At 46.4% G+C, this 139582-nt stretch overlaps 1 protein-coding gene and 1 pseudogene across 1 annotated transcript; both read right to left on the bottom strand.

Annotated features, from left to right (window-relative positions):
• Nucleotides 1-32856: 32856 nt before the first annotated feature.
• On the bottom strand, nucleotides 32857-122226 carry PTPN9 (protein tyrosine phosphatase non-receptor type 9). The gene is made up of 13 exons (XM_049777863.1): nucleotides 122138-122226; nucleotides 87674-87817; nucleotides 84983-85072; nucleotides 82025-82149; nucleotides 73900-74005; nucleotides 68375-68485; nucleotides 63897-64225; nucleotides 55126-55219; nucleotides 44067-44133; nucleotides 39641-39719; nucleotides 36549-36699; nucleotides 35761-35968; nucleotides 32857-33685 (listed from the first exon to the last, which is right to left on the bottom strand). Exons 1-13 carry the CDS (start codon nucleotides 122198-122200, stop codon nucleotides 33471-33473), a joined length of 1782 nt encoding a protein of 593 aa, XP_049633820.1. The 5' UTR covers nucleotides 122201-122226; the 3' UTR covers nucleotides 32857-33470.
• On the bottom strand, nucleotides 97425-97533 carry LOC126030442 (uncharacterized; annotated as a pseudogene).
• Nucleotides 122227-139582: the final 17356 nt, after the last annotated feature.

Raw genomic sequence — 139582 nt, 5'->3', positions numbered from 1 at the left:
ATAACTTGGGGGGCGGGGTTTACTTTGGAAACTGAACCCAAAACCTCACATAAGCATGTATGGCAAGTACTGTACCACTGTTTCACATCTTCCTGTCTGTGATCTAATAGTAAATATCAATTATTTCAACAATTAAAAGGTATCAAGGAAAGAACACTGAGGCAGAAAGACTTGCCAATTTGTGAAGCTTTTGTATATTTACTAAGTTCCTCATTCCAGTTGAGTTTTAGTCTCTCCACTTTTTAAATAAGAAATTTGGAATATATTGGAATTTTTTTTCTGAATCTTGCATTCCAAAATTTGTTAGCTTATTTTAACACAGAAAGTCTATTAATAAATACTCAGCTAGGGCCGGAGCAATAGCATAGCAGTAGGGCGTTTGCCTTGTACGCGGCATACCTAGGTAGGACCTGGGTTCAATTCCCGGCATCCCATATGGTCCCCTGAGCCTGTCAGAAAAGATTTCTGAGCAAAGAGCCAGAAGTAAGCTCTGAATGCTGCTGAGTGTGACCCTCAAACCCAAAAAAAATAAATACATACACACAAACTCGGCTAGAAATCCAAAGCAGAGAGAACTTTTTGCAGTACTAGTATCACTATCACACACTTATCATTTAAAAAACACGCCACAGGGTCAAAGAGATGACAAGGAAATTAAGACACTTGTCTTGCAGCCAGCAGCTGACCCCAATTTGATTCTAGGCACCACATATCACCCACATGCTGCCAGAAGTCATCCACGAGCACAGAGATAGGCATAGCCCTGGAGCACTGCAAGGTATGGCCTAAACAATCCTCCTCTTCAAAATGGAGTTGAGTCTTGCTACTTTTCCAGTCACAAAAAATGTTAAAAGATTTTAACTGGGCCCGAAGAGATAGCACAGCGGCGTTTGCCTTGCAAGCAGCCGATCCAGGACCAAAGGTGGTTGGTTCGAATCCCGGTGTCCCATATGGTCCCCCGTGCCTGCCAGGAGCTATTTCTGAGCAGACAGCCAGGAGTAACCCCTGAGCACCGCCGGGTGTGGCCCAAAAAAAAAATTTTTTTTAACTGGGGGGCCAGGGCGATAGCATGGCAGTAGGGCGCTTGCCTTGCATGTGGATGACCAGGGACAAGCGTGAGTTCAATAACCATAATCCCATATGGTCTCCTGAGCCTGCCAGGAGTGATTTCTGAGCACTCAGCCTGGAGTAACCCCAAAGCAGCACCAGATAAGGCCCAAAAACAAAAAGATTTTAAAAGGGGCTAGAGAGATAGTACATCAAATAGGGTGTTTGCCTTGCATGCAGCTGACCTGGGTTCGATCCCGAGCATCCCACAGGAATAATTTCTGAGCAAGCACAGAGTCAGGAATAGCCCCTGAGCATTGCCAGGTGTGGCCCCCAAACAAACAAAAAGGAGAGAGAGAGATAATTTTTTAACTTTAACTTGGGGGCTGTAGAGATGCTGTGCATGGTTTGCACACAGGAACCCTGGACTTAATCTTGGATACCATAGTCCTTTGAGCACCATCAAATGTAGTCATCTTCCTCAGAGACATCATTCCTATGATAAGGATAAAACCCAAAACACATACACTAGGTATACAAGCTCAGCATTTCTATGCTTCCTATATGAGGTCCTGCGTTCTAGCTCTCTCCAGTAGCAAAAACCATATAAATATATAGTATAAAACACTAAAAGGACCAGAGAGACAGTACAGCAGGAAGGATACTTACCTTGCAGGTGACCTGATTTGGCCCCTGCACCCCATACGGTCCTCCAACCCCCACCAGTAATGATCCTTGAGCACAGTCAGATATAAACCCTAAGAACCACTGGGTACCGGTCAAATCACATGCTCCAATCTCATTGGAAAGACCGTATACAACTTCATTATAAACAAAGAAATATAAAACTGGGACTGGAGAGACAATATAGTAGGTAAGACACTTGTCTTGCCTGAGGCTGACAAGGGTTCAATCCCAAGCACCCCACATGGTACCCTGAGCATTATTGCCAGGAACAACTTGAGTGTAGATCTAAAAGTAACCACTAAGCATCACCCCCCCAACAACAACAACAACAACAACAAAAAAAAAAAAACACCAAAATATAAAATATCCCAAAGCAACTGACAAATATTAAGACATGATAATTCAATGTAAATGACAGATAGGAGAAACACTATTGGTATGAATCTTTTTTTTTTTTTTTTTTTGGTTTTTGGGTCACACCCAGCAGTGCTCAGGGGTTACTCCTGGCAGGCACGGGGGACCCTATGGGACACCGGGATTCGAACCAACCACCTTTGGTCCTGGATCGGCTGCTTGCAAGGCAAACACCGCTGTACTATCTCTCTGGGCCCCTGTTAATTAAATTTTAAATAGGCAGTCTTTTTTTTTTTTTCTTCTTCCAGTTTTACCCATTGTACTCTCTCTCTCAGGGCCCTGAATATACATGCCCTTTAACCTAACAACTCCACTTTGAAGTATTATATGTAGTTTGCCAACTATATTTATTATAGAAAATAAGAAAAATATAAGAGCTTACCCAGAACTAAATTAACTTGATATATTCCTATTATTAACAATCAGAAACATTAGGGTTCATTAGAAAAACTTCAAGACATACTATTATATTAAGTGAAAGAACAAGTCACAAAATATATACGGGGCCTAGAGAAATAATACAGTGTGTAGGCCATTTGCCTACATAGCTGACCCAGGTTCAATCCCTGGTACCCCATATGCTTCCCAGAGCCAGGTGTCTCTCTAAAATTTGAAAACTAGATAAATAGCAAAATATATATATGGTATGATCCCCATCTAAAGTACTCTTAAAACTTTGTTATTTCATTATATGTAAATTTTACATCACAAGAAAAAACTACAATCATACTGAACTAACATATATACTCTGTTACTTCAGTGGAAATATACTAAGTTCTGCAATTTTCTATAAAATACATCAAGGAACTAGTTTGGATTAATAGGTGGAGAGTACTTAGAAAGAAACAAGACTGTAAAATAAGGTAAAATTTAGGCAGTAAGTACATGTCCAATCAACTTTATTGTGTATTTTAAATTCTTAAAATCTTGGAAGGAGAAGTTAACAATACAAACAAGTAGTACAAGGAAGTAATATACCGTATTTTTCGGTATATAAGACGACTGGGCGTATAAGATGACCCCCTAATTTTGCAGTTAAAACATAGGTTTAGGCCTCTATTCGCTGTATCAGACAGAAAGTTCCTGTGCTGCAACTGTATGTACCACAGTGAGCCAATCACAAGCAAAGGTTCCAAGGTTCTACTGTCATAGACGTCCTCTCTGACTGGCCAACCTGAGCAGGCTTTTGACAGTGTAGATTCGGGTCCAGAACATTGCCTAATTTGCATGCATCAAAAGCCTGCTTGGATTGGCTGAGTCAGAGAGGCGGTCTGAGCAGCCTTGCAGTGATTGGTGCAGAACATTGTCTAATTTGCACACATCAAAAGCCTGCTTGGACTCGCTAAGTTAGAGGTGGTCCAAGCAGCCTTGCAATGATTGGTGCAGAACAGTGTCTAATTTGCTTGCATCAAGAGCCTGCTTGGATTGGCTGAGTCAGAGAGGCTGTCTGAGCAGCCTGGCAGTGATTGGTGCAGAACATTGTCTAATTTGCATGCATCAAAAGCCTGCTTGGATTGGCTGAGTTAGAGAGGTGGTTCAAGCAGCCTGGCTGTGATTGGTGCAGAAGTGTCTAATTTGCATGCATAAAGAGCCTGCTTGGATTGGCTGAGTCAGAGAGGCGGTCCGAGCAGCCTGGCAGTGATTGGTGCAGAACATTGTCTCATTTGCATGCATCAAAAGCCTGCTTGGATTGGCCGAGTTAGAGAGGTGGTCCGAGCAGCCTGGCAGTGATTGGTGCAGGATTGAGTTGGAAAATTCGTTTTGTGGCAATATTCAGACAATTTTCGTTTAACGGCATATTGAAACATTTTTCATTTTTCGGGATATACTCGGCGTATAAGACGACCCCCGATTTTCAGGTGACTTTTTTTTGTTTCAAAAGTCGTCTTATATACCGGAAAATATGGTAAATTTGAAAAGAAATAAAGGGATTTGTACATTCAGAAAGACTACTTACAGAAGGTAAATGTTCTAAGTTGAAAATTAGGGATAAATTTGGACAGAGAATATTCAGCATGAAATTAAGAGTACAGTAATTAGACATGAAAGTATTAAACAGCTGATTTACAAAGCTTGTCCCTTCACCTATCTATAAATAATTCTGAAGTGTTGTATCTCCACTACAAGGATTTCCAGGCTCACAATATAAGTGTTCTACAGACAGCTACTATCAATCATCTAGTGCTCCTGTAAGTCCTGTCTTGATTAGATGCATAAACCTAAAGCCTAAAGATTACGTAAGTGGTGGGGGCTAAAGCAATAGCACTGCGGTAGGGCATTTGCCTTGCACATGGACCACACAGGATGGACCCCAGTCCGATTCCCGGCATCCCATGTGGTCCCCCCCTGTGCCTGCCAGGAGCAATTTCTGAGTGCAGAGCCAGCAGTATCCCCTGAGCACTGCCGGGTATGACCCCCACAGAACAAACAAAAGGATATTAAATGGTCTGTTCAGGGTCACACAGATGACTAACTAAAGGTTTTAGGCTAGATTCTCTTCTACACAATCTAGAATAGAAATTCTGGACAAATTATTCTGCCAATCGAGAATTAGTACAATTCCAGAATAAAAAGTACTGCAACCCAAGTGATGAAGCCCAAAAGTCCGGGACAAAGCTACTTTCAAGTCCTGCTTTGGGTGACATCATATTCATTTGCCACCAAGGTCTTTAACTGGATCAGATGTGGAACTCACACCACAATTTTTATAGTCTACAATGATAGCCAAACGGAGGAGAAAGAGAGAAAGCAGTGGCTGAAGAGATAGTACAGCAGTTAAGGTGCTGTCCTTACAAACAGTTGGCCTGGATTTGATCTCCTTCATCTTGAGAATAAGGGTCACCAGTGCCTGCCAGGAATGATTCCTGACTACAAAGCCAGGAGTAATATCTGAGCATTGCTGGGTATGATCACCCCATCAAAAAAAGAAGAGAAAGCAGCAGCATCACTTTAAAAGACGGGAAGTCATTTGGAGGGCCAGGGATATGGCTCAAGGGTAAAAATCATATGCCTTACATATGAGACTTGATGAGTTTGATCATCAGCAGATCATTTATGTGTAGTACTTTTGGCCATGTGAGTTTTTTGGTTTGTTTGGGGTTGTTTTTTTTTTTGGGGGGGGGACCCACATCCGGTGGCACTCAGGTTTTTCCTGGCTCTGCACCCAGAAATCACTCCTGGTAAACTCAGGGGGGACCATATGGGATGCCCAGAATCGAACCTGGGACCGTCTGGTCGGCTGCATGCAAGGAAAATGCCCTACCACTGTGCTCTAGCTCAGCCCCTACTCCAGTAGTGCTCAGGGGACTGGGGCTGGCCACCTGTTAAGACACCTATCTGCTCTACCATCTCTCTAGCACCTAGGCCATATGTTAAATTTTTAATAAAACGAAAAATGTTCAAATGTTCATGCAAATGATAAATTCCCAAATAAAACAATTGTTATTGCAGGAGCCTTCAAGAGTAGGACAGACAGGAGAGCAAATTTGATACTAAGAAAATCAACATAGAGGCCAGGCCTTGGTCCTCTCAAAACAAAGACATTTTATGGAGAAAAATAAATTTCCATTTTTTAGTTCCCTAGTAATATGTCTTTGTTTGTTTTGAGGGGACCAGGCCTGGCAGTGCTTAGGACTTAGTCCTAAAGGCTTCAGAGGAACATAGGGTAGTGCCTGGGATTAAACCCACGTCAGCTGAGTATTGACCTGGGGAACTATTTCTCAGGTCCCCTAAAATGTTTTATTCACAGTAGATTTGGTTGCTGCTAAAATCCAGAGATTTTTTTTTCATAAATAGTAAAATTCAAATAGAAAGCCCAATTAAAAAAAAAAACACCTTAATTTTCACTTAACACTAGTTCACAAACTATATTAAATAAAAACAGCATAATTTCATTCAATATAAGTTCAAAGTATTTGGAACAAACTGCCAAACTCTGAAGGCCTTTAAGATAAATAAGCATTCTGTACTTATAGTAGTTAATGTACTTAATGCAGTTAATATCTTGTGCCTAATTTTCTATTAATAAAGCTTCAACCATTCTCCAGCCCTTGATATAATCATGAATTAATGATATTTTCTAATTTTTTAATCTAAATTTTATTTTTAAATCCTGGGGTTGAACAGATAGTATAGTGGGTAAGGTGCATGCCTTGCATGTGGCCATTTGGGTTCGATCCCAGGCTGGGTTCAGTCCCTGGTACCCCAGATAGTCTCCAGAGTGCAAAGTCCCCTGAGCACTGCTAGATATAGCCCTAAAACGAAACAAAAAGACTGAAGATCTTCCTGCTGAATGACTACCTAGATGAGGACATTATTTGTCACTTCTTTCTTCAAAAATGGATCGGGCAGGGGCCGGAACAATAGCGCAGTGGTAGTGTGTTTGCCTTGCACACGGTTGACCCAGGACAGACCTAGGTTCAATTCCCAGCTTCCCATATGGTCCCCCAAGCCAGGAGCAATTTCTTTTTTTTTGTTTTGTTTTAGTTTTTTTGTTTTGGTCACTCCCAGTAGTGCTCAGGGGTTACTCCTGGCTCTACGCTCAGAAATTGCTCCTAGTAGGCTCAGGGAACCAAATGGGATGCTGGGACCACTGTCCATCTGTCCTGAATCTGCTGTGTGCAAGGCAAACGCCCTACCTCTGTGCTATCTCTCCGGCCCCTCCAGGAGTGATTTCTGAGTGCATAGCCAGGAGTAACCCCTGAGCATCACCGGATGTAGCCCAAAAACAAACATACAACAAGGATCAAGCATCCAGAAATCCTTCAGTTTAAGATTCATCCAATATATTGTCATGTGAAGACCTACAGTCTGAGACTGAGATTACACTTCATTACACGCTAAAGTGCTGTGATTATACTGCACTCATCTACCACTTTCTGTAATAGTGTGAACTGTCTTCCTCTGGTAGTTTTCTTCTCTTTGCTCTTATAAAAAGAAAAGAAAAATTATGAATTACAAAATATTTCAATGAAAGCTTTGGTGGGAAAGCAGTAAAACAAGAAACAAAATTAGATTACATTTTGTAATATAAACAGAAAATATAGGGACAAGTATTAAGAAAAAGTAGAGAGGGTTTTTGCCTTTTTTTTGGTTTTTGGGTCACACCCGGCAGCGCTCAAGGGCTACTCCTGGCTCCACGCTCAGAAATCACTCCTGGCAGGCTCCGGAGACCATATGGGATGCCAGGATTCAAACCACCGACCCTCTGCATGCAAGGCAAACATACTACCCTCCATGCTATCTCTCCAGTCCCGGTTTTGCTTTTTTTTAAGTTCTTTTCTTGTTTGTTTCTGGGTCATACCTGGAAGTGCACAGGGATTACTCCTGGCTCTACATTCAGAAATTACTCCTAGCAGGGGCCAGAGAGAGAGAAGAGCAGGAGGGCGTTTGCCTTGCACGCAGTTGATCCATGAAGGATGGTGGGTTGAATCCAGCATTCCATATGGTCCCCCGTGCCTGACAGGAGTGATTTCTGAGCGCAGAGCCAGGAGTAAACCCTGAATGTTGCTGGTGTGATCCCCCTCCCAAAAAAAAAAGAAAGGAAAACAAAAGAAAGAAAAGAAATTACTCCTAGCAGACTTGGGGGACCATATGGGATGCTGGGGATCAAACCGGGGTCATTTGTATGCAAGGCAAATACCCTTACCACTGTGCTATAGCTCCTGCCCCCAGAGAAAGGTTTTTGATGCTAAATGTGACCAAGAGTATCTCACTGAGAAGGTAACTTTTGAGAGAAAGGAGGCAGAGAGCCTATAATATGGAATCAATACAAAAGCATTACAAGCAAATGGATCCGGGCATACAAAGACCCTGCCAAAGGTGGTGTGCTAGATCAGAAGGGAGAAAGTCATGGGGGCTGGAGTGATAGCACAGCGGAAGGGCATTTGCTCTGCACACAGGAGATCCAGGAGGGACAGTGATTCAAATCCCAGCATCCCGTATGGTACCCCATACTTGCCAGAAACTATTTCTGAGGGCCAGGAGCACCCGAGTGACACCCTATATAGCCTAATCCCCTCCCCGCAAATAGAATTCAAAGACCAGTAGAATGGGACGAAGCGATGGTGCAAGCGGTGAGGCGGTCTGCCTTGCTGGTGCAAGCGTAGGACAGGCCACGGTTCAATCTCCCCCAGGTCCCATATGGTCCCCCCAAGCCAGGAGTAATTTCTGAGAACAGAGGAGTAAGCCAAGCGCCACTGGGTGTGGCACAAAAACAAACAAAACACCAAAGACCAGTAGAAGATCCACCAATTAAAACATTGCATATGGGGTTGAATAGTACAGCAGGTAAAGCATTTGCCTTGCACGCAACCAATCCAGGTTGCAGTCAACCTGAGTTTGATCCCTAGCACCCCAAACGGTCCCTCAAACCCGCTAGGAGTAATTCTTGAGCTTAGGAAGTAACCCTGAGCACTGCCAGATGTGAACCAAAAGCAAACAAAAAAGACCAAAAGAACGTTAAAACATTTGCTTGACCATAATAAATGAGTTCATTTAAGTAACAAAAACAAAAATGAAAGAGTAACAATAGCAAAGTAGGAAATAGGTGCTTATGAAATGAGCCAAACTAGAGATGCTATTAGAGAACTGAAAGAAAAGATAAAGTGCATCCTTGACAAAGTGGGATGGGAAGAAGTTCCTAGTGAGAGACAAACTACTTATGAGTATTATTTGTATTTCAGAAAGGTAATAAAAGGTGACTTTTCATAGTCAAACACATTCATGTTCCTATACTAAGTCCAAAAACCCAGATCAGTTGGTGTCCCCAAATTCGTTGTGGATTTAGAAAACAAATGTCTTGCATTTCACAGCGGCAGAAAAAGATCTGGCACACTTGAAGATGCTTCAAGAGACACTAAGTCAGCAAACCTAGCCCTGAAGAAACGGATGGATGGTCAGGACGTTGGTAAATAAAAGAAATGTGCAGGGGGTGGGGGGAAGGGCACAGATAGGAAAGTAAAAAGGGAGGGAAAAGGGTGATCAATCAGTTAAAAACGGTCACCACCATGCTAACAGAAAACAGCTGAACCGTCTACTGAATTATAGTAGCAGAAGACATGAAGGAAAGTATTAAAAATAGCTGATTTTGTTAACAGCATCTTGAATGTGACAGGATAATAACATATACAACAAGACCATAATTTTTCCACTGTGGCCCTTTTTTTAAGGTTCTATGCTTAGGGGTCACACCCAGAGGTGCTGGGGTCACCAAACTATGGCCCGCAGGCCACAATGCAGCTCACTGAGAACATTTATCTGGCCCACCGGGTGTTTTTGCGGACACTGCCTGTCCCGCTTAGCAGCTGACTCAACCTAGAGCCATAGTATGCATGTGTGTGATATGTGGGATGTGCACTGCACTCTTTGACTCCCCTCCTCTTTCTCAACTCCTCTTTTCAGTCACCAGCAGGGGTCCACCCACCAAAGGAAGTGCCCTAGTTCCCATTGACATACTGGTAAATTTATTAATTTAACTTTACTTGCTCTTCATTTTAAATATTGTATTTGTTCCTGTTTTGGTATTTTTACTTCAAAGTAAGATGTGTGCAGTGTGCATAGCAATCTGCTCATAGATATTTTTTGATTGTTTTTGTGTTGGGGCAGATCTGATGGTGCCCAGGGATGATACTCCTGCCTCTGCACTCAGTAATCACTCCTGGCAGGCTCAGGAAACTATATGGGAAGCCAGGGATTGAATCCAGATCAGCCGCATGCAAAGCAAGCGCCCTACCTGCTCCTGCTGCGCTATCACTGTGGCCCAAATTCATCTTTTTTTTTTAAACTATTTGGCCCTCCAATGGTCTGAGGGACAGTGATCTGGCCCCTACCTCACCCCACTTCCCCAGTTTTTGAGGACCCCTGATGTAAAGCTAAAGATTAAGCCAGGAACCTCATGCAAGCAAAACAAGCACTCAGACCATTGAGGAATCTTTCCTGTCTCTCAGGAGCTTTACTATTATCCTTAAATAGATTCTAAGACATAAGAAATAATCAGGGGTGTGACCAGAGATTGAGCACTTGCCTTAAACATAGCTAACTTGTAACCCCATGTGGTTCCTCCAGCACCAGAGTGATTCCCGAGTACAAAACAAGGATTAAGCCTTGAGCACAGCTGGGTGTGCTCCCACATCAACAAAACAGAAAGAATTAGGGGCCAAAAAAAAAAAAAAAACAGGGCACATTCTTACTGTGGTGATCACTGGGGACTACACTTATAGCTGCAGAGCTCATGTTTCTTTTTAGCTGAGGTGCTCAGTAGTGATGGGGTTGAACCCCATAGTTTCGGTTCTTGAGGCAAGGATTAAAGAGAGCTCTTAGATACAAACAGCAGAGATGAAATGATTGATAAGGATGCACAGCACCAGGAATCAAACTTTTTTTTTTTTTTTGGTTTTTTGGGTCACACCTGGCAGTGCTCAGGGGTTACTCCTGGCTCTGCACTCAGATTTGGTCCTGGCAGGCTCATGGGACCATATGGGATGCCAGGATCGAACCACCGTTCTTCTGTATGCAAGGCAAACACCCTACCTCCATGCTATCTCTCCAGCCCCCACGGAATAAAACTTTTGTTCTCACTCAGTAAGGTGCTGGCACTAGCCATGTGTTCATCTCCTAATCCACTCTGAATTTCTTACACTCAACACAGACACACAGTAAAATGATCATATTTATTCTGTTCACTAAGAATGAAAAACTTAGAGACAAAGACATTTTCTGTGTGAGTCCAGAGCTATTTAAGAAGGTACTAATAGGGGCCGGGCGGTGGCGCTGGAGGTAAGGTGCCTGCCTTGCCTGCGCTAGCCTAGGACGGACCACGGTTCGATCCCCCGGCGTCCCATATGGTCCCCCAAGAAGCCAGGAGCAACTTCTGAGCACATAGCCAGGAGTAACCCCTGAGCGTCACAGGGTGTGGCCCAAAAACCAAAAAAAAAATTAAAAAAAAAAAAAAAAAAGGTACTAATAAATTCATATTAGGGGCCAGAGAGATAGAACAGCAGTAGGGTGTTTGCCTTGTATGCGGCCAACCCAGGACAGATGGTGGTTCGATTCCTGACATTTCATAGGGTCGGTCACCTGAGCCTGCCAGGGGTGATTTCTGAATGGCGAGCCAGGAGTAACCCCTGAGAGCTGCTGGTGTGACCCAAAAACAAAAACAAAATATTAATAAATGTGTATTGACTCAATGGACCTTTAGAATCTTCATCCCAAACTCTTGGTCAAGTCTACTTTCAAAAACACACTGCTGAGGCCGGGCGGTGGCACTGGAGGTAAGGTGCCTGACTTGCCTGCGCTAGCCTAGGACGGACCGCGGTTCGATCCCCCGGTGTCCCATATGGTCCCCCAAGAAGCCAGGAGCAACTTCTGAGCGCATAGCCAGGAGTAACCCCTGAGCGTCACAGGGTGTGGCCCAAAAACCAAAAAAAAAAAAAAAAAAAAAAAAAAAAAAAAAAAAAACACTGCTAGTTCCTAAAACCATTAAACAGAATTTTCCTAAGATCCAGCATTTCATTCTGAGTATACCCTCTAAAGATTAGTAAGCAGGTAACTGAGGAGACATTTGTACACTCCTTTGTAACAGCTCTATTCAGAACAGGGAAGAGAGGTAAGGAATCCCATGTGGTCCCCCTATCACAACCAGAAATGATCCCTGAGCATCAAGTGGTGTGGCCCCAAAACAAAACCCACCAAAATTAGGAATTAAGCCAGACATAAATGGTATATGCTGAGACAGTAAGATTCCACATACTAATAGTAACTCAATGCATCTCAAGTTCTCGTTACTATTACTATTCAGTCAAGGAGGAGGCAGAAGTGCAGTTTGAAAAGTCTACCATTTTTATAAGACACTACAGAGGGGGCTGAAGCAGGAAGGGCATTAGCCTTGCATGTGACTGAGCAGAATTTGATCCCTGGCATACCATGTGTCCCCAGAACCTGCCAAAAGTAATCCCTGAGTGCAGAGTCAGGAGAAACCCCTGAGCATTGCCAGGTAAGGCAGAAGGAAGGAAGGAGGGAAGGAAGGAAGGAAGGAGGGAGGGAGGGAGGGAGCACAGAGGACCAGAGAGCTCAAAGGGCTTAGGAGGACATCCTTTGCAAGTAGGTGGCACAACTTACATTTACACCATGAGCAATCGCTTAGCACCACTGGGAAAGACACCCAAAAAAAGTACTTACAGAATGAATGTTAAGCTTAGGAGTACTCTTAGGAGTACCTATGAGTAATAAAAAAGTCTTCTAAATACTGTGCTGGATTCCTAGATACTATGAACATAAATCGATTTCAGTTAAAATTCATAAGCATTAACATCGCTTGCACAGCTCTAAAGTACCTTGTCTATTTTCACAAAAGATGTATAAAAGGCCTGGCTTTGCTAAAAATAACAGATTATTATACATCTCCTATCAAAAAGGAAAAAGGGGCTGGAGAGATAGTACAATGGGTTACGGCTCTTGCCTTCCAAGCAGTCAACCCAGGTTTGATCTCCAGCATCCCATGTGATACCCTAAACACTGCCAGATATTACCGCTAAATACAGAGCCAGTCCTGAGCACACAAAGTTGGCCTCAGTGCCAAAATAAAACAAAACAAAAAATAAAGCTTTACTTTTTCTTCGGGAAAACCTTTAAACTCTAGTATATAAAGCTGGTAATAGAGCAAGAAACAAACAAATGTGGAAACATTTTCATGTGGTAATAACCAGATTCTTACTAGAATCCCTAAAGCCTATCAGCTGCTGGCTTATCTACCTACAGGCAACACATTCCTCAAGTGTATGAATTAGATCTTCAATGTTCCCACATCACACAACATTGAACTGTGGCAACAGGTACGTGTCGACCAAACTTTCCCCAAAGTCAACTTCTCAACCGTACCAGTTTGGGGCTGCAGGAACAGCAAATCTTCACACCAATTCTGTATCAGCTATCTTTAAACCCATTAAAAAGCTACCGCTGGAACTTTCTTCACATTAGCTAAGCCCAGAGCAACAAACGAAACTCTCAACCCCAGCTGAGCAAAGCACAAACCTAGAAAAAACCTCAGGTCAGGGAGTCAGGAGGTGTGGTTTGCTCGGGTGCTACAGCGTACATAATTAAGTGTATTCTCTCCATGTTTATTTTTTCATGAAAAAGACCAAGTACACATAGGGAATTGTTCGTAAGAAACGATCAAGCTCGTACAGAAACCTCAATGAAAATGATTCATTAAACATGAAATTCCCTAAGGTAACTGCCGATACTGACTGGAAGGTGAGGGTACAGAAAGTGGTCCTAAGTTTTGTTTTTACTATAGTCAGACCCTCCAATGGTCTGAGGGACAGTGACCTGGCCCCCTGTTGAAAAAGTTTGAGGATTCCTGCGAGACCTTAACTTAATGAAACAGGGCAAAAAGTTTTATGTTATATAACTGGAAACCGTGGTTTAGGTGTTTCAAAAGGGTTACAGGAGACTCTTCAAGAGCGCTGCAGCTCTTTTGCAACCTATTTCTTAGTGACATGAAGCTTCAGAGCCTTCTGAATAAGTATCAGAGAAGGGAACTGCAGCACTCTATCCTGAAACCTTCATTTGTACTTTCCGAGGTCCTCTTGAAATGGGCCATTTTTTCCAGAGAATGACCTGTGTGAGTATTTCTTAGTGACTTGAAGCTCAGGTGTACAGCAGAGCCTTGTGAATTAAGCATCAGCGAAGGGAACTGCAGCACTGTATCCCCAAACCTTCCATTTGACTTTTCGAGGTCCTCTTGAAATGGGTCGTTTTGTCCAGAGAGTGACCTGTGTCCAGCCCTTCTGGCTCATGAACCCCAACCTCTTACGGAGAGGCAAGAAGCTGAGGAGCGCTTTCGGACAGCTCTCCCAGCATCTCTTCAGACCCCATCCATTCATCCATCAGTAAGTAGGTTGGGACGTCCGAAGGAGCGCTGCCCAGGAGGTAAGCAAGCAAGCAAGCGGTGGCGGCCGGGGATCCGAGTGCCCAGCACCCCGTCGGTTCCGAGGACGCCCCGGCCCGGGGAGCCTCCCCGAAGTCCGGGGAAAGGGGGACCTCTCCGACTAGCTCAGCCTCGAGAAGGAGAGGGGCGGAGCGGGGAGGACGGTGCGGCCACCGGGCAGTGGGCAGACAGGCGGGCAGCGAAGCGAGCGGGCTTTCCCGGGCCCCGCCTCGCTGCCCAGGAGGCGGACACCGGGCTGGGGAGGGCCACGCCGGGCGGGAGGCGGCTCGGGCCGAGCGGATCCCATCCCACCCCGCACGGGCGCCCCGGACGGAGGGAGGGACGGAGGGACGGACGGAGAGAGGGACAGAGAGAGGGCGCCCACGGCCCGGCGGCCCCGACCCGCGCCCAGGCCCCGCCTCTCCCGCCGCCGCCGCCGCCGCCGCACGCGCGCGCCCCGCTCCGCCCCTCGGCGCGCCCCGGGACGCAAGCCGCGCTCCGCCCCCGCCCCGCCCGCCCGCCGCCTGCCCGCCCGCGCCGAGCCCCGCGCCGCGCCGCCCCCGCCCGCCCGCGCGCCCCAGGCCACACGCCGCCCGAGCGCCCGCCCGCCCGCCGCCCGCCGGGAAGCGCCGAGGTCAGCGTCCCCGCCCCGCAGCGGCCACGCGCGCGCGCGAGTCGCCGCCTCCCGCCTCCCGCTCGGCCCGGCCCCGGCGTGCGCTCACCGCAAAGCCGCTCCGAGCCGCGTGTCCGGCCGCCGGGCGCTGCCAGCGGCGGCCGCGGGACACGGGCCCGCCGAGGCCAGGCGCGCCGCTCGCAGCCTCCCGCCCCGCCGAGCCCAGCCGCCAACGCCGGCCCCGGCGCCCGGGCGACAGACCCAGGCCCAGGGACGCAGCGACGGCGCGACGGAAGGACGGAGCTCCGCGGGCCAACCGACGCGCCGATGGGGAAACCGTCTCCGTCTCCGTCGCCGCCGCCGCCGCCACCGCCGCTTCTCTGTTACCCGGGAAATCCCGCCCACTCCCGCGGCCCGCCCCGCCCCGCCCCCGCCGCGCCACTGGCCGCGCGGCACGCCCGTCTCCGGCTCGGCCAATCGCGGCGCCGGGACGCCCACTACGGCCCGCCCCTTCCCCCCGCCCCGATTGGCGGCGAGCGGCTCGGGCTCCGCCCCGCCCATTGGAGGCCGAGGCCCGCCCCCCGGATGCGTCCCGATTGGCGGCGCTGCGGGTGCTCCTCGCGTCCCATTGGCCGGCGCTTCTAGCCCCGCCCCTCCCAGGCGCAGCCACAGGCCCAACAAGTCCAGTCGCTCCTTGGAAGGAAGGAGGGAGGGAGGGAGGGAACAGGGAGGAGGAAGCCCGCCCGCTCGAGCTCGCCGAGCCCCAGGAAGGGAAGCCGCGGAGTGGGAGGCCACGTCCGGGATGGAGCCTGGCCCCGCCCACCCCCGGCTACGGGATTGGCCGCGCGCGACGCCGGCAGCCCGCCCATTGGCTGCGGCGCCCGTCTGTCAGGCGCCGACTCCGCCCCGCGCTCCTCGCGGAGGCTGAACCCGGCCGTCCTTTTGTGGAATGTTTACACTGGAGACGGAGCTCCGGGGCCGGGGCAAGGTGCCCTCCCTGCCCGCCCGCATGGAGCTGGGGGCGCGGGCCTTTCGACGAGCCCCGCGCAGCTATCAAAGAAAAAGGGTTCACGAGCCCGGCTTCCTTTCCTCACGCACTTCACACTTTCGCGCCCCGCGCGATCGAGCTCCTTGCAGAAACGGAACCCCCGGGGCGGCCGACAGCCGGCTGCCTCGGCGAGTGTTCGCGCGCGCTCGCGGCCCTAAGGCGGGCCGGCTCCTCGAGCTAGCCTCGACCATGCCTGCAGCCCTGGGAAGGCGGGGATTAGGACACGAAGCCCGGGCCTCCACGAACCGTCGCCCGGGCCCCGGCCCCGGGAGGCGGGTGCTCGCGATCGCCGGGCCGGCGCAGCTGCAGAAAGCCGCCCGACTGCTGCAGCGGGGCGGAGAAGCGGCTCTGGGAGAGGAGGGGGCGGGACCAGCCTTTTCCCGCCCTCGGCCGGGAGGGCGAAGAGATCCCCTTAGGCACTGCCAGGCGGCGGCCCCGGGAGAAGCGCGCGCCGCGCGGCAACAGGTGGGCCTGGCGCCGGCAGCACTTTGACAAGGCAGAGCTCGCTGTCTCCGCTTGCACGCAGCCGCAGGCGACCCCTAGGTTCCCCCCAAGCTCGACCCTCGGAAGCAGCATCCCCTGTGCGCGCGCCCAGCCTCCCCGGCGAAGCACTTCCGGGCGGGAGCGCGCTGGCTTTGGCAAGGAGCGAGCGAGGCGGGCCTCACACATGTGCGGAGCCCGCGGGCGCCACTGCCGCCGCCGCCGCCAAGGCAGGCACGGAAGGGGCGGGGCTGGGACCAACTTCCCCTCCAAGGCTCGCTCGCCGGGGGCGTGGCTCCGGGCGCACCAATCAGGGTGAGGGGGCGTGGCCCGCGCCGCGCGCGTCAGCCGCAGGAACCCTCCCTCCGCCCTTCACGGGGGGTGGGGGGGATAAAAAAAAAAACCAGCAACTTAAAACTCCAGCCGGGCTCGGGATAGGCGGAGCTCGGGGAGTGTGAGCCAATGAGGAGGCGAAGAGCGGAGAGGGAGCGGCGCCCGGCCAATGCGAGACAAGAGGAGGCGGGCCCTGCGGAAGGCCCGCCCTTTCCCCCTCCCCTCACGGCGGTTGCACAAGCCAACGCCGGGCGAGATAGTAAACAGGGGAGGCCCGGGAGGGGAGGGAGGGAGGGACGGAGGGAGGCGAGGGCCGCCATCCCGACTGACAGTCGCGCCCCTCCCCGCCCCGCGCTGATGCGTTTCCTCTTCCCCAGGCCGGGCGAGCGGAGTCTCCAGCGCCAGTGGGCCGGCGCCCGCCCGACCTTCACTGCGCCTCGCCGGCCGGGGTGGGCGGGGAGGCAAGCCGCTCCAGGTCGGCTCCATGAGCGGGGCCGCGCGCGGAGTCCCCGCGGGCTCGCACGCCCCTGCGCCCGGCTGCACCGACGCCGCGACCCGGGGCTGGGGCCGAGGCTCCGGGGGCTCTGTGCGGGTCTCCACGACCACCGCTCCCGCTCCCTCCCTCCGACAAGTTTGCCCAGAGCCGCGCGCCCGGGCTGCCTCGCCGGCGCCGCCCCCCGCCGAGCCCGCGCGCCCCGCCGCAGTCCGGGCCTGGCTGCGGGCGGCTCCCGGGATCGGCCCCGTGCGGGAGTCCCGCCGCCTGCGCCGCGCCGCGCCGCGCCTCGCCTTCCTCGCCAGCCGCTTCCCTGCCCGGGCTGCCGGGAGCGGGACCTACCGAGGCCAAACTAGGCAGCCGAGCCCGAGCCCGGGACGATCCGGCGGGCTGGGCTGGGCTGGGCTGGGCAGGACGCGCACCCCGGCCGCGCTCGCCCTCCCGGCCTGCCTCCCGCCCCGCGCCCGCGGACTCGGAGCCGTCCCGGGGCCCGCGGCGGGCTGAAGGAGCCCCCCGAGCGGCCCGCGATCGCGGAGCGCAAATTGAAAGCAGCTGTCTAACATACCTTCCGAGCCGGGCGAGGAGTCCTGAATGGGGGGACGCCCCCCGCGGCCCATTGGCTCCCCCGACGCCGCGTCACGCCCGGCCCGCCCCGGCCTCGCCTCGCCACGCCCCCGCCCGCCCCGAGCCCCGAGACGCGGAGCCGCGGAGCCGCCGATCGGGGCGAAGACGGAGACGGAGAGTGAGCGCCTTTCTCCGGCGGGGCTGCCCGGCCCCGCTCCCTTCCTTCCCCCTCCGCTGGGGCCGCTGGGCGGAGGACACCGGCGGGGGCGATCGGGTCCCCGTCCCGGCTCCTAGAAACCCGGCCGGGTCCGTCCCGCGTCTGCTCTAGCCGGCCCTGCGCGCGACCCACGCGGAGGCCACTTGCACCCGTAGCGCACCGACTGGGCAGGACCCTCCGGAGACGCCAAGCACAACGGGCCGAGTATTCCGAAGGAACGAAGGCTCGGCAGAGGCATTCGGAGCAGTTTTTAGGTCAAAGGCAAGGCGCTCCGTGGAGAAGGTGACGCTTCGGGGCACGGAGCACATGCAGAACGTTCAAGTGTGGCTGAAGGAAAACCCGGGTTGGAGAGGCGGGACCGAAATGTCAGGCTCTTGTCTGTGTTGGTTCGCTTTTGGGGTCAGCAGTGACTCCAGATTCCGGGCTCTGTGCTCAGAAGTCGCCCCTTGGCATGCCCGGGGACTCGAACCGTCCTGTGTTGGCCGCTGTCACTCCGGCCCCCAAATATCAGGCTTTCGATAGCTAGTGGAAATATCTGATTAGCACAGCAGACGGTGCAAGAAACGATCACAAGATGAGTCTCATACAACGTTGACTTGATTCTCGATATCCTCGGCCTGGTAGACTGTGTTGTATGAGGTGCCTACATACATGTAAAGTGAGTGCAGTAGGCTGTCATCACCCTAAAGACTAGAGGTACACACCTTCAGGGCAGGAGTGTCAGAAGTTTACTTCCTGCGCTTTCACAGAAAAGTTGAGGCTGCGACTTAGATTCTCTTCTGAATCATTTGTATACATCTTAACTTTCTATCTAAGAGGAATTTTCGGGGCACTGAGTGAGAGACCTCGAATTTCAGAACTATACGGAGCTGAGTCTGGGGACGGAGCGCACAATGAGTAAGAGAGAAAACTACCGACTGAGGCACCCAGAAAAAGGGAGTTACCATGAATGTGGTGGGTATGCAGAATGTGAAGGGGCTTAGGGTCTGTAGAAAGAATGAGCCTTGCTGCCAATCAGACTGCCTGGGCAATTCCAGGCAGATGTAATGAGGATCTCAGTAAAGCAATGACAACGGGTAATTAAAAAATGGCCAGGGATGTGACTCAGAATTATAGCAATCGTCTTGCATATGTGACATGGGTTTGATTTTCAACAGAATTTTTTTTTTAATTGCGGCTTAATAAAAGAAAAAGATAGGGGCCAGCGAGGTGGCGCTAGAGTTAAGGTGTCTGCCTTGCAAGCGCTAGGCAAGGAAGGAGCGCAGTTCGATCCCCCGGCGTCCCATAGGGTCCCCCTAAGCCAGGGGCAATTTCTGAGCGCTTAGCCAGGAGTAACCCATGAGCATCAAATGGGTGTGGCCCGAAAACAAAAAGAGAGAGACAGAGAGAGAGAGAGAGAGAGAGAGAGAGAGAGAGAGAGAGAGAGAGAGAGAGAGAGAGAGAGAGAGAGAGAGAGAGAGATAGTAGAGGGGTAAGGTGCTTGCCCTGCACACAGCTAACCCCACTTCTATCCCCAGCCCAACCAGAAGTGATCTCTTCTGATAACAGAACCAGGAATAAGGCCTAAGTACTGTCAGGTGTACTCAAATGGTGGAGAAATGTTTGAGACTCATCTGAATTAGATGACTGATTTTTTTTTAGATGACTGATTTAGTGTAAGAGTTGAGAAGAAATGAAAGAGCTTGATGCTAGTTGTTGAGTCACCTGGATGCTAAGCCAGTGACTTGGTGGAATATCCTTAGGAAGTCCCTTTTTAGGGAAGGCCTATTCCTCCCCACACCACCCCTTTAAAAGTGAAAACTGGAGTAGAAAGACTAATTTTAATTACTTCACCAGAGGTATGTGAAGAGGGGAAGGTATAATGAAGGGCAGATGGGAAAGATTTTGGGTCTGTGGGCTCGCCTTGGTGGAGCAGGGACTAGAATTCGAGTTGTGGCTAGGTTGTTTTGCTTGCTGGGGATTGGACCAGGGCCTAACCTGAAAGGCAAGTGCCCTAACATTGAGTCACATAACCACTCCTAGTGGAAGCTGTGTTGATGGGGGTCGCTGAGAGATGAAAGGGCAAGTGAGGAAAGATCAAGAATATATGACTGGAGAGAGACTACAGTAAGGACTTGCCTTGCATGGAACCAACCCAGTTTCTATCCCAGCATCCCATAGGCCCCCCTGTATCACTAAGAGTCTTTTTTTTTTTTTTTTTTTTTTTTTTGGTTTATCGGCCACAGCCAGTGATGCGCAGGGGTTACTCTTGGCTATGCGCTCAGAAATCGCTCCTGGCTTGGGGGACCATGTGGTACGCCTGGGGACCAAACCGTGTTCATCTGTCCTAGGCTAGTAATTCTTGAGATCAGAGACAAAATAACTCCAAGCATGGCCAGATGTGACCTACAAAACAAAAAGAACCGAGTACTATATTGCAGTGGACACCCAGAAATTGACATGGGCTATAAGGTTTCCTCAGGATAGGCAGTGGTGGGCAACCTTTTTTTTTTCAACTGAGTCAAATCTCGCCAAAACCACGATTCAAATTTATTTTGAGAGCCACACAAGGCGTGCACTGACAGAGGCTAGGAGCAGAGTCCTGACTCCTGGAGCGGCGCCCCGAACACAGAAGAGCCGCATTAAAAAGTATAAAGAGGGCCCGGAGAGATAGCGGTGTTTGCCTTGCAAGCAGCCGATCCAGGACCAAAGGTGGTTGGTTCGAATCCCGGTGTCCCATAGGGTCCCCCGTACCTGCCAGGAGCTGTTTCTGAGCAGACAGCCAGGAGTCACCCCTGAGCACCGCCGGGTGTGGCCCAAAAACCAAAAGAAAAAAAAAGTGTAAAGAGCCCCTTTCACATGTGGCTCGCCAGCCGCAGGTTGCCGACCACTGGACTGGGGGATCACTAGAGTAAACCTAAGTAGTTCAATCTAACTAAAGGGCCCTAGTATCTTGATTCTTCGCTCAAATACCTGCTCTATTCCCCAAATTACGCATTACCGGGCCCGGAGAGATAGCACGGCGGCATTTGCCTTGCAAGCAGCTGATCCAGGACCAAAGGTGGTTGGTTCAAATCCCGGTGTCCCATATGGTCCCCCGTGCCTGCCAGGAGCTATTTCTGAGCAGACAGCCAGGAGTAACCCCTGAGCACCGCCAGGTGTGGCCCCAAAACAAAAACAAAACAAATTACGCATTACCTTAAATCAAAACCAGATACTGTGAATGTGAGATGACGTGGTAGGGCAAAAGTAGCCTAGAAGTTGAGTTCCAAGATTTCCACTTAGTATCTTCTGATTTGTGTTCAGCCTCCTGCCCCTTTATGAACAGATGTGTTCGAATATACTTATTGAGACCCTCAAGAGCTGAAGAAGTCATAGGCTCACACATTAAAATGTCAACCTGTATTGGTAAAATGTAGATAAAGTCACTTATAAAGCATTTGCAGCCAGAAACGTAACTCCTGCTTCAGTGATATTTCCAATCCTCACCTTGGTGGAAACCAAACAGCCCCTAGATTGAGTTCTCAAAAACACTCAAATCTGATTCACCTTTGAAACACCAGTGTCCACAACAGTCAGGCTCCAAAATCCCTCAGGAGTCCAGTGACTGCTTTTGATTCCATGGATGTTGGCCTATACAGTGAGTCGCAGACTCCAGGAAAGTGAGGTTTGTTGTTTTTGTTGTTTCTGGTTTTAGGGCCACACCTGGCACATTTGGATTACTCCTTGGTGAGCTCAGGAAACCATATGGGATCAAACCAGGGTCGGCCACATGCAAGGCAAGCGCCTGACCCACAGTGCTATCACACTGGTCTGGGAAGTGAGTTTTTAATTTGACAGTTGCCAACCAGCTCTCTCCTGAGTCTGCATTCACCCCTTCAATGAGACAAAACTGTAAGGAATATGCAAAAAAGGTCTGTCTAGGGGCCGGAGAGATAGGATGGAAGTAAGGCGTTTGCTTGCATGCAGAAGGTCCGTGGTTCGAATCCCAGCATCCCATTAGGTCCCCTGAGCGTAGGCCTGTCTAGAGGTCATAATGGGAGACCATGTTCAGGTTCCTGAGATCTCACGTGTAAAAGATTATTCCCATTTATTGATGAGCAAACTGAGGCTCAGAGCTGTGGAGTAACTTGTCCAAGTGACTTGGGTCAAGTCTGTCTGGGCCCGTAACTTGAACATTAGTGTCTCTATACCTGATCCAGCCCCATGATCCAGCTGGGCTTCTGGATAAAAACACCCCCTGCCCCCACCTTTATCTGGCTTAGCTCCATAACTCTAAGAAAATTTTGTTCTCAGCTGGTTCCAAATGCTTTCCAGTCCTTTCCAAAAAAAAAAATGCTAGAAGATGTATCTCCCCAACATATGTCCTCATTCAAAGTCTTAGCTTTTGCTGCTGTCCTTCAGGAATCATTCGCAAGACTCACCACAGTTGTAGAGGGGCACTGTGACTAAGAAAATTGGAGCCTGCACTTCACCATTCTGCCAGAGCTAAGTGTTGATCTCAGGCAAAACTATCCGTGAGAGGCTTCTTTTTGTTTTTGTGGCACTCAGAAGTTACTCCTATGTGCTCAGAAATTATGCCTGGTTGAGGCTGGAGCGATGGCACAAGTAGTAGGGCATTTGCCTTGCACACGACTAACCTAGGATGGACTGCGGTTTGAACCCCCGGTAAGCCAGGAGCGATATCTGAGCTCATAGCCAGGAGTAATCCCTGAGCGTCACTGGGTGTGGAGAAATAGCACAGCGAGCGGTAGGGCGTTTGCCTTGCATGTGGCCGACCTGGGATGGACCCAGGTTCGATTCCTGGCATCCCATATCCTGCCAGGAGCAATTTCTGAGCACAGAGCCAGAAGTAACCCCTGAGCACTGTTGGGCATGACCCAAAAACCTAAATATAAAAGGAAATTACGCCTGGCAAGTTCTGGATGCCAGGGACTGAAGGCAAGGCAAACACCCTACCTCCTTTACTTCACTCTGGCCGCTCATGAGGCTTCTGAGGCTCATTCCTCACCCCAACTAGCAAGCATCCCACAGGCTCTAGGGGGGAACTATGTTTTTGGTAAATCCCTTATCTTTTCAACTTCCTTTCTCATAAACTAAGTATACTTCCATCAAAGATCTGTTACAAGACAAAAATAAAGTGTATCCCTAGCACTTAATCAAGGGTTCTCAGAACTTCATGATATTTAGCACTCCCTCTCTGGCCATTCAAGAACAAAATTCATAGAGGTAAAGTCTCAGAAGGGGCCAGAATGGACCTAAATGAACTAATAGCCTACTCCTTGTGCAAACGTTTTCTTTGGGTTTTTGGTCACACCTAGCAGCACTGGCAGGTTAGGGGGACGATATTGGATGCTGGGGATCAAACCATGGTCAGCCACATGCAAGACAAATGCCCTACCTGCTGTGCTATTGCTCCAGTCCCAAGAAACCATTTGGCAACAACCAGCTAGCTTAGGTTCTATATATTCCCTCTTTCTAATTTGTGGGTGGTTTCTGAGAGATCAGTGTCTGTATTTATTTATGATTGGTATCACTTTTTAATTTGGTGCTACACCCAGCCGTGCTCATGCCTTACTTCTAACTCAACTTAAGGGACCATCTGTGATGTCAAGGATTGGTTCTGAATCAGCAACATGCAAGGCAAGTGCCCTACCCACGACCATCTTTCAGGCTTTGGGCTTAAAGATAACTACTCACTGTCTTGAAACTCCTTGCCCACCTTAAACATTCATTAATCCCTCTACCTCATTCCCAGTGCTTATCTACAAATTGAATATAATATGTTCCCTGCTTACAAACTTTGGCTTCAAAGAACTTTTTGTATACCAGTTGTTTGGTTTTTTTTCCTTTTATATCTGGCAGAGGATGGGGAGACACAGTTATGCACCACTCTTGGTGGGTCTCAGGAGACCTTATGTTGTGCCAGGAATCAAACCTGGGTCATACATATGCAAGGTAAGTGCCTTACCCACTGTACTGTCTCCAGTCCTTTGCTTTTTTCCCTTAAAGTATAGCTGCTCTTGTTCAGATGAAATCTTATTCACCGGCCAAGACAGATGCACTTTGCTTTTGTTAAAGTGGGGACCGCCTCAAGAGCACTATGTTCTCTTTCTTCCCCTCCCAGGCACTTATTTTCTCCTGTTAGTCCCTGCCCTGATAAAGGCACTATTGAGCCACCAATTCCAAACCCTCTTCATTCATGCTAACCATTTCCTCTCTTTCACTTGTCTTTGAGAAGTCAGTCTCACCTTACCCCCAAAGGTAGCAGCAACTTTCAGATATCCCTTCCTCCATTCTTTCACAGATATCCCCCCCCCCCCCCAGCCCTCTGCTCGTTTTTCAGTGCCAGGAGCTGAAGCCAACACCCACATAAGCAAGGCAAGTGCTCTACTGGGGAGCTCCATCCTTGGTCTACCCTCTCAAATATTGTTATCTCCAAGTGTATCATCACTCCTCTCTTCTTGCTCTCCTATTTTCTTTGCCCTCATACTCTTACAAAGACTATTTGCTTCCATTTACGTTCCTTATGAACATCTCCAGCCCAGTGAACATTACAAAACGTGACTTCCATTGGCTGCTGGTTGCAGGATAGGTACTCATTAAATAAAAGTAAACAGAACTAGGGGCTGAGAGAGAGCACAGAAGGTAGGGTGTTTGCCTTGCACGCCGCGGACCCGGGACTGACTGGTTCAACTCCCGGCATCCCATATGGTTCCCCGAGCCAGCCAGGAGCAATTTTTGAGTGCAAAGCCAGGAATAACCCTGAGCACTTGCTAGGTGTGACCCAAAAAACAAAACATAAAAGAACTACCACCATGGCTACCACACTCATCCCTCCCACACAGGTTGAAAAGGCTGACCTTGGGGCTTTAGCAATAGTACAGTGGGTAGAGTGCTTGCTTACACTCAGCTGATCTGGGTACAATTCTTGGTACCCCAGATGGTCTCCCAAGTCCCACCATGAGTGAACCCTGAGCACAGAGCCAGAAACTAAGCCTTGAGCACTGCCAGGTATAGCAAAAAAAATTTTTTTCTTTACTTTTTGGGGCCACACCCTGTGACTCTCAGGGGTTGCTCCTTGCTGTGTGCTCAGAAATAACTCTTGGCTCTGGGGACCACATGGGACGCTGGGGATCGAACCAAGGTCTCTCCTGGATCAGCCACATGCCGGCCTCATGCAAGGCAAACACCCTACTGCAGTGCTATAGCGCTGTCCCCCCTCCCATTTGGGGGGGGGTCACACCCAGCAGCACTCAGGTGTTACTCCGGCTCTATACTCAGAAATCATTCCTGGCAGGCTCGGGGGACCAAATGAAATGCCGAGATTCGAGCCACTGCCCTTCTGCATGCAAGGCAAATGCCCTACCTTCATTCTATCTCTCCACCACCCCCCAATTTTTATTTTTAATTAAATAAAAAAAAATTAAATAAAAGTCAAAAAATAGAAAGTGGGGGTACTGTGACATTTTTCCTTTTGGGGGGGTTTGAGGCCACACCCAGTGACACTCAGGGGTTACTCAGAAATCGTTCCTGGCTTGGGGGACCATACGGGACACTGGGGATGCAACCCAGGTCCATCCTGGATCAGCCACATGTAAGGCAAATGCCCTACTGCTGCGCTATCACTTTGGCCCCATTTTTCACGACCTTTCCTAGTTCACTGTCTTGTTCTCTTGCCCTGCCGTTACCTGTTTATAGTCTTAGCAACTATCAAGCACATAATACAGGTCTAGGCAGGTGTCTCAAACTCACGGCCCACGGGGCCGCAAAAGGCCCTACAGGAATCTTTTTTTATTTTAGTTGTTTGGGTTACACCCCCCAATGTTCAAGGCTTACTACTGACTTTGCACTCAAGGATCACCCCGAATTTGCCTCCTGTGGCACCCAGGTCAATTGAGTTTGAGACCCCTGGTAGACAGTTTAAAGGGTTGAGCACATGCATTGCATGTGCAGTTCTTGGCACGGCATGGTACCCAGACCACTATCAGAAGCAATCCCCAAACAGCGAGCCAGGAGTACCCCTTGAATATCACTGCCCCCCCCAAAAAAGAAAGCAAAAATAAAACAATAACCTTACGGGCCGGAGAGAGAGCATGGAGGCAAGGCATTTGCCTTGCATGCAGGACAGTGGTTTGAATCCCGGCATCCCATATGGTCCCCTGAGCCTGCCAGGAGCGATTTCTGAGCATGGAGCCAGGAGTAACCCCTGAGCATTGCCGTGTCAACCCCCCCCCCAAATACAATAACTTTACCTAAACCTAAGGCATCTAGACTTCCAACGTTTATCTTATAGTTCTAGAAGTTTGGTAGAGCTAGCAATGCTTTACTTGGCCATAGGCAGAAATTTACAAGTATCAGACTATGGAATACCAACTCAATGCCAGATGACATTGAACAGAAGTAAAGATTTTATAAAAAGCAATGCTGGGGGCCGGTAAGGTGGCGCTAGAGGTAAGGTGTCTGCCTTGCAAGTGCTAACCAAGGAAGGACCGTGGTTCAATCCTCTGGTGTCCCATATGGTCCCCCCAAGCCAGGGGCGATTTCTGAGCACTTAGCCAGGAGTAACCCTTGAGCATCAAACAGGTGTGGCCCAAAAAAATTTTTTAAAAAAAAGCAATGCTGAAGGGTGAAAGGAAAATAAGCAATGCAGCAGATTATTATTATTATTATTATTATTATTATTATTATTTTATTATTTTGGATTTGGGTCACACCCAGCGCACTCAGGGATTACTCCTAGCTGTGCTCAGAAATCTCTCCTGGCAGGCTCAACGGACCATATGGGATGCTGAGAATTGAACTGAGGTCTGTCCTATGTTGGCTGTGTGCAAGGCAAACACCCTATCACTATGCTATCTCTTCAGCACTGATGCAGCAAATTTCTAAGAGTGCTGGATGTCTACTTGTGGAAAAGACCTCCAGTCTTTTGTGTCAATTAAAATTTAATACTTGATAATCATATTTACTGTATCATGTTAATCAAGAAAAATTGTGGCTCCCAAGCCAGCTTCAGTTCCTGATCCCTCAACAGTGGTCTCTGGGTAGTAACTACAACTTTCAGATGAATCTAATGCCTCATCTGAGACTCCAAGGTTTGGGGCCAGTTCATTCATTGGCTTTAAAATCACCTTGCTGCCCACACAGATCAGCATTTTAGTGGAAAAGGTCTTGAGCACTGAAGGGTCAACAGCATGCTTTACAAGTTGGAGTCAAAAGGAAAGGGAACTGAGGGAATATAGGAACTAGCTGCCTCCTGAAGAAAGCAAGACACTTTGGGTTTTTGGTTTGGTTTTGGTTTTGGGGTCACACCCAGTGGCACTCAGGGATTATTCCTGGCTCTGCACTCATAAATCACTCCTGGCAGGTTCAGGGCACCATATGGGAAACCGGGAATTGAACCAGGGACCATCCTGTGTTGGCTGTGTGCAAGGCAAATGCCCTACTGCTCTGCTATCGCTCCAGCCCAATTTTGAAAATAAGCTGAAACTAGGTAGGGAGAGCAAATAGGAACTAACCTGCAAGGGTCTAAAGTGTTCGTGCAGTGCAACAAAGAATTGGACCTTGGAGTCAGAGTATGTTCCAGGATCGCCTAATAAAAGTCTTCTTTCACCAAAGGAAGGGAATCTACTAGGTTGAGTGGAGAGACCACAATACTACTAAAAGCTTGGTCACGCCAGGCCTTTCTATCTGACCCCACCTCTTTCCAGGTCTCCAATATGTTCCCCTAAATAGACGCCAGGTTGTCCTTTGGAACAGAAGTTCTAAAAGGCAGAAATCGAATTCCTTTATGCAATTACTTCATGTTCTCCAGTTTTCCAAGAACCAGTCCCATTCTGTCATGTTCCTGAACTTGGCTTCACTGAGGTTGATGGTGGGGTGCGTCCTAGGCCCAGGATGCCAGAGCACTCCTCATCTCAAGAATCTCAAGAATAGTTGTCAAAGAATAGAAATGAAGGAGGCAAGAGAAAAATAAAGGGGTCTGGGGCTATTTCCTGTGTTTGAACAACTATATAAACAATGGAAATGGCAGAGGGAATAAAATTAGCCGTAAGTTCAGAAGTCATCTGATGCCTTAGCCCACAGTGTTCTCTCTCCACTGAACTTTGTTTTGTTCTGGTTTTAGGAACACACCTGGCAGTGCTTATGCTTACTCCTGGCTCTGCACTGTTTATTTCTGGAGAACTTGGGGGAAGGGGGCCAGCCATAGGGATGCTAAGGATCGGATCAAACATGGGTCAGCTGTGTGCAAGGCAAATGCCCTAAGCACTGTTCCAGGATCTTCTGATACAATTCTTTCACGAAAGAAAGCCAGGAATCCATTTGGTTGAGTGGAGAGACCACAATACTACCAAAAGCTTGGTCACGCCAGGCCTTTTTGTTTGTTTATGGGCCACACCCAGTGACACTTAGGGGTTACTGCTGGTTATGTCCTGCCTTGGGGGGACCATATGGGATGCCAGGGGATCAAAACCGCGGTCTAACCTAGGCTAGCGCAGGCAAGGCAGACGCCTTACTGTTTGCGCCACTGCTCCGGCCCCACTCCAGATCTTTCTACCTGACTCTGACCCCCTCTCCCCTGAACATTTTTGCATTATTTTATATTCTCAACTGCACAACCCAGCATCTGAGGGTAAGTTTCCTATTATTTTGTTTGAGACCACACACAGAAATGTTCAGAGATCACTCCTTGCGATGCTTAGTGGACTACATGTGGTGCCGAGGACTGAATTAGGGTCTGTTTCATGTAAAACAAGCTACCTTAATTCCTGTACATACATTTCTTGTACTACTCTCTTACCCCTGGTGATGGGTTTTCTTGATTTCCTCACTAAATCTCCAGTATGAGAGCCTTGACTTTTGTTTTTGTTTTTGGGACACACCTGGTGACACTCCTGGCTATGCACTCAGGAATCACTCCTGGTTTGGGGGACCATATGGGACACTGGGGATCGAACCCAAGTCCATCCTGTATCAGCTGCATGCAAAGCAAATGCTCTACTGCTGTGCTACCACTCCAGCCCCTTGCTTTGGCTTTCTAAGTAGATTCTTAGTGTCTTCTATCTTTTCATTTCTTTATCTTACTTTTAAAAAAAAGATAGTACAGGGTTGATAAAATCATTTGCCTTGGATGCAGCCCACTCATGTTTTAATCCCACACTACATGTAATCCCCCAAGCACATAAAAGAGTTACTCCTGAACAAATAGTTAGAAATAACCTGGTCAACACTAGGTGTGACCCCAATACAAAAATAAAACACGGGCCCAGAGAGATAGCACAGCGGTGTTTGCCTTACAAGCAGCCGATCCAGGACCAAAGGTGGTTGGTTCGAATCCCAGTGTCCCATATGGTCCCCTGTGCCTGCCAGGAGCTATTTCTGAGTGGACAGCAGGAGTAACCCCTGAGCACCGCCGGGTGTGGCCCAAAAACAAAAATAAAATAAAATAAAACACCTAGCAGAAGTAGGCTTACGCAGAGTATCAATGATGACCCCAATAGTAAAGTTTTATAAGCATTCTACAGCAATAACTACAGAAATTACTGATTCCTTTGCTCTGATTTACTCAAGATTTAGATAACTCTCAAGGAAGAAGCTAGATAACTGCATTTTTATTGAGCTCTGTAAATGAAAACCAACCTTACCATCTTTACTTTTGCCATCTGGAATTCACATATAATTTCTGAACTGACACAGCAGCTGAATTACAGGCTCTACCAATCAGTTATAGTTTAAGGCTACCTTCGTAGTTTCAAGGAACTAAAGCTATAGAATAGAGGTAAGGTGTCTGCCTTGCACATGGCTGACCCAATTTGAAGCGGTTCGAAGCCCAACATCCACGCCTGCCAGAAGTGACTTCTGAGAGCAAAACCAGGAGTAATCAATACCTAAGTGGGGCCAAAAACTTAAAAAAAAAAAAAAAAAAAAAAAGGAGGGGCCGGTTTGGTGGTGCTAGAGGTAAGGTGTCTGCCTTGCCAGCGCTAGCCTAGGACGGACCGCGATTCAATCCCCCAGCGTCCCATATGGTCCCCCAAGCTGGGAGCGACTTCTGAGCGCATAGCCAGGAGTAACCCTTGAGCATTACTGGGTGTGGCCCAAAAATCAAAACAAAACAAAAGTAGCACTGAATCTTGTCTCCCAAATCTCTAATCTTTCCAATTTCCCAAATTTCAATACTATGCACTTTTGGGACTGTATACCTCCAAGAGAATGGGGGCTAACCCAGGAAAAGATTGACTTGATCTTTTACTCTATTCTTCAGTTCTTTTTTTTTTTTTTTTTTTTTTTTTTTTTTTTGTGGTTTTTGGGTCACACCCGGCAGTGCTCAGGGGTTATTCCTGGCTCCAGGCTCAGAAGTTGCTCCTGGCAGGCACGGGAGGACCATATATGGGACGCCGGGATTCGAACCGATGACCTCCTGCATGAGAGGCAAACGCCTTACCTCCATGCTATCTCTCCGGCCCCTATTCTTCAGTTCTTGATTAAGGAAAGATGCTTAAGAAAAATGGGGGAGGGGAGATAGCATGGAGGCAGGCGTTTGCCTTGCATGCAGGAGGTCGGTGGTTCGAATTCTGGCATCCCATATGGTCCCCTGAGCCTGCCAGGAGCGATTTCTGAGCATAGAGCCAGGAGTAACCCCTGAGCGCTGCTGGGTGTGACCAAAAAAGAGAAAAAGAAAAGAAAAAGAAAAATGGGGCCAGAGCAGTAGGTCATTTGCCTTGCACACAGCTGACCTAGAAGGGACTATTACAGTTTGATCCCCGGTGTCCCATATGGTCCCCCAAGCCAGAAGCGATTTCTGAGACCATAGCCACGATCAAGGGATCTACCGGGTGTGGCTCCAAAACAAACAAACAAAAACAGCAAATTTTATTGAAGTCAGAGTGACAGTACAGTGAGTAGGGCACTAGCCTTGCATGTACCTAACCCAGGTTCAATCCCCAGCATTCTGTATGGTTCCTTGAGCACTGCCAAAAGTAACTCCTTAATGCAGAGCCAGGAGTAACGCCTCAGCATCACTGTGCATGACTCAAAAACAATAGAAAAAATTTTAGAGATAAATCAGGAAATGGTTTATTAGAACAAGACTAATGTAAAAATTGAAAGCAGAATGAGGCAAATTAATTTCCCTATACCCCAATTTCTCCTGTCAATACCAACCTCAAAAGGTTATTTTCAGGACAAATACTAGAAATCACTATGAATAGTACAGTGTTCTATATTCACTAGAACATAATTAAATCCCCAGTGTTAGCTGTAACCATGTTTATTGAAATATTCCCAAACCTGACCATTGTGTAGGGCAGTTGCCCCAAGTGGACAGACCGCGATTGGGAACAGGGAGCCGTGATATAAAAGGGGAAATTGTCCTACAGACAAAGCTTTAGGTCCATTCTAAAGGAGATATGCAAAAAAAGAGATTTGGATCTCTTCCCTCAAAGACCAATGTAATCTCTTGTATTAAGTTTCCCAGAGAGGACCCCTAGAGTACTCTGCCAACTGTAGGACCTATCAGTCTATCTGCCATCAATCTGCAACATGCAGCATGAACTAAGATCCAACTACCTGGACATGAAGAATCATATTTTCAAAGAGCTAACACACACATGTGCATACGTGCGCACACTCGCGCACACACCAACAACAACTTTGGTCTCCTAAAACAGAAAGCCTTCTCTAACAGGTCAGAAGTTAGTGATAGGACCACTAAACAGAGCTCTAGTTCTAAAGTAAATCATAACCCTTTGAACTTTGCCTTCCTCCTCTACATAGAAAGAGAAGGGAGGGAGGCAAGCATCTCACTGGATAGTTGTGAGAAAGAAGTAAAGAGGGAACCCCCCCAGACAGGGACTGGCACCCAGCAATCACTCAACTGGTTTGCTCTACCCAGGGCTAGGGCCATGGCCCAAGGATAAGGTGAGTGGCTTGCAGATCCAAAAGTCTCTGCTAGAGAAGCCTTCAGTCCTTCTCTGACGAATCATGACCCTCCCCAACCCTCCCAGACCAGTTCTTGGAGCTTTTCCTTTCCCAGACTGCCACTAAATTGATGAAGCTAAAAGGATTTGTTCATGTCGGTATATTTATATGTAAATACAAAACTGTATCGTTGTGAGATACTGAATATGAACATTACAATTATTTTCTGAATCTGACTCAGTTCATTGATGTTAAATACAGAATGAAAAAATTGTAAAAATAAGATATATACATTCAAAGAGCTTATTACAGTATAAAATTATCGAGGTCTGATCAGCTGCCAACCTCATCTGTGATGGGGGAAGATTTAAGGTGCCTGGGATTTCCTGGGGAACATAAATTCTGGGGATTCTCGAGTCCCTCCTTGGCGTAGCAGGATGGAAGTCAGGAGCGGACAGGACAGGTTGGGTGAGATGGAAGCAAACCATGATTGCAGGATACTACTTCAACCAATTCAGAGGTAGGCTCTTTCTGGACAATAGAACCCACCCAACTTGAGACTGGGAAGAAATGTGTTCCTGAATGGACAGAGCCATACTGCATAGGAAAGGAATCCTTCAGCTTAAAGAAGAGAGTCCCAGCTTTTTCTCCCAGGGAGAGGGTCTCATTCTAGTTCCACTCTCATACCAGAGCTCCCTTCTCTTTCCTTCTAAGAATTTTGTACCAGTTGCTTTGGCTCTGACTTCTCAGTGAGTTCATACCTAACTTCATTACCCAATCCCTGAGAGAGAGGGAAGGGAAAGAGTCTGGAATCACAGTGAAGGTCTGTTCCCCATATTGGCAAAGTAAACAGAAAAAGATCATCAGATAAAGGCGATTCATGCTGAACTAAACCAGTGTCATCACAAACCAGTATTTCTGTCTCCAACTGTAGCATCCTGGAAGGAGAGAAGTCATTACTCAAGGAGGGCCTGTGGCAGGAGGAGCAAAAAAGGTCTTTGTGATGTTTTCCACCACTGTGCAGTCTGACAACAGTAGACATGGTCTCCATTCCCGGCTAGTCCAGGATCCATAGAAGGGTCCAAGAACAAGGAGCCCTGAACTGCGACATGGAGCCCCAGGAACTTCTACAAAGGAGTTATCTGTGTATATGTTTTTATAGAATACGACCATATTATCACATACAATATATATTATATACACACGTACATATGGACCCATACACAGAAGTGCACATACATACACACACAGAATGACAGAAAAGACAGGAATACACGTCCTACATATAAACGTGCTTGGCACTCAGGACGTTCTCTAGAATATGTAACTTGGTCAAGCTCTCTGGGAAGGAGGGTGGATGCTCAACAAACCTCCCCGTTGTATCCTCGAAAAGGGGAAGATTAGGAAAGGGACCTTGAGAAGGTGAATGGCATCGGGAAAGGGAGAAGGAATATTCCTTCCCCGCTAATCTCGGGGCCCCTGGTAAGACTTGATAGCCACAACTTGGTTTTAATAAGGCACAGTTCAATAGCAGGTGCTAGGAATTCAGAACACATTGCTGCTGGCCCTTTCTCGTGGCAATTTCTCCACTTCTATCTAGCCAAAGGGAAAGGCTGCCTTGCGCGCACACGTGCGCCAGAAACACAATAAGAGGTTGGTCCATGGCTTCAACGTAATGACAACCTATAGGCTCAGCGGTGTCCAGGGAAATTTAAGGAAGGCTGACCAGCAGGTAGGAGGCTCATGGGACAGTTACTGGTCCTCCATGGCCAGAAAGCTGTGGGTGGAGGGTACCATGCCCTCCCGCTCTGCAAACTCCAAGATTGCCTTGTAGCAAAAATAGTACTGCTCAGGGGTCTGGATGCTGAAGGCCCTCTGGGTCCTCATGCGGGACACCGTCTGGAACACGTTAAGGGTGCCAAGTTCCTCCAGCTGTGCCAGGCAGATGTCCAGTGAGCAGAAGGTACCTAGAGGAAGAAGAAGTGGTCACTCCTGGTCTTCCTTTCCTTCCTCCCTCCCTCTACACCACATAACCCAGGTACAATTGGATGAATGAGTCTGAAGGTCAGAGACCCCCACTGTAGGAAACCAAATGACCTAAGACCTAAAATCTCAAGGAAGAGGTCACAGAGAATGTTGAAGGCCAGAGATAAGACTATGATACATATGGACATTATAGGAAGAGTAGGTGAGCTCAGGAAGCAATTTAAGGAGCTGGAGCATATACTTTGCATGCTAGATTCCCAAGTTCAATCATTGGCACTATCTGATCCTCCCAAACACTGCCAGGACTGGCCCAAGCCAGAAATAGCCAATGAGCACCAAGTCTGGCCCCTTCATCATCTCCCACCCTCCCACCCGCCACACACAATAAAAAACGAAACAGGAACAGGAGGTGGGAATGTGACCATAACAAGCTACTGACCTTTCCTCCAGACAGAGCAAGAGTTCTCCCACATGCAGGTCCTAACTTTTAGACTACACAACATCCTTTAACAGAATCCCAGATGACAATTATTTTTTTTTGGGGGGGGTCACACCTGGCGACACTCGGGTTACTTCTGCCTCTGCACCTCAGAAATCACTCTGGCAGTTCGAGGGGACCACATGGGATGCTGGGATTCGAACCAGGGTCCATCATCCTGTGTTGGTCGCATGCAAGGCAAACGTTCTTACCACTGTGCTATCACTCAGGCCCAAGATAAACCCTTTTTTTTGGTGGGGTAGGTGTTTGGACCACAATCTGGCAGCACTCAGGGTTACTCCAGGGCTCTGTGCTCAGAAAATACTTCTGGCAGGCTCAGGGGACCATATGGAATGCCGGGATCATGGCTACATGAAAGGCAATTGCCTACCCTCTGTGCTACTGCTCTGACCCTGATAAAACCCATTTTTTGTCTTTCTCCCAAAGGAGATACCCTAAATACAAAGGTCAGCAGCACCGTGTATTGCATATCTACTCAAGGCTTACTTGTTCCAGGAACCAGAACAATAGTTACAGTGGAAGGGCATTTGCCTTGCTCACAAGCTGACCCAAGTACAAAACCTGGCATCTCAGCTGGTCCCCCAACCCTGCTAGGAGTAATCGTGAGCAGAGCCAAGAGTAACCCCTGAGTGCCACCAGGTGTGGCCCACTACCATCCATCCCCCAAAAAAGGTCATTAGTTCCAGAGAGGAGAGATAGCTCAGGGTAGGAAATGGGTAATGGCCTCTTCCCTGCTGAGTTGCTAGGAGTTTGATGGGGGACATACAGCACTACTCCTGAGCAGTGTTCCCCAAATTAGGAGACACGTCCCTGAGTGGCCTTGGAGCGTGGCAGAGGGGTGGAAATGGGGGGAGGGAACAGCAGCATCCAGAACAAGTAGAGAGAGGTAAGGGAGGAAAGGTTCCTTTTGTTTCTTTGCCTAAAGAAGGAATATTTCCAAGGGGTACAGAGTGTTTTTCCCCTCACTAAAATATGTGTGTATTTATGTATGTGTGTGTTTCTATAAAAATAGATTATATATATATATGAAGGAGTCGGAGCAGTGGGTAAGGCACTTGCTTTACATGCAGCTGACCCAGGTTCAATCCCTGGCATCAGATGGTATCCTGAGTATGCCAGGAATGATTCCTGAGCAGAGAGCCAGGATGTAATCCCTGAGTACTGTACTGCTGGGTATAGCCCAAAGAGACAAAATAAATAAAATAAATATATATGATATACAAACATTTGGGGGGGGGGTGTTTGTTTTCTGAAATACACTCAGAAATGCTCAGGAGAGTTTCCATCTCTGTCTTAGGGAGCTCTCAAGAAACCACAGGTGGTAGGAAACAAACATAAACCTTCTGTATGCAAAGCATACTTAGCCATCTCTCCAGCCCTGAAATGTATATTTTAGCCAGCAAACCTAGTACTAGAGACATCAAAAGGATAGTAAGGACAAATGTTTTATGGCACTTCACCCACAGTGGATGACATTCTCACCAAATGCCAAAGTATGTTAATCCTCCCCCACCCTCACTAGCTCTGGCCCTTTTCATGATGCCTCAGGTACATTACCTGTCCTGCCAATTCCTGCACTGCAGTGGACCACAATGGGTGGCTCAGGGCCCTGCCCTTTGGAGCGTGTCCCCATGCAGCTGACAGCCAGCCTCTGCTGGTACCTGACCACTCTCAAGAAGTCAATGAGGGAGGCTGCTGAGGAAGGAACGCCATAATCTGGCCAGCTCAGAAACTGAAAGTGGGTCACGTGGCGTTTCTGCCGCTCCTTGGATGAAAAAAGAAGCAAGTTAAATAAGGTCATTTCTGCTTGCCCCCTACTATCTTCTGCTTTTTCAGATTTTCCATGCCTCCCCCAACCCTCCACAACGATTACTGCCTGTCAACCCTCAACTTCTCCCACAATTGCTTCTTTTTGTTTGTCTGTTTTTGTTTTTGATTTTGGGTCATGCCTGGTAGCGCTCAGGGGTTACTTCTGGCTCGACACTCAGAAATGCCCTTGGTTGGCAGGCTTGGAGAACCATATAGGATGGATTCGAACCACCGTCCTTCTGCATGCAAGGCAAACACACCCTATTTCCATGCTATCTCTCCGGCCTACAAGTGCTTCTTTATAAATCCAAAGAAAAGGTTCAATGCCTGAAGGAAACAGAATTCCTAGATTCTATGACACAGATTTCTTAATTTAATGACACAGATTTTCTTAATATCTTGAGCCTATTCCCAGAAAAAGTGGAAGCAATTTATAAGTTTCTTGAAATTTTGTCTACACCCTTCAAAGATTTCTTCATAATAAACTTTCTCCTCTAGTTTCAAAATAACAACAACAACAACAAACCCAGATTTACCTCTGTGTTGTGAATTTCTAGCGTAGTTTTCTTGTAATGGTTCATGTTCTCCACACCTAAATTGGTCACTGTGAGGAAGCCAAACCGGATCTGAGTGTCTTTCTCTAAAGGCCAGTACTGGCCACATTTTCTCCTGCCACCCTCTTCGAAGCTGCAGACAGAGAGAGTAAGGTAAGCTGTCCATTCTTCTTATAGGACTCTTCTGTTCTAAGCAGCAATATTGTAGCATCTTGACTTGTTTCTATATAGCACACTTGCTTTTGTTATAAACACGTGTAACAACAGCTAGATTTTCTTCCATGCATTTATTTAGTCAACATTCATTAAGCACCAACTAGATCATTTGATGTCTTTTTTTCCTTTGGGTTTTGGTTTTAGATTTTTGGCCCACACCACTCCTGGCTATGTGCTCAGAAATTGCTCCTGGCTTGGGGGACCACATGGGACGCAGGGATCCATCCTGGATCAGCTGTGTGCAAGGCAAACACCCTACTGCTGTGCTATCGCTCTGGCCCCTAGTACTCATCACTTATCTGTGCCAATTCCTGGTGGACAAAACAAGACTAATCAAAAAGGTGGTGAGTCAAATCTCGTCCCTGTATCTAAGCCACTGTTCATCCCCCCAATCAAGAAGAGTTCCTGGTTAACAAGAGTGGAGGGACCGGAGAGATAGCATGGAGGTGAGGCATTTGCCTTTCATGCAGAAGTTCATTGGTTCGAATCCCGGCATCCCATATGGTCCCCCGTGCCTGCCAGGAGCAATTTCTGAGCATGGAGCCAGGAGTAACCCCTGAGCACTGCTGGATGTGACCCTAAAACCAAAAAAAAAAAAAAGAAAGAGTGGAAAAGACACCTCCTGGGGTGTCAGCAGGAGATCTGTATAGAGGCTGAAGTCAATTCACTTCACTATTCTTCAATGGTTCCAAAACACTCCAGGAGTGCGATTTCTGAGCTCAGAGCCAGGAATAACCCCTGAGCACTGCCAGGTATAGCCAAAAACAAAAAACAAACTTGAGTCAGACATGGCCCTTGCAGACGAGCACTGCCAGATATCCCCTACCCCACAAAAAAGTGAATTGCTAACATTTCTCAATACTTCGTTCAGTAGCTAAGACCAGGCTTCGGAACAGATTATTACTAGAAATGTTAAAAGACACCTGGATAAAAGCCCTGTCATATTAGATCTGTCATGAGGCTGGAGAGATAGTTCATCCAGTAGAGCACTTGCTTTGCACACACTGACCCAGATTCAACCCCCAGCATCCCATATGACCCCCTGATCACAAATCCAAGGGTAACCCCTCATCACAGGATATGGCCCAAAATCAAACAAAAAAACTTGAAGTTAGATCTATTAATTGGGACCAGAGCATGCCATGCATGCATCCAACATAGGACGGACGGCAATTCGAATTCCGGCATCCTATATGATCCAGGAGCCTGCCAGGAGCGATTTTTGAGCAAAGAGCCAGGAGGAATCGCTGAGAGCCGATGGGTGTGACCCAAAAACCAAAAACAAACAAAAAAGATCTAGTAATTTCATTACACTCTCCACTGTATTGACTCTGGACAAGATAAGAAAATAAAGGGCCTGGCTGGAGAGATAGCATGGAGGTAAAAACGTTTGCTTTGCATGCAGAAGGTCATTGGTTCGAATCCCGGCATCCCATATGGTTCCCCGAGCCTGCAAGGAGCGATTTCTGAGTGTAGAGCCAGGAGGAACCCCTGAGCGCCGGGTGTGACCCAAAAACCAAAAAAAATAAAAAAAGAAAAGAAAAGACAGGAAAGGGCCTGAGCTAATAAGATAACACAGTGGGTAGGACATTTGCCTTGCACATGGCAAATCAGGGTTCAATCCCCAGCACATAGCCGAGGTAACCCCTGAGCTCTGAGTGTAGCCCAAAAGCCAAAAAGAAAAGAAAAGAAAAAGTTAAGAACATAAACAAAGGTTAAAAGATCTCAAACTCACTATTTGGGGGGGGGAGGGGTAGCACATCCAGATCACTCTAGTTGGGGTCAGAGGACTATATAGGGTGCTGGTGATAGAAACCAGGTCAGTTTCTTACAAGGCCAAGTGCCTTATTCACTGTACTATCTCTGGCCTCAACATCTCAAAGTCTTTGCTAATTGCTATTTTAATCTATTCTTTATTGGGGGCAGGGGTGCACATCTGGCTCACACCTGGTGTGCTCAGAGATAACCCTGGCTTCAAAAAATCAGGGATCACTTCTAGCAGAGTTTGGGTAACCATATACCAGGGGTGGTGAACAAGTTCGACACAACGAACCAAAATTTTAAACTGTGAGAGTCAGAGAGCCACACCACGCAGTGACCTGCCAAAACAGACAAACACACAAAAGCATCTAATTTTAACAATAATCTATGAAACACATATTGCATTTTGCCATTTTGAGTGAGGGTCAAAACCTGCAGTGATGGTGCGGGTGTGCTGCGTCCCCCACACTAAGAACTAACGGCAAGATGTGACCCAACATGTGACACACGGGTCCCCCGCTCGCTGGCCCGTGCAGTTGTTTCCGAGGGACGGGAGACGGGAGGACGCAGCCTGGGGTATGGCGGGACTCTCCGCTCGGAGATCTCTCCTCAGAAGCAGCAGAACAAAATCCAAACTTGGCAAGGAGCCACAGGATACAAAATGATGATAAGAGGCAAAGAGCCGCATTCATTTTGGCCAGGAGCCGCATGTGGCTCGAGAGCCATGTGTTCGCCACCCCTGCCATATACCATGTTGGAAATCAAACTCCAGTAGACCACTTGCAAGGCAGATCATCTATTCTTTCTATAAACGCCTTTTTGTTGTTGTTGTTGTTGTTGGTTTGGTTTTGGTTTTTGGGTCACGCCCGACAGCGCTCAGGTGTTACTCCTGGCTCTGTGCTCAGAAATCGCTACTGGCAGGCATGGGGGACCATAATGGATGCCGGGATTTGAACCACTGCTGTCTGTCCTGGGTCAACTGCATGCAAGGCAAACACCCTACCGCTGTGCTATCAGTCCAGCCACTCTAAAAACTCTCTTAAATCATCCATGCTTAGGGACAGTGTGAAGGCCAAACATACGGGAATTGAACTCACCGAGTAGTCATGACAATCACCAACACCTTTTGCTCCCAGACCATGAGCCAGAAATCATGATAGGTATTCTCTAAAGGGCCTGAAATGAAAAGAGAAGACAAAGAAAATAATCTTGGGAAGCACTTAAGCCTTCTTAAGCAACTACATTTTCCTCCAACTATTAACTCCCATTGACAGGTGCTGGTTCCCTGCAATATTCAAGTTGATCCTTGGACCACCAAAATCAGCATCCTAGGGGAGTCTGAAATGCATCATCTCTAGTTCACAAGTTCCCAGAAGGAAGTGACAGCTGGAGAAGCTATCCCTCAGGAGGTTCTCATCAGAACTTACTTGGCAATGCTTATGAACCCCCAAGACTACACCTGGTGGTGCTCAGGCAGCAATACTTAGGTTCCTAGTGCATGACAAGCATACACCTTTGATTACTGAGCTATTCCATATTCCACATTCCTAGCACTATGATTCTTAACTCACTCTCCTCTAAGAAGATGGTGTTAAGGGCCTGGGAAACAGCTTAAAGAGCTGGACCACAGGCTTTGTATACAGGAGTGTCAGGCTCAATCACCAGAACCCGAGGTTCCCCTGAGAATCACAAGGCGTAACCCCTAAGCCAGAGGTCTCAAACTCGTGGCCCTCCGTACAACATTTTGTGGCCCGCGGCCGGCCTTCAAATATCGCAGTATTCGCGATCAGTCGCTTACCAAATAATCGCAATAAAAATCGTACTAGTAAGAAAAAAATCGCATTAAACATTCGCATACCCCGAGCAGTTCTGTTTGGGGTATGCAAATATTCAATGCGATTTTTTTTCTTACTAATGCGATTTTTTATTGCGAATGTTCGGTAAGCGAAATCCTTTATGCGGCCCTGCCTCACCCCGACTTTGCTTCCTGCAGCCCCCAGGTCAATTGAGTTTGAGACCCCTGCCCTAAGCACTATAGAGAGAGTAATCCTGAAACACATCAGGGTTTGGCTCACTCCAACCCCGGCAGGGGGTAAGAAACAATTTATAAAAGGTCTACTTTTGAAGAGGGTTCTATAATGACCAAGTTCGATCTTCCTGAATGAGTCATAGTTTCCAATCTTGCGAAGGAAACCAAGGAGATCAAAGAAAAATAGATGCTGGGCCCGGAGAGATAGCTCAGTGGCGTTTGCCTTGCAAGCAGCCAATCCAGGACCAAAGGTGGTTGGTTCGAATCCCGGTGTCCCATATGGTCCCCCGTGCCTGCCAGGAGCTATTTCTGAGCAGACAGCCCGGAGTAACTCCTGAGCACCGCTGGGTGTGGCCCAAAAACCAAAAAAAAAAAAAAAAAAAAAAAAAAGAAAGAAAAAGAAAGAAAAATAGATGCTAACTCTGACTCCTGTTGCCTTCATCTCCCAGGGCAGAGAGCCTAGGAGATATTTGCCTTACAATGTTTCTTTGATCTCGTTTCTCTCTTTTCTTTCTCTCCCTCTCTCTCCAGTTCTCAGGGGACTATGTAGTCCCCCACATACAAAGCACACACACTCAGCTATCTCTCCAGCTGAAAAATGGTTTTCAGTTGGTTGGCTGATTTAGTGGGGGGCGGAGAACTGATGCTCTGTGCTCAAGGGCCCCTCCAAGCAGCACTCAGGGAAACATGCTGGGATTCAAACCAGATCAGTGGGATACAGGCCCAGATTTGTTTATGGTCACGGGGGACCTGTGCTCAGGACACACTCCTGGCTGTGCTCAAGGATCTCTCCAGGTGGGTTCAGGGGTTATATGGTGTTGTGTATGTAAATATTTTGGGGGATTACTATGTTACTCACCCTAAACTGACTGGTGATTGTGCCCTACCCTAGGGTGTGACCTGGCATTCTGCCCCCACCCTAGGGTAGGACCTGATTCTGCTTCCACCATTGGTTGGTATCTGATCCCACCATTGGGTGGGACCTGACTCTGGAGTATAAGAGCAAGGGTCTGTGGAAAGCGGGGGCTTTTTGGCTGGAACTGAAGCTGAGTCTTTGGACTTCAGTCTTGTCCACCGAATAAAATTGCTCGAGTCCACGAGCCTGACTGTCTGCGAGCTGTTTACCCGCCGTTTCACCTCAGAACCGTAGGCTAGACAGGGTGGCAGACACGTGCTCGGAGCTGGAAGAGAAAGGCCTCATCCTCCATCCCACCATCAGTCAACCTCCTCAGGGGCTGACTTGCAACAATATGGGTGCTGGAAAGAGAATCCAGTTTGGCAACATGCAAGGCAAGTGCCCTATCCCTCGAACTTTCTCTCCAGCCTTCCAAAGGATCGTTTATAGAATCCACCTGAAATCTTCCCAAAGCCTACTACTTCAATGTCAGACTCAAAACACACTATCTATATCAGAGTATCATTGGTGTGCTCTGTAAGGATATAGAAACCAGAAAAAACCTGTTTGGAAGGGCCGGAGCGGTGGTGCAAGCAGTACAGAATTTGCTTTGCACACGCTGACCTAGGATGGCACGTGATTTGATCCCCTGGCATCCTATATGGTCCCTCAAGCTAGGAGCGATTTTTTTTCTGTTGTTTTGTTGTTGTTGTTTTGGTTTTTGGGTCACAACCCGGCAGTGGTCGGGGGTTATTCCTGGCTTTGCATCAGAAATTAGTCTTGGCAGACTTGGGTGAGGGGACCCTATGAGATGCCAGGATTTGGCTGCCTGCAAGGCAAATGATGTGCTATCTCTCTGCCCTCACCCCCCCCACGAGCAATTTCTGAGTGCATAGCCAAGATAAACCCTGAGTGTTACCAGATGGGCCCCAAAACCAAAAACAAACAAACAAATAAATAAAAACCTGCTAGGAAAGGGAAACTATATTCACTCACAGATCGGACTCAAGAATATTTGAGAAGTTGCGCTGCCATTCCTAATCTTCTGCTACATATAAAAGGCATTTCACTGGACAATGAGTTCTGATGTCCAATTCTCTTAGGGGTAAATACTAAGACAGCTCAAAATGTGCAGAAGTCTTCTATGTTCAAATCTCCAGTTTATCTTATGTAGTGAGTTTCCAGGCATGCCCAGTAGATAAATATTACATCTCAAATCTGCCTTCCATAAAACTTTCTAATATCTGGGGCTGGGGGAAGCACAGCGGGTAAGGAATTTTTCTTGCAACTGATCTGGATTCAATCCCCAGTATCCCGAATAGTCCCTTGAGCCTGCTAGAAGTGATTTCTGAGCACAGAGTCAGAAGTAACCTCTGAGCACCTCCAGGTATGGCACAAAAACAAAATAAACAAAAATCTTCTAATATTTATGAAATGTTATCAATCAGTAATTAAATCCTTTCAAGTCACTATGAACTTTAAAATTGATGTTTGCAGGGGCCGGAGCAATAGCACAGTGGATACGGCATTTGTCTTGAACATGACCGACCCAGGTTCAATTCCCAGCATCCCATATGGTCCCCCCAGCCTGCCAGGAATTATCCTTGAATGCTGCTGAGTGAAGCCCAAAAATCAAAATAATAATAATAATAATAATAATAATAAGGATGTGTACAGATGGCTAAAGAAATTATAGAACATATACACAGTGAAATACTACCAGGCCTTAAGAAAAGATGAAGGCTGAGGGCAATAGTATATAGGACATTTGCTTTATATGTGGCCAACCTGGGTTCTATCCCTGGCATGCCATAAGGTCCTTTGATCCCTTCCAGGATCTCCTGAGCAGAGAGCTAGAAGTAGCCACTTAGTACAAAGTCCAGAATAACCCAACAGTACTGCCAGTGTAATCCCCAAAACCTCTGTAAAATTAATTTAAAAAACTATAGTATCACTCAGGAGCCAGAGTGATAGCACAATGTTAGGCCATTTGCCTTGCACTCAGCTAAGCCCACATGGACCCAAGTTCGATCCCCGGCATCCCATTGGTACCCCCAGCCTGCCAGGAACAATTTCTGAGTGCAGAACCAGGAGTAACCCTAGTGCTGCTAGGTGTGTCCCTGCTCCCCCAAAAAATCTTTTTGGGGCTGGAGTGATAGCACAGCATTATGCATTTGCCTTGCACGTGGCCAACCCAGGACAGACTCAGGTTCGATTCCCTGCATCCCATATGGTCCAAGAGCCTGCCAGGAGCGATTTCTGAGCGCAGAGCCAGAAGTAACCCCTGAGCTTCACCATGTGTGGTCCAAAAACAAAACAAAACAGCAACAAAAAACCCAAAAACTATAGTATCGGGCCAGAGCGATAGTACAGTGGTAGGGCATTTGCCTTGCATGCAGCCAACCTGGGATGAACCCAGATTCGAATCCCAGCATCCCATATGGTCCCCATGCCTGCCAGGAGTGACTTCTGAGTGCAAAGCCAGGAGTAGCCTGAGTGTCACCAGGTGTGGCCCAAAAATAAAACAAAACTATAGTATCACATGATGCAAATAGGCAGATCACATAAAACCAATTCATGAAGAACAAAACTCACTTACCTTGTGTACCAATGTAAGCATTCTTTTGCTTATAGCCATCCATAAAGCTGGCATTTATGTAATCTGTCTAATAAAAAAAAGAAAAACATCATTGCAGCTACATAGAAGATAATACTGGGTGGGAAAATTATATACTACATAACTAAAGCCTAGGTGTGTCTTCTCTCCTTGTCACTCAGAAAATAAGAAGCAAAAGAAAAAGCACATACCTTGCATATATAAGCCCCTGACATTCCCTGGCATTCCACCAAAAAATTTTTTCCCTTACAATATATTCCCATAATACTTCTGGGACAATTGTATATAAAGATGCAGAAAAATCAATCTGAATCCTCCCTCATACTATACAAAAAAACTATCTCAAAGGGCTGGAACAATAGTACAGCAGGTAAGGCGCTTGCCTTGCATGCAACTGACCCAGGTTTGATCCCTGGCATCCTATGTAGTCCCATGAGCACACCAGGAGTTAATTCCTGAGTATGAAGCCAGGAGTAACCCTTGAACACTGCTGGTATAGATCCAAAAGCAAAACAAACAATAACAACAACAACAACAAAACCTAACTCAAAATCTATCACGCATCTAATACAGAAGTCAACACAGTAAACCTTAGAAGAAAACACAGAATTAAATTTTTGTGACTGAGGCTGGAGAGATAGTCTAGTAGGTAGAGTAGAGTGTCTGACTTGAAGCAGACTAAGGTTCAATCACTGACATCCCATATAGTTTCCCAAGTACTATTAGGAGTAATTCCTGAGTGCAGAGCCAGAAGTAACCCCTGAAAATCATTGGGTATAACCCAAAAAACAATAACCAAACAAAAAATTTAATTTTGTGACCATGTATTAATCAAAACCTTCCTAGATCTGATGACCAAAAGAAAAACAAAACAGGGGCCCAGAGAGATAGCACAGCAATGTTTGCCTTGCAAGCAGCCAATCCAGAACCCAAGGTGGTTGGTTTGAATCCCGGCGTTCCATATGGTACCCCATGCCTGCCAGGAGCTATTTCTGAGCAGACAGCCAGGAGTAACCCCTGAGCAACGCTGGGTGTGACTCAAAAACCAAAAAACAAACAAACAAACAGATAAACAACTATTTTAAAACTTTAAAATATTGTGCTTCAAATTACACTATCAAGAAAATGAAAGAAAAAATATCACTGAATGTACAGTTAATAAAGGACTTGTATCGAAAATATATAACTCTCATATCAAATAGCTCAAAGACAAATAACCCAAGTTTAAAATGGACCCCAAATTAAGACAGGAACAATAGTACAACCTGGCCCAGATTCAGTTTCTGGCATTCCATATGGGCCCCCTAGAGTACAGCCAGAAGTCATTTTTGAGTGCAGAGCCAGGAGTAGTTCCTGTGCATTGCTGGGTGTGACCAAACCAAACCAAGCAAAAAATTTTAATAATGTATCAAAGTAGGGAGGTGGAGTGATAACACAGTTGTAGGCCTTTCACTCGGCTGATCCAGGATGGACCTCAGTTTGATCTCTGGTGTTCCATATGATCCCCCAAGCCAGGAGCAATTTCTAAGTGCATAGCCAGGAGTAATACCTGAGCGTCACCGGGTGTGGCCAGAAAACAAAAACAGGCAAAGAGGGGCCGGAGTGGTGGCACAAGCAGTAGGGCATTTGCCTTGCATGCGGCTAACCTAAGATGGACTATGGTTCATTCCCCGGGTCCCATATAGTACCCAAAGCCAGGAGTGATTTCTGAGCATGTAACCAGGAGTAACCCCTGAGTGTCGCCGGGTGTGACCCAAAAAAAAAGGCAAAGAGGTGCCAGAGTGATAGTACAGCAGGTAGGATATTTGCTTTGCTTTGCACACAGTCAATCTGGATTCAATCCCCAGTACTCCTTGAGCCTACCAGAAGTCATGATGCACCTCTGGGTTTGACCCCAAAACAAGGACAAACAAAACAAAACCCACCCAAAAAAGTAAAGATGAAATAAAAATAAAAATGTCAAAGTTGGTCCGGTCCCCGGCACTGTATATGGTCCCCAATCCCCACCAGGGATGATTTTTTTTTTTTTTTGATTTTTGCTTTTTGCTTTTTGGGCCATACCCGATGATGCTCAGGGTTTACTTCTGGCTATGCTATCAGAAATTGCTCCTGGCTTGGGGGATCATATGGGAAGCTGGGGAATTGGACCGCGGTCCATCTTAAGTTAGCACATGCAAGGCATACGCCGTACCGCTTGTGCCACCACTCCAGCCCCAACCAGGGGTGATCTTTAAGCACAGAGTCAGGGAAGTAAACCTAAGCAGAGCCATAAACAAAACAAAACAAACAATAAAAATAGAGCAAGAGGGCCTGGAGATATAGCACAGCGGCGTTTGCCTTGCAAGCAGCCGATCCAGGACCAAAGGTGGTTGGTTCGAATCCCGGCAGGAGCTATTTCTGAGCAGACAGCCAGGAGTAACCCCTGAGCACCGCCGGGTGTGGCCCAAAAACCAAAAAAAAAATAAAATAGAGCAAGAATATAAAAGATATTTCTCTAAAAAGACATATTAATGATCAACAAGCACATGAAAGATTCTCAACATTGGGGCCAGAGATAGCATGGAGGTAGGGAGTTTGCCTCACATGCAGAAGGACGGTGGTTTGAATCCCGGCATCCCATATGGTTCCTGAGCCTGCCAGCAGCAATTTCTGAGCATAGAGCCAGAAGTAACTAACCCCTGAGCGCTGCCAGGTGTGACCCAAAAAAACAAAAAAACAAAAAAACAAAACAAAACAAAAAAGATTCTCAACATCATTAGCTATCAAGAAAATGCCAATTTCCGGGGCCGGGAAGGTGGCACTAGAGGTAAGGTGTCTGCCTAGCAAGCGCTAGCCTAGGACAGACCGCGGGTTCGATCCCTCAGTGTCCCATAGGGTCCCCCCAAGCCAGGGGCAATTTCTGAGCTCATAGCCAGGATTAACCCCTGAGCGTCAAACAGGTGTGGCCCAAAAACCAAAAAAAAAAAAAAAAAAATGCAAATTTTCAAAAAAAAAAAAAAAAAAAGATACTGGGGCCGGAGAGATAGCATGGAGGTAAGGTGCTTGCCTTGCATGCAGAAGGTCAGTGGTTTGAATTCCAGCATCCCATATAGTCCCGTGAGCCTGCCAGGAGCGATTTCTGAGTGTAGAGCCAGGAGTAACCTCTGAGCGCTGCCGGGTGTGACCCAAATCCCACCACCACCACCACCCAAAAAAAAGAAAATGCAAATTTGGTGCTGGAGCAATAGCAGAGTAGTAGGGCATTTGCCTTGCATGCAGTTGACCTGAAATGGACCCAGGTTCAATCCCCAGTATCCCATTTAGTTCCTCAAACCTTCCAGGAGTGTTTTCTGAGCAAGAGCCAGGGGTAATCCCTGAGCACTACTGAGTGTGGCCAAAAAGCCAAAAAAAAAAAAAAAGGGGGGGGGCAAATTAAAGCTATTGCACATTCATTAGGATGGCTATAGGTAGACAAAAGTAACAAATGATGGCAAGTATGTGGAGAAATTAAACCCTCAAAAAATGGGGTCGGAGCGGTGGCACAAGCGGTAGAGTGTTTGCCTTGCATGTGGATGACCTCGGACGAACCATGGTTTGATCCCCTGGCATCCCATATGGTTTCCCAAGCCAGGAGTGATTTCTGAGCACATAGCCAGGAGTGACCACTGAGCATCACCGGGTGTGGCAAAAAACAAAAAACAAAAACACTCAAAACACACGAGCACCAATGCTAATTGGTACACTGATGTTGAAAGCTTTTGATAGTTTCTCAAAAAGTAAAAGTTTCCATATTACCTAGCAATATATCCAAAGGATAATTTATACATAAATATTTATAAGCAGTATTATGCACAAAATGAAGCAATACAAATGTTTCTGAACTGCTGAAAGTAGATCAACTGTAAGGAACCCAAACAATGAACTGGGGAAAACAGGGCACAGCATCCCAAGAAGTACTCAAAAATTCCAGGAAGCAAGGGGCCCTCTAATGATTCTCACGGAGCCAACTGGCCTGAAATCAGTCCAATACAGGGTGTGAGGATCCAGTAGTGCTCCGGGCTTCAAAAGCTGCACTGAGGATACTCAGGAAACCACCAGTGCTAGAAACTGAACCCTAGCAGGGCACATGTGTGCTTTAATCCTAATCTCTGCTTTATCTCCCAGACCCTAAAGAGTTGATTATTCCTTAGCAATGAAAAGGGGTAAACACGGTTAAATCCTAAAAAACATATTAAGTGAAAGAAACCAGACAGGGGCCAGAGCGGTAACACAGTGAGGAGGGCACTTGCCTTGCACACGACCTGCCTGGGTTCAACTCCCGACATCCCATATGGTCCCCACGCCTGAAAGGAGTGACTTCTGAGCCCAGAGCCAGGAGTACTCCCTGGGCACCTCTGGGTGCAGCCCAAGAGCCAAAACATAAAAGAAAGAAGCCAAACACAAAAGATACAGAGAATGTAGCTCCTTTTTTTGAATAGATTCAAAGCCCTATGTAAACTGTACACCACTGCCTTTGAACTACCCTGTTCCCTCTAGCGCTATAACTTCATTTCCATGAAATGTCTTCAGTAAGTAAATCTATACATAAAATTAAATCAGAATGTGGTGAGAGGTTATGAGGAGACTGTCAATGGTCTTCAAGTGACAAAAATGATCAAGTATTGATTATGGTGATGACTACACAATTCTATAAACATATTAAAAACCACCGAATTATTTATTTTCACTGGTTGAATTCTAAGGTATCGCAATAAATTATCTCAATAAAGCTGTCTTTTACTAAAAAAGAAATTCATTACATATTGCAGCACTGGAGCTCAGGACTAAAAGCTAAGAAAGTGGGGCATGATCAGCATATCTATGAAGGCAAGTGTGGCTAGAGCAAAAGAAAAGCCAAACCTGCTACCTTAAGTCCCAATACCTACATTCAGCAACTACCTCAATAAACAGAAAGCAACGGCAGGACAAATTCAGGGGGCATGCAATGAGTTCCTAAGTCACTCTCTTCTAGGGTTCTCCAATGTCCTCAGTTTTATTCACTTAAACATCATTTTGGGGTGTGTTTTTATTTGATTTTACTTTATTTAGTTTGGTTTTTGGGCGACACCCAGTGATGCTCAGGGATTACTCCTGGCTCTATGCTCAGTAATCACACCTGGCAGGCTCAAGGAACCATATGGGATGCCAGGGATCGAACCTGGGTCCGTCCTGGGTCGGCCACATGCAAGGCGAACACCCTACAGCTGTGTTATTGATCCAGCCCTATTTGTTGTTGTTGTAGTGTTTTGTTTTTTGGACCACACCTGGCAGCACTTAGTGTCACTCCTGGCAGGCTCAAGGGACCATATGGGATGCCAAGAACTGAACCAGGGTCAGCATGTGCAAGGCTAACACCTTACCACTGTGCTATTTCTCTGATCCCCTCAACATCCATTTTTATTATTTGTTTTTTTTTGGGGGGGGTCACACCTGGCAGCATTCAGAGGCCCTTCCTGACTCTGCGCTCAGAAATTACTCCTGGCAGGTTCAGGGGACCAAATCTTGGTCGGCTACATGCAAGGCCAATGCCCTACCCACTGTTTTATCACTCCAGCTCAACATCAGGTGGGTTTTTTTTTTCTTCCTTTTATCGCAAAAAAACTTCAATTCCTCTAACCAACAGCTCCAAGTGATCAGTCAGGGTTGTCTCTCACAGGAGACAAATCCCGCTCAAGGTCATGAATTGGATTATATAAGGAGATTCTAGCTTTTTTATTTTTAAAATGATTGGCTGTTGTCTAGGGGTAGCTTCTTACTGCTCCCTGTGTCCTTCTCTGATAGGCTACCTAGTATGGACAGGTAGCTTGGAGTGGTGTTAATGGAAATAGGCTTGAGGAAAGCCTAACTTGTGGTCCTTACAAAAAGTTGTCCCTCCTTGTTCAGAACCTATGAGAAGCCTGATATGTGGCCTTTACAAAATGTTAATGTCATATTCTCTCCTTTTCTTATGGACCTAAGTCAAATCTTTGACTCTCCTTGAGGCTCCTTTTCCTCATCTCTACTTATGGGCACATACTAGGTAGGATCTTAGTACAAGCATCTTAACTGAATCTATGTGTGCTTGAATAAAGAGGGTGAAGAGACTAATTATGCAAGGACCTACTAAGAAGAAAAAAAAAATAATAAGATGGGGCTGGGCGGTGGCGCTAAAGGTAAGGTGCCTGCCTTGCCTGCGCTAGCCTTGGACGGACCGAGGTTCGATCCCTCAGTGTCCCATATGGTCCCCCAAGCCAGGAGCAACTTCTGAGCACATAGCCAGGAGTAACCCCTGAGCGTTACTGGGTGTGGCCCAAAAACAAAAACAAAAACAAAACAAAAAAATAAGAACAATAGCCCAGCCAGGGCAATTCTCAGGGAGATTTCCCAGGGTGATTGAGTAAACCACTGTTCTTACCAGGAGGTAGAATCTTTCTGTCACCTTTCCTGCTCTTGCAAACTAGCCTTCGATTGCTGCAGTGTCTCATGGATGACTCCTGACTTGTTGGCATAGAAACAACATTGCTCCCCCACTGGCATGCATAGCCCTCCTTCCTTCAGGAAGAGTAGGTCCAGTCCCCACCTGTTCTGGAAAGCAACTTCACCTAGGTTGTCAACTAGTTCTTCTAACATCCCAATAGAAAACTGATATCGTGGGCCCGGAGAGATAGCACAGTGGTGTTTGCCTTGCAAGCAGCCGATCCAGGACCAAAGGTGGTTGGTTCGAATCCCGGTGTCCCATATGGTCCCCCGTGCCTGCCAGGAGCTATTTCTGAGCAGACAGCCAGGAGTAACCCCTGAGCACCGCCGGGTGTGGCCCAAAAACCAAAAAAAAAAAAAAAAAGTGATATTGTCTCAGGTCAGCATCCACTTGTTGAAAGAATTGTCTAAGTTGCATGTCTCCCTTGACTAGGGAGGCCACTCCCTCACCAGTGGAGCGGATAATACCAGCTGCTACAAGAGCTGGAATAAGGGGAACAGCCCTCTTTCGGTGGGTGATAACTCTGCTCAACTTGTTCCCACCCACCTTCTCTTGCCAGGTATGACACCAGGGGTAGGAGAATGACCATGATGCAAAACTCATCTGGGTTTGCAAAGGCAATGGCAAACATACAGGGGGTCAGTCACTTTATACACGCAAGCCATATCCCATTCAGTCATTGATGGGGACCACTTCTCCATGAAACTATATTGGCCTTTATGGTCTCATTGCTGTGCTATCTCTCTGGCCCCTATTTATACATGTTTTGTCTTTGCTTTTTTGTATGTCACACCCACCAGTTTTCAGGGATTACTCCTGGCTCTGCATTTAAGAATCACTCCTTGGGGGCCCGGAGAGATAGCACAGCGGCATTTGCCTCGCAAGCAGCCTATCCAGGACCAAAGGTGGTTGGTTCGAACCCCGGTGTCCCATATGGTCCCCCGTGCCTGCCAGGAGCTATTTCTGAGCAGACAGTCAGGAGTAATCCCTGAGCACTGCCGGGTGTGGCCCAAAAACCAAAAACCAAAAAAAAAAAAAAAAAAAAAAAAAGAATCACTCCTTGGGGTCAGAGAGATAGCACAGCGATAAGGCATTTGCTTTGCACATGACCGACCCGGGATGGACCGGGTTCAATGCCCAGAATCCCATATGGTCTCCCCAGGCTGCCAGGAGTGATTACTGAGCACAGAGCCAGGAGAAATCCCTGAGAGCTGCCACCAAGTGTGGCCCCCCAAAAAACAAAAACAAACAAACAAAAATAACCACTCCTGGGACCAGTATGATGGTGCAAAGGGTAAGGTGTCTGCCTTGCACACGCACTAACCTAGGATGGACCTCGGTTTGATCCCTCGGCGTCCCATATGGTCCCCTAAGCCATAAGCGATTTCTGAGCACATAGTCAGGAGTAACCCCTGAGCGTCACCGGGTGTGGCCCCGAAACAAAAACAAACAAAAAATAATAATCACTCCTGTTAGTACATGGGAACCATATGGGATGCCGGAAATCAAATCCTAATTAGTTGTTGCAAGGCAACATCCTATCCACTGTAACATGTCTCCAAACCCTCTATATGGCCTATAAAATAATAAAATAAACTATGGGCTTAGTCACCCAACTACTATATGCAAGATAATGTTTTTCCTAAAATGTATTCTCCAGCAAAAGAAAGAGTCAAGTCTCAGCACAGAGAAAAAAGAGAAAACGAATAAAAAAAGGGGGCCCGGAGAGATAGCACAGCAGCGTTTGCCTTGCAAGCAGCCGATCCAGGACCAAAGGTGGTTGGTTCGAACCCCGGTGTCCCATATGGTCCCCCGTGCCTGCCAGGAGCTATTTCTGAGCAGACAGCCAGGAGTAACCCCTGAGCAATGCCAGGTGTGGCCCAAAAACCAAAAATAAATAAATAAATAAATAAATAAATAAATAAATAAATAAATAAATAAATAAAATAATAAAAAAGGGTGGATGTAACAAGTCTCATTGATGCATATCAGCAAAATAGGAATATTATATAAATCATGTTGAAAATAATCAATCAATGCTGCTTTCTGTTTGATGCAAAAAAAAATGTAGAAAAAAGGTCATCAGATAGCATTGGTACATCAGAAGGGAAAAAGAAGAGAAATTCATCATATATATTGAGCCAAAGTACAGCACAGTAGGTAAGGTGCTTACCTTGCATCCCTGGAACCCCATATAGTCTCCCAAGATCTACTGGGAGTGATCCAAGAGCAAGCCCTGAGCACAGCTGGCTGTGGCCCAAACCACCATCAGCACCACCACTAAAGTAACACATATTTTTGAATTGCTTTTTGGGCCAGTGTTTGGCAGTGTTCAGGGTCTACTTTTGGCCTGTCCTTAGGGATCACCTAAGGGATCATCAAGCTCAGGAAACCATATGGGATGCTAGGGATTGAACCTAGGTTGGTCACATGCAAAGCAAATGCCTTACTCCACTCTACTATCACCTTGGTCCAAATAACACAGTTTTAGTTTGGTTTTTGTTTATGGGTCATACATGTGGTTCTGCTCCTAGCTCAGGGTCCATGTAGCTTGTGGTATCCAGCAGGCAAAGCATGCCTTTTGAGCTATTTCCCCAGCCCACATATTCAGTTTCTGAGCTCAAAATTCTAAGTGGGGAGAGTTGCTATAAATAAATTATATCACAAAGAACTCTAAAAAGTAAACGATGATGTTCGAATACATGAGATAGTAAATTAGTGAAAATAAAAAAAACTTTGCATATTACTATGCTGATTTATTTTAAGATTTAGGATAAGTTTTCCACTGATCTTATCAATCACTTTACAGGAAATAAAAACGATGTACCCTGGGAATCTGTGTTATATTGACACAAAAACTAGTTCAAGCCTGGAATAACACAATTAGCTTAGAGTTCCAGCCTTGCAAGTAGATAGTCACGAGATCAAATCCCCATATACCATATGCGCCAAGAGCCATTCTGGTAGCTCTGTTATATGCAATGGCTTCTGCAGGTGGCTTCTACTCACACTGCAGACAGGGGTGTGTAGGACCATAAAAGGGGCGTGATAATAATCTACTTTCCAGCTGACCAAGACTATAACTGAAAGACACAGACGCTGTCGGAAGAATGGCCTCTAGCAAACCTGTGCGTGAGCACTGCAATTGTCTCTTGCAAGCACAGCCATTACTAGTATGCCTCAATACTCAGAGTGCAACCCCCAGGACAAACATGCAGAAGCACGACAATAAAAGGAATGCAAATGTCTGAGCATTTTGGCCAAGTATGCGAGCAGCAAAACCTGACATAGACCCCCCCCCCAGCAAACACTACTAAACTGTGCAAACATGACAGCGAGGTATATGTGTACCTCACTGTAACAGCACTGCAACCAGTCACTGAAACAGCAGGAATAATGAAAAAGGGGGAAGAAGAGAAGAGAGTAAAACAACGAAACAGTCCAAATGAGGGAAAAAAGACATCAAAGTTACATGTAAAAAGTATGATTAATATTTTCAATAAATATCTATATAAATATGCTACACATAATTTTTAGTATGTAGAGATACGGACAAATTAGTAAATTATGTAAGATACTCATTTGAGGGGCCAAAGCAACAGTATAATGGGCAGGGCGCTTGCCTTGCACACAGCTGACCCAGGTTCACTCCCTGGCATTCCATCCTGGTAGAATTCCTGAGCACAGAGCCAGGAGTAACCCATGAGCAATGCCAGGTGTGGCCCAAAGACAAAAACAAAAGAAGTCTGACCATTTTTGTCTTTACACACACACACACACACACACACACACACACACACACACACACACACACACACACAATTTCTAAAACTTTTCTATATCTTCTATATGGAGGTTATTTATTATCAGAGTTGCCTTATAGTGAATAAACACTAACTAATAAGACAAATGATGTGACCACAAATGTTTTTCTTTTGGATTTTGGTTTTTGGATCACACCTGGTGGCATTCAGGGGTTACTCCCGGCTCTGCGCTCAGAAACCACTCCTGGCAGGCACGGGGAACCATATGGGATTCTGGGATTCGAATCACCATCTGGCTGTGTGCAAGGCAAATGCCCTTCCTACTGCCGTGCTACTTCTCCAGTCCGGTGGCCACAATTTTACATCTAAGAAATAAGTAAAGCTTTCTCAAGCATCTTTAATACACCAGCATTTTCCTGAAATATTTCATTTTATTTCTTTTTGTTTGTTTTGGAGCCATACTTGTCAGCACTAAGGGGTTACTCCTGGCTCTGTGCTCAGGAATTACTCCTGGCAGACTCAGGGGACCATGTGGGATGCCAAGGATTGAACCTGGCTTGGCCATATGCACGGCAAACCCTGTAGCCACTATGATATCACTCCAGCCCCTGAAGTATTTAATTTTCACTTGATACTATGAGTACTAAGAAACAAGATTATTGTGTAGCAAAAATTAAAACGCAATTCTTATCTCTATGATTTCAAATCCATGTTCTTTCTGTTAGAAGCCTAATAAGTTCCACTTTAGCAGTCTCCTCTTGCATTCCCCTCAGCACTCCAGCAGGTGGCTATATGTCTCTACCTGTGTTTGGCTACTTCGTTTCGTCAGCTTCACTCTAGTTTGGTCCAGACATGGTACATCCCCATAGCGGTTCTTCTCCAGGTTTCCTGGAGACCTAAAGGACAGAAAACAGAAACACTAAAATATAGAAAAAGTAGCAACGATGCATACGTACATATGTACAAAGTCTGGTTGCGCTGAAGTGAGGGCAAATTAACTATTGGAAATGGAGACAGGACACTTTTTGGGGGGGAAGCCACACCAGTGATGCTCAGAGCTTACTCCGGCAAGCTCCGGAAACCATATGGAATGCCGGGAATTGAACCCAAGTCTGTCCCAGGTCGGCTGCATGTAAGGCAAACACCCTACTGCTGTGCCATCTCCCCGGCTCCTTTTTTTAAATCTATTTAATTTTTTAAGTGGTAAGTACACATTACTACAGAAACAAAGCTATTTCATTCTAAAGAGAAAAAGAAATTGGGCTCTAGTATTAAAAATATCTACTTAAGGGGCCAGAGCAGTGGCACAAATATTAGGGCGTTTGCCTCACACACACTAACCTAGGACGGACTATGATTCGATGCCCCGGCATCCCATATGGTCCCCCAAGCCAGGAGCAGTTTCTGAGCACATAGCCAGGAGTAACCCCTGAGCATCACTGGGGGTGGCCCCAAAAAAGCAAAAAAAAAAAAAATCTACTTAAACATAGTATTTGTACTATTATTCTTCAAAGACATTCGGATGAATGATTGGCTGTACTTGGTTGTGACTGCTTTCATGGCCACAGCCAGCATTGCTTTAGTTTTCTCTCTCATTGCTCCTGCTTTCTCTCAGTAAAGGGTATGGGGACCCTGTTGGTGCTCAAAGGGTCAAGTACTTCTAGGGGATCAAACCCAGGCCTCATACAGGCAAGACATATGCTTTTCCACTTGAGACACTTCTCCAACCCCTAAGAAAATCTCCTACTTCTGAGTTAAAATGGTATGGTGGGGCCATACAAGGTGCTTGCCTTGTCTGCCTTGTATGCAGTTGACGTGGGTCCAATCCCCAGCACCCCATATGGTCGCTTGAGCCAGCCAGGAATCATGTCCCTGAGTGCAGAACCATGAGTAACCCCTGAACACAGCCAGGTGTGGATCCAAAACAAAAACACAAACTAAATAATTAATATAGGGGCCAGAGAGATAGCATGGAGGTAGTATGTTTGCCTTGCATGCAGAAGGATGGTGGCTCGAATCCTGCCAGGAGCGATTTCTTTTCTTTTTTCTTTTCTTTTTTTTTTTTTTGGTTTTTCGGGCCACACCAGTTTGATGCTCAGGGGTTACTCCTGGCTAAGCACTCAGAAATCACCCCTGGCTTAGGGGGACCATATGGGATGCCGGGGGATCAAACCGCGGTCCTTCCTTGCCTAGCGCTTGCAAGGCAGACACACCTTACCTCTAGCGCCACCTCACCGGCCCCCAGGAGCGATTTCTGAGCGTAGAGCCGGGAGTAACTCCCAAGAGCAGGCGGTGTGACCCAAAATCCAAAATAATAATAATTATTATTATTATAAAATTAAATTATTATTATTAATATAATGGTGTACTGACCACAAGTTTCACTCTATTTCATCCAACAGCCTCACTAAAATAACAGTAAAGAAACTATCAAGTACAAATCTAAAAAGTAATAACAAGGGCCCGGAGAGATAGCACAACGGCTACCTCTCCGGCCCCTATAATGCAAATTTTTTTTTTTTTTTTGGGTTTTTGGGCCACACCCCGTAACGCTCAGGGGTTACTCCTGGCTATGCGCTCAGAAGTTGCTCCTGGCTTGGGAGACCATATGGGACACCGGGGGATCGAACCGCGGTCCGTCCAAGGCTAGCGCTGGCAAGGCAGGCACCTTACCTTTAGTGCCACCGCCCGGCCCCTATAATGCAAATTTTATTAAGGGGCAGAGAGATGCCTACTTAGCTCCATAATAAAAAAAATTTAGTCATACAATAGTTACCTTTTGGTTGTTTTGTTTTATGGGGGGCCACACCTGTTGATACTCAGGGGTTACTCTTGGCTATGTGCTCAGAAATCGCTCCTGGCTTGGGGGACCATATTGGACACCGGGGGATCAAACCGTGATCTGTCCTAGGCTAGTGCTCTCAAGGCAAATGACTTACCTCTAGTGTCACTGCTCCGGCCCCTGAACAGTTACTTTTTGGGTTGGGGAACAGTATTAGGGATCAAACTTGTACTTGCAAGGCAAGTGCTCTACTGCTGGGCCACATCCCCTATGAACAGTAACTGCTGGTTTAATCACTTAAAATTTGTGAGAAGGTCTGAGAGATAGCATATGCAAGGCTCCAAATTTAATCCCCAGGACTGCATGGCCCTAGCGAACTGTTAGAGGTAGCCCAGTGCTAAGGGGACCACGCAGCACTGCCATCATCTGGCCAAAACATCAAAAATTAATCCTGTGCAGCCAGGCAAGGAATAGCCTCCTATACATTTTTCTCATGAATCCCTATTAAAAATTGTGACATAACTATATTAGAAAAAACAATTTTTTTGGTCCACCCGACAGTGCTCAGGGATTACTTCCAGCTCTGTGCTCAGAAATTGCCCTGGCAGGCTCAGGGGACCATATGGTATGCCAGGAATCGAACCGGGGTCCATCCAGGGTTAGATGCGTGCAAAGGCAAATGCCTACCACTGTGCAATATCTCCAACCCATGGTGGGGGGGGATTATACACACACACACACACACACACACACATACGTCACAGCTGGCGACACTCAGGGGTTACTCCTGGCTCTGTGCTCAGAAATCGCTCCTAGCCGGGATTCTAATCACTGTCTGTCCTGGATCAGCTGCATGCAAGGCAAATGCCCTACCGCTGTGCTATCTCTCTGGCTCTTGGAAAATAAATTTTTTTGTTTGTTTTTGGGTCAGATGCGGCAGTGCTCAGGGGGTCATTCCTGGCTCTATGCTCCGAAATCGTTCCTGGCAGGTGCAGGAGACCATATGGGATGCTGGGATTTGAACCACCATCCTTCTGCCTGTAAGGCAAATGGCATACCTCCACGCTATCTTTCCGGCCCCTTGGAAAATATTTTTTAATAAAAATCATGGTAATGAAATTAAATGTTCAGGCCACAGATCGTACAGGATGGAAAGCACTTGTTTTGTACACAGCTTTAGCACCTAAACTCTGCTGTGAATCCCCAGCACTACATATGGTGCCCTGAACACCAAGTCACATAGAACCAAAAATAACCCCTGAATACTGCCAGGTATGATTCAAACTCCCACATCCCAAAATTAAATGCGCAACTATAATAAAAGTCAATAAAAAACATTATAGGTACCATATTTATTTTAGTTTCTAGTCACATCACACCAGTAATGTTTAGAATTACTGCCAGCTCTGTAATGGCACATCAATAACAGCACACTCAGGTTTGAGCCTCAGCATCACATATGTTCTCCTGAGCTCCTATTATTGGTATTTATATTAAAGATTTAGAAGAAATAGGTGGTGGAGCGAAAGCACAGTGGCAGGGCATTTGCCTTGCATGCAGCCAATCCAGGACAGACCTGGGTTCGATCCCTGGTATCCCTTATGGTACCCTGAGCCTGCCAGGAACAGTTTCTGAGTGCAGAGCCAGGAGTAATCCCTGAGCATCATGAAGTGTGGCCCAAACACCAAAAAAAAAAAAAAAAAAAGATTTAGAAGAAATAAATTACAAAGTTGAAAAACCAGCAGAGGGCTGCTTTTCTGCGTGAGGCAAACAATCTCTTCAGAGCCCAACACCAATCACACTACAAGCATGGCAATGGGGAAACAATGCAGGACAACCCCATGTATGAAGAATGAAGATGGCAACTATGATGACTGAAAAGTACCAACCAGCTAGGTATCCTCTCAGATAAGGTGTTTAGAAGAAATATGGAGGATGTTCGGACGTTCATGAAGCTCAAAGAAAGTATAGATTGAGTTGAATGGAACACAAATAAGAATCAAGAGGATATGAAAGTAGAAATCAGAAAACTGGGGCCCGGAGAGATAGCACAGCGGCGTTTGCCTTGCAAGCAGCCGATCCAGGACCAAAGGTGGTTGGTTCGAATCCTGGTGTCCCATATGGTCCCCTGTGCCTTCCAGTAGCTATTTCTGAGCAGACAGCCAGGAGTAACCCCTGAGCACCGCCGGGTGTGGCCCCAAAACCAAAAAGAAAAAAAAAAGATTACTGTTGGCAGTTCCTTTTCTTATTCTTTGTTGTTCATTAATACATATTTATATGTATACATATAAAATATTTTGCATATATTCATATTAAATTATGTACATGTGGGGCCAGAGAGATAGCATGGAGGTAGGGCATTTGTCTTGCATGCAGAAGGATGGTGGATTGAATCCCGCATCCGATATGGTCCCCTGAGCCTGCCAGGAGCAATTTCTGAGTGTGGAGCCAGGAGTAAACCCCTGAGCACTGCTGGGTGTGACCCCAAAACAAAACAAAACAAAAAATTATGTACATGTATTTTTTGTTTTGTTTTGTTTATTTGTTTTTTTTGGGGGGGTCACAATCAGCAGTGCTCATGGGTTATTCCTGGCTCTGAGCTCAGAAATTGCTTCTGGTCGGAACAGGGAACCATATGGGATGTTTGTATTCAAACCACCATTTGTCCTGGATCGGCTGCGTGCAAGACAAACATCCTACTGCTGGCTATCTCTCTGGCCCTATGTATATGTATATTAACTAAAAGTAATAGACACTGAAAAGACCCACACATGAAAAGTAATTCTGTATGCTGTTCATGGATATAAATGTACATATGCAAAATGGGCTGAATACTTAAACTAGCCACTACTTCTGAAAATGAAAACTAAGGATGAGAATTAGAAAGGTTTCAACTTTAGAATGAGGTCTTTCTTTAGAAACTTTCTTTAGAAACTCCAGTTCCTATCCAACATCTTACTTTTATTCATTTCACCCACCTCAATTCACACACACACACACACACACACACACACATACACACACACATACACACACACACACACACACACATACACTCTGCTTATTTATTTCCCTTACATTTGTTTTGTTGTTGGATTTTTTTTTCTTTCATTCCCATATCTCAGTTTCCCAACTCATTATCTCTTCCTTTCCTTTTGCTAAAATGTCTCTCCCTGCATCTTCTCTTTTGTACACTGAGCTGGATAAAGAGCTCAAAGAGGCTTTTGCAGCTCTACTGTAAGGGAAAGAGCACACACTTTGTAGGAGCTCCAGACTTAATCCCCAGTATTTCACTGTCCCTTGAGCACCATGAAAAGACTAGCCCCACCAACTGCTGGTTATGATATGAACTTAACCACCCCCAAAATAGGAATTGTAAATAGAAGAGTTACTACTCATAAAATCATAGAATCTTACAATACTTAAGCTACAAAAGTATATATCTAAGGAGTCACATATTACACAGAAAAACAGTTATAAAGAAGATAAATAACTTGTGTCACTGGGATTTTAGCTAAATCAGAACATATGCTGATTTAGGGGCCGGGTAGGTGGCGCTGGAGGTAAGGTGTCTGCCTTGCAAGCGCTAGCCAAGGAAGGACCGCGGTTCGATCCCCCGGCGTCCCATATGGTCCCCCCAAGCCAGGGGCGATTTCTGAGCACATAGCCAGGAGTAACCCCTGAGCGTCAAACGGGTGTGGCCCAAAAAACAAAACAAAACAAAACAAAACAAAACAAAAAAAAAGAACATATGCTGATTTCAACAAGAGATTATTACTGGGAGACAAAGAAATTCTGAAGTAGGAAATTAAAACATGATAATTAAACGAGGGCAGCAGTAAGATCAATTGTCTATTGCCAAAAATGTTATCAACCCATTATAAACTAGCTAGAGGTGTGGGCCAGAGAGACAGTATAGTGAAGCAAACCTAAATTTCCTAGAACCTAAGTTTCAGGACTGATTGCTGAGCACAGCCAGGTATGGCCCCAAAACCAAAATAGTAGTAATAACAATAACAATAATAATAATATTGATAATTTTTGAAATAAAAGCAGGGTTTGTGTGTGTGTTTGTTTTTTGTTTGTTTGTTTGTTTGTTTGATTTTGAGTCACACCCAGTGACGCTCAGGGTTTACTCCTGGCTATGAGCTCAGAAATCGCTTCTGGCTTGATGGACTATATGGGAGACCTGGGGGGATCAAATTGCAGTCCATCCTAAATTAGCTGCATGCAAGGTAAATGCCCTACCACTTGTACTACCACTCCAGCCCCCAAAAAGCAGATTTTACTTAGAAATTCTTAGTAAGGGGCTGAAGCAAAAGCACAGCAGTAGGGTGTTTGCCTTGCCTGTTACTGACCCGGGACAGACCCAGGTTTGATCCCCAGCATCCCAAATGGTCCCCCGAGCCTGCCAGGAGCAATTTTTGAGCGCAGAGCCAAGACTAATCCCTGAGCGCCACCAGGTGTGCCCCACCCCCAAAAAATATCTGAGGAAGGAGAGGGAAAGGATAAGGAAGAGCGAGTAGGGCCGGAGTAGTGACACAGCAGTAAGGCGTTTTGCCTGCATTCGTCTGACCTAGGACAGACCGTGGTTCAATCCCCCAGCTTCTAATATGGTCCCCCAAGCCAGGAGTGATTTCTGAGAGCATAGCCAGAAAACCTTGAGCTATAACCCCTGAGCCTTATGTAACCCATAGCCATAACCCCTGAGCGTGGCCGCCCAAAAAAGAAGGAAAAATTAATGCACTCAAGAGAGAACACAGCTTCTCCAAGACAGAGAGAGCCCCGGTACACAACCTAACATAAAAGTGGGAAAATACACATCTCAAGAGCGGAAATGTGGGGCCGGGCGGTGGCGCTAGAGGTAAGGTGCCTGCCTTGCCTGCGCTAGCCTTGGACGGACCGCGGTTCGATCCCCTGGCGTCCCATATGGTCCCCCAAGCCAGGAGCGACTTCTGAGCGCATAGCCAGGAGTAACCCCTGAGCGTCACCGGGTGTGACCCAAAAACCAAAAACCAAAAAAAAAAAAAAAAAAAAAAAAAGAGCGGAAATGTTAGCCACATGTGCATGCAGGCACCAGATACATGGGCACAGAGGCACGCATGAGCCCAAAATAACGATTTAAAATTTAACTAACCAGAAGTGTTGTGGTAGAATTTCAGTAGTAGTAAGATCTAAAGGCAAAATTAATAAGAGACATGTCTTACTTACTGACTATAGTTGTTTTTTTTTTTTTTAATTTTTGATTTTTGGGTCACAACCGGCAGTGCTCAATGTTCCTCCTGGCCCTGCACTCAGAAATCGCTCCTGGCAGGTTCGGGGGACCATATGGGATGCCGGGATTCAAACCTCCCTCCATCCTGGATCTCTGGTTGCAAGGCAAACAGCCTCTCACTGTGCTATCTCTCTGGCCCCACTATAGATTATTTTAAGAGCACCAGAAAGTCATGTTTATTATAAATAGTCTTGGGAAAAATAGCCCAAATAAACAGATCAAAGATCACACTGAGGACAGGAATAGAAAGACATCATTCTTAGCTACATGTGTTGGGTCACACCCAGCAGTACTCAGGAGTTACTACTGGCTCTGCACGAAGTTGCTCCTGGAAGACTTGGGGACCATATGGGATGCCAGGATTAGAACTGGGGTCTCCATCCTGTGTTGGCTGCGTGTAAGGCAAATACCTTACCACTGTGCAATTATCGCTCCAGCCCCTAGCCTACATTTTAATAGTTTTGTTTTGGGTGTTTTTTTGTTTATTTGTTTGTTTAGTTTTTGGGTCATCCCCCGGCAGCACTAAGGGGTTACTCCTGGCTCTATGCTCAGAAATCGCTCCTGGCAGGCTCAGGGGACCATATGGGATGCCAGGATTTGAACCACCAACCTTCTGCATGCAAGGCAAATGCCTTACCTCCATGCTATCTCTCCGGCCCCACATTTTAATAGTTTTCATCCCCCAAGTAATATATTTTAAGAAAATACTTCAAATGTAACTACCAATACAGTGCTCCTATTAGAGCAGAGAATATAGACAGCAAATGGGAAGTGCTTCCTTTTGCCTGAGAGAAGTGCATCTAAGTGACAGTACAGATGTCTTTACTATCTTTCCTAACTCAAGGAAGGCCCCCTTTTAAAGAAATGAGAAAACAATGGTGCCAGTTTGTACTGGAACCATGTCAAAACACCATGTATCCCAACCTTTCTTTTTCTTTTTTTTTTTTTTCAAAAGTCATTGAACTTGTTGTGCAGGCCAGCTCTGGGTTATTGAGAATCTCAAAATAAAATATAGAAAAATTAAAAGCAAGACCCAGTTGAGAATCTCTATCAAGAATCTTTATCCGGGGGCCGGAGAGATAGCATGGAGGTAAGGCGTTTGCCTTTCATGCAGAAGGTCATCGGTTCGAATCCCGGCGTCCCATATGGTCCCCCGTGCCTGCCAGGAGCAATTTCTGAGCATGGAGCCAGGAGTAACCCCTGAGCACTGCCGGGTGTGGCCCAAAAACCACAAAAAAAAAAAAAAAAAAAAAAAAAAAAAAAGAATCTTTATCCGCTTCAGCAAAGAACCGGAAATAATCTCCCTTCATTTTCAGATAGAACACTTTACTCTGGATTAGTTGCATTGACTATTAAATACTTTTTTTTCTTTATTTAAAACATCCTGATTACATATATGATTGTGATTAGGTTTCAGTCATGTAAAGAACACCCCCCCTTCACCAGTGCAACATTCCCACCACCAATGTCCCAAATCTCCCTCCATCCCACCCGTATCCCAACCTTTCATACTTACATGGAACAGTGGAAAGTGCCCACAGGATTCTCACGACGAATGTCTTCATATTCCTCATATATCCCCCGCTTCTGTCTGGTGCTAACATAATCTATCAGTTCTTGTATGCTCATAGAATGGGGACCTGGAACGTGTACTGAGTTCCCGTCTAAGGCAGGAGGAAGGGACAGCAGGATGATCTCGTCGAATGGGTCTGGGTGGCCATTCATCTGGGGTAAGAACTGGAAATTCCAAGTAGCGAGGTCAATTTTGACATACCCGCCCAGGTTTTCTGGAAGACACTCCTTGGGTAAGTGATGGATGACCTCACTTGTCTTTAATATCTGAATCTGTGGGTCAGAAAAAAAATTGTGAATATGTATGGGGGGAAATGAAAAAAATAATAAAGAACAAATGGGTTGGAAGAGAACATAAAGGGCAAATGTGAGTGCTCTGCATGCAGGAGGCATGAGGTGGATCTCCAGCATTTGTAAAGTCCCTGGGCATTGTCCTTCAGAACCATCATATCTGGCCCCAAACCAAAATATTTTAAAAAAGGAATATCTGGGGGCTGGAGAAATAGCATGGAGGTAGGGGGTTTGCTTGCATGCAGAAGGATGGTGGTTTGAATCCCGGCATCCCCTATGGTCCTCTGAACCTGCCAAGAGCGATTTCTGAGCATAGAGCCAGAAGGGATCCCTGAACGCTGCCAGGTGTGACCCCCAAAAAAACAAAAACAAAAGAAATATCTGGGCCAGAAACATAGTTTAGAAAAAGAAGAAAGAGGGGCCAGAGAGATAGCATGGAGGTAAGGCGTTTGCCTTGCATGCAGAAGGTTATTGGTTCGAATCCCGGCATCCCATATGGTCCCCCAAGCCTGCCAGGAGCGATTTCTGACCGTGGAGCTGAGCCAGGAGTAACCCCTGAGCGCTGCAGGATGTGACCCAAAAAAAAAAAAAAAACAAAAACAAAACAAAAACAAAAAAAATATCTGGGGCCAGAAACATAGTATAGAAATAAAAAGAATCATAAGTATAGTACAGCAATGGCCAATCTATGGCACGCATGCCAGCTGTGGCATGCGAAGGCCTTGCAGCTGGCATGCAGGAAGGTCCGCAATTAGTAAATTTATAAAATTTATAGAGAGTTTTTAGATACTAAAATCTTGTTATTAAGGTCTAACTGATGTGTTGGCACTTTGAGAAAATTCTTAGGTTTTGTGCGGCAGTTTGGGCACTCGGGCTCAAAAAGGTTCACCATCACTGAAAGTAGATCAGTCACTTGCCCTCCATGCAGTGAACCTACATCCAATCCTGCACACCACATAGAGTCTCCCCAAGTACTGCCAACAGAAAACCCTGAATGCAGCCAGGTGTCACCCAACAATCAAAACAAACAAAATTCGGGCCCAAGAGATAGCACAACTGTAGGGTGTTTGCCTTGCATGTGGCCAACAGGGGACAAACCCAGGTTCAATCCCCAGCATCCCATACAGCCCCCCGAGTCTGCCAGTAGCGATTTCTGAGTGCAGAGCCAGGAGGAACCCTTAAATGCCATACGCCAGGTATGGACCAAAAAATAAGGAAAATGAAGCCATGAAATTTGCTTATACATGGATAGGCATGGAGACTATTGTGCTGAGTGAAATGAGCCAGAAGAAAAGGTATAAACATAGAATAATCTTACTCATTTGTGGGATATAAGAAAAACAAGAGAAAGTATGGTTATAATACCAAGAGAAAATAGAGACAAAGGTTAAGAGGTCCAGTCCAGGGTAGAAAGCTTGCTACAAAGAGTGGTGAGTATAGCTGAGGAAAGAAGGGTCTATTAGGATAGTAGTTGGAACTGATCCCTCTGGAAAAGAACTAGTGCTGAAAGTGGAGAAACTAACATGCAAGACACTCATCCATTAACAATAGTGCAAATCACTGTCAAAATTAAAAGAAAGAGAAAGAGGGAGAATAGGAGGGAGGGAGAAAGAGAGAGAGGGAGAGAGAGTATGTGAGAGAAAGAAGCAATTTGCCTGCCCTAGAGCAAGGACTAGAAACTTCAGTGATGAGATGGGTTAGCTAGTGATGGATGATATACACTGCATGATTGAAACCCAATAACGAACAATTTAGAAACCACAGTATTTAAATAAAGCAATTAAAAATATAAAACTTTTCACAAAAGAAGAATAGGGGAAAAAAGAAAAGATCTGTTGAATGGAAACACAATGAATAAAGGCTTTCCAGTATCATCTCATGCTGATACCCATTGTTTTGGGGTTTTCTTTGGGGGGGGGCACACCTGGCAGCACTCAGGAGTTACTCCTGGCTCTGCACTCAGAAATTACTCCCAGGGACTGGAGAGATAACATGGAGGTAAGGCGTTTGCCTTGCATGCAGAAAGATGGTGGTTCGAATCCCGGCATCCCATATGGTCCCCTGAGCCTGCCAGGAGCAATTTCTGAGCATAGAGCCAGGAGTAACCCCTGAGCGCTGCCCGGTGTGACCCAAAAACCAAAAACCAAAAAAAAAAAAAAAAAAAGGTATTTGTCTTGCATGTGGCTGACCCAAGACAGACCCGGTTCAATTCCCGTCATCCAACATGGTCTCCTGAGCTTGCCAGGAGCGATTTCTGAGCACAGAGCCAGGAGTAATCCCTGAGGATATGGCCCAAAAACCAATCAATTAATAAGTGAATAAATAAACTTAAAAAAAATTAGTTCCTGGCATGCTTGGGGGGACCATATGGGATACCAGGGATTGAACCTGGGTATGCCGTATACAAGGCAAACACCCTATCCACTGTGTTATCGCTCTGGCCCCCAGCTTGTTACATTTATTTTCAAATTGAGGTTTCTAGGAAAGCAAGGCAAGTCCAGTCACCAAGAAGCAGGGTAGCATAGAGAAAATGCTAGAGGGGCCGGGCGGTGGTGCTAGAGGTAAGGTGCCTGCCTTGCCTGCGCTAGCATTGGATGGACCGCGGTTAGATCCCCCGGTGTCCCATATGGTCCCCCAAGCCAGGAGCGACTTCTGAGCGCATAGCCAGGAGTAACCCCTGAGCATCACTGTGTGTGGCCCAAAAACCAAAAAAAAAAAAAAAAAGAAAAGAAAAAAAAGAAAAAATGCTAGAAAGTAAAAACCTAACTATGCTATTAGATTTGTTGAAATAAATGAACTTGGTTCTCCTTGGACTCTGTGTAAAATAGAAATAAATATTGAGGGATTAGAGTGCTAAATACATCAGTTGGGCACTTGCTTTGCACATAGCCTGCCCAAATTCAATCCCTAGCATCCCGTATATTTTCCCATGCATTAATAAGAATTATTCCTGAGTGCAGAGTCAGGAGTAACACCTTGAGCATCGCCAAGCTAAAAAAATAAAAAGTAAAAATAGGAAAACTATGTCAAAGGGCATCTTTCTAGCAACTTTCCATTAAAAATTAATCAAATAAATGTAAAAAGTGTTCAGGGGCAGGAACAATAGTGCAGTGGGTAGGGTGCTTGTCTTGCAGATGGTACAGATTCAATCCCCAGCACCCCAGATGGTCCCCCAAGCCCAGCCAGAGTGATCATTGAATACAGAGCCAGGAGTCATCCCTGGCCAGCACCAGATGTGACACCAAAATGAAAACAAAACAAAACAAAAACAAACAGAAAGTGTTCAGTATTAAGAGCCAGAGGGACAGCAAAGAAATTAGGTCACTTGCCACACATGAAGCCAATCCTAATTCGATTCCTGGCACCGTATGGTCCTCCCAATACCTGATGTAGCTCAAAACCCACACACATAGGGTTCTGAGCAGTAGGCACAATATTGAAAATATCACCTATCAAAAAAGGACCTATCAGGTGCAATCCTTCAGTGCCATCTTTCAAGAGATGAGCCATTGTAGGGAATGCCGAACAATTTCCAAAGAAAGAAAAAAAATCCTAAAACTTCAAAGAATTTGTAGTACAGTGGGAAAAGCAGTGTACATATACACCAAACCAGGGAATGAAAATAGACACACTGGGGCCAGAGCGATCACAAGTGATAAAGCGTTTGCCTGGCACACAGCCAACACAGGACAAACCCTGGTTCGAATCCCAGTATTCCATATGGCCCCACAAGCCTGCCAGGAGTGACTTCTAAGCACAGAGCTAAAAGTAACCCCTGAGCACCACCAGGTATGACCCGAATAAAAAGAAGAAAGAAAGTAGGATAGAAGCACAAACTGCGGGGCCGGGCGGTGGCGCTGGAGGTAAGGTGCCTACCTTGCCTGCGCTAGCCTAGGACGGACCGCGGTTCGATCCCCCGGCGTCCCATATGGTCCCCCAAGAAGCCAGGAGCAACTTCTGAGCGCATAGCCAGGAGTAACCCCTGAGCGTCACAGGGTGTGGCCCAAAAACCAAAAAAAAAAAAAAAAAAGAAGCACAAACTGCTCTAAGAAAGAGGATTTGGGGAAAGTAGCAAATTAATGGCACAGGAGGGAATGCTTAAATAAAATAATATGAAAGAGCTTGCCTTACCCTCTCCCGGACCTTATCCTTCAGAAGGAGGCTGATGATGGAATACGGCACTCGAAACCATATGGGAGCTCCCACAATCAGCACTTTTTTCAAGCGAGCTGGGAATGCACCCTGTGAAGAAACAGAGTTCGAAAGATACCAATTAGGCCACTTACAGCAGTACCCTAAGAGGACCTGTGAAACTTATTGGCCAAATTTTAAGAGTTTGGTTCTTCTCCTCCATTTTTACCCAGTGTAGCAGTCTACGACCTAAAGTCACTTTGCAGCTAAAGAAAGTAGCTTTAAAAAGTGGGGCCAAGGGGCCCAGAGAGATAACACAACGGCGTTTGCCTTGCAAGCAGCCAATTCAGGACCAAAGGTGGTTGGTTCGAATCCCGGTGTCCCATATGGTCCCCCGTGCCTGCCTGCCAGGAGCCATCTCTGAGCAGACAGCCAGGAGTAACCCCTGAGCAACGCCGGGTGTGGCCCAAAAACAAAAACAAAAACAAAAACAAAAAACTGGGGCCAGAGCGATAGCACAGCGGTAGGGCATTTGCCTTCCACATGGCTGACCCAGGACAGACCTGGGTTCAATACCCAGCATCCCATATGGTCCCCCAAGCCAGGAGCAATTTCTGAGCGCATAGCCAGGAGTATAACCCCTGAATGTCACTGGGTGTGGCCCACCACCCACCCAACCCCTGCCGAAAAAGAAAAAGAAAACAGTGGGTAGGGCATCTGCCTTGCATGCAGCTGACCCAGGTTCAATTCCCAGTATCCCATCTGGTCTTTAAAGTAGAGCACTGCCTAGAGAAATTCATGAATCAAACGCCAGAAGGAAGGCCTGAGCATTGGCATGCATGCCCCCCAAACAACAACAAAAGTTTAAACTGAAGTAAATATGAGTCCAGAGAGGCAGTGTAGGGTTTAGGCTTTGATCTCTGACATCACTTAGTTCCCTGAGTTTCATTGGATGCTATGTGGGGGGGGGGGTCTCCAGCACATGATGTAGCCCATGCCACAGGGCCTAAGCAGCAATGCACCTTTTGTGCTTCACATGAATAGCTAATCTAGTTAGTTGGCTGAGAACCACCCATGGCTCACTTGGACCTTCTTAACACTACTTGGAAGGATCCCCATCAAAAATGAAGGAAATTCAGCCAGAAAAATAGCTCAGCAGGCAAAACACCCATTTTGCATGCAGGAAAGCCTAGTTCAATATCTAGCACTGCAAGGTACCCTAAGTATCCATCAACAGGAACAACTTTCCATGGCGCAAAGTGGGGGCAGCACTGAGTGGGGTCCAAAACCAAGAATAAATTAGAATTGGAAAGAAACCTATTAAAAGTCTACTGTCCTTTTAAAATGATATTATGTTTTTACAAGATATATTTGTTGTTGTTTTTGTTGTTTTTTTAACGTGTAGAGATATTTTTTGTTGTTTTTGGTTGTTTTGCTTGTTCAACGCCCAATGATGCTGGGGCTTACACCTACTTCTGTGCTCAGAGATCAGTTTTTGCAGTGCTTAGGGGACCAGATGTGGTGCTGGAGATTAAACCTGGATCAGCTACTTGTAAAGCAAAGACCTTATCTCCTCTGTTATCTCTTTGGTCTCCTTAAACATACTTCTATTTGTTTGTTTGTTATTGGCAGTGATATGGGGTTACTCTTTTCTGCCCTCAGAAATCACTCCTGGCAGGCTCAGGGGACCATATGGGATGCACGAATTCAAACCACCATCTGTCCTAGATCAGCTGCCTGAAAGGCAAATGGCCCTACCGCTGTACTATCTCTCTGGCCCCTTACACCACAAGTACAGCATTTCTCTTGATCAAGTAATTTTACTCTGAGATTCTATGTTAAAAATATAGCCAGGGGCCGGAGCGGTAGCGAAAGAGGTAAGGCATCTTGCAAGCACAAGCCTAGGACAGACCGCAGTTTGATCCCCTGGTGTCCTGTATGTTCCCCCCAAGCCAGGAGCGATTTTTGAGCACATAGCCAGGAGTAACCCCTGATCATCAAACGGGTGTGGGCCAAACAAAACAAAACATATATATAGCACCAGAGAGGCTGGAGCGATAGCACAGCAGTAAAACATTTGCCTTGCGGGCCCGGAGAGATAGCACAGCGGTGTTTGCCTTGCAAACAGCAGATCCAGGACCAAAGGTGGTTGTTTCGAATCCCGGTGTCCCATATGGTCCCCCATGCCTGCCAGGAGCTATTTCTGAGCAGACAGCCAGGAGTAACCCCTGAGCACTGCTGGGTGTGGCCCAAAAACCAAAAAAAAAAAAAAAAAAAAAAAACATTTGCCTTGCATGTGGCCAATACAGGATGGACCTCAGTTCGAATCCTGGCATCCCATTTGATCCCCGGAGCCTGCCAGGAGTAACTTGTATGCGCAGAGCCAGGAGTAACCCCGGAGTGCTGTCAGGTGTGACCCAAAAACAAACAAACAAATTATATCTATATCTATATATATATAGCCAGAGGGGCCTGAGAGAGAGTACAGTGGTAGGGGCAGCCCAGGACAGACCTGGGTTTGATCTCCAGCGTCCCATATGGTCTCTCAAGTCAAGAGCGATTTCTATAAATAGCCAGAGGGCCAGAGCTATAATATAGTGGGTAGGGTATTTACTTTGCACATGGCAGACCTAGGTTAAATCCTCCAGCATGCTCTCGGAACCCACCTGGAGTGATTCCTAAATGCAGTCCCAAGAGTAATGCTCAGGGACCGGAGAGATAGCACAGCGGCATTTGCCTTGCAAGCAGCCGATCCAGGACCAAAGGTGGTTGGTTCGAATCCCGGTGTCCCATATGGTCCCCCATGCCTGCCAGGAGCGATTTCTGAGCAGACAGCCAGGAGTGACCCCTGAGCACCTTTGGGCCACACCCGCAGTGCTCAGGAGTTACTCCTAGCTTTGTGCTCAGAAATCGCTCCTGGCAGGCTCAGGGAACCATATGGGATGCTGGGAATCAAACTGGGTCTGTCCTGGGTCAGCCGCATGTAAGACCTACCACTGTGTTATTGCTCCGGCCCCAAAAATGGTCTTTTAATAATAATATCATTACATAACTTTTTGCACAGAGCCAGCATCCCATATAGTCCCAAGCCAAAAGCGATTTCTGAGCACACAGCCAGGAGTAACCCTGAGCATCCTCAGGTGTGGCCCAAAAAAACAAAAAACAGAAAGCTGAATTTTGGGTCTAGAGTGGATAGGGTGTTTGCCTTGTATATGACTGAGTAGGGTTCAATCTCCAAAATCCAATAAAATCCCCTAAACCTGCCAGGATTAATTTACGAGCACAGAGCCAGGAGTAACTGCAGAGCACTGCCAGGTGTGGCCCAAAAATAAAATAAAAAAAAGAATTGAATTTTCACAGACCTTATAAACAAGTATAACTGAAACCACTCCTAATAATTCCTCCTATGTCTACTATAGTGCTATATGTATATGTCTACTATATATCTAGTGCATGTATACTCCGATGGTTGTATTATCATACCCAAAAGGGAAAAATTAGGAAGAAAAAAGACTAAAACAAAATGATTCATTTCATACATAAGCACAGATACACCTTTAATACATAAAGATATATTCAACATATCTGTGGTATTAAAATTCCATTGGAAAAACAGGGGAGAGTGGGGCCAGAGAGATAGCACAGCATTAGGGCATTTGCCTTGCATGCAGCCAACCCGGGTGGGACTCAGTTTGATTCCTGGATTCCATATGGTCCTCCAGCCTGCCAGGGGCGATTTCTGAGTGCAGAAGCCAGGAATAACCCGTAAGCACTGCTCGGTGTAGTCCAAAAACCAATCAATCAATCAATTAAGCAATAAAGTTTAAAAAAAAAAAACAGAGGAGAAAATGTCTTTTTAAAAACTTTTTAGTGGGGCCGGAGTGGTGGCGCAAGCGGTAAGACATCTGTCTGCCTTGCATGTACTAGCCTAGGACGGACCAAGGTTTGATCCCCTATGTGGTCCCCCAAGCCAGGAGTACATAACCTGGAGTAACCCCTGAGCATCACCAGATGTGGCCCAAAAATAAAAAAAATAAAACACTTGTTAGTGGGGAGCCAGAGCAATAGTACAGCAGGTGTGTGTGTGTGGGTCGGCGTTTGCACAACAAGGCTAACCACGGTTCAAACTCCAGCATCCTATATGGTCCTCAGAGGCTGCTAGAAATAATTTCTGAACACAGAGCCAGGAGTAACCTCTCTGTGCTATCAGGTGTGGTTACACACACACACACACACACACACACACACACACACACACACACAATATAATAAATAAAATAAAAACCTCATTAGTGAGGCAATGTAATGAAATATTTGAGAAAATGCTCCCATATAAAATTCTTCCATACATACACAAGAAGAAAAATATTAAAATAGCAATATAGTTCATAAAAGCAAAAATCAGAAAATAGCTTCTTGGATCATCCCATCGGCACAGCAGCAAACCTCTGCAGGAAACCGCCTCTGTGTAGGTAAAAAGCAGCATAGTCCAGCAGCATCTCAGAAGCTGGCATGGCAGCAAATCTCAGTGGAGAATCACTTTTCCCCAGGTAAGCAGTGACACAACTGTGATCCTTCCTTCCTTTATACTTCATCAGGGACACATTTGGGACTCCTACGGTGACCCCAGAGGCTCTGCAGTGGATTAACTGCCCTCAGCCACACAGTGTTCAATAAGTCAAGTGTAGCGCCAATCACTGACTCCCACAAAAATGCACAAAGGTAGCTATGGCAGTAAGAAATCATAGAACCCTAATAACAACTGGTAGAGAAGTGGGACCTAATGATACGGAATGTTGCTCTGGAACTTTTACATGAAACTCCAAACATCTAGTAAAAAATAAAATTGCTCAGAATAGTTCTGGCAGGGAAGGAAGAGAGTAAAACTCACCTGAAGCCCTTAGACACTTTCCTAAATGAGGGACATGGATGGTATATTAGAATACTCACCCTAGTGGCCAGAGCACTAGCACAGCAGGTAGGCTAGGGTATTTAATTCGACCCACCATCCATTCTGGATCAGCTGCATGCAAGGCAAACTCCCTACAGCTGTGCTATCACTCCAGCCCTTCTAGTGTGTATTTTTTTAACATAATTTTTATTTTGATCATAGTGGCTTACATATTGTTGACAATAATATTTTAGGTTCTAGTGTGTATTTTTTATTTTAAACTATTTTGCTTTGAAAAAGCAGAAATTATTCACCATTTATAAAAGACCTATAAACTGAACAGAGTGTCTTCTTTTTTTGTTTGTTTTTGGTTTTTGGGTCACACCTGGCAGCGCCCAGGGGTTACTCCTGGCTCTGCACTCAGAAATTGCTCTGACAGGCTCAGGGAACCATCTGGGATGCCGGGATTCGAACCACTATCCTTCTGCATGCAAGCGCCTTACCTCCATGCTATCTCTCCAGCCCCCATGAATCGAATGTCTTAAATTTACATCATTCACATATCTCCAAAATCAACAGAAAATAATACAATAACTATAGTAAGTGAATTGAGAAGGTCTTGTCACAGCCTTACCTTCAGCAGGTTGAGGACTTTCTTGCCAAGATCCAGCTCAAAGTTGGCATAATTAGAACCACACATGTCATAGATAAACACCAATCCATTTCTCTGAGTTTCAAAGCTGTAAATGAACCAATGAATGAAAAAACATTTATAAAATGGATGAGATAAACTGAAAATCTGGACGAAAACACAGAGCATAGGGCACATCTGGAACCAAAATACCTTCTTTCTTGAATATTCCTAAAATCCTAAAATGAACAGAAAGTAATCTTTTGTTATGTTGATGTGATTACTCAATTAAGGACGCTTGGTTAACTAAGGATTGGGCATACGTAGCTCCTAGAGGAACCAAAAAATTAGCAGCTGGCTGGAACCTTTAGTTTGACCTCCACACCCAGAGAATAAATGTAGTCTGGAGACTGAGTGCAATCACCAATGGCCCATGCCAATGAAATAGAGCATCCACTGAAACTTTAAAGATGAATTAGAGAAATGACTCAAGAGATAAGAATATGCCTACTGGCGGAGCAGTAACACAATAGTAGGGCGTTTGCCTTGCAGGCAGCTGGCCTAGGACAGACCTCAGTTGGATCCCAGATCCCTGGCATCCCATCTGGTTCCCCAAGCCAGGAGCAGCGCAGCCAGGAGTAACCCCTGAGTGTCACTGGGTGTGGCCAAAAAAAAAAAAAAAAAACCAGGGGCTGGAGAGATAGCATAGAGGTAAGGCCTTTTATGCAGAAGGTCAGTGATTCGAATCCTGCATCCCATATGGTCACCGGAGCCTGCCAGGAGAAACTTCTACTTCTGCTCAGAAGTAACCCTTGAGCACTGCTGGGTGTGACCCAAAAACAAAAACAAAAACAAAAAACAACAACAACAACAAAAAGAATATGCCTACCATGTGTGACCCCCATTTTAAGATGGCATCCAATTATTAACCCAAAACAAAGGTGTTCCCCCATCTTCCCTATTTCCTGTAAATCTCTCCTTTGATATGTAAAAATCCACCTGGATCACTCTGCCTTGCCCAGCCCTGGTGGATTTTGTTCTGGATAATAAAGAAAAGGCAGAAAGATATCTAGGTGAAGAAAAGCAGGAGCCACAGTAATAGCACAGCAGTAGGGCGATTGCATTGCACACAGCTGCCCAGGATGGACCTGGGTTCAATCCCCAGCATCCAATATGGTCCCTGAGCCACAATCAATTTCTGAGCGCATAGACAGAAGTAACTCCTGATCGTCACCAGGTGTGCCCCCCCCCCCAAAATAAAATAAAAAGGCGAAAAGCAGACTGGCTTCGTGACTTTCTTGAGTGGCTCATTATTTCTTTGCCGCTACCCTGCTTCTTTGGACCCATCGCCTAAGGAATTAGCAATGTGGTGTGGGGGGGGGTGATCTCACAACTCATGGATATATATATATATTTTTGGGGGGGTCACACCCAGCGGCTCTCAGGGGTTACTCCTGGCTCGGCGCTCAGAAATCACTCCTGGCAGGCTCTGGGACATATGGGATGCCGGGATTCGAACCACCATCCTTCTGCAAGCAAGGCAAATGCCCTTCTTTCATGCTATCTCTCAGGCCCCCAACTCATGGGTTTTTATTTTACACCCCATTTAGAAAAAAAAAAAAAAGAAAAGAGGGAGGTGTTTCAGAATACTTCAGTTTTGGTAACTACATGGATATCCTATAAAGGGTTTCTGGATATTCTGCACATGTCGCCATACATGCGCATCTCTTCCATCATAAACTAAGTCTAGTAAATAAAATGCTTCTCTGAGCCACTCTAGCAGAGTAATCAAATCCAAAGAAGGGATGAGTGTAATATCAGATCTAAAGATTGTTATGACAGGAAATCACAAACATGGCTGATAATCTGAATTTGCAGTGGGCACTTAAGGGGAGGGTCTTATTAAGATTTGATGCTATCACAACCCAGGCACAAAATCGGTTCTAGCACTCATGTTCCGGCCTTCCGGCGTTAATTCATGCAGATGTTTCTCTCAAAAGCCTCAGCATGTGTTTTTCCAGTGTGGTTTGTGTTTTATCCCAGAGCACCCCCAGGTCCCCGTTTCCAAGCTGCAGTGCCGCACTCCCTTTCTGCCTCGTTCGCCTCCAGTGAGTTGTGCTGTGTTAGTGGCTTAGTCCGTCCAGGTTCCTCACACTTCATCTGCACTTCGACCAACCATCACCCTTCACAATGGAGAACCAACAGAAATGGTAAAGTTCCGAGGGATTAGGGTTCTCCAGCAGCCCCTGCAGAGTGAGGGCAGACTTTGTTCCTAACACAAGTGCTTGTGAACATGCCTTATACACACGTCCTTTTCGTGGCCCCATAAAGTTCATTTTAAACTAACAAACAAAAGAAAAAGATATGATGCTAGCTCCAAGTAATGTCAACATAGTCCATGGAAAGCATCCTGAAAAAGAGATGAAGGGGCCAGGAGATAGTACATCTAGCTGACCCAGTTCTAGTCCATATAGTCTCCCAAGAAAAAGCACAGCCAAAGCGGCATCTCAACTTCTGTTCCTTGCCTTAAACCACTGCACACGGACTGTTGAGAATCACTTACTCTTGGGGGCTCTGGGGACTCCTGAACACTATCTCTCTCCTCAAAAAAGATTAAGGACAAGAGAGAAAAGGAGTTAAGGTGCTTGTTTTACATGTGACCAAACCCAGTTCTTTCCCTGTCATCACAGTCTTCCAAGTACAAAAGTGAAAACAGGGGCCAGAAAGATAGCATGAAGGTAGGATGTTTGCCTTGAAGGACGATAGTTTGAATCCTGGCATCCCATATTGTCCCCCAAGCCTACCAGGAGCGATTTCAAAGTGTAGAGCCAGGACTAACCCCTGAGCACTGCTGGGTGTGACCCAAAACAAAAACCAGGGGGGAAAAAATGGAAACAGTCCAGAGATAGTACAATGGGGAGGGTGTTTGCCTTGCATGTGGTCAACCCAAGTTTGATCCTTGGCATTCCATCTGGCCCCCTAAACTTTCCATAATTTTTGAGTTCTAAGTTAATTCCTAAGTTTGTGCGTAATTCTCTAAGTAATTCCTGAATGCAGAGCCAGGAGTAAGCCCTGAGCGCTGCCAGGTGTGGCTCCAAAATACAAACCAGCAAAAAAGAATAAAACCAAAGATGTGCTATGTACAATAGTACCTGTACTACTATAGTACCTGCCCAGTATGCAGTCAATATAGCTTCAACTCAGCGCTCCTGAGTGCCACAAGAAGTGATCCTTGCGTGTAGAGCCAGGGTCATAAACAGCCCTAATGTCTGAAATCTAATGCTACATCTTTTTTTTTGTTTTTTGTTTTTTGGGCCACACCCGGCGGTGCTCAGGGGTTACTCCTGGCTGTCTGCTCAGAAATAGCTCCTGGCAGGCACAGGGGACCCTATGGGACACCGGGATTCGAACCAACCACCTTTGGTCCTGGATCGGCTCCTTGCAAGGCAAATGCCACTGTGCTATCTCTCCGGGCCCATAATGCTAAATCTTGACTACTTCTCCTGATCCCAGAGACCACAATCACCAAGAGCCAAGAGGCTAAGAATGGCAATTACTGAGTAAACAATGCAAGTTAAGTAATTTGTTCCTAAGTTCTCAAGATGCTAAATTTCAAAAGTTGTAAACTTTCCTTCACACCTCTAAGCTGTAACACGAGTGAAACAAAACAAAACAAAAAAGGCAGTGCCAAAAGAAAGAAAAAAATTTTTGTTTGTTTTTTGGTCACACCCAGCAGCGCTCAGGGGTTACCCCTGGCTCTGCACTCAGAAATTGCTCCTGGCAGGCATGGGGGACCATTTGGGATGCCGGGATTTGAACCACCATCCTTCTGCATGCAAGGCAAACACCTTACCTCCATTCTATCTCGCTGGTCCAAGAAAGAGAATTTAATAAGGCGAAATCATGGTACATAATAATGTAGATCCTATACTACTAGATTGGAAATTGTCCATCCTGCGAGGAAACATGAAATAAAACACACACAATAGGATTTTTTATTTTATGGATACAGAACATGACCTTTACTAATAATTCTACTACTGATAGCCAATTCCCAACCAATAATAATTGTTTTCTTGTTCCATTTTATTCCAGACTAGATGATAACATGATTACAAAAAAATCTAAAACACAGTCCAGACATATGTCTAAACGTAACTGAGGGAAACCCAAGTCTGAACCCCAACACCACATATGGTCTCTCAGAGCACTGCCAAGAGTAGAGTCAGGAGGAAGCACTGACTCACGAAGAGCTAAAGCAAAGCTCAGGAAAAATATGATGGGAAGCTTCACCTTCACCAACTTTAAATTGTACTACAAAGCAATAGTCATTAAAACAGCATAGTGGGGGCCGGTGAGATAGCATGGAGGTTGAGTGTTTGCCTTTCATGCAGAAGGACGGTGGTTTGAATCCTGGCATCCCACATGGTCCTCCGAGCCTGTCAGGAGTGATTTCTGAGTGTAGAACCAGGAGTGACCCCTGAGTGCTGCCAGATATGACCCAAAATAAAAAACAAAACAAAGGGCCGGAGAGACAGCATGAAGGTAAGGCGCTTAACTTTCATGCAGAAGGTCGGTGGTTCGAATCCCAGCATCCCATATGGTCCCTTGAGCCTGCCAGGAGTGATTTCTGAGCATAGAGCCAGGAGGAACCCCTGAGCACCACCAGGTGTGGCCCAAACACCGAAAAAAAAAAAAAAAAAAAAACCTAAACTAAACTAAAAAAACAAAACAAAACAGCATAGTATTGGAATAAAGACAGACCCTCAGATCAATGAAGGAAAAAAAATAAATAAATAAGTACTAACAGCCAGGTCTGGCCCCAAAACAAAAGAAATAAAAAATAAAATTAAGGTGCCAGAGAGAAAATACAGTGAGTAGGGCATTTGCCTTATACAGAGCAGACTCAGGTTCAATCCCCAACATCTTGTATGGTCCCCCAAACTCCACCAGGAGTGATTCCTAAACTCAGAGTCAGGGGTAAGCCCTAAGCACCACCAGGTATGACCCAAAATAATAAATAAATAATAAACCTAAAGGAACCCAGAGGATTGATAGTATATAGGTTAAGGCACAGATCTTGCATGTGCCTGCAGCCATGACAATGGCTGGAATTCTGGCACCACACATAGTCCCCCACCAGTGTCAGGTGAGAGGCCCCCGCTTAAAAGCAAATAAAAATAAAGGAGACACAGCGGCGTTTGCCTTGCAAGCAGCCGATCTAGGACCAAAGGTGGTTGGTTCAAATCCCGGTGTCCCATATGGTCCCCTGTGCCTGCCAGGAGCTATTTCTGAGCAGACAGCCAGGAGTAACCCCTGAGCACCGCCGGGTGTGGCCCAAAAAAAACAAAAAAAAAAAAACAAAACAAAAAATAAAGGAGACAAAAATACAATAATGCTGAAAATATAGTAGAGGAATTAAGGCATCTGTCTTACATTCAGCTATCCAAATTTCATATCTCATATGACTGCCCTAGCTCTGATAGAAGTTAACACCTGCATATCAGAAATAGTTCTAAAAATCACATTTGTGGTTCCCAAACCAAAAAATAAATAGAACAAAATAATTGAAGGTGGGGCCAGAGAGGTGGCGCTAGAGGTAAGGCATCTGCCTTGGAAGCGCTAGCCTAGGATGGACTGCCCTGGCATTCCATATGGTCCCCCAAGCCAGAAGCGACTTCTGAGCGCATAGCCAGGAGTAACCTCTGAGCGTCAAATGGGTGTGGCTCAAAAAACCAAAAAATGAATAAATAATATATATATGGAGCCAAAAAGATAGCATGGAGGTAGGGCATTTGCCTTTCATGCAGGACAGTAGTTAGAATCCCGGCATCCCACATGGTCCCCTGAGCCTGCCAGGAGCGATTTCTGAGTATAGAGCCAGGAGTAACCCCGAGCGCTGCCAGGTGTGACCCAAAAGCCAAAAAAAAAAAAAAAAAAAAAAAAAAAAAAAAAAATATATATATATATATATATATATATATATATATATATATATATATATGGAAGGAAGGTAAGGGATTATCAATGAAACAAAAATAGTATATAGAAGCTTATGATCACATTTCTTCTTGACCTATGGCGGTGTTTCTCAAATAGTGGGGTGCACCCACCCCCAAGGGGGGGCACAAGGTTCCATAAAAGGAGCCGCGTTTGACCTTGGCAAACACTGTCCTAACAAGCTAAGCCCCGTGTTTATGTCTTTGTATGTCTCTGGATCTGAGAGTCGCTGTGTCCTGCTTCAAACCCCACTTCGAAAAGCTCTGCATTACAAAATGTGCTCATTGGAGCCATTAATTCAGACATCACCTCTGATTAAAAAAATCAGCTCAAATTATTTTACATATTTTTGTTTTGCAGGTTAAAGTTTTTTTTAATAATGATACTATTTACAGTCACGCGTACTAGAGAAGTAAGGGGTCACAACTATGTATTTTATATATTGCCTATGACTAAGAAAAATTTACCATAAATTTTTTGTTGTTCTTTTTTTTTCTTTTTGGGCAACATGCAGCAGTACACAGAGGCTGTACTATCCTCTCACTGTAAGATTTTTGTTGTCCAGAAGGACGATGGTTCAATCCTCAGCATCCCATACGGTCTCCTGAGCCTACCAGCAACGATTTCTGAGCACAGAGCCAGGAGCACCAGAGCGCCTCTGGGTGTGGCCCCCAAACCAAAAACCACAAATAAATTAAAATAAAATGAAACAGGCCCGGAGAGATAGCACATCGGCGTTTGCCTTGCAAGCAGCCGATCCAGGACCAAAGGTGGTTGGTTCGAATCCCGGTGTCCCATAGGGTCCCCCGTGCCTGCCAGGAGCTATTTCTGAGCAGACAGCCAGGAGTAACCCCTGAGCACCACCGGGTGTGGCCCAAAAACCAAAAAAATCTATAAATAAAATGAAACAAAAAATAATATTTTGCTGAATTTTCTGTCTTGTTTTTGTTTTTTGGGAGGACGACACCCAGTGGTACACAGCGGTTACTCCTGGCTCTGTGCTCAGAAATCCCTTCTGGCAGTCTAAAGGGATCAATATGGGATGCTGGGTATCGAACCTGGGTTTCTCCCGGGTCGTCCACATGCAAGGCCCTACTACTGTGCTATCACTCCGGCCCCTGAATTTTCTGACTTTAGGCTCTTCTTCTGGAATATTGAGTCTCAAAATCTTGAGTTGTTAGGTTACACCTTATTTTCCCTAAAACAAAGATCATCCTTGGTTCCTTTGTATGTTTGTTTACGACTTGGATTTACCCCAAAACAAATATTGTCTTCCTTTTAAACCTGGGCAGGACTGGCTCAGGATAACCTGAGATATTTGTCCTTAATGCCCCACCCAGGGGTGATCTCTGTAGTCAATAAAAAATAGCAGTTCTGGCAGGCAGCTTGCTCTCCATACAAGGTAGAAGACTGCCAGACAACATGTGTTTTACCCTGACCCTGGTTTAGATTATTTCATTTGCAACCCTGATTCAGACTCGAGCACCTCGGGTTAGAGATACGGTGCGTGGAGTGATTTCATATTAAGTAATTATGTATTTCACATAAAAAGAAAGTATACTAGGCCCTAGGAGATTTTATGGAGGGGGGGGGAGAGAGACAGACAGACAGACACTTTAGGAGAGAATATGCCGTAAGAACCAAAACAGCAGGTCCGGAGAGATTGCACAGCGGTAGGGCATTTTCCTTGCAAGCGGCCAATCAAGTATGGACAGTGGTTCGAATCCCGGCATCCCATATGATCCCCCCGAGCCTGCCAGGAGCAATTTCTGGAGTAACCCCTGAGTGCTGCCAGGTGTGACCCAAAAACAAAACCAAAAAAGAACCAACACGGTCATCTTCCCTTCACTCTCTTTCCAACAGTAATTTTCAAAAGACTCAAATTGCCGGTTAATTAATTGGCTTCTCATTCTGTTACTTGATATAGAACCAAGTAGGTAAGATAGATTAGGTAATACCCACCACTATGATAGTACCTGGAAACACGCCAAACCCTCAATGCTATTCAGAGAACAGCCTAAAGAATTATCTAGGACCATGAAGGTACCAGAGTTTCCATCAAATCAAATCATAAGCTGCCCCTTTTCTACCTGGATATGTATTGCCAAAAGACAATCATCATGCTCACCTATCCACAGCTCTGTCTAACAAGTAAAACAGAGCTTGAAGTACCACATGCTGGACCGACTTTTGGGGATGATGCAATCTGGCAGTGAAGAGGGCAATAGAGGCTCCTGTTGGATCGCGAACATTCTAGATCAAAACAAATGGAACAATTAGAAATCAATAGAAGGAGGTCTGAGTAATAGCACAGCAGTAGGGCATTTGCCTTGCATGCGGCTGACCTGGGACAGACCTGGGTTTGATCCCGGGCATCCCATACAGTCCCCTGAGCCAGCCTGCCAAGCATGGTTCCTGAGTGCAGTCAGGAGTAATCCCTGAGCTCTGCCGGCTGTGGCACAAAAAAGGAAGGAAGGAAGGAAGGAAGGAAGGGAGGGAGGGAGGGAGGGGAGGGAGGGAGGGAGGGAGGGAGGGAGGGAGGAAGAAGGGAGGAAGGGAAGGAAGGAAGAAAGGAAGGAGGAAGGAAGGAAGAAGGAAGGAAGGAAGGAAGGAAGGGGAAGGGAGGGAGGGAGGGAGGGAGGAGGGAGGAGGGAGGGAGGGAGGGGGAGGGAGGGAGGGAGGGAGGGGAGGGAGGGAGGAGGGAGGGAGGGAGGGAGGGAGGGAGGGAAGGAAGGAAGAAGGAAGGAAGGAAGGAAGGAAGGAAGGAAGGAAGGAAGGAAGAAAGAAAGAAAGAAAGAAAGAAAGAAAAAAGAAAGAAAGAAAAAGAAAGAAAGAAAGAAAGAAAGAAAGAAAGAAAGAAAGAAAGAAAGAAAGAAAGAAAGAAAGAAAGAGAAAGAAAGAAAGAGAAAGAAAGAAAGAAATCGACAGAAAACTCCTATCACTAAGGATTCTTATATCCTTGACAAAGTTTTCTTTGTTTTCTAAATTTTTCAGCCACATGCTGTAAATTCTTTATTTTTTTTTATTATTTTTTTTTTTTTTTGGTTTTTAGTTTTTTGTTTTTGGGTCACACCTGGCAGCGCTCAAGATTACTCCTGGCTCTATGCTTAGAAATTGCTCCTTCACTCCTGGCAGGTTCAGAGGACCATATGGGATGCCGGGATTCGAACCACCGACCTTCTGCATGAAAGGCAAACACTTACCTCCATGCTATCTCTCCGGCCCCAACTCCTGTAAATTCTTGAGGAGCATAATTGGTGCCAGGGATCAAATCCAGGTTAGCATCATGATCATGCAAGGCAAGTAGTCAACCACCATACTATCTTTTTTTTTTTGGTTTTTGGGCCACACCCGGCGGTGCTCAGGGGTTACTCCTGGCTTTCTGCTCAGAAATAGCTCCTGGCAGGCATGGGGGACCATATGGGACACCAGGATTCGAACCAACCACCTTTGGTCCTGGATTGGCTGATTGCAAGACAAACGCCGCTGTGCTATCTCTCCGGGCCCCACCATACTATCTTTCTAGTCCCTGTAACAAAGGTTTGATTGAAGAGAACAGATTGGGGCAAAATTTCTTAGACTTGCACTCATGGCTCCAGGATGAGAAGTTTCTATCATCCCATGTCTAATTTTTTTTTTTTTTTTTTTGGCATAAGGAGAAGAGAGGTCTAAACCAAACCCAGTGGTGCTGGGGTGTTTGTGGGTGGGTGGGTGGGTGGTGTTATTATACCTCCTGGCTCTGTTCAGGAATCGTTTCTGCCATGTTCAATACTTTTGGTATCATATGCGTGTGGTAGAAGAAAAGTACCTCTGGTTTGAATCTGGGGCCACATCCAGTAAAGTTCAAGGACTGTGCCACAAGTCCTAATAAGATGTACATAGAAATGCTCAGGGGGTCATGTGATGCTGGGGATAAAGTTTAAGTCCACAGTATGTAACACATAAACTCCTGCCCATGAGCCATTTCCCTAGCCTCCCTTATTTGTCCTTGGAAGGCAGAGGGGAGAGGGGAGAGGGTAAGAGAACAAGTCTTAAACTCTTAACTCTTTAACTACAGAGATTTTTTTTTTTTTTTTTTTTTTTTTTTTTGGTTTTTGGGCCACACCCGGCATTGCTCAGGGGTTACTCCTGGCTGTCTGCTCAGAAATAGCTCCTGGCAGGCACGGGGGACCATATGGGACACCGGGATTCGAACCAACCACCTTTGGTCCTGGATCGGCTGCTTGCAAGGCAAACACCGCTGTGCTATCTCTCCGGGCCCTAACTACAGAGATTTAAGGATAGCTCCACTCTGGTTAACCAGAAAAGATGACAATAGAAGTAACAGAAGAAAGTCGATATCTAACCATTATTTCAACATGCTGTCTTAAGGTACCATTGTACATACACCTGAAAGGTTAAGGTCCTGAAGCAGTGAAAGGTTGCGTAACATAAGACAGCTATACCAGGGCCAGAGCAATAGTACAGTGAATAAGGCACTTGCCTTGCTTGCACAGACCCCAGTTAGATCCCCTGCATCCCATAAGGTCCCGAGCACTGCCAGGAGTGATTCCTGAGGGCAGATCCAGGATTAAGTCCTGAGCATTTCTGAGTATGACCCAAAAAGCAAAACAAAAAAAGAATGAATATACCTCTGAGACACTATATATCTGTTCTACAGGACTTGACAAACTTAATGCAATCAAGAAACTGTTCTAAAACATATTACACGGGCCCGGAGAGATAGCACAGCGGTGTTTGCCTTGCAAGCAGCCGATCCAGGACCAAAGATGGTTGGTTCGAATTCCGGTGTCCCATAGGGTCCCCCGTGCCTGCCAGGAGCTATTTCTGAGCAGAGAGCCAGGAGTAACCCCTGAGCACCGCCGGGTGTGACCCAAAAACCAAAAACAAAAAAAACAAAAACATATTATGCAACTGATTTTTAGTAAATGTGATTACTTTGCTACAAACTGTGTGGTTGTTTCGCGTTTACTCTCAAAGACTGAATTCTAGATTCAGGATAAGGTATCCAAAAAAAAAAAAATCCAAGGAAGAAAACAGTTCCAAAAGGAAATAAGACATTACAGAAGGATCCATAAAGACTCACTAAGATGGTAAATTTTCCACTAAGGATTTCAGAACGAAGAGGTTCCTCGTGTGGCTTCAGCTTCACAATGCCTTCCTTCCTTCGTGTTTCCTAACAATAAAGCACAAGCAAGAGAAATTAATATGGAAGGAATAACTCATCAATATCAGTCCTGAGGCCAGGTATTTCCCTGTAGAGACCATAAGAACCCTAACCCTGAAGACTAACCTAAATACAGCAGTAGAGTGGGGCCAAAGTACTAAACATGAAGTAGCACTGATGCTACACCAGATTAGTAAATATGGACCCCAAGATGTTTAAGCTTCTATCTTTTATAGGAGTCACTGCTTTTCTGATGTCCAATGATGTTTCACCATAACCCCATTTGTCTCATATCCAAGACCAGTTCTGTAACTCACTCTCAGTTCCTTTACTATCTTTACTATCTGCTGTATTCTTATTTTCTCCCAAGCTAATGACACCACTGAGGCTCCTAGACTAGGACTGTCCTATTGCCAACTTCAGTAGGTTTTCTCATTCTTTCTTTTACATCATTGATAGTTCCTTCTTCCTGGGACTGTCTCTATCTTGATAGAGCAAACTTTCTTGGTTTTCCTATTTGTTTATTTGTTTTTTGGGTCACGCCCAGCAGCACTCAGGGGTTACTCAGAAATAATTCCTGGCAGGCTCGGGAGACCATATGGGATACCGGGATTCGAACCACTGTCCTTCTGCATACAAGACAAATGCCTACCTCCATGCTATCTCTTCGGCCCCAGGTTTTCCTATTTCTTCACCCACTCCTAAATTCTATTGTGGGCCTTTGCATTCATTTGCTTATTCAATTAATCTATTTACTCGGTCCACTCACAAATTCATTTATTCATTACAAAAAAAAATTGTGAAGCAACTATTTATGTACCAAGCACTAAAATTGTAGTAGGTGAATAAATTCATGCTCAGTAAACTCCAATCCATCCCTAAAACCAAATTCTAATGACCAAACTAAACTCTTTCATTTTCCCTAAACAATTGAAAGTTCCCACCTATTAATGTGCCATCCAAGTTGAAGACTTAGAACCATGATTCATCTTCCATCATATTTCAAGTTAGGCATCTATTGTAGAATAGAAATTACCTACCTTTTTTCTCCTCCTGTTGTTAATTTTAATGAATGAATGACAGAATCATCTGTCCCTATAGCCTTCTAACTGGTCTGTTTTGGACATAGCCCTTTTGATCTACTTTCTAAGTACAGAGAGAAAACCCCATATGCAAACCTGGTCAATCCATTCTGCCTTTTATGTCTTTAAGAAAAAGACGGGGGGGGGGGGGGAGGGGGCGGGCTCTGAGCAAGGCATTTATTTGCCTTGCACATGACCAACACAGGATGGACCCTGGTTCAAATCTCAGCATCCCATATGATCCCCAAGATTGCCAGGAGCCACTTCGAAGTGCAGGGTCAGGAGTAACCCCTGAGCTGCACCGGGGTAACCCCCCCCCCAAAAAAAAGGTAGAGGGTTGGAGTGATAGCACAGCAGTAAAGTGTTTGCCTTCCAGGCAGACAACCCAGGATGAACCCAGGTTCGATCCCCCAGCATTTCATATGGTCCCTCCAGCCTGCCAGGAACGATTTCTGACTGCAGAGCAAGGAGTAACACCTGAGGGTTGCCAGGTGTGGCCTCAAAAAAAAAAACAAAAAAAGAAAAGAAAAGGTAGGGACTGTGGTGGGAAGTGATAATAACACAAGCAGGGCACTTTCCTTACACACAGTAGACCTGGCACCACATATGATTCCCCCAAACCCACTAGAAATGACCCTTGGGTGCAGAGACAGGAGTAAGGCCTGAGCATAGTTAGTTGTGCCAAAAACAAAAGTAAAAACATACCAGGGACCAGAGAGATAGAACAGCGGTAGGGCTTTTGTCTTGCACATGGCCAACCTGGGGCAGACCCCGGTTCAATTCCCCTGAGTGCCACAAGGTGTGACTCCCCTCCCCCCCACAAAAAAAAAAGAGAGGAGCAGGGGTTGTGAAGATAAAGTTATTGGGGAGGGGCCAAGCAGTGGGGTATGAGGCAAAAAAAATTATTATTTGGGGGGCATACCCAGTGGTGCTCAGGGGTTACTCCTGGCTCTATGCTCAGAAATTGTTCCTGGCAGGCTCAGGGGACCAAATGGGTTGCCAGCCAGCGAACCTGGGTCAGCCACCTGCAAGGCTGATAAGAGTGTTTACTCTATCGCCCTGCTACTGTTCCAAGCCCCTGACAGATAAAGTTTTTAAATAGTAGGGTAAAGGAGACTGAAGAAATATAATAGGTAACTTGCCTTGCCTTGCATACAGCCAACCAAGTTTGTTTCCCGGCACCCCATATAATTCCCCAGATCTGCCAGAATTGATCTCTGAGCACAGAGCCAGAATTAAGCTCTGATTTACTCCAGGTATGGCACCAAAAAAAAAAAAAAAACTAAAGAAAGAAAGAAAAAGGGGTCAGGGTTGTGGTTCAGCAGTAGAGCACAGCCTATGTATGTGTAAGGTCTGGGTTTGATTCCCAGAAGCATCATCTCCCCTACCCCAAACCCCTGACACCCCCCACACACAATTACACGCGCACACATACACACACACACACACACACACACACACACACACACACACACACGCGCGTGCGCGCGCAATTTTCGATGATCTGGTCTCCGAACAAGCAACGTACTCTGTAGGAGTGGAACAACTCTATGGCTCGGATCACGTCAAACTTCCGGGCCATGAGGAACTTGACGGCCACGTTCCAAGACAGAGGGGAGACATTGTACTGAACAGTCCAATTGTTGATTTCTTCAAGGAACTGCTTGGTGGCCTGTTTGACAAAGAAAGAAAAGAATAATTAGCAAATAGAGAACAAAGTTACACAAACAAGACAAAAACTCCATCTTCTTTCAAGTCTGAGCCCAAATTTACCAAAGTTAGAAACAGGCCTGAAATAAAAATTCATTTAAATGAATACAACCAGGGGACTGGGGCAAGGCCTGGGTTCGATCTCTAAACTCCCATATGGTCCCCTGAGTACCACCAGGAGTGATTCTTGAGGGCCAAGCCAGGAATAAGCGGAGCCAGAAATGAGCCCTGGAGTACCACCAGGTGTGATCCCTGCCCCCACCACCACCAAATATAATGCAAAGGATTGAGGCTAGAACCAGATTCAAAAAGGAGGAATAAGGGCCGGAGAGATAGCATGGAGGTAGTGTGGTTGCCTTGCATGCAAAAGGGCAGTGGTTCGAATCCCGGCATCCCATATGGTCCCCTGAGTCTGCCAGGAGCAATTTCTGGGTGCTGCCGGATCTGATCCAAAAACAAAACAAAAAGGAGGAACAAGTACAGGAATGAAGAAAAACTAATGAGGGTGGAATTTGGACTACTAATGAGATGTAAATTCCAGGCCCCAAGGGAAAAAAACCGAAACAAAAACCCAGGATGTTTTTGGGATTTGCTACTGTTTTTCAAGAAGGAGAAAAGGTGGTTGAGTCCTCTGAAGGGTCATTGCATAATGTGCTACTAAAGTAGTACAGCAATCTCAGCTGCTGCTTCGGTTCCAACAAGCCAACTGGACACAGTACATGGTTCTGGTTTGGGAATTAGCTGTACTATTTGTGAGCAGCATGATTATTATGAAGAATTAACAAATCAAAAGGCCAACTGTTCTTTGCACTGACTGACCCCACAGGACCAAGACTTACTTGTACTTCACACACTGCCCCCAAACAAGATACTAGTGTCCAGAGTCATTAACTGTGCTCTGGGTACTGGTTTGTGGGGACAGTCATGAGCCTAATATTGAGGGAGGGTGGGAAAAACTCATTTTCACTGTCTGATCCCAAATTGGCAAGATGCCTATTTCTAGAACTATTCCTACGTTATTTTAGTTTCTCTTATCCTATTTCTTTGAACATTAATTATTACCAGTTTCCATTCTATTTCAGTTTATTTTATTTTGGTTTTGGGGCTACACATAATGGCAGGTGTCAGACGAAAGTACCAGGATAAAAGCACAACGAGCTCAGCCTATTATTTATCCACAAACTTCTACTCTAACCAAAATATCTTGCTTTCATTTCTAAAAAGAATTTACATAGATAAAGATCTATTCTAGGGCTGGAGAGATAACACAGCCCTAGGGCGTTTGTCTAGCACGCAGTAGACCCAGGACAGACAGTGGTTCAAATCCCGGCATCCCATATGGTCCCACGAACCAGCCATGAGTGATTTCTTTTTTTTTTTTTTGGTTTTTTTTTTTGGGCCACACCCGGTAACGCTCAGGGGTTACTCCTGGCTATGTGCTCAGAAGTTGCTCCTGGCTGGGGGACCATATGGGACACCGGGGGATCGAACCGCGGTCCGTCCAAGGCTAGCGCAGGCAAGGCAGGCACCTTACCTTTAGCGCCACCGCCCAGCCCTCCATGAGTGATTTCTGAGCGCAAAGTCAGGAGTAATCCTTGAGCGCTGCTGGGTGTGATCCAAAAACAAAACAAAACAAAAAAGATCTATTCGAGGGGCTGAAGTGATAGTACAGCGGTAGGGCCTTTGCCTTGTATGTGGCCAATCCGGGTTCGGTTCCCAGCTTCCCATATGGTCCCCCAACCCTGCCAGGAGTAATTTCTGAGCACAGAGCCAGTAATAATCCCTGAGTATCACCTGGTGTGGCCCAACCCCCCCCCACAACAAAAATCTATTCTAAATTACTGACGATTTCTACATGACTATTTAATCCCTCTGCCCCGATACTTTTCTCACAAGATAGTACAAAATGTGATCAACATGGAGATTTATGAAATTAAGTTGATCAAACTAATTAACTCAGAGTTAAGATTTAGTTGTAACATATTTGTTAAAATACATTCTGCTAGAGGGCTGGAGCAATAGTACAAAGGGTCGGGTGCTTTCCTTGCGCATAGCCAACCTGGGTTCAATCCCAGCACTACAGAGGGTCCCCCAAGTCTACCAGGAATGACCCATGAGCACAGAGCCAGGAGTAACCCTGGAGCACTGCCAGGTGTGGGCCTCCCAATAAAAATCCTAAGATCTGTGCCACAAAGTATAAATAATACAAAAGTATGATTTGCCTCATAAACTATAAAGTTAAGTATTATTTTTTGTTTGTTTTTGTTATTGGGGGGTCACACCTGATAGCACTCAGGGGCTATTCCTGGTTCTATGCTCAGAAATCGCTCCTGACAGGCTAGGGGGACCATATGAAATGCCAGGATTTGAACCACCATAAATCGGCTGCATGCAAGGAAAATGCCCTACTGCTGTGCTATCTCTCTGATCCCCTAAAGTCAATTATTATATGATCATGGGCAAGATATTTCTAGTTTTTCAACCCAAATTGCTACATAACAGCTTAAGCAACTAGCATACTAGAGTCCCACAAGAGTAAGCAATACCTCAGATAGAGCTCCTGACTCATCCCCAATTTCTAGGAAAGGAAAAAGGCACTCTATAAACCAGAATGATTTCTAAGAGGCCAGAGGCTCCACCTCCACTTCAGAATCTTTTAACTGAAGCAATATGTTTCATACTGGAAAAGAGAACCAGAAAAACTAATAAAGCCATGCACTTAAAAGGCCAAGAAGTGAAAAGCTTTCAGTCACTCTGGCCTAGAATCAGCTGAAGCCAGACGAGAGAAGCAAGTTCCAGGGGAGACAACAGGACAAACTTAGAATGCTCCACAAGGAAACAGCTAAGTTGCCTCCACAGACAGAGTGACCAGCATCTGAATGAGAAAAAAAAAAGAAAGAAAGAAAAAGAGCGACAAGTACAGAAGGATCCTAGGAATAAAACTTCAGCCAGTCTGGAAAGCACCCAGGACATTTTGTACAGGGTATTTGTTTTTAAATTAACACATCATCCTTTAAATCCAGCCCTCTCCTGGGTTTCTCTGACGCTGTTTGAAGAATAAAATCAGAGTAATAGAACACAATTTTCCCTTTTCTAATAAAAATAAACAAGGCTGGGGCCGGAGAGATAGCATGGAGGTAAAGCATTTGCCTTTCATGCAGAAGGTTGTTGGTTCGAATCCCGGCATCCCATATGGTCCCCTGAGCCTGCCAGGAGCAATTTCTGAGCATAGAGCCAAGAGTAACCTTGAGCGCTGCCATGTGTGACCCCCCCAAAAAAAAAATAGGGGTCGGAGAGATAGCATGGAGGTAAAGCGTTTGTTTGCCTTGCATGCAGAAGGACAGTGGTTCGAATCCCGGCATCCCATATGGTCACCCGAGCCTGCCAGGAGCGATTTCTGAGCATAGAGCCAGGAGTAACCCCTGAGCATTGCTGGGTGTGACCCAAAAACAAAAACAAAAAAGATTGTTCAAAATAAACAAATCCATGTGTAGAGGTATTTTGTTGATGGAAGGAAATTATGTGGACAGCATATCTAAATGGATTTTTCATTTTTTATAAATCATGTACCATAAGAGACAAAGGTTTCACATACTTGTTTCAAAGTTATTATTGGGGGCCGGAGAGCACAGCAGCAGAGTGTTTGCCTTGCACACAGTCAACCCAGGACTGACCTGGGTTTGAATCCCAGCATCCCATATGGTTCACAAACCCAGGAGCAATTTCTGACCATAAAGCCAGGTGTGACCCCCCCAAAAATAAATAAATAAAAGTTACTATTGGCTTCCTTCTTATTAAATTCAATTCTTATTAAATTCAATATAAAATTCTTAATGTCCCATAGCTCCCAAGAGCTATTGCCTTGAGTTGACCTCTGTCCCCTGCTGGTCAGGATGTTATTCTTGGCTTCAAACACGGGAACAATTCCTCCTGGTTTGGCCTGACCAGGCCTTGCCTAAAGAGAGTCCAATGTACTGTAAACAGTGATAGGATATTTACAGATACAAGTACACACACACAGACACACACAGACACACAGACACACACCCTGCTCTATTCATCCTTAGATTCCCCCTCCTATATCTCCAGGCCTTGCATAAAGAGAATCCAATGTACTGTAAACAGTGATAAGATATTTACAGATACACACACACACACACACACCTTCTCTATTCATCATCAGATTCCCTCTCCTGTATCTCCAGCCCTTTGATGGAGATGAACCTCTAAAGAATCTTCAAGCCCACAGCGGGCAGTAACTGCAAGTCAGCAGCCTGAATGATCTCTATTAATCAATGTTTATATATTTATTTCTCTAACTTTGTTCCTATTTGTTTCTATATAAGATGTAATAAAAATATGAAGAGGTAAAAAAAAAAAAAAAGAATCAAGAATCAAAGCAAGGCTGAACACATGAAAGGCAATCTTCCTTAACCCCACCAATTAAGCACCCAAGAAATTTACTCTTGAAGTAACAGAAAATTTATGTTGATCAGGGATGAGGTTCAGTAGCAGAAGAGCACACACCTCAGAAGTATAAGGATTAATCAATCCCCTTACCACATTAAAAAAAATGGGGGACAAGAAAAATGGGGAGCAGTGTTGTATCACACCGCCTGTGCTCAGGAGTTACTCTTGGCTCTGCGCTCAGAAATCCCTCCTGGCAGGCACGGGGACCATATGGGATGCCGGGATTCAAACCACCACCCATCCTGGGTCAGCTGTGTGCAAGGCAAATGCCCTACTACTGTGCTACCTCTCCAGCCCTCTGGATAGGGTGTTTTATCTTACATACCTGGATTCGATCCCCAGCACTCCATATGATCCCCCAGCACCATCAAGTGTAATTTCTGAATGCAGGGCCAAGAGTTAACTTTGAGCACCAAAGGGTGTACCCCAAAAACAAACAAAATGACAGTCAGTCACCTAGTAAAGAAACTTGTCTGGTAATCAGATGGATCTACATGAAAAATGAAACCTCTTCTTGTGTCAGAGTGAAAGTACAGCAGTCGGATACTTGCTTTGCACCTAGCAGACCAGGGTTCAGTTCCCATCATCCCATTATAGAGCCCTAAACCAAGCTTACAAAAGAAATAAAATGAATCCCTTCTTTTAACTCAGTGTAACATTTGAGAAAATCATTTAATCTTCCTGAGCCTCAACTATCTCATCGTAAATGATGAATGAGATGATGAATGAAAACCATCTACCACAGCTCCTGACAAACTATAATTTATGAATGGCTGTCCCTTCTCTCTTATTCCATCCATAGTCATTTTACATTGAAGCTTCTTTTGGGGGCCACACCCAGCAGCGCTCAGGAGTTAGTCTTAGCAGGCTTGGGGACCACATGGGATGCCAGAAATCGAACACGGGTCCGTGTCCCAGGTCAACCATGTGCAAGGCAAACGCACTACCGCTATGCTATCACTCCGGCCCCACAATGAAGCTTTTTTTTTTTTTTTTTTTTTTGGTTTTTGGGTCTCACACCCAGCAGCACTCAGGGGTTCCTCCTGGCTCTATGCTCAGAAATCGCTCCTGACAGGCTCCGGGGACCATATGGGATGCCGGGATTCAAAACACCATCCTTCTGCATGCAAGGCAAAAGCCCTACCTCCATGCTATCTCTCCAGCCCCAATGAAGCATTTTTTTGCGACAGCGATTCTGTACCTCAGAATCAAGTGATCTTCATTGTTTCTATGTAGAGCATACTACTTTAACTGAGGATTTTTTGTTTTTGTGGGTTCTTTTGTTTGTTTGTTTGTTTTGGGTCATAGCCAGCAGCGCTCAGGAGTTACTTCTGGCTCTGCGCTCAGAAATTGCTCCTGGCAGGCTCGGGGGACCAGTGCAATGTGGGGAATTGAACTGGAGTCCGTCCGGGGTTGGCCACGTGCAAGGCAAACACCCTACCGCTGTTCTATCTCTCTGGCCCCTTTTTTGGTTTTTCGAGCATGCTAACTTAATCTAATCTATTTTATCCAAAGGCATAAACTAAAATGAGAAACTATCAAAATGTGTTCATAAAAGAAGTCTTTAAAAGAGAAACTCCTAGGGGCCGGAGCCATGGCACGGAGTGTGATGGTGTCTGCCTGCTGGCACTAGCCTACGACAGACCATGGTTCAATCCCCAGGTATCCCATATAGGTCTCCCAAGCCAGGAGTAACCCCTGAGCATTACCAGGTGTGCCACCCCCCTAAAAAAGAGAGAGAGAAACTCCTAGAACTAAAGAGAACAGGAGTCAAGATGCTGATCCAGGATGGATGGTGGTTCAAATCTCGGCATCCCAAATGGCCCTTCCCGTGCCTGCCTGGAGCGATTATTGAGCACTGCCAGGTGTGACCCAATAACCAAAAAAATAAATAAAAATAAATGAATAAATTTGTCGGGCCGGAGAGATAGCACAACGGCGTTTGCCTTGCAAGCAGCCTACCCAGGGCTTAAGGTGATTGGTTCGAATCCCAGAGTCCCATTTGGTCCCCATGCCTCCCAGAAGCTATTTCTGAGCAGATAGCTAGGAGTAACCCCTGAGCACAGCCAAGTGTGGCCCAAAAACCAAAAAAAAAATGGTGCAAATGGTAAAGCGTCTGCTTGCACGTGCTAATCTAGGACAGATGGTGGTTCGATCCCCCAGCATCCATATGGTCCCCCAAGCCAGGGGTGATTTCTGAGCGCATAGCCAGGAGTAACCCCTTAGTGTTTTTGGGTCTGGCCCAAAACCCTCCCCAAAAAAATTTCTGTCAAGTGGACAGGCGAAATAGCACAGTGGTAGGGCATTTGCCTTGCACACAGCCAATTCAGGATGGACGGAGCCTGTCGGGCATTTCTTTTTTTTTTTTTTTTTTTTTTTTTTTGGGTTTTTGGGCCACACCCGGTGATGCTCAGGGGTTACTCCTGGCTATGCGCTCAGAAGTCGCTCCTGGCTTGGGGGACCATATGGGACGCCGGGGGATCGAACCGCGGTCCGTCCGAGGCTAGCGCAGGCAAGGCAGGCACCTTACCATTAGCGCCACCGCCCGGCCCCAAACTTTTATTTTTTTTTTTTTTATTTTGTATTTTTTGGTGGGTTTTCTTTTGGGTCACACCTGGCCACGCTCAGGGGTTACTCCTGGCTCTACGCTCAGAAATTGCTCCTGGCAGGCTCAGGGGACCACCTGGGATGCCGGGATTTGAACCACCATCCTTATGCATGCAAGGCAAACGCTTTACCTTCATGCTACCTCTCCGGCCCCCTGTCGGGCATTTCTGAGCACAGAGCCAAGAGTAACCCCTGAGCGCCGCTGCCTGGTGTGACCCTCCCCCGGCCCCAAAAAAAAAAAAACAGTCAGAGAGGTAGCATGGAGGTAGGGCATTTGCCTTGCATGCAGAAGGGCTGTGGTTGGAATCCCGGAGTAAATCTGAGCGCTGCTGGATGTGACAAATAAACAAATCCAATCCAGGTTCCAATCCCAGCATCCTAAACACCCACTGGCCAGGAGAGTCACTCCTGAGCATAGTCAGGAATAATCCCCGAGCACCAATAGGTAGCTGTGGCCCAATCCTCTCTTCCCGCTCCCTGCCCCCTACCCCTGCAAAAACAAAAACAAAAACAAAAAAACCTCACCTACCTCTGGGCCACAGAGGTAGCTCAAGGAGATGGGGTGCATACATTGTATCAAGGAGACCCAAATTCAATCCCTAGCACTATATGATTTCCTGAACACCACCATGATCAGCGCTTCAAGCAGGGGTCTCAAACTCGTGGCCCTCCGTCCAACATTTTGTGGCCCTGCCCTAGAGGAATCCTTTTTTGTTTTGTTTTGTTTTAGTTGTTTGGGTCACACCCCCCAATGTTCAAGGCTTACTACTAACTTTGCACTCAAGGATCACCCCGACTTTGCCTCCTGCGGCCCCCAGGTAAATTGAGTTTGAGACCCCCTGCAAGCATATCAGGTGTGGCCTCCACAAAAGAACAACTCCTAAGTCTAGAGAGATCCTTTGGCAGTAGAGTGTAAGCCTTGCATGTGTGAGGGCCTGGGTTCAGATATCCTTGGTATGGAGATAGGACCTGAAGGGGTGGGGGTGGGGGGGTTCAGAAGTATTTTTTCTGGCCATAAGAAATTTTATTTTGGGGGCCAGAGAGAGAGCATGAAGGTAAGGCATTTGCCTTTCATACAGAATTACGGTGGTTCAAATCCCGGCATCTCATATGGTCCCCTGAGCTTGCGAGGGGCTATTTCTGAGCGTAGAGCCAGAAGTAACCCCAGAGCACTGCCGGGTGTGACGAAAAAAAAAAAATCTCTCCGACCCCAAGAAGTTTTATTTTTTAGAAAAAAACAGAATATGAGAGAATCTACTGCTGAGCTGAACCTGGTAGGCCTGCTTCTCTGGGTCCAGATCACTGGATCCTTCTTGGAACGGGGCAGGCCAAATCCCTACCCTGTTGGAGGGACCTAGTGTTACACCCACCTATATACACTTCTGCTCACGTTTTTTGGGGGGGCGGTTACATTCAGTGGTGCTCAGGGGTTATTCCTGACTCTGCACTCGAAAATCATTCCTGGAAGAATGAGCAGTGAGCCAAATGGGATGCCAGGGACCCAACCCAGGTCAGTTACATGGAAGGCACATGCCTTCCCTGCTGTACTATCTTAGTCCTCCTACTTCTGCTCACATTTAAATGGCCTGGCCCCAGGATTAATTTTGGAGAGAAGATGATGCCACATTAAACCTGGTAGGCCTGAGGCACCATAGTGCTTGATCATCCTAGTAATTTAGGTTGCATACTACGTATGGCTGTGTGGTATCTCCTATGTTCACAGTCAGTAGGAACAGACAGTCCAGTAGGATCATGGGCTATTAGATAGAAAAATTGTGTAGAAGACCACTCAGCTCAATTCGTGAAAAAAAAATTAACATAGAAGACTCAACTAGCATCTACCAGTTCAACAAGTCCTCCGGCAATAACATCAACAATATCATTCTAAGATTCATGATATAAGAAGCAACATAAAGGAAATTATTTTGTGCCTGCCAAGGGGACAGGATGTGGGGAGTAACTTGGAACACTGGCGGAGGGAAAGTCACAATAGTGATAGGATTGGTGTTGAAATAATGAATAGGTACCTGAAATGACTGAATTATGAACAACTCTGTAATTGTTTGAAATTAAAGTTTCAAATGGGAAAGAAAAAGAACTGAATGTAATAACATTTTAAAATGCCCTTTTTACATATAGAAAGATTTACTGGAGTGAAAGCAGACATTGAGAGGCCCATGATACAGGAAGTACTTGACTCCGCAGCCATCTGAGATGAACCTCGTTCCAGTCACCACGTCATTAAGCTCAGCATTAGACTTGGCAAAGCCCCATTTAGTGGAGATATGGCTCTTCTAGCATCCAGGGAATTTGAATTTTACCTAGTGCAGAGCTTTAATCACAATGTCCCTTGCTCAGCTTAGTACAATGAACATGATGATGTTCAAAGCCTACCTTGACCACCATTCCCTGGGACTCTCCAAAGGCACCCACATACCTGTTTGGAGCCTAAGACTGGGGACAGCAGGTGAGCAGATAAAGAAACCACAAAGGGCTGTTCTGTGGTGCCACAGGCTGTGACACCACCCGGGGGACTGCTGTTTGCAGCCACTGCACACAGGTCCGTGGGGAGAAGAGTGAAACTAGATTAACTGGCTGCAGACAAAGTTATTTATATGCCTGTTCTTCCTTTAAATCATTTTGTCCCTACTTTCAATTCTGAAGATTACCAATATTATTGTTAACCCAACTCATTTTTAATAGAATCAAAGTGATTAGAGATTCTCTCATTATAAAAAAGAAAAAAATTTGTGTAGAATAAGCACCATGTGGGGCTGGAGAGATAGCATGGAGGTAAGGCGTTTGCCTTTCATGCAGAAGGTTATCGGTTCGAATCCCAGCGTCCCATATGGTCCCCCGTGCCTGCCAGGAGCAATTTCTGAGCATGGAGCCAGGAGTAACCCCTGAGCACTGCCAGGTGTGATCCAAAAAAAAAAAAAACCACAAAAAAAAAAAAAAAAAAAAGAATAAGCACCATGTAAAAACTGTAGTCACATGGCTGGAGATAGTATTGGGTAAGGAACCCTATCCTCTTCTCCCCCTCCAAAAAAAAAAGACCCTCAGCAGTAAGGAACCTAGAGTGTTGTTCACTGGTAGAGCACCTGCCTTTCAGTGTAAAGACCAATGAGACCTCAAGCTTGGTTCCCATCGCTAGCACTGGCCAATACCCAAGTGAAATCCCAGTGGCAGCTGTTTGGGACTTCCAGAAAATTAAAAACCCCAGAACTAAAGCGTGTGAACATTATATCAATGTGGGTAAATATATATATATATATATATATATATATATACTATTATTATTTAACCAACTTTAATACATTCATGATTGTATTTGGGTTTCAGTCATGTAATGAGTAAATATATTTAAAGCATAAAAGCTCAAGCAAATACCACAACCAAGTGTACAACATCTTTCTAGAAGCACAAATAAATGTACGCAACCCTTGATCATAATGGAAACTATAGGAAGGAGCAAATGGAATTAAAGAAATTTTTAAAATTCAATTGAGGGGCTGGAGAGATAGCATAGCGGTAGGGCATTTGCCTTGCACGCTGCGGACCCAGGAGGAGTGGTGGTTCGACTTCCCATATGATCCCCCACGCCTGCCAAGAGCGATTTCTGAGTGCAGAACCAGGAGTAACCCTTGAGCACTGCCGGGTGACCAAAAAACAAAACAAAACAAAAAATTCAAATAGCACAGTGAGTAGTGTTTGCCTTGCCTTGCTAGATTCTATCCCCAGCATCCCATATCGTTCCCCAAGCCTGCCAGGAGTAATTTCTGAGCGCAGAGCCAGGAGAAACCCCTGAGCACCACCGGGTGAGGCCCAAAAACAAACAAAAAAGAAATTCAACTTAAAGAAAATTAAAGCAAAAGTGATTCAGTAAAATACTTTTACCAAACTTGAGGTATTGTTCAGTAAATATGTCAGTTTCTCACTATCTTAGTGCTTTTAGTGAGAGCTGCATTAGTAAATCATGGGTTGCAGCACCAAAACAAAACAACCAAAAAACAAGTAAGACTAAACTTGAGCCAGAGCTATGGTAGGGCTTAAGGCACTTGCCTTGCACCAGGTTGATCCCATTACCTCACTCAGCCCCACTACGATCCCTGAAGCATCTCAGGCGTGATCCTGAACAGTCAGGAGTAAACTCGGCACTGATGGGTGTGCCTTTAAAAACAAAACAAGCAGGGGCCGGGTAGGTGGCGCTGGAGGTAAGGTGTCTGCCTTGCAAGCGCTAGCCAAGGTAGGACCGCGGTTCGATCCCCCGGCGTCCCATATGGTCCCCCCAAGCCAGGGGCGATTTCTGAGCACATAGCCAGGAGTAACCCCTGAGCGTCAAACGGGTGTGGCCCAAAAACCAAAAAAAATAAAAAAAATAAAAAAAAAATAAAAACAAAACAAGCAAAAAATTCTGGGGTCAGAGACAGCACACGGGAAAGGAATTTGCCTTGAATGCAGCTGAACTTGATTCCTGGAAAGGTATATGGTCTCTACAGCCCCACCCAGAGTGATTCCTGAGCCCATAGCCAGGATTAAACTTTGAACATACCAAGATGTGGTCAAAACAAAACACCTGGGGCCGGAGAGATAGCATGGAGGTAAGGCGTTTGCCTCTCATGCAGGAGGTCATCGGTTCGAATCCCGGCGTCCCATATATGGTCCTCCCGTGCCTGCCAGGAGCAATTTCTGAGCCTGGAGCCAGGAATAACCCCTGAGCACTGCCGGGTGTGACCCAAAAACCACAAAAAAAAAAAAAACACCTGATTTTATCATGTTATGAAACAATACAATGAAGGAAATTTGTAAATAATATATAAAGTTCATTTATGGCCCCATCAGTCCTACTCAATAGTTTTCATGTTTCAATGATTTAAAGTTATAGTTAAAGAAAGAATACTAATAATTTTATAATAAATAATAATATAATAAATTTTATAATAAAATGTCCTACAACAACCAAGAAGAAAAAGAGAAAAAGGGCCATCAATCACTGATGAGGCCCACTTAGTGAACTCACTTGAAATGGTACCCCACAAAATAAAACAAAAAAAAATTTTTTTTTTTTTTTTGGTTTTTGGGTCACACCCGGCAGCGCTCAGGAGTTACTCCTGGCTCTAGGCTCAGAAATCGCCCCTGGCAGGCACAGGGGACAATATGGGATGCTGGGATTTGAACTACCATCCTTCTGCATGAAAGGCAAACTCCTTACCTCCATGCTATCTCTCCGGCCCCCCCAAAAAAAATTTTTAAAGCAGTTTTTTATTGATTGATTGACTGATTGACAGGCTTTGGGGCCACACCCAGCAATGTTCAGGGACTACTCCTGGCTCTGTGCTCAGAAATCACCCCTGGCAAGACATCTGGCTTCCGGTTTCTTCCTTGATTCTGGAGACCAGCTCTTGCCAGGTATAGGGTTTTTCTCCCCTGGACTTCAGGCCTTCCCTGGGTGCTGGTCTAGGTGGACTCTATAGGGGTCAACAGGCTTTCCCCCTACCTCTCCCTACACTAATGGGAATGTGCTCTGGGAAGAGAGCGGGCCGTTCTAGCACCGGTTTATGTTGGGACAGTCAGTGGAAATTTTTTCTCCTAGTTTTCATATTGATAGTATTGTATGCATATATTCTATATATCCATAATATCCATCTTGTATTGTGACCTTGATACTGCCCTACAAAGCTCATTTCTAATATTTTACTGCCTCAGTCCCAACCTTTACTTCCGCCCTTCCTCCATGTAGGTGCAGCTAATGACATGAAGCTCACCACATAGAGTGATAAGTGCAGTTAGAGAAATAACTACACTGAAAACTATCATAACAATGTGAATGAATGAGGGTAAAAGAAAGCCTGTCTCGAGTACAGGTGTGGGTGGGGTGGGGCGTAGGTAGATCTGGAAAATTGGTGGTAGGAATCCTGCACTGATGAAGGGGGGTGTTCTTTACATGACTGTAATCATACAACTACAATTATATTTGTAATTACGGTGTTTAAATAAAGATAATTAAAAAAAAAAGAAAAGAAAAGAAATCACCCCTGGCAACCTAGGGGGACCACATAGGATGCCAGGAATCGAATCAGGTCTGTCCTTGTCCACATGCAAGGCAAATGCCTCACCGCTGTTGAAGCTATGTATTTATGCTGTAGTACTTGTGTGTAGGGAAGGTAATAGGGACAAAAAGTTCTCCCAATATAGTTTAAAAGTATAGGAACATGAAAGTTCCGGAATAGTGCTTGGTAGAAAAGCATTAAGGGGCCCGGAGAGATAGCACCGCGGTGTTTGCCTTGCAAGCAGCTGATGCAGGACCTAAGGTGGTTGGTTCGAATCCCGGTGTCCCATATGGTCCCCTGTGCCTGCCAGGAGCTATTTCTGAGCAGACAGCCAGGAGTAACCCCTGAGCATTGCCGGGTGTGGCCCAAAAAAACAAAAAAAGAAAAGCATTAAGAAAATTTTAGGGCCGGGAAGGTGGCGCTAGAGGTAAGGTGTCTGCCTTACAAGTGCTAGCCAAGGAACGGACCGCGGTTCGATCCCCCGGCGTCCCATATGGTCTCCCCAAGCCAGGGGCGATTTCTGAGCACATAGTCAGGAATAACCCCTGAGCGTCAAACGGGTGTGGCCCAAAAACCAAAAAAAAAAAAAAAAAAAAAAGAAAATTTTAAGTTACAGGTGTATAGTATATTTTGCAGAAATGTTATATTTTTGAAAAAGGCTAGTATGTTAATTTTCACTTTATTACGTTGTTGCTATGAAAATATTAACCCACCTTTGGCTAAAGTTGGAGTCAGGATTACAAAAGGTTCTTTTATATTTCAGAGAAGGGGGAGATGAAGCCTCATCCCTCCATTCTTCCTAGGTAACTTGACCTTACCTGCAAGACCCTGCCCATTTCCTGGGAGGGGTCTTGGAAAAGGTAGATAAGGCCTTTGACCCAGGGGATTGTATCTTTTGGTCTTTTGCCAGCATGGAGGTCAAAGGGAAGATGACTGAAAGGAGTTAAGATGCAGGACTAGCTAAGAATGGCTTAATGCTTATAAGGTTATGATATAGGCCACACATGTGGTAGATAGGGCATGAATAAAGCTGATGCTTCCTGATGCCTGTCTCTGGATGAGTCTGATTCCACCATTCACCTAAATGTGAGACCCGCCAGCTGAATGGGGATTGCGGAGCCATGTGGCCTGGGATGGCAGAGAAAAATCCCTCCATCCATCCACCTACATCCAGCAACCATGGCTAATTATTTAACACTACAGCTGTGATATCTCTCCGGGCCCCCCAATTTTTTTTCTTTTACTTAAAGGAACAAAGAAATATCACTGGGTTATAGCACTAGCCTTGCACACAGCACAACTTGGTTCTATCCCCAGAACCCTATATGGCCTCCTGAGAACCACCAATAGCATCCCTGAGCAGACAAAGTCTGGAGTAAACCTGAGCACAGCTAAATAAACTAAAAAAAAAAAAAAAGAAAGATCTGCTGACATTATATATATATTCCGATATCCACTTACTATGAAACAAAGAGGTCAGGCCAGAGTATATTCCAGCAGGTAGGGCACTTGCCTTGCACACAGCTGACCTGGATTCAATCCCTGGCATCCCATATGGTCCACAGAGTTCTGCCAGTAGTAATCATAAATGCAAGCCAGGATTAACCCCTAAGTATTATTCGGTGTGACCCAAATACAAAGGTTAAAAAAAAAGTCACTCATTAAGAGACCACATACGCTTCAAATTCAATACTATAAATTTCATCAGTATGCTAAGGATAAGGCCAGAAAGATAAATCGTCCAGCAAGTAGGGCACTTGATCTACAAGCAATTAGTTCAATCCTTGGTTCAATCCTTGGCATGTCAGTTATATGGTCCCTTGAGCATCACCATGAGGGATCCCTGAGAATAGTTAGGAAGAGATCCCTGAACACCTCAGAAACAAAAAAGAAACAAAAGTACTAAGGCCAGATAAAGAAGACCTAATAACTATCAAGACACATGGGAATGGTTCTGAAATTCCATGCTCTTCCATCTATCCATCCAAAACCAAGTACTTTGTAAGAAAAATAAAGGTACCTGTTATTAGCAGTTAATAGCTGTTATTAACATTATAATAAAATACAAACAAAAGGAAACCTAAAATAGGGTGGAAGATAGTGAGGAGTGACAGCAAAGCCACCAGAAGTGATCCTTGTGTGCACAGTACCACTGGGACCACTGGGTGTGATCAAAAACAAACAAAAAAGTAGAGTGGACCAAGAGAAACATCCCCCTAAGAAGTGCAAAGCAGGGCCAGAGTGATAGCACAGCAGTAGGGCATTTGCCTTGCATGCTGCTGACCCAGGACAGACCCAGGTTTGATCTCCAGCATTCCATATGGTCCCCTAAGCCTGCCAGGAGTGACTTCTGAGTGCAGAGGCAGGAGTAACCTCTGAGCACCACCGGGTGTGGTCCAAAAATTAAAAAAGTAAAAAAGAAGTGCAAAGCATCAAAGAGTTAATAGAGCTACTAACCATGAAAAGCTCCTCTCTCTTAATGACTTCCTACCAAAAGAAGTGAAAACCAGAAGAGCCTCTGTTACCTGAAGAGCAAAAACTTATTATTTTCAAAATGCTATTTCTGGAGAGGATGGGATAGCTCATCTTGGCACCACACAGTCCCCCAAACTCCACCAGGAATGAAGCCTAAGCACAGTGCAGAAAACAACCCAAGAGCACCACTAAGTGTGGTCAACGACAAAATTTCTGGGGCAGGGAAGATATCTCAAAGGGCTAGTGCTTCTAATTGGCATGTTGGTACCTCAAGTTTGATTTCCAGTACTACATGGCCTCTGGAGCAAAGCAGGAGTAATACCTGAGCACCAACGGGTATGATGCACCAATGGGGGAGGAGTACTAATTCTGTCTCTTTGGTTCACCCCCTCCCCTTTACAGGAGAGGATTTGTCACACATTGAAGAGATCAACTCAGTCCATTCTTTTCTTTCTTCTTCCAGCTGGCCTGGAATTAGACTATGGTCTAGGAGCCCTTTTACAGTGCCAAAGAAGGATATGTACATACATTATAACTAAAAAGTCTTGGCCAGTATTATTAATAACCACATAAAAAATTAAAGCATGATGGGGCCGGCGAGGTGGCGCTAGAGGTAAGGTATCTGCCTTGCGAGCGCTAGCCAAGGATCAGGACCGTGGTTCGATCCCCCGGCGTCCCATATGGTCCCTCCAAGCCAGGGGCAATTTCTGAGCCTTAGCCAGGAGTAACCCCTGAGCATTAAATGTGTGTGGCCCGAAAAACCAAAAAAAAAAAAAAAAAAATTAAAGCATGCAAATCTCTGCCCAAGTCATTGAATTAATAAATGGCAAAGCTTAGGCTTAAGGTTCAAACCCAAGTCTTTTCAAACCTACAATCTTTCTCGATTCCACCGTGGCTTGGAAATAAAAGTCATATCATATGTATTAGATAATATAGATGTGGTCACATTATTTGTCTAGGCACAAAATTAATTACTCGAGGAGACAGAAGAAACTGGTAAAGTAGCTGTCTCGAAGGTGAATCAAACCGTTGAATGACTTAGCAAGAAGAAAATTTAACAGTGTTTTCTGTACCTATTTTTGGAGGGGTGAAGGCCCACACCCATCAGTGCTCAGGCTTACTCCTGGTTCCATGCCTAGGAATCACACCTGCTGAGGTTCAGAGGACCATCGTAGGTGCTGGGGATCAAACCTGAATCAATCTTATGCAAGGCAAGTTTTGTACTATTGCTCTAAAATATTTATTTTAAAATAAACTTTAAGACCAGGAATAGAGCACAGGCCTCAAGAGTTTATTAAAGCCCTGGGTTAAATTCCCAAAACAAACAATTTTAAGCATGCTGCTGAAGGTAAGTTTGTTGGTGATCTTTATGTCAGAGCCCAGGAGAACAATCAAAGAGTTCTACCAACAGGTAAAAAATTAGAGCTGTCTAGAGGAACCCTTAGCACAAAACAAGGTTGTTCCATGGTGATGTAGGGATTGTGACACACCTGCTTTCCAACTGGAGGCATTTGCCAATATGTTTTTTTCCCCCGCCCCCATTTGCCAATATGTTTACCAAACACAATGTGGCATTTCTCCTCTCAGGCCTAATCACTCTCAAAGGTTAGCAAGAGTATAAATAATGTAAGAAGGGGCCGGAGTGGTAGCACAGCGGTAGGGTATCTGCCTTATATGGAGCTGCCCCAGGATGCTGGCCAGGAGGCGGCAGGTTCGATTCCCATCATTCCATTGGTTCCCTGAGCCAGGAACGATTTCTGAGCACAGAGCTAGGAGTAACCCAAGCGCCACTAGGTGTGGCCCAAAAATGTAAGAAATAATTCAATATGAATGAAAACATATACACAAACATTGAGGAATTGAGAAAACTGAAATCCAGAAGAGAAACACAGGAAAAGATAGAAATCCAGAAAATTTACAGAAAGTTCCCTTGTGATCAGCAAGGGCAGTCTGGTTCCCTGTGGAAACCAAGGAGTAATGGAGTAGTCTCTCTCCTCATACAAGAACATACATGTAGCCTGACAACTGCTTTCCATTCCAGCAGGTAAATGAAAGGGTCAACTACATCACCAGAAGCCTAGAAAATATGATCCCGGGCCCGGAGAGATAGCACAGCGGTGTTTGCCTTGCAAGCAGCCGATCCAGGACCTAAGGTGGTTGGTTCGAATCCCGGCGTCCCATATGGTCCCCCGTGCCTGCCAGGAGCTATTTCTAAGCAGACAGCCAGGAGTAACCCCTGAGCATCGCCGGGTGTGGCCCAAAAACAAAAGAAAAAGAAAAAGAAAATGTGAGCCCACCAAAAAAATCAAAAGGACTTTGAGGGCCTAGTGGGTGGGGCAGGGTTTCATATTTTTCTCTTCTTCCAACTAATAGCTGAGACTAGTATCTAAAGGAGCAATGTGAATAAATGTCAAGAAATTAGCTATGGGGCTGGAGAGATAGCATGGAGGTAAGGCATGCAGAAGGACAGTGGTTCGAATCCCAGCATCCCACATGGTCCCCGGAGCCTGCCAGAAGCGATTTCTGAGCGTATAGCCAGGAGTAACCCCAGAGCGCTGCTGGGTTTACAAACAAAACAAACAAACAAACAAAAAAAAAAAGTAGCTACATTGCAGTGGGTAGAGCACTTGTCTGTACTAGGCCAGCCTGGGCTCAATCACTGGCATCCCACTGAGTCCCCTGAGCACCACCAGGAGAGAAGTAATCAGCCCTGTACATAGCTGAGTGTGGCCCAAAATCAAACAAAAAGAGAAATTGAAGATGATTGTGCTGATGGTCTTCTATCTCTCCTACAACAACCTGGTTTAGCCAGATCTGCCCTTTGATTTTAGTCCAAATCCCACTTCTATATCATGAAGTTTGTACTGCCTTCCAGACAGAAATATTATTATTAAAGCTATTTTACTGTCTATATGTTCCCACTGTACAGTAAGCTGGGGAGGTGCTGATGCCAAGTATTTAGAACCCACATTTAATGCCCATTCAGTACACCATTCAGTACAGAGCCTGGCACTATTCTGACTGATGAGCAAATATATAAAGGAAGGCTCTCAGCCTGCTACAAGTGTTGTGAATTTTCTGAGGGTTTGGGACCACAACCAGAGGGTGCTCAGGATTATTTCTGTTCTGTGCTCAGAAGTGATTATTTCCTGTTATTGTTGTGTTTTGGGACCACACTCAGTGGTGCTCAGGGGTTACTCCTGTCTCTGTGCTCAAAAATTGCTTCTGGCAGGGCCCGGAGAGATAGCATAGCAGCGTCTGCCTTGCAAACAGCCGATCCAGGACCTAAGGTGGTTGGTTCGAATCCCGGTGTCCCATATGGTCCCCCGTGCCTGCCAGGAACTATTTCTGAGCAGACAGCCAGGAGTAACCCCTGAGCACCGCCGGGTGTGGCCCAAAAACCAAAAAAAGAAAATCGCTCCTGGCAGGCTTAGAGGATCATATGGGAGACCAGGTATCAAACCCAAGTCTGTCCCAGGTCGGCTGCATGCAAGGCAAACACCCTATAGCTAAGCTAGAGCTCCAGCTGAGACGTGATTTTTCTTTTCTTTTATATTTATTTATTTATTTTGGTTTTTGGGTCACACCCGGCAGCTCTCAGGGGTTACTCCTGGCTCTATGCTCAGAAATCACTCTTGTCAGGCTCGGAGGACCATATGGGTACAGGGATTTGGACCAATGACCTTCTGCATGAAAGGCAAACGCCTTACCTCCATGCTATCTCTCCGGCCCCAATTTTCTTTTATTTTTATTTATTTTTGGTTTTGGGGTCACACCCGGCAGCACTCAGGGGTTTCTCCTGGCTCTGTGCTCAGAAATCACTCCTGGCAGGCACAGGGGACCGTATGGGATGCCACGATTCGAACCACCATCTATCCTAGATCAGTTGCTGCACGTAGGCAAATGTCCTACCGCTGTGCACTCTCTCCGGACCCTGAGGAGTGATTTAAAAAAAAAAGCTTCTTGGTAGGACCAGAGCAATATTACAATGGGCACTGCCTTGCACACAGCCGACTCCAGGTTTGATCCCTGATATCCCCTGTGGTCCCTAAGTCCACCAGGATTGATTCCTGAGTACAGAGCCAGGAGTAGTAACCTGAGCACACTGCCAGATGTGGCCCCCAAAACAAAGACCTGCAGACATATTACAGAAGATAAGGCTCTGCTTTGCATGTGCCTGACGTGGGTTCAATGTCCTGATATCCCATACAGACCCCATGTGCACTACCAGGAGTAAATCCTGAACGCAGAGCCAGTGAGTAGTAACCCCTAAAAATCACCAAGTGACCCAGGTTCAATCCTGGGCACCTCAGATTGGTCCCCAGAACTATTAGGAGTGAACCCTGCCTACAGAGCCAGGAAGAAAACCCTGAGCCACCCTGGTTTGGCCTCCAAAGCAAAAAACTTAAGACTAGGAATCCTGAGAACCAGGTCCACAAATGACCAAACTGAGTTATGAGAGCTGAAACTGGAACTAATGTCAGACAGTTCAAGGCTTCACCAAATACTGCCTCACTTAGGCTCCCCCCCTACTCTCAGGCTTGGCAAGAGATAGGTCCTCCAAGGCAGGAAGTTGAGGTCTTCAGAAGCCTGCATGAAGAATCTGGTGAGGCTAAGTACACTGTCCCCTGGCCAAACACATCTCATGCACAAGGATCCCACAGGTGTCCCCTTCCCTGGAAGCGAAAATTCACCCCCACTCTCAGGTCTCTCTGTTCTCTAACCAGACACTCCTTGTCTTCTGCAGCTGGTGCAGGTGCTGGGGACACACGGAAGAGCCCACATAGCCATGACTTGCCACAGCTCCAGGGAGCAACAAGGAAGTAACTCAAGGGTAGAGCACGGGCCTTGTGAGGCCCTGAGTTTGATCCCTACACCCCTTCCCCCAAAAAACAAATAAAATCAGAATCTGCACACACTCAGAGAATAAGTTCTGGCTTCATAATTATTCATGAGTTTAGCTTGAAACTGTACCCCAGGTGCTAGATAAGAGACTAGTAAGAGGGAGGAAAATGGAGATGGCGGCATGGGTAGAGGGAAAGTGGACACTAGTGAAGGAATTAGTATTGAGTCATGGTTTGTCTGACAACCAACCAGAAATGTTGCAATTTCATGGAAAATAGGGGGCCCAGAGTGATGGTATACCAGTAGCGGCATTTTGCCTTGCATGCGCCAACATGAGTTCGATCTATGACATCTTTTTTTTTTTTCGGGGGTGGGATTAGGTCACACATGCCAGCACTCAGGGGTTACTCGGCTTGACGCTCAGAAATCACTCCTGGCAGGCTCGGGGGGACCATATGGGATTGCCGGGGATAGAACCTGTGTCAGCCATGTGCAAAGCCATCTACCTCCCTGCAATGTGATTGCTCTGGCCCACACCTCCGGTTCTTAAGAGGGAAATACAAGTAGTCCCACGCAGGCACTGAGGAATACAGAGGCTAAATTACTTCTCCTATCACAACTTGCCTCCAACTCCTTCCCCGATTATAGAGAAAAGATATACAGGCAACAATTAGAAGCTTTTCACACGGAGTAAAAGAGAGTAAATTATTCAGGAGAAAGGGCCTCTGCTATCTCAGACCTCAGGCAGGGTCGTGGGAAGGAGTTGTGAACTAGCTAAATATGAACGATCTTGGAGCAAAAGAGATTGTACAGCACACATAGGTGCTTGCCTTGCACGGTCCCTGTACCCAATATAATCCCCCTAACCCCTCAGGAGTATTTCTTGAGTCTTAAAAAGCCAGGAGAGGGGCCGGAGAGATAGCATGGAGGGTAAGGCATTTTCCTTTCATGCAGAAGGTCATTGTTCGAATCCCGGCGTCCCATATGGTCCCCTGAGCCTGCCAGGAGCGATTTCTGAGCATGAAAACCAGGAGTAACCCCTGGGCGCTGCCGGGTGTGACCCAAAAACCAAAAAAAAAAAAAAAAAAAGCCAGGAGTAAGCCCTGAGTACCACCAGGTCTGACAGAAAAAAAAAAAAAAAAAAAAAAAAATAAGGGCCGGGCGGGTGGCGCTGGAGGTAAGTGCCTGCCTTGCCTGAGCTAGCCTAGGACGGACCGCGGTTCGATCCCCCGCGGTCCCATATGGTCCCCCAAGAAGCCCAGGAGCAACTTCTGAGCGCATAGCCAGGAGGTAACCCCTGAGCCTCCACAGGGGTGTGGCCCAAAAAAAAAAAAAAAAAAATAAGTACATAAAAAAATAATAAATAGGGCGGGCGGGTGCGCTAGAGGTAAGGTGCCTGCCTTGCCTGCGCTAGCCTTGGACCGGACCGAGGTTCGATCCCCCGGTGTCCCATATGGTCCCCCAAGCCAGGAGCGACTTCTGAGCGCATAGCCAGGAGTAACCCCCTGAGCATCACCGGGGTGTGGCCCAAAAACCAAAATAATAATAATAATAATAATAAATACATAAAGGCAAGAGGTATATAAGTAAGCTACCTCGATGCTATCTCTCCGGACCCTAATCTTGTTTTTTAGTAAAATAGAAATTAAAGGGCCATGGGCCGGAGATATAGCACAGTGGTAGGGCGTTTGCCTTGCAAGCAGCCGATCCAGGATGGACAGTGTTTCGAATCCCGGCATCCTATATGGTCCCCTATACCTGCCAGGAGTGATTTCTGAGTGCAGAGCCAGGAGTAATCCTGACTAACACCAGGTGTGACTCAAAAACAAAAAAAGGAAGGAAGGAAGGGAGGAAGGAAGGGAGGAAGGAAGGAAGGGAGGGAGGGAGGGAGGGAGGGAGGAGGAAGGAAGGTAGGAAGGGATGAAGGAAGGAAGGAAGGAAGGAACGAAGGAAGGAAGGGAGGGAGGGGAGGGAGGGGGAGGGGGGAGGGAGGGGGGAGGGAGGGAGGAGGGAGGGAGGGAGGGAGGGAGGAAGGGAGGAAGGGAGGAAGGAAGGAAGGAATTAAAGGGCCAGAGCAATAATACAGCAGTTAGTATGCTTGACTTGCATGTGCTCAACCTAGGTTTCAATCCCCAAAACCCTATAAGCCCTCCAATTCCTTGAGACCCTCAAGAAATAAACCTTGTTGGATGTGACCCCCAAAAAAAAAAAAAAAAACAAGAACTTAATATTTAGAAGACAAAATTAATATTCCAAGTTGGATTTATTGTTTTCAGGGAGAAGGCCACAACCAGTAATGCTCAGTGATTACTCCTGGCTCTGCACACAGGAAATCATTCTAGTGGTGCTCAGGAGAACATATGGGATGCCAGTAACTGAACCCATGTCAGCGGCGCATGACATGGCAAGCACCCTACCTGCTATACTAACACTCCAGCACAAGTCTTAACTTTTAACTCCATGAAACAATTCAGCTTCCTTTTTTTGTTTCTGAATTACACTCAGCAGTGCTCAGGGGTTACTCCTAGCTCTGCACTCAGAAATCACTGGTATGCCGGAATTCAAACCACCATCTGTCCTGCTGCATGCAAGGCAAACACCCTGCCAGCTATGCTATCGCCCCAGCCCCACAATTCAGCTTCTTTCTTTCTTTGTGGGAGGGAGTTTGGACCATGTCCAGTGGCATTCAAGGATTACTCTTGCTCTGTGCTCAGAAATCACACCTGGCAGGTTAAGGGGGGGTGCTGGGGATGGAACCAGGGTAGGTTCCAGATTGGCCATCTGCAAGACAAACGCCTTACCCCCAGTTCAATTCCAGGCACTGCATAGAGTCCCAGAAGTGATCCCAGAGCACTGAGCCAGGAATAAGCACTGAGCACTGCCAGGTATAGTCCCAAAATGAATTTATTTTTTTGTTTTGGCTTGGGGACCACACCCAGTGATGCTCAGAGGTTACTCCTGGTTCTGACCTCAGGAATCACTCCGGGAGGGGTTTAGGGGACCATGTGGGATGCCAGGGTTCAAGCCCAAATCAGCTATGTGTAAGGCATAAGCTATGTGTTAAGTGTATTCTATGCATAACCACACCTGGCAGTGCTCTGTGATCTGGGGTTACTCCTGGCAGGGCTTAAGGACGGACTACATGAGAAGTGGAGAATTGAACCTGGGGTCAGCCATGTGCAAGGCAAATACCCTATCTACTATACAATCACTCCTGTGTCATTCTAGGTCTTTTAGTGCTCACCAAAGTCTAAGATACTTGATGTATTCAGAAAATTTAACAGTATGGGGCCCGGAGCAATAGCACAGCAGGTAGGACATTTGTCTTCCATGTGTCTGACCCAGGTTTCATCCCCGGCATCCCATATGGTCCCCCAAAGCCAGCCAGGAGTGATATCTGAGCAGAGAGCCAGGAGTAACCCCTGAGCACCACGGGTGTGGGCCAAAAATAAAAAAAAAGAAAAAGAATTTTAACAATATCATTCTTTATTGCAATAACAAAATGGGAATTCTTCACCCTTCCCTCTTTGAAAAGCCTCAATTTAAACTTTATGAATCATTTGTTCTTTGACGTATGGTTACTTCCGGGGGGAAGAGATGACATTTAGCAAAGGACATGTGAGGCTGTGGGAAAAGGGAAGTTCTTGACCACAAGAACCAGGACAAAACCCCTGGCCCTGGGAAAAAATGCCAAAAATTTCTGGTCTACTGCAAGGCAGTTAAATTTTCAGTTTTAGATGATTCTGTTATAAGAGCACATACCATTTTCTGAAATACATTACAAAATTGCAAGCTAATCATGTGCTGGCATTCATATGAATCCTTGCTAAGTGATGGTCGCCAGGGTAAATATGAATATATTTCCCCTTGAAACTGGTATAAGCTAACCAGTCTTGAAAATTTTTATATTCAAAAACAGAACATCACAATAGCTAGGCTCAGTGATGGTACTTACATAATAAGTATTTGGACTTGTTTATTAAGCCTTACAATGCTATGTGCTCTGAACTTTTATTTATTTATTTAAGTTTGGGGGGGGGTCACACCTCATGGTGATCTGGTCTTACTCCTGGTTCTTTACTCAGCTGACTCCAGGTATGCTCAGGGGACCATACAGGATGCCAGAGATTCAACCCCAGTCGGCCACATACAAAGTAAAAGCCCTACCCACTGTACAGTAACCACTGTGCAGTATCCTCTCTCGTACTCACTCCAGCCCCTCAACTTGAATTTTTTCTTTGTTTGTTTTTGTTTGCACTCAGGGGTCACTCCTGGCTCTCCGCTCAGAAATCGCTCCTGGCAGGCTCGGGGGACCATATGGATGCCGGGATTCAAACCACCGTCCTTCTGCGGCAAGGCAAACAACCCTACCCCATGTTACCTTCTGGCCCCTAAACTTTTTTTTAATGTTTTTTGGAGTCATACCAGCAGTGCTCAGAGGTTACTCCTGGCTCTGCACTCAAGAATCACTCCTAACCCAACTACAATCATGCTTGTAATCATGGTGCTTAAATAAAAATTTTATATCTATTAAAATAAAATACTTCTTAAATAAAAATAGACATGTTACCCTGTGAAATATATTGTAAAACTAAGCACAAAATGGCATGAGAATGACAATTTTCCACTGAAAAATGAAATTTGAGCAGCAAAGTGTTTATATGTTATATATGTTTGTGTGTGTAAAGCAGAAAGTAGGATTTTTTTTTTTTTTGGTTTTTGGGCCACACCCCATGACGATCAGGGGTTACTCCTGGCTATGCACTCAGAAATTGCTCCTGGCTTGGGGGACCATGTGGACACCAGGGGATCGAACTGGGGCCCATCCTAGGTTAGCGCATGCAAGGCAAATGACCTGTCGCTTATGCCACCACTCCAGCCCCAGAAAGTAGGATTGCTGGGGGAAAAAAATTACTCCTGTTGGCTTGCACAACCATATGGGATGCCAAGGATCAAATTAGAATCAGTCAAATGCAAGGCAAATGACCTACCTCAGGGTACTATTGCTTTGGCCCTAGAAATCCATTGCTTTTAATGTAAAATAATCACTGTTATTAAAATCACCTTTAGGGGGACTGAGATAGACAGCAGGTAGGGTGATTGCCTTGCATGACACCTATCAGATTTGATTTCCAGTATCCCATATGGACCCTAAGCCAGCCAGAGTAATGCAAAGCCTGGCTAACCCCTGAACACCACAGGGTGCGACCCAAAATCCAAAATAAGTAAAAGCCTTTTCAGTTTGAAATTAAAGTCCAGGGCTGGAGAGACAGCACAATAGGTAGAGCATTTCCCTTGCATTCAGCTGACCCATGTCCAATCCCCCGCATCCAATTGCTTGGTCACCCAAGCCTGCCAGGAGCAATTTCTTTTTTTTGTTTTTGTTTTTGTTTTTGTTTTTGGGCCACACCCAGCATTGCTCAGGGGTTACTCCTGGCTACCTGCTCAGATATAGCTCCTGACAGGCATGGGGGACCCTATGGGACACCGGGATTCGAACCAACCACCTTGGGTCCTGGATCAGCTGCTTGCAAAGCAAACACCACTGTGCTATCTCTCCGGGCCCCCAGGAGCAATTTCTAAGTGCAGAGCCAACAGTAACCTCAGTTCAATACCGCGTGTGGCCCATAAACAAACAAAAAGAAACAACTTATGTTCAAGCAGGTAAAATGTAGAAGACTCACTTAGCTTTCTAAAGTTCACACAGACATCGAATAAATGAATAACATACCTTTAACAATCTTTGATGTTCAAGTTAATTATAATTTAGCAAATTCAATAAAATTGCTAACTTCAAGTCAGTGGATAAATAAATGTGTTTTAGTACTTGCTTTGAAACAATGAAATTAGAAATATCAATAAAAGTGAAGGTCAGGGACTGGAGAGATAGTCCAGTGGTAGGGCATTTGCCTTGCATGCAGCAGACCTGGGAGAGACCCGGTTAGATTCCTGGCACCCTATATGGTCGCCCAGCCTGCCAAGGTTGATTTCTGAGTGCAGAGCCAGGAGTAACTCCTGAGCACTGCTGGGTGTGGCCCAAAAACCAACCAACCAATCAATCAATAAATAGTTTAAAAAAAGTGAAGGTCAGGGGTCAGAGCGATAGCACAAAGGTAGGGCATTTTGCCTCGCACTCGCCAACCCGGACGAACCCTGATTCGATTCCTGGTACCCATATGGTTCCCTGAGCCTGCCCGAAGTGATTTCTGAGTGCAGAGCCAGGAGTAATCCCTGAGAGCTGCCGGAGAGACCCACCCCCCCAAAAAAAAAGTGAAGGTCAGTGGGCCAGTGAGATATACAGTGGGTAGCGCACCTTACCTCTATGCCCACAACCAACTCAAGTTTGATCCCTGGCATCCCATATGGCCCTCCAAGCATCGCCAGGAATAACTCTTGAGTGCAGAGCCAGGAGTAACCCCTGAGCAAAGGGGAAGGAAGGAAGGAAGGAAGGGAGGGAGGGAGGGAGGGAGGGAGGGAGGGAGGGAGGGAGGGAGGGAGGGAGGGAGACTTTCAGTCAGTGAGATAACTCAAAGTACTAGTGAACAAACTTTGTATGCTGAAGGCTTGGTTTCATTCATAGCACCTCCTGGTCTCCAGAGCATGGTGTGACCCAAAAAACCAAAACCAGATAAGGCTTTTATGTTTACATATAAGCATATCAAAGAAGGACTATATGACTGACACAAAAAAACATCTTGGTATTACAGTTGTATTTTTAATATCCTTCACATTTGATCCAAGAATAGTTATTTTTCTTGCCAAAATAAAAAGATACTTTAAAATATGTTTTACTGGGGCCCGGAGAGATAGCACAGAGGTGTTTGCCTTGCAAGCAGCTGATCCAGGACCAAAAGTGGTTGGTTCGAATCCTGCTGTCCCATAGGGTCCCCCGTGCCTGCCAGGAGCTATTTCTGAGCAGACAGCCAGGAGTAACCCCTGAGCAATGCCGGGTGTGGCCCAAAAACAAAAACAAAAACAAATATGTTTTACTGGGGTCACATCTTAAACCATAGATTTGCCGAGGCCAGACAGATAGCATTTAGGTAGGGCATTTGCCTTGCATGCAAAGAATGATGATTCGAATCCCGGCATCCCATATGGTCCCCGAACCTGTCAGGAGTGATTTCTGAGCATAGAGCCAGGAGTGACCCCTGAGTGCTGCCAGGTGTGGCCCAGAAACCAAAATAAATAAATAAATAAAAATAAACGTAAATTTGGGCCCGGAGAGATAGTACAGCGGTGTTTGCCTTGCAAGCAGCCAATTCAGGATCAAAGGTGGTTGGTTCGAATCCGGGTGTCCCATATGGTCCCCCGTGCCTGCCAGGAGCTACTTCTGAGCAGACAGCCAGGAGTAACCCCTGAGCATCGCCGGCTGTGGCCCAAAAACCAAAAACAAAACAAAAAAAAAAACAAAAAAAAATTAAACGTAAATTTGTCAACTCTATATTAAGGAACACTTTTTTCCAAGAGTAACTACATCACAATTTCTCTTCCTTTTTTGTGTTGTTAGTGGTTGTGGTGTTGATGGTGACTACTGCATTGCCAGAGGGTTGAACACACTTGGTTGCAATATAGTGAAGGTCCAAAACATGCTGGGGAGCCAGGGATCCCAAACAGAGGGCCACTGGGATCACAATGGGGCAGGTGGTGCAGAACTGAGGACTGAAATTGTTGCCTCAGTATTCTACATTAGCAAGACAGACGCTTTTGACACAGCTATCCCCAAGGTCCTCATCATATTTCTTAGGTAGACTGTATATGTTAGACATATCACATTGACATCACATTGGTATGAGTGAAGATTTTGGTTTGGGGCCATACCCGGCGGCACTCAGGGGTTACTCCTGCCTCTGCACTTAGAAATCGCTCCTAGCAGGCTCCAGGGGAACCATCTGGGGTATCAGGGACTGAACCTGGGTTCGTCCCCGGTCATCGTAAAGCAAGGCAAATGCCTTACTACTGTGCTATCACTTCAGCCCCAATTTTCGCAACTTTTAACCATGTTTTTTTTGTTTGTTTGTTTTGTTTTTTGGTTTTTTTTGGGCCACACCCGGCGGTGCTCAGGGGCTACTCCTGGCTGTCTGCTCAGAAATAGCTCCTGGCAGGCACAGGGGACCATATGGGACACTGGGATTTGAACCAACCACCTTTGGTCCTGAATTGGCTGCTTACAAGGCAAACGCCGCTGTGCTATCTCTCCGGGCCCTAACCATGGTTTTAAATACTCAAATCTTCCCAACTCACAACACTGGCTGCTGTGTACCAATCAGACACCTTAACAAAGTAGTTAACTGATGCTTGAAAAGTAACATAGTGTTACAGGGAACATTTACAGAGAAAAAGAATAACATAGATGTGAGTAGAAAGTATGTCCCTATCCCCATAACTATGTACCTTTGAACAATTTCCTTCCTTCAGCCTACATTTTATATTTATGAGTTAAGAGTGATAGCACAGTGGTAGGGTGTTTGCCTTGCATGCAGCCAGCCCAGAACAAACCTAGGTTCAATGCCCAGTTTCCCAAGACAGATCCAGGTTCAATCCCTGGCATCCCAGATGCTCCCCGGCCTGCCAGGAGCGGTTTCTGAGTCCAGAACCAAGAGTGCCGCCAAATGTAGCACCAAAACTTAAAAAAGAAATGCCAATTTTTTTCTGGTTTGGGATTACACCAACCAGTACTCTGGGGTCAACCCTGGCTCTGTATTCAGGGATCACTCCTGGCAGTGTTTTGGGGGCCATATGCTTGATGCTGGTCATCAAGCCTAGGTCAGTCACCAGCAGGGCATATACCTTTTTTGGGGGTGGGAGCACACCCAGCAATGCTCAGGGATTACATTCTTCTGGCTGTTTTCAGAAATTACTGACAGGCTTAGGGGACCAGATGGAATTTCAGAAATCAAATCTAGGGGCCGGGTAGGTGGCGCTGGAGGTAAGGTGTCTGCCTTGCAAGCGCTAGCCAAGGAAGGACCGCGGTTCGATCCCCCGGCGTCCCATATGGTCCCCCCAAGCCAGGGGCGATTTCTGAGCACATAGCCAGGAGTAACCCCTGAGCGCCAAACGGGTGTGGCCCAAAAACCAAAAAAAAAAAAAGAAATCAAATCTAGGTTGGCCATGTGCAAGGCAAAACACTCTACTTGCTGTGCTATGATTTTGGCCCTAAGGCAGGTCTCTCAAACTCAAGGCCTGCGGGCCGTTTGCGGCCCTCCATACAACATTTTGTGGCCCACGGCCGGTCTTCAAATATCGCAGTATTCACGATTACTGGCTTACCGAATAATCGCAATAAAAAAATCGCATTAGTAAGAAAAAAAATTGCGGGCCCGGAGAGATAGTACAGCTGCGTTTGCCTTGCAAGCAGCCGATCCAGGACCAAAGGTGGTTGGTTCGAATCCCGGTGACCCATATGGTCCCCCGTGCCTGCCAGGTGCTATTTCTGAGCAGACAGCCAGGAGTAACCCCTGAGCACCGCCGGGTGTGGCCCAAAAACCAAAAAAAAAAAAAAAAATTGCATTAAACATTCGCATACCCCGAGCAGTTCCGTTCGGGGTATGCAAATGTTTAATGTGATTTTTTGCGATTTTTTTTCTTACTAATGCGATTTTTTTATTGCGAATATTTGGTAAGCGAAATCCCTTATGCGGCCCTGCCTCACCCCGACTTTGCCTCCTGTGGCCCCCAGATAAATTGAGTTTGAGACCCCTGCCCTAAGGCAAGTGCTTTACCCACTGTTCTATCTTTCCAGCCCCAGTAATTCCAATCTTTTTTTTTTTTTTTGGGGGGGGGGGGGTCATACCCAGCAGTGCTCAAGGGTTATTCCTGGCTCTGTGATCAGAAATCGCTCCTGGAAGGCTCGACGACCATATGGGATCAAACCAGGAATCAAACCCGGGTTTGCACAGGTTAGCCGTGTGCAAGGCAAATGCCCTACCACTATGCTATTATTGCTCTGGCTCCCAATAATTCTAATCTTATGAGAATTATATAATGTTCAGTACAGTGTATGACTCGTAGAAGACACTCAGAAAACAGTATTATTCAGTTGTTACTCTTGGAAAGCCCTTAAAAGCAAAGCATATTTATTCTTGTATCTCAGTTGTACATTCTACTATTACTAAGAAATAAAATAGGGGCCGGGTAGGTGGCGCTGGAGGTAAGGTGTCTGCCTTGCAAGCGCTAGCCAAGGAAGGACCGTGGTTCGATCCCACGGCGTCCCATATGGTCCCCCCAAGCCAGGGGCGATTTCTGAGCACATAGCCAGGAGTAACCCCTGAGCGTCAAACGGGTGTGGCCCAAAAAACCAAAAAAAAAAAAAAAAAAAAAAGAAATAAAATAAATGAAGGCAAGAAACATCACAGTTAAAAATAAGAATGAGGGGGCGGAGTGGTAGCACAACAGGTAGGGCGTTTGCCTCGCATGTGGCCACCTGGGACTGATCCAGCTTCAATCCCCCAGCATCCCCATATGGTCCCCGGCCTGCCAGGAGCGATTTCTGAGTACAGAGCCAGGAGTAATTCCTGAGCACTGTCAGGTGTGGCCCAAAAGCAAAAAAAAAAAAAGGGGGGGGGGTCGGAACGATAGGGTCGAGCATTTGCCTTGCACGGCCCAGGTTCAATCCCCAGCATCCTATATGGGTCCCCAAGACTGCCAGGAATGATTTCTTAGTGCAAAGCCAGGAGTGACCCCTCAGCACTATTGGGTGCAGCCCGAAAGTCAAAAAGCCCCGTCACTAAAAAAAAAGAATGGATTCAACACATGCCTATATAAGAACAAAGATTATATATAATAGCCTTTAAAATATTCATCAGGGGCTGTAGAGATAGCATGAAGGTAGGGCATTTGCCTTGCATGCAGAAGGATGGTGGGTCAAATCCCAGCATCCCATATGGTCCCCTGGGTCTGCCAGGAGCAATTTCTGAGCGTAGAGCCAGGAGTAACCCCTGAGCACTTCTGGATGTGACCCCAACCCCCCCCAAAAAAAATAAAAATACTCATCAGAAGGCTAGGGGTGTGGCTCAGCAGCAAAAATGCATACGAGTAGCCAGAGGGCTAGTACCATGGGTAGGGTCTTGCACACAGCCAACTGGGTTCGGTCCCCAACATCCCATATGGTTGGTCTCTGAGCCCACCTGGAGTGATTCCTGCGCACCAGAGCCAGGAGTAACCCTGAGCAGGTGTGGCCCAAAACAAAAATTGAAGAAAAAAAGATACAACATTCAATGGGGGGGGGGCAGGAACAGTTCAGTGTCAGTACATGCCATGCATACACTGGAGGTCGGTTTAATACCACATATCCACCCACTACCAGCACCACCAGTGTGGTCCAAGCAATGAGCCCTCACATTGAATCAAATGCCCAGCTGACAAGAATTGAAGGGAGTGGCTCCAAGCCATTTGGGCACTGTATGGGAAGTCTAATAAATAAGTAATAGGAATGGAGAAATGTTAGGAACAGCAGGGAAGGCACTTGCCCTGCAATCAGCTGACAGGGTTCGATCCCTGGCACCTCATATGAGCTCTTTTTTTTTTTTCTTTTTGGTTTTTGGGTCACACCCGGCAGTGCTCAGGGGTTACTCCTGGCTGTCTGCTCAAAAATAGCTCCTAGTAGGCACGGGGGACTATATGGGACACTGGGATTCGAACCAACCACCTTAGGTTCTGGATCGGCTGTCTGCAAGGCAAACACTGCTGTACTATCTCTCCCGGCCCTCATATGAGCTCTTAAGCATCACCAGGAGTGAATCCTGCCAGAGGTAAACCCCGAGCAGAGCTGGCCGTGGTCCAACCCCTCAAAAATAATATATTTATGATTTATTATCAGTAAACACTCAGTTATTTTGGAAGGGGCCACACCCTGTGATGTACAGGGGTTATGTTCTTCTGGCTATGTGCTCAGAAATTGCTCCTGGCTTGGGGGACCATATGGGACACCGGGAATAGAACCAAGGTCCATCCTGGATCAGCCGCATGTAAGGCAAATGCCCTATCACCATGCCATCACTCAGGCCCCTAAAGGTTTAGTTTTTTTATTTATTTTACACAGTCAGGACCATGTAGCCTTCTTTTTATTTGGTTTTTGGGCCACACTCGGCAGTGCTCAGGGGTTACTCCTGGCAGGCTTGGGGATGCCAGGATCAAACCTGGGTCCACCCTAGGTTGGCCCTGTGCAAGGCAAATGCAAGACAAATGACCTACCACCTGCTATCTCTCCAGTCCTCATGTAGGCCTTTGATCACCATGGGTATGGCCTCAAACAAAAAAAAAAATGTAGTAAACATATAGATATGTACTCATTATGTGAAGAGAGCCATTTTCATAGCAAAATACTAATGGCTTTGAGTCTCAGAAACACAAAAACCTTACATCTCACTTAAGTCATGGAGAAGAGATGAAAATACTGTACCTTCAAAAAACTGAAGTAGTGGGGCTGGACACCGTACATTGGGTAGGCTGTTTGCCTTGCATGAGATCAACCCAGGTTCAATCCTGGGAATCCCAAATAGTCCCATGGGCAAGTGCAATAGCACCGAAGGTAGAGCGTTTTGCCTTGCACAGAGCCAACTGGATTTCAAGCCCTGGCATCCCATACGGTCCCCCGAGCCTAAGAGTGATTTCTGAGCTTAGAGTCGAGAATAACCCCTGAGAACTGCTGGACGTGTCCCCCGCTCCCAAAAAAAAAGAAAGCCCAAACCTAACAGTCCCTGAGTACCAATGACTCTGAGTGTAGAGCCAAGAGTTAGTTACTCCTGAGCATTTGGGATGTGGCAAAGAAAAACCCTCAAGTAGTTGCCTAAATCAGGTAGAATGGGCTCCTGGACCACTTGCTTGCACCAGGCCCTGAGTAACATTTTATTAATGTTACTCAACAGCAGCCTCTGAATTTTGCCTTTTACAGAGCAGATGAATTCTTCTCCCAGGCCCCTCCTGCTGATTTAATCTCAAGGCATCAAAAAGGCAAGACTGTGGTTTGAGGCCAGATCCGAAAAATGTCATCTCTACGAACGAAGACAGTCCAGGGCTTTTCAAAACTTGGGTCTCAGAACCGGCCAGGATCACATCTGTAAAGCCAGCCTGGGTCCTCGTTAGCGACCCAATAAGCCAAAAAAACGAGCTTGGAAGGAAGGAGAGCCCTTGGAGAGGGGGGTGGCGGGTCATCAACAAAAGTTCCTATTTCTGCTTCGCTCTGGGGAAAAGGGTTTTGCAAAAGGAGGAAAAGGTAGGGAGGGTCTGGGCAGAGCCAAGAAGGGCTGGGTGCCCTGAGGGTCCAGGCGCAGCCTGCAAAGCTTCCCATCTCCCGCAGCAAGAGGGGTCGGGGTCTCCGCAAAAGCAATCGGGGGGTGGGGGGGACCCCCCTGGGCTTTGCATTACCCCCAAAATGACTCCTGCCGAAGCATTTCCTCCGGGGAACTGAAGGTCACAAGGGCTGAGGGACAATGGACTCGGCGCAGGCCGTAGAAAGATGGAGACGGCAGGACCCGAGGCGCGGGGAAGTCGGGGTGCGGGGTGCGCCCCGACGGGAGAGAGAACGGAGCTGGGGCGACAAGGCGGGGGTCTTGGGGAACCAGCGCCAGCCGGGGGGCGGGTGAAGCCTCCACGATCTGCCCCCCCAGCCCTCGGAGAGGGCCCCCAGAATCGAGGGCCATCACCGCACCCCTCCGGCCGGCCGCGGTGCGCGCGGGCAGGCTGCCCCAAACGGGGCTTTTCCGGGCTCCGGGAGGGGGGGGCCTCTCCGCGGCGGGAAGGCGAGGGCCCCCCGGTCGCTGCCGGGCCCCGATCCGGAGGGGCCGGGCCCGGGGTCCGACACACCCACGCGCCCCGGCCGGGCGGCCTCTGCCTACCTGCTCCTCCTCGGGGCTCAGCTCCGGCGCCATGTCGGCCCGGGGCGCGGTCGCGGGTTCCATCCCCAGGCCGGAGCGGGGCCCCGGGGCGCGGGGCGGCACCCTCGGGCGGGTCGGGGGGCCCCGGGCGTCCGCCGCCCCTAGGCCGCAACTAGGGCGCGCGCATGCCGGCGGGGGCCCGGCTCTGGCAGGACGCGCGGACGCGCGGCTGGACAGATGCTGGGCGCTCGCTGCCCCCGGAGCGGAAACCCTCCTCCGCCGCCTCCTTCCTCGCGCCTCCTCTCCCGGGGCGGGCGGGGAGGCGCAGACCCGCCCGCGATGCGGCCCAGACCGGCCCCGAGACGCGCAGCCCCGAGGCCCTGGAAGAACGTGCCCGCCCCGGGCGCGCGATCGCCCGGCCCGGTCCGCTGGGGAGCCCCGGCGCGGCTGGCCGCTGGCCGCTGGAGGCTGCGGGCGGGCGATCCGGCGATCGGGCCGGCCCCCCGCGCGCGCAGCCCCCGCCCGAGCCCCCCGCGGCTCCATGGAGCACTGCAGCGGCGCGTCTCATTCACGAGCCGGGCGCGCGCGGTCTGGAGAGGCCGCCCGGCCGGGGCGCACAGACACCGGGCAGCCCGGGGGGCCACTGCGCGTGGGGACACGGACACCCCGAGGAGCCCAGGTCGCCGGGCTGGAGCGAGGACTCGGGGCAGCACTTTGGGGCTCCAGGGCTGGGGGCTGCAGCTTCAGCTGCAGGTGTCGGGACCCTGGCCTTCGAGTGGGGGGCCCGCGCGCCTGCACAGTCCCTGCGGGGGTCCGGACATGTAGGAGCCAGCAACTGTCTTGCCCCCGAGCTGCCCCCACATGTCTCTCCCAGGGCCCGATCCGACCCCCTGGAAGGGACTCTGGGCCCCCTGCAAAACTGCACCCCCCAGGAATCAGGCCGCTATGCTATGCAGGCCCGTGCTTTTGCTTTCTGCACACCGCTGGGCCAGTGAGCCTTGGTTCCAGAGTCAGGAGGCCGCTCAGGACTCAGCCTGGTGGGATTCGACTAAATACGTTTATTTCCCGCACGCGGCCCAATAATCAAGCCGTGGAAGATGGGGCCCGGGTGGTCTTCAGAACTGAAAAGGGCGCCCAGGGTTCTGAAGCCCTCACTCTGGAACTTTGCGGGGCAAGGAGTGAGGAACCCCAAGGCTTGCTCAAGAGCCACTGCTTCCTCCGGCTCTCCTGGCTGTGCCCCTGGATCCTGGGCCTCCTGCATGCAAAGCATCCTTCCAGCCTGCAGAACTGTCATTCAGTCCCCTCTGGTGACCTCTAACCTACCCTCAGCTCAGCACCCTAGCAACTGCAACTTCACACTGTCTGCCTCTATTCGAAAGGGAACCCCAGGGGCCAGAGCGATTGCACAACGGGTAGAAAACTTGCCTGGTAAGCAACCAATCTAGCTTCAATCCCAATGGCCCCCTGAGACTGCTAGGAGTGATTCCTGAGGGCAGAGCCATGAGTAAACCCTGAACATTGCTGGATGTGGGTCCCCCTAAAATAATGAGGGACGTTGGGAGGACGATCTAGGCTAGGGTCTATGTGTCTCTCCAGTCTCGAGAGCTATCTCTGTCTCACTCTTCACTAGGAAGGCAGGCTCTGCACAGACTTGGTCACCCAGCACACAGTTACAGTATCTTGTTCTTATTCTTGTGTTTAGGTTTGGAGGCCATACCCTGCAGTGTTCAAGGATTTCGCCTGACTGCACTCAGGAATTTCTGTCCTGACTGTTCCCTGAGAACCATTTGGGATGCCCCAAATCAAATCCAGATTGGCTTAACAGAAGACAAATGCCATACCTGCTGTTGTACTATTACTTCAGGCTCCGTACAGTTACCGTTTCATTCAGTGCTGCAATTCCAGGCTTCTGTCTCTTGGGCCTAGAACAAGTATATGTCCAAACAAAGCGCTGGGCTGTGTGCTGGGTTACCATAGTGAATAAGACAGTTATTTCTCACATATATCAGGCTATGCAATGATCTTTCAGCTATATAGGATGCATAGGGACTGGGGAGATAGTTCAAAAGAGTCTTTTGGCATGGAGCCGGAGCAATAGCACAGCGGTAGGGTAGAGCTTGCATGCAGCCGACCGGGGACAGAACCTGCCAGGAGCGACTTCTGAGCATAGTAGAGTCAGGAGTAACCCCTGAACACCACGGGTGTGGCACAAAAACCAAAAGAAAAAAAAATAAGTCTGTCACTACATGGTCCCCCAGCACCAAAGAGAACAATCTATCAAACACTGAGCTGGAAGTAACACCAGATGTGGTCCCAAAACAAGAACACATATATTGTATATTACCATTTATAGCCAGAGCAAAAGTGCAAAGAAAAGAAAGGAAGGAAGGAAGGAAGGAAGGAAGGAAGGAGGGAGGGAGGGAGGGAGGGAGGGAGGGAGGGAGGGAGGGAAGGAAGGAAGGAAGGAAGGAAGGAAGGAAGGAAGGAAGGAAGGAAGGAAGGAGGGAAGGAAGGAGGAAGGTAAAGAGAGAGGGAAGAAGAATATACAAGATAGGGGCTGGAGAGATAGCATGGAGGTAGGCCCCAGGACAAAACTTTTTATGGAAATATAATATTCATCTGTATTTGAATTTTCATAAACTGAACACATATAATCAGCATACAGATCAAAGCTAAGATGGGGACTGGAGAGATATCACGGAGGTAAGGCTTTTGCCTTGCATACAGAAGGACAGTGGTTCAAATCCTGGCATCCCATATGGTCCCTTGAGCCTGCCAGGAGCGATTTCTGAGCGTAGAGCCAGGAGTAACCCCCGAGTGCCACTGAGTGTGACCCAAAACAAAAACAAAAACAAAGAAACAAATTTGGCATGTGAACAGATTTTTTTTTTTTTTGGTTTGGTTTGGTTTGGTTTTTGGGCCACACTTGGCTCTGTGCTCCTGGCAGACTCGGGGACCAAATGGGATGCCAGGGATTGAACCTGGGTCAGCAGTATGCTAGGCAAATTCCCTACCTGCTGTGCTATCACTTCAGCCCTTAAATAGATTTTGTTTTTTGTTTTTGTGTTTTGTTTTGTTTAATTGGGTCATACCCAGCAGTGCTCAGGGTTTACTCCTGGCTCTATGCTCAGAAATCAGGGACCATATGGAATGCCGGAATTTGAACCATCATCCTTCTGCATGCAAGGCAAATGCCTTACCTCCATGCTATCTCTCTGGCCCCAGCCTTAAATAGATTTTTGTGTTTTGTTTTATGGCCACACCCAGCAGTGCTCAAAGGTTACTCCTGGCTCTACTCTCACGGGTCATTACTTGTGGTGCTCAGGAGATCCTATGAGATGCTAGGGATCTAACCTGGGTCAGCTGCGTTTAATGCAAATGTCCTAACCAAACTACTGTGCCCCTGAATGATTTTTTTTTAATTTAGAAGGCCAAAAGAATAGAAAAAGGCACTTGCCTTGCATATGGGCCAACCCCACTTTGAGCCCCAGCACTGCCAGTATCACCAGATATGCCTTCCATTTCAACCTCCCAAAAATTGTTGTTAGGGGCAAGGAATGTAGCTCAGTGGTAGAGCACTTACCTCTGTGAGACCCTGGATTAAATTCCCCAGCACCACAAAAAATGAATTTTTATTTGATTTTTTATTTTGTTTTGTTTTGAGGCTACACCCGTCATCACTCAGGGGTTACTCCTGGCTCTACACTCAGAAATTGTTTCTGGCAGGCTTGGAGGACCATATGGGATGCCAGGATAGAACTCAGGTCTGTCCCGGGTCAACGGCATGCAAGGCAAACGCCCTACCACTGTTCTGTTACTCTGGTCCCTGGTTTGATTTTTTTTTTGTTTTGTTTTATTTTTGTTTTGTTTTGTTTTGGGGGGGTCACGCCCAACAGTGTTCAGGGGTTACTCCTGGCTCTGCACTCAGAAATTGCTCCTGGCAGGCATGGGGACCATATGGGATGCCGAGATTCTAACCACCATGCAAGACAAATGCCCTACCCCTGTGCTATCCAGCCTCCCCTATTTTGATTTTGAACCACACCTAACAATGTTCAGGGGTTACTCCTAGCTCTGGTTCAGGAAACCATGTGCCCAGCCAATGAACTATCTCTCCGGCCCAATAAGCAAAGTGACAGTAGTGAAACAAGCAAATTACTCTAGGTTAAGCTGGAGAAATAGCAAAAGGGCTGGGGAAATAGCTCAGGTGGTAGAGCACATGGCTAGATGTGAAGACCCTGAATTTAATCTCTTTTTTTTTTTTTTTTTTTTTTTTTTTTTGGTATTTGGGCCACACCCGGCGGTGCTCAGGGGTTACTCCTGGCTGTCTGCTCAGAAATAGCTCCTGGCAGGCACGGGGGACCATATGGGACACTGGGATTCGAACCAACCACCTTTGGTCCTGGATCGGCTGCTTGCAAGGTATACACCGCTGTGCTATCTCTCCGGGCCCTGAATTTTTAATCTCTGACACTGCATGCCTCCCACACATCCCTCAATACTTCTGGATATAGCCAAGAGGCTGACAGTTATGGCTTTGGTGGGCCCCAACATCACAAGGAGTGAGCTCATGTCTCCTGAGCTTTACTAAGTGTTGCAGAAAGAACTAGCATACTGTAGACTAGAGTGAAAAGCAGTTGGGGGGGGGGGGAGAGGAGGACAGACTCTGAGCTCATCATTTACAGTTCTAGACTTGCACTGCTTAAAGAAGCTCAAGACACCAGGGGTCAGTGATTTACGCAATTAGTATTGCATTGGAACTTGAATTCAGGTAATGTGACTCCCAAGGATGGGAGTTTTAGGAAAACTAATAAAAGGAAGCAGTTTGGGGCCGGTGGCGCGAGGTAAGGTGTCTGCCTTGCAAGTGCTAGCCAAGGAAGGACTGAGGTTCGATTCCCCCGGCGTCCCATATGGTCCCCCCAAGCCAGGGACAATTTCTGAGTGCTTAGCCAGGAGTAACCCGTGAGCATCAAACGGGTGTGGCCCAAAAAAACAAAAAACAAAATAACACACACAAAAAAAGGAAGCAGTTTGTGGGGCCAGAGAGATAGCACAGCAGTAGGGCATTTGCCTTGACGGAACCAATTCAGGACAGACGGTGATTCAAATCCTAGCATCCCATATGGTCCCTCAGGAGTGATTTCTGAGCACAGAGCCAGGAGTAGCCCCTGAGCGCCGCCGGGTGTGACCCGAAAACAAAAATAAAGCAAAACAAGAAAAGGAAGCAGTTTGACAGAATGAGCTGGGAGAAGTCACTGGGAGAAGCTGTGTTTCGAGAAACACAGCTGCATGCAGAGGCGAGTGAGTGGGTGATTAAAAGAGAGATCTCCTGCCCAAACTGCAGCCTATCACAGACCTGAGAGGACAGTGTCTCTTCTGAGCAGGGACACGAGGAGCATAACCAAAAGCAATGCAGCTGGCTATCCGCTCTGAGAAGTCAATCCTAGGAGACTCAGAGAACAAAGGCACACCTTGTTGTCTACTTCAGCAAATCATGAAGACCGAAAAATGGCTTCTCATAGCAAAAGACTGCACACAACGTAAAGAATGTAAGCCTCTCAATAGGGACTCAATAAATTACTAATAGTACACACATACATAGAAATAAACTTGTTTTCATGCTACATGCTCAATACTGTTCTAAATTATTTTCATTGGTCTAATCTCATTATTACAAGAACGAAAAACCTGAAATCATGATGCTCATAAGTAGGCATGAAGGGGGTCTGGAAAGATAGGACAATGAGCTGGGTTTGAAACCGGGGAAACCCATTTAGTCCACTGAACCCTGCTAGAACTGATCCCTGAGCACAGATCCAGGAGTAAGCCTTGAGCACCTCTTGGTGTGGCCCAAAACCAAAATAGCAACAAAAATAATTATAAATTTGATCAATATAGTAGATAATAAAATAGACATAAAATAGACTCTCCTTGGTTTGAATTTGTTTGTCTTTAGACCACACTGAGTGGTGTTCAGGACTTATTCCTGACTGTGCTCAGGAAGCACTCCTGAAGGGCCAAAGAGATGGCATAGTGGTAGGGCGTTTGCCTTGCAAGCAATGGACCCAGAACGGATGGTGGTTCAAACCCTAGTATCCCATATGGTCCCACGTGCCTGCCAGAAGCGATTTCTGAGTGCAGAGCCACGAGTAATCCCTGATCGCATCCAAGTGTGACCCAAAACAACAAAAAAGAAATGAGGGCCAGAGAGATAGCATGAAGATAGGGCGTTTGCCTTGCATGCAGAAAGATGATGGTTTGAATCCCAGCATCCCATATGGTCCCAGAGCCTGCCAGGAGCAATTTCTGAGCGTGGAGCCATGAGGCACCCCTGAGCACTGCCCCGGTGTGACCAAAAAAAAAAAAAAAAAAACGGAATCACTCCTGAAGTGGCGAGGGGGGCCATATTCAGTCCTAGGAATTGAACCTGGTCTCCTGTATGCAGGCATGTAAGATAAGTACCTTATGATGTTCTCTCTCTTTGACGCCCTCCATTTTTTTTTATTTTTAAATACATATACATATAGATGGGGCCAGAGAAATAGCACAGGGGTAGGGCATTTGCATTGCACGCGGTGGACCCAGAAAGGACCTGGGTTTGATTCCTGACATTCCATATGGTCCTCTGAGCCTGCCAAGAATAATTTCTGAGTACAGAGCCAGGAGTAACCCCTGGGTTACACCAGGTGTAGCCCAGAAAACCAAAAAACAAACAAACAAGAAATCACATGCATATAGGGTCTTAGAAGAAATGGCTAGGGTTGGGGTAGGAAACTGCGGGTGACAGAAAACATCCTTTTTCTTTTTCTTTTTTTTTTAACTTGGCGCCATACTTAATGGTGTTTGAAGGCTCAGTCCCAGTGAAATTCTGGGAACATCCAATCCATTGAGTTTCTCTTCAACCCCAAAATCTCCTTTTATTTTGTTTTCTGGGCATACTCTGTGATGTTTAGTAGCTAATACTGGCTCTATGTTCAGAGGTTACTCCTGGAAATTCTTGCAGGGTCAAAAACAAAACCTGGGCCTCCTGTATAAAATGTATCTGCTTATTATTCCTTTGGGCCCACCCCACTCAATCTCCTTCAACCTCCTTTTATTTAAATTTAAGTAAACTGAAATCTAAAAGTGAAAAATAAATCACTTAGAAGAAAAAATAAACTGCAAAGAGGAAATCTTCGGGTATTAAGGGTGTACTTTTGTCTTTTGCTTTTAAAGCATAAGTCTCAGGTCTCAGATCTCTTGTCTAGAAAGCTTAACTTCCCCTTCCTCGGCCTCCTTCACGAGACAAAGCTGACTCATCCCGAGTCTCAGCTCTAAAGTCAACTCCTCAGCAAGATCTTCCTTGGCAGCTCCCTAAACTGAATTATACTTTCCTTGTTACTGTCTCATAGCATTCTCCCTTCCTCCCTCCCTCCCTCCTTTCCTCCCTCCCTCCCTCCTTCCCTCTCCCCCCCTCTCTTGTTTTATTTATTTTTGTAATCAAAGAGACACTAAATATCTTTAATTGTTGGGGCTAGGGAGATAGCTCAAGGAAAAGGGGATTGTTAGGGAAAGTTCAAAGAATGGAGTTTGCAACCCAAGATGGGTGGAAGAGTTTATTCTAATGAACCAGGAATTTAGGTAACCTACTAATACTTAGTCATGAACAAAGGGTCCACTCGTTTTTATATGTTTTTATATATTCAAATGCGGAAGCAAGCAAGCAGGCTTACACAAGCTAAATTGCAGTTAGGGCTGATGTGGCTTTGAAGAACAAAGGGCTTGTGCAGAACTGTTTTTCCTGGCCTCTCTTGCTATAGTGACTCAGGCTTTTCTTGTGCTCGGAATTTTTCCTCCCTTGTATTCACGTTCCTTTATGACCATAAATCTCTATCAGTTTCCCTCATTCAAGATTTCCGTCATCACTTTGGCCCCAGGAGCACATCCAATAAAGAATATTTTCATCCATTTCCTTCAGGGCGTGTTTCACATACATGAGGATCCAAGTTTAATACAAGCTCCAAATGTCCATTCATCTAGTACCTCCAGGTATGGTTTTTTTATTTTGTTTTTTGTTTTTTTGGGGGGAGGGTGTTGGGTCACACCTGGCATCGCTCAGGGGTTACTCCTGGCTCTGTATTCAGAAATCACTCCTGGCAGGCTCAGGGGACAATACTGGATGCCAGGAATCAGACCAAAGTCTGTCTGGGGTTGGCTGTGTGCAAGGCAAATGCCCTACTACTGTGCTATCACTTGGACCCCTCCAGGTGTGGTCTTGGTGCCCCCCACACACAAGCATTGAATTGTCTAGCCTGGTGGACAAAGTTCTGCTGGAGGTGACCTCTTAATCCTAATGAGCACTATTTGGGAGCTCCCTCTACAATTGTCTATTGTTCTCTGTTGACTGGTGTAAATGTTGGGCCCACACCCATTCTGGAAGCTCCAGGAAAGCAAGACTTATAGGAATCTTTTTTGCTTGGGGGCCATAACCAACTATGCTTAGAGGACTATATAGGATGCTTGGATTGAACACTGGTTGGTCATATGCAGGCAAGTGCCCTGCCCGCTATACTATGACTCTAGCACACTCACAGGAATTTTTTTTTCGGGCCACACCCGTTTGATGCTCAGGCATTACATCTGGCTAAGCACTCAGAAATTGCCCCTGGCTTGGGGGGACCATATGGGACGCCGGGGATCGAACCTCGGTCCTTGGCTAGCTATTGCAAGGCAGACACCTTACCTCTAGTGCCACCTTGCCGGCCCCATCACAGGAATTTTTATTGGCCCTAAATACCTCCATTGCCTGGAGTCACTGTCCAGTCAGCTGCCTTTCACAACTGTGTTGAGTGACTGAATCAATAATCTCTTCATAAAAAAAAAAAATCTCTTCATCTGATTACTGGTACTTCTATATTTTTTCACATTTGTTTGGGTCTAAGAGAATGACTTTCAAAGGTGTGGTTGAAATTATATAATACATGTATGAACTGGGGGACAGCTTAGTTCGGGAGACAGCAAGGGTGGGAACAACTCCACTTTGAAAATTCTAAATTCCTAGGCCCTGAGGATAGCTCAGAGGCAAAAGCCAACCAACCAACCAAAACCCACGTGCCTTGGAGACTTGAGACCAGTGAGGGCTCAGGTTCAACCCCTCTGTCCTGCCTCCCCAACCTCCAGAAGTGAGTTTTATTCCAGCAGCTCTGCTCTTCGGGATCCCCAGAAGCCCCAAAAAGGGTGTGATCTAGAACGCCAAAACCAGGTGTGTGTGACTGAAGAGGGTGACACTGATGAATACCACAGCCAAGAGTGTTCTATCTCCTATCATTGAAATGTTAAAGGGAAGGAGAATTAAAAATAACCATATTGGGGCTGGAGAACTTGTATAGTGGGTAAGGCGCTTGCCTTGCAAGCAGCAGACACAGGTTCTATCCCCAACACCCATATGGTCCCTGATATTAAAAAAAAAAAACAGTATGGCAATAATACCCAAAGACAATAGAAATGAGGGCCAGGAGGACTAGTCCGGGCCCGGAGAGATAGCACAGCGGCATTTGCCTTGCAAGCAGCAGATCCAGGACCAAAGGTGGTTGGTTCGAATCCCAGTGTCCCATATGGTCCCCCGTGCCTGCCAGGAGCTATTTCTGAGCAGACAGCCAGGAGTAACCCCTGAGCACTGCCGGTGTGACCCAAAAACCAAAAAAAAAAAAAAAAAAAAAAAAAGGAGGACTAGTCCTTGGTAGGGAGCTTGTCACATAGAGCAGTTAGGAGAGAGAAGAGATCATTATATAAGACAATGATAATTGGAAATAATCTCTCTGGGCAAGAACTGTGTGCTGCTATGGGGCCGGGCGGTGGCGCTAAAGATAAGTTGCCTGCCTTGCCTGCGCTAGCCTTGGACGGACCGCGGTTCAATCCCCCGGTGTCCCATATGGTCCCCCAAGCCAGGAGCAACTTCTGAGCACATAGCCAGGAGTAACCCCTGAGCATTACCGGGTGTGGCCCAAAAATAAAAAAAAAATAAAAAAAAAAAGAACTGTGTGCTGAAAGGAGGTAAAGCAATATGCATGATACCCCTTCAGTAAAAGAAAAATTGCAAGCTACAGTGTCTAAAAAGGTAAAAAGGAAGAGGGAGAAAGAGAATACCAAACAGGTCTAGTTATATACATGGCTGCTTAGCTGCTTGTGAGAAACAACAAAGTTCTGAGTTAGTTTTCATCTGAAGTGCAGTGCTCTCATTTATTTTGACATGTTCCTGGAATTAGGGAGCCCAGTGCAGAGTGCAAGAATCAAGTTCAAAGACTTGTTGGGCACAGTGTCAACATGCTCCTTTGGGGCGGGCGTGGTGGCGCTAGAGGTAAGGTGTCTGCCTTGCCAGAGCTAGCCTAGGACGGACCGCGATTCGATCCCCGTGTCCCATATGGTCCCCCAAGCCAGGAGCGACTTCTGAGCGCATAGCCAGGAGTAACCCCTGAGCGTCACCGGATGTGGCCCAAAAACAAAACAAAACAAAAAAAAGTGCCAAAGAGAGCAGAACTGACAGATGTAGGTTCCATCTTTGCAGTCTGAGTCTGACTACAGAGGAAATCCTAAGTGCAAAGGCAGAGGGAGAGGCAACTTGAAGGACTGCCCACCCACAAGGAGGGAAGCAGGAAGAAGTTTGATGTGAAGACTAATCGTGTGTGAAGTGCTGGCCAGAAGAGCTCCCTGGAGTTCAAAAGTTGTTGCTTCCTGTTCCATACAGTCAAGAAATAGAAAATGCCTCTTGGCTAAGTACAACTGTGAGGCCCACCTCCCAGTTTTGTAGAATGCCTTTGGCCACTTTTGCCTTCTCGAAAAAGCAAAACAAGGGGCTGAAGAGATAGCACAGTGGTAACAGCGGTGGGGCATTTGTCTTGCATGCAGCTGACCCAGACAGATGTTGGTTTGAATCCTAGCATCCCAGATGGTCCCCCCAGCCTTCCAGGAGCGATTCCTGAGCATTGAGCCCCTGAGTACCACCGGATGTGAATCAAAAACCAAACCCTCCCCCCCCAAAAAAGGCAAAACAAAACAAAAACCCTCCCTGCAGGCCCAGGGAGGTAGCTAGGCCCAGGGTGCCTAAACTTTTCATGAAAGAGGCATAGGTTCAATTCCAAATATCTTATGATCACCTAAGCACTTCCACAACTGAGTCCTGAATAAGTCATTGGGGTGACCCCTGGGCATCTCTGAGGTTAAAACATGCAAAACAAAAATGTTTTGTTTTGGGGCCTCACCCAGCACTCAGGGGTTACTCCTGGCTCTGTACTTAGAAATCACTCCTGGCAGGCTCTGGGGACCATAAACAACGCCAGGAATCGAACTCAGGTCCATCCTGGGTCAGCCACATGCAAGGCAAATGCCCTACCTTGGTGCTATCGCTCCAGCCACTAAAATGTAGCTCTTATTCTTTGAAATCTGTAATCTCTCCAAACCTTGTTACTGTCAACACACTACTCTTCAGCCTGTTTCCAGGAGCACCTTTCAAGGCAGCAGGGATCAGACCACTGCACCTCTAACTAGATTCTCATCCCAAATCATTGTTTCATCCATTCAATAACATCTATTGGGAAAAGGGTGGGTAAAGGTAGGTCAGAGAGATATCGCACAGCAGGTAGGTTGCTTGCCTCAAATGCATCCAAACCTGGCTCAATCCCCAGAACTATGATTTTGTCCTCTGAACACCTACCTCCATGAGTGATCTCTGAGTAACCCCTGAGCACTGCCAGGCATGACCCAAAACAAAAACAAAAATAGAAAAAAAAAATAGGAGGCATCAGAATGATTCCTGGGTTCCTAGTTGAACTGATAATGCTCCTTTTCTTTACTTTCTTTTTTTTTTTTTGGGGGGGGGGTTTGGACCATACTTGGCTCTGCACTCAGAAATTGCTCCTGGCAGGCTCGGGGGACCATACGATATGCCAGGAATTGAACCAGGGTCCATCCCAAGTCAGTCACGTTCAAGACAAATGACCTACTGCTGTGCTATTTCCTTCCTTCCTTCCTTCCTTCCTTCCTTCCTTCCTTCCTTCCTTCCTTCCTTCCTTCCTTCCTTCCTTCCTTCCTTCCTTCCTTCCTTCCTTCCTTCCTTCCTTCCTTCCTTCCTTCCTTCCTTCCTTCCTTCCTTCCTCCGTTCTAAACCCAGTGACGGTCCAGACTTACTCCTGGCTCTGTGCTCAGAAATCACCCCTGGCTTGGGGGACCATATGATATGCCGGGAGATTGAACCACGGCCCAACTTAGGCTAACGCCCTACTGCCTGAGCCACTGCTCTGGCACCCCGCTGTACCATTTCTTCTGCCATTGATAATGCTTTTATTTTATTTTAATTTAGTTTTTCAGCCATACCTGGTGATGCTCATGGGTTACTCCTGGCTCTGCACTCAGAAATTGCTCCTGGCTTGGGGAATCATATGAGATGCCAGGGGATCGAATCACGGCCCATCCTAGGCTAGCACACCACCACTCTGGTCCCTGATAATGCTTTTAATAGAACAAGGATTCCAAGACAAAATGGGACTGAGGGTAAAGATAGGAGTTTAGGAACCAGAGAGGCAGTACAGAGATTAAGGCATTTGTTTTGCATGCACTTGTAGCCATGACAATGGTCCAGATCCCAGCAGTGAATCCATATGGACCACTAGATTCGGCCCCTGAATATAGTGCCAGGTATGGCCTCTTCAAAAGAGTTAAGTTTGGAACAGGCTGAGTTTGAGGTGATAGGTATAGAAGACACACACACACACACACACACACACACACACACACACACACACACACACCTGAAGATAAGGCAGACTTCACATACCCACAGGTAAAGACAGGTAAGAGAAAGCCTCTAAAATATGACCCTTAAATTTGGCCTGGATGGAATTCCTTGAATTGGATTAAAAGTCAGATCACAGTGAGTTGAGATGTGAGAAGTGAAGTGAATGAATGGACAAAGAGTGAATGAAAGGATTGGAGAGTTGGTTCAAAGGGCTAGAGTACATGCTTTGCATGCAGGAGGCTTGGGTTCAATTCCTGGCACTGCTGAATCCCTCAGGAATCACAAAGGTGAATTCCACATTGTATGGCCCAAATACTTAAAAAAAAAAAAAAAAGAATAAAAGTGTATGTAGAGGGTTCATTTCCTTGGGGGATGGCTGTGCTGTTCAGTCTGGGGCCTTTGTTGGATTAAAGTATTAAACTTAAAAAAAAAAGTGTATGTAGATAAATCATAGCCAAATACAAGTAGATTCATCTGATACCAATTCTTTTATGTAGGCATTAAAACAAATATCCAAGACAAGGTGCCAGAAATGTGGCCTAATGTATCCTGGGTTAGATGTCCAGTACTGCTAGAAAGGAATAAACTAAATATACGAGACCACTTTTTTGTTTGTTTTTGGGTCACACCTGGCAGCGCTCAAGGGTTACTCCTGGCTCTATGCTCAGAAATTGCTCCTGGCCGGCTCGGGGGACCCTATGGGATGCCGGGATTTGAACAACCATCCTTCTGCATGCAAGGCACATGCCCTACCTCCATGCTATCTCTCCGGCCCCCAAGACCACTTATTTTTGCATCTACAGATTGAAGCATCTGTTCTTCTCTAGATGCATTGGTAACTGTGACCTTTAAAATAGGCTATCTCAAACAGTAGTTCTTGGCCAACTTTTGCACACTGGGCTTCCAGTCAAGATAGACAAGGCAGTCAACATTGGGCAATATTGTCAATGACATTGCTTTAGTAGTCATCCAGAAATCAGCACTGATGATTGAAAGCAAGTTAGAATTTACTGGATGTGAATGGGTTTCATAGATAAAGTATCCTGGCATTGCTTAGGGGACTGAACATACATGGCCCCAGGGATCAAACCTAGGTGCCTTACTTGCTATAATCTCTCTCTCTGAGCCAGTAAAAGTAATATGTTCTGTGCCGGAGAGATAGTATGGAGGTAGGGCATTTGCCTTGCATGCAGGACGATGGTCTGAATCCCGGCATCCCATATGGTCCCCTGAGCCTGTCAGGAGCGATTTCTGAGCAGAGAGCCAAGAGTAACCCCTAAGCGCTGTTGGGTGTAACCCCCCCCCAAAGTAATATATTCTACCCTTTCACAGGGAAAATCAATAAATTTCTTTTGTTCCAGGATACGAATTCCTGGTGTAGGAATATAGATGGACATATTCTTTTTTGGGGGGTGAAGCTCATACCCAGCAGTGCTCAGAGGTCACTGCTGCTCTGCCTTCAGAAATGGCTTCCTGGCAGGCTCAGGGATATGGGATGCTGGGTAGCAAAGCTGGCTTGGTCCCTGGTCGGCCACATTCAAGGCAAATGCCCCACCGCTATGCTATCGCTCCAGCCACTAGACTGGCATATTCTTTCCCACACTTGCTGTTGATTCTGCAATGATGAGGCAAAGAAGCCACACACAGTAGTTGTGCTTGTACACATACCCTGGGATTTGCACTCGTATTGTGTGTGCCAAGGGCCCTGCAGTGTTCACACAAGTTCAGTGGGGGTGGTGCACTATTTTGTTGAGATACCAGTACACACCTGGCTGCAGTGTTCCGGAGACAGTCCATTTGATTATGGCACTGGGCTTCCCAGAGAGCAGAGCCTTCTGTGGCCTCACTTAGTGCCTGTGGATGCACCAAAGATGAAAGTCAACGTTTCCTCTTTGCAAGCCAGGCTACCACTGAGCCATTTATTTGCTACACGTTTTGTTTTCTTTTCCCAATTTTCTGTTTCTGGGTCATTCTTGGAACCTCCTGTGCTGCTGTTCCTGAACCTCGTGGAAGACGGAACCCGACAGAGCAAGTGTTTTGAGGATTCCCTTGAGGTGAAAAAGCTTGGGAGACACAACTCCAGAGATGGGGAAGGACGGCATGAAGAGGTCACCATCTCCCCATGATTGGTGGTCACTCTCAGAATTGAGTGGGCTGTCCCTCCTCCCTCACAGAAAGCTCAGTTTAGAGATTACAGGTCACTTTTATTACACTGTGTTGCTCCCAAACACTCCTAACCCCCAGTATTGATGCTTATCTTCTCCTTGGCACCTCACTTCCCTGATCATGCTTCTGCTATGTTGTCATCCTACCAGTTCCTATTGTTCTATATAAACATTGTTAGAATGCTATAAAAGGGGGCCTGAGAGATAGCATGGAGATAAGGCTTTTGCCTTGCATGCAGAAGGACAGTGTTTTGAATCCCTGCATCCCATATGGTCCCTGAGCCTACCAGGGGCGATTTCTGAGCATAGAGTCAGGAGTAACCCCTGAGCACTGCCAGGTGTGACCCAAAACAAACAAACAAACAAACAAGACTACAATAAAAGATGATCTCTGACCATCAGCCAGGGATCCCTTCTTTCTTGGTCATAAGTTGGAGGGGAACATAGTCCATCCTAAACACACAACGAGGATGTAAATTGACCTTCACTGGCTGACTGGGTTGAGACTAGTCACATTTTTCAGTGCTCATGGTTTACTAGTGTGTTCAGAGGCCACTCCTGATAGTGCTCAGGAAAGCCTACGTGATAATGGGATCCCTGTATGCAAAACATGTGCTCTGTTGATTAAACTCTCTGCAACCTACCTTTTTTTTTTTTTGGTTTTTGGGTCACACCCAGCATTGCTCAGGGGTTACTCCTGGCTGTCTGCTCAGAAATAGCTCCTGGCAGGCACGGGGGACCATATGGGACACCGGGATTCGAACCAACCGCCTTTGGTCTTGGATCCGCCGTTTGCAAGGCAAACGCCGCTGTGCTATCTCTCTGGGCCCGCAACCTACCTTTTTTATTATTATTATTATTATTATTATTATTATTATTATTATTATTATTATTGTGAAAATATCCCCAGCAGTGCTAAGACCACCAAAGGGCCTGCTAGAACTTAATACTCTATTTTGCTTTTGTTGTCACACCCAGCAATACTTGGGGACACTATTCCTGGCTTGTTCCTTGGAGATTTTTCTCCAGTAGTATTTTTTTTTTTTTGCTTGTTTTTGGGCCACACCCTGTGCTCAGAAATCGCTCCTCCCAAAAAATAAAATAAAAAGGGTCAGACAGATAGCACAATGGTAGGGTGTTTGCCTTGCACGCAGCTGATTCAGGACTGAACGTGGTTCAAATCCCGGCCTATATGATCCCCTGTGCATGCCAGGAGCAATTTCTTTTTTTTTGTTTGTTTGTTTTTTGGACCACACCCCTTTGACGCTCAGGGGTTACTCCTGGCTATGCACTCAGAAATCGCTCCTGGCTTGGGGGGACCATATGGGACGCTGGGGGATTGAACTGCGGTCTGTCCTACGCTAGTGCTTGCAAGGCAGCCACCTCTCGGGCTCCATGCCAAGAGCAATTTCTGAGCACAGAGCCAGGAATAACCCGAGTACTGCCGGATGTGATCCAAAAAAAAAAAAAAAAAAAAATTGCTCCTGGCAGGCTCAGGGGACCATATGGAATGCTGGGATCAAACCCAGGCCTGTCCCAGGTCGGCTGCAAAATGCCCTATTACTGTGTTATCACTCTGGCCCTTCCAGTAGTATGTATGAAACCATCTGGGGCCAGGAATCCAACCAGACCTCCTCATGCAAAGTATATGTGCCAGGACTAGAGCTATTGTACTTTGGATAGGGTGTTTGCCATACATGCAAATTCAATCTCTGGCACTCCATATGTTCCTCCAAGTACCATCAGGAATGATCCCTGAGTGTAGAGTCAGGAGTAAGCCTTAAGGATTTCCAGGTATGACCCAAAACCAATCAAACCAAAAAAGACATTCATATTAGGTTGTTTTTTTTTCTGTTTGTTTTTGTTTTTGGGACACACTCAGTGGCACTCAGTGGTTATTCTTGGCTCTGTGCTCAGAAATCTCTCCTGGAAGGCTCAGGGGACCATATGGGATGCTGGGAATCAAAACCAAGTCCATCCCTCATGCAAGGCAAACACCCTACCTCTATGCTCTTTCTCTGGCTCCTCCCTATGCTACTTCTTTAAGCTTCTCTCCAGCCCAGAACTGACACCTTTTTTGGGGGGGTAGTGGAGAGCCTAAGCCTAAGCCCTGTATCGTCTCTCATTCCTGGTTGCTGTGGTCAGAAAACTAGTATCAAGTTGAGTAAATGACTCAGAGGACATACAGAGGGAGCACATGCTTTGCATGTCTGATTTTTGGTTTTCTCTTTATTGCCACAAGGCTCCCAAACAGTCAGGAGTGACCTCCACATATCATAACCAGAGTAAGCCCAAGAGTCTCTTGAGCATTATTTCAGGAATAGTTCTCCAGCACTGCCTGAGGTGCCTTCTTCCCCCAATAAAAGAAAGCAAGTATTTTTTAACTATATAGATGATAAAGGGTAATTTCACCTTAAAATAGGTGGCAAAGGGTAATTTCATAATTAAGGAGATGCAAAAAAATTTTTGGGGGGTTTTGGGTCAGGAATTACTCCTCACTCTGTAATCAGGAATCACTCTTGGTGGGATCAG

Source organism: Suncus etruscus, chromosome 1 (assembly GCF_024139225.1).
Source record: "Suncus etruscus isolate mSunEtr1 chromosome 1, mSunEtr1.pri.cur, whole genome shotgun sequence".
In the NCBI taxonomy this organism is placed as follows: Eukaryota; Metazoa; Chordata; class Mammalia; order Eulipotyphla; family Soricidae; genus Suncus; species Suncus etruscus.
This window is presented reverse-complemented; position numbering and strand designations above follow the sequence as displayed.

Bases quoted from the DNA above. Each gene is read 5' to 3' on its own strand.
- PTPN9 (XM_049777863.1), bottom strand. From the start codon at position 122,200: ATGGAACCCGCGACCGCGCCCCGGGCCGACATGGCGCCGGAGCTGAGC. The intron at 74,006-82,024 runs GTGAGCATGATG...GTTCATTTACAG, and splicing joins TTAGACAGAGCTGTGGATAG to CTTTGAAACTCAGAGAAATG. The intron at 44,134-55,125 runs GTAGAGACATAT...TTTTTTTATTAG, and splicing joins AACGAAGTAGCCAAACACAG to ACAGATTACATAAATGCCAG.